Consider the following 144179-nt stretch of genomic DNA (forward strand, 5'->3'; position numbering starts at 1 on the left):
GATCATGTCACATATTACATCATTCATGACATGGTCAGTGACATCACTGATGACATCACTGATGACATCTCAAATGACATCACTGATGACATCAATGATGACAACATCCAGTGACTGTATGTTTCTGTAAAGTTAAAATATGTCTTACATATTGAAGAATGAGTGGATGTATAAGTGTCTGGATGAAGGATTTAGTAGGTGCGTGACTGACTGTATGAGTGAGTGAATAAATGTGTCTCACTGAATGCATGGGTTAGTGACTAAACTGTCTTAATTTGTGCATCATTATGTCTGTTGTGATGTAAACTGCTGCATGTGTTGATCATTAGCTATACGAGAGGCTATATGTGTTATTAATTGGTTGCCCAAGTATTTCTATGGGAGATTGAGTTTGTGTGGGGGTGGCTGGAAGGTGTGTGACTCTGTGCATAGATGTGTGAGCAGTTTATTCACTAGGTGTATGAGTTCAAGAGTGCATGTGGAAACAGCTACATGGGCAGTTGACTGTGTGCATGAGTGTATTGATGAGTGAATGGATATCTCAATGCTACATGTCATAGTAAGTACATATGTAAAACACAGTACATGTGAGAGTTGGCATATATAAATAACTGTGCATGAGAGCCACTGAATGAGTGAGTGGTTGTATCGATCATTGTGAACTTGTATCAGGGATTGTATAAGAGAGTAAATATGTGTTAGTATATGTTTCAATAAGTAAGGTGTGTATAACTGTATAGTTGAAGAAATGGAGGTGAGATTGTTTCTTTGCATGACTGACTGGGTGTGTGAGTAACTCCATGGATGAGTGGCAGTGTGTGAGTGTCTGAATACACTGAGTGTATCTAAGGTTATATTAGAGTCTGAAGAGGTTTATCGTATTAGCACAAGAATGATGTCAAATGAGACGTAATCAGTGATGTCATCAGTGATGTCATTTGAGATGTCATCAGTGATGTCATCAGTGATGTCACTGACCATGTCATGAATGATGTAATATGTGACATGATCAGCAGTGGATTGCGGGTGCGCGATATATAGTTAGTGCAACTAACTATATATGGAATTTCAATGGTTTTGTGTGAGTAAAATAAGGTTTTTTAAATGCTAATTCCTAACTATATATGGTCTATAACCTATGGTTTTTTCAGTGAATTTTCAAGGTTTTGTAAATGCTAATTCCTAACTATATATGGTCTATAACCTATGGTTTTTTCAGTGAATTTCAATGGTTTTTTAATAGCAAATATCATAAGCTGTCGAATGTCAAGTACGTGGTAAGTAAAAACATTTACGTGTTTATGCACACTGATCTGCTTTGAATGCTGCCCCCCACCCCTCATTTCTATTAGGAGTACTCTCTCTTTGCAGATAGTGAAGGGTAGTTAACGCAGGCCTTTGCCCCCGTTGTAATCCGTCGTGCCTGCTTCTCTCTCCATTTGATTGATTGTTCTCTATGGTTCATTCTCTATTTACAAACAAGCACAGAGTCGCAATACTCTGTTTAGTCTTTGCAGATAGCGAAAAATCGTGTAAAAAAACAAAAGGAATCGAGCAAAATCAGTAGGCCACTAATGGGATCTCTTTTTGACCTCCCTAAAATAGAAACATTAGGAACAACCTGTTGATAATACCAATGTGTATGTACATAAGCGGCGTTCATTTGTGTTCACAGTACCCCTTGTTGATTGTTTGAATCGACCATTGAATTGTTCGAAGTTGGTTCTCTTAAGAATCTTCTCTGCCTGCAAACGAGGAAGAATAGGAATATTCTCTCTCCCTTTGCAGATAGTGAAGGGTAGGTAACGCAAACCTTTAACACGTCGTGCCTATTTCGTTCCTCATTGATTGATTGTTTCCCCAAACATTGACTGTTTGGGAATTGGTTCTTTTTGGAGGTATTCCCTGTTTGCAAATATACGTAGGAAAATCTTTGCAAATAGTGAAAGGGTACGTAATGCGGACCTTTCTCCCCCGTTGTAATCTGTCATGCCTATCTACTCCCCACTGATTGATGCACCTGTTTCACCCGGACCATTTACTAGAGATACGTCATCTGGTCCGACCAGAGAGCACCCCTAGTGAAAAGGACATATGCAATAATAACGAAGTGATCACTGTATCCTGTTAACAGAAACTTTAGCATGAAACAACCTGGAAAGAAAAGAATAGGAAAACGAAAATCAGTAGGCCACTGATGAACATGAACTTTTATTAAACAACGAACAAAGAAACGATAACATAACGTAATGATAAAACCTATTAATGTCCTAGAAACAAGAAAACGTTAGAAATATGCCAGTGGTGAGAGACCAGAAAAACAGTAAGAGAAACCAAATCACCCCTCGCTGTCCCACCGCCTGCCACGCCAAAAAAATCGATAGACTAGGGAAAATGCAAGTCAGTAGAACATCCGCCCCCACTCTGGAAACTTCCAAGGTGGGGCAGGGTTGTGGCTACGCCCAGCCGGGAGCAGCCCATATAAGGCGGGTCCTGCTGCCACGCCTCGGCCAGGAGATCCTAACGTAGGGTGTAGCCGGAGGAGAGGCCGAGGCCAGCGGGACCCGGCCAGGGGATTGCCTTTACAACGCTGAAGAGTTGCAGGGGGGGGAATGTCTCCTCGACCCTCCCCTCTCTCTCCCAGTCAGGCCGCGGTGGCCCTTGAGAGTTTCAGGTAGTCCCGCCACATGCTCTTCCGGTCTGGCCACCAACGGTCAGGGGGCCGAGGCCGACGGGATCCGGCTGCAGCCGATAAACCAAGGAACCCGTTCATGGGGCCAGAGCCAGGGGCGTCCGGCCGACATCCACCGGAAGCCCGGCCCAAAGACGGACGGGACATTTTTTCTTTTCTCCTTCGTAATAGCAGCGGCAACACGCCAGGCACCACTTCTTTCTTCAAAAATGGCTTTGACAACACTGGGGGGGATGTCTTGCACATGCATCCGACCCCCCCCCCGTCCTCATCGCCACCGGCCATAACAAATGTCAAGCGGGGCACCGTGGGGTGCACTGGGAGGGAGAGACGGTGCGAACAGGCCTCTCCCGCCTCCTCAGGTGAAGGCTTCCCAGCTGCACCCTCAGCGCTCCAGGCGCCCCGAAAAGGGTTCGTCCACTGTGGCGATGCTGCAACGTCTCGCCCGGCAGGGTGGAGCCCGTCCGCTCATGTGACCCCGCGATCGCCGGTAGCTGCCGAACTCTCAAAATGGCGATCGACCTGGCAAGAGCGGGCCCAGCATGAAGAAATGGCCCGGTCACTGGTTGACTCCACCACCGTAGTCCTCCACGACCTTGAATATTCTACAGGAGCCGCGGGAGTCTCCGACCCCCGATGGGGAATGACTGCCATGATCGCCCGTGGAGTGACGAAACTGTATCCGCGGGACGTCGGCGCTCCCATGCTGGCGCCAGCCTCACTTTGAATTACTAGAATCCTGCAGACCTCAGTTCCGGTGAAAGCACAGTGTGACCCGGTAGGAAAAATTGTTGCACCCCCCTCCCCTTTTGAAGTGATAGTTCAAACCACCGATCCTTTCCTTTGCCCTTTTAACGGAACTTTGGACTGCCTCCCCCTCTTTTACATTTTCTATAGAAAACAAAACATTAACCACTACATTACCATAGCAGTTGACACCAGAACTGTTTTCAAATTGAAAACCAACAACATCTTCAACAGAATCCTTTTTGTTTCTGCTGTGACCCTGCTACAGCACAGGCATTGTCCCCAGCAGTAATTCTGCAATGCCGGTAAGAATAGCTGTGGTGCCTACTGGACTCACTCACCCCCGCGGCGCCCCACGCCGTTATTTGCTGGGCGGCAACTTACTAGACATCACTTTCGTGCCATCTAGATTTCAGCGTGTTCTGCTGCCTTGGAACTATTCGCACAACAGACTGCTACTGACGACCCACCCCCTGGCAACATCTTCTGAATTTTCATAATTTGAAAGAACTAGTAACATGTCCTCATCAGGAATTCAAAAGAAATTGCCACGGTCTCTTCGTTGTTTAAATGTTTTTACTGTTTTTGTTTTGTTGTATATATTTATATGTTATTAAAGTTTTATATTCCTACTACTTTGTTGGAGTGCTATATATTTTTAATGTGACACATAATTGTAAAAACTTTGATGTACAAAGAGTCATTCCTAGAATCTTCCGCTTCAGGCTCGGTCCCCTCCCCAATCACAATACAGGATGGTTTTCAGATAGTAGGAACACGTGTGGTGTGACGGATCTCATCGGGTGTGGGCCTTGATCTACTATAACTCCTTTGAAGAGGGGTGATTCTTTACAGCTGGAGTCATAAACTACATCTGCAGGGCTAGCTGATAGCCTGGACAATCGGACACAGAGGAAGAGGAGTGTCAGAGGGTGCGGTAGTGAATAGGGCGAAAGGGAGGTGTCGGGCGGGCACAGAGTGTGATTCTCAGGGAAGAGCAGCGCAGATGGGGGGAGGTTTATTGCCCATGCATAAGACAGAGAGCGGGGGTGACCAGTGCCTGGGGAAGATGCTTGCGAGGGTGGGGAGCCATGCTACGAATCGACAGCGTGCAGAGAGTGGGTCTGGTCAAGGCATCTAAAATGGCTGCCGTGCACGACAAAAGTGTGGCATTTCAAAAAAGGCAAGATGGCGCAAACAATGTTTTTCAACACTTCCTCATTTCCTTCGAATCGAACGTTAACAGACGTTGGTGCATATTACCAAAGTTAAGCGATATTTATCGCTAACAATGCTTACCAACGAATTTTTTACCGCTAAGCATCGTCAGAAATTATCGAAGATAAACCTTGCTATTATCAAGGTTTATCGCAAATGCGATAAAAAACGGCCGCAATGCATGAATATCGCTAAAAAGTCAGCGATATTCATGCATTACCGAGCTAATGCTCTTAGCCATGTTATCCACCTCCCATTGGATAACATGGCTAAGAACTGCTCAGGGCAGGTGTTACTTTTTGGAGATATTCGCGCTTAGCGCGAATATCTCCAAAAGTTGGTAATAGGAGATATATATCTTGCATGTTGTAATGCAAATTATTGTGGTATATGGAACTCATACCATAATCTCTCAGGAAAGCAGAAACTGATCCTTTTGGGACCGCCTGAGAAGGCCTAGGGGGTGAGGGGTACTCTACTTTGCCCCCTTTTCACGTTCCGAACTATTTTATTTTACTCTCTTCTGTAATTACACAAAATAGCAGCGATAAGATGCATCAGAGACACACAGTGAGAGAAAGGAGGCCGGAGATGAAGAAGAGATGTCAAATACACATTGGAGATAATATAGTGGGAGAAGGGAAGTAAATATGAGTAAACTTACCATGTAACATAAAAATGTTGCACTCTATACTATAAGTCTCATTTTATACTACAATCACTTCGCTACAACCTCATAAATTAAAAATAAAAATGAATAATGTCTCAAACAATTTTTGATTTCTAAATATAAATTTATTCTTCAGAATTTTCTAAATTTGAAAGAACTAGTAACATGTCCTCATCAGCAATTTCCTCTTCAATCATCTCATCTGGAATCTCCTCATTAAAAGTCTGCAATGATGATTCTTGTAACTCTATGGTCTCCAAACATTCGATAAATTCGCCATCAACAGATTGATCAAAAAAATCATTCAAGTCATCTCCTCCTTGTGACAATATTTCATTATTGGTGCTGTCAATTTCAATCAATGTAGTGGAATCATTCAAGTCATCTCCTCCTTGTGACAATATTTCATTATTGGTGCTGTCAATTTCAATCAATGTAGTGGAATCATTCAAGTCATCTCGTGACAATATTTCATTATTGGTGCTCTCAATTTCAATCAATGTAGTGGAATCATTCAAGTCATCTCCTCCTTGTGACAATATTTCATTATTGGTGCTGTCAATTTCAATCAATCTAATGAAATCATACAAGTCATCTCCTCCTTGTGACAATATTTCATTATTGGTGCTCTCAATTTCAATCAATGTAGTGGACAATGCAAAAGAAATTGCCACGGTCTCTTCATTGTGAGCCATTTTATTTTGAAATTGCTTGCTGTAAATTGCAGAAAAAAATAATCACTTTCATTTATCGTTTTTAGTAATACATAATATAAAACTAACTTTATCAAGTATTTAGTATAACAGAAGGACTGCAAATAAATAACAGAAAACATTTTTCAAATTATCTTCAAGTGTACAACATAGTTCCCCTTACAAATTAACAACTCACCTTTTTAAAAGTAGGAGAAGTGTTAGTACTGTGTAAATCAAACACCAGAAATTCACCACCAAAAATTCCTCACAAATGTACCTCAGACAGTAGTATCACAAAATGGCTGTGGTTTCCTCTCATTTGAGATATATACATAACCAATTAACTTTCATCACACACAAATACAAAACCAAAGTAACATTTTAATTGGTTCTAAATTTCAACACTTTCAAATGTGTTTTCCCCATGCAATTTTCCATAGGACATTTACATACGTCTACAGCCTGAATGGCTGAACGGAATTACACCAAACTTGGCAAAATGGTACATCAAACCTAAGAGGTCAGGAAGGATCTACTATGCCCCCTTATGGTCATTTGCCCCTTCGCTTTGGCCTCCTCTTGTCTCTCGATCCTACCGAGAGACAAGATGGCGGCCGCTACGGACTGTTTGTAATGTTGACAGACGCCGGAGAACCAATCAGCTTCGCAAAGCTCCGTAACGCGAAAAGTACGCGAAGCGGAGCGCTGTTACAGATATATATCTTTTTTTGAACGTTAATTTCTCAAAATCCACTGGAGCACATATATTGAGACCTAGCAAAGGCACATCGGGCTACCAGTCCCTAATATTTTGCCAAGTTTCGTGCAAATCCATTCAGCCGTTCGATTATTGACATTTAGATACGTCTACAGCCTGAATGGCTGAACGGAATTACACCAAACTTGGCAAAATGGTACATCAAACCTAAGAGGTCAGGGAGGATCTACTATGCCCCCTTATGGTCATTTGCCCCTTCGCTTTGGCCTCCTCTTGTCTCTCGATCCTACCGAGAGACAAGATGGCGGCCGCTACGGACTGTTTGGAATGTTTACAGACGCCGGAGAACCAATCAGCTTCGCTTCACAAAGCTCAGTTGCGCGACAAGTACGCGAACTGGAGCGCTGCCCGGTCCGCTGTTACAGATATATATCTTTTTTTAAACGTTAATTTCTCAAAATCCACTGTAGCACATATATTGAGACCTACAAAAGGCACATCGGGCTACCAGTCCCTACAATTTTGCCAAGTTTCGTGCAAATCCATTCAGCCGTTCGGGCTAAAAGTGAGGCCAACCGCCCTATGGAAAACTCAATGTTAAAAACACGTTTTGGGACCCCCCTTTTTTCTCGACCCCCCCTGGACGAACCCCCCCCCAATTTTCAGAGGCTGCTCAGAAACAAAATGTGCCATTTCCCTGAAAATTTCAGCCAATTCCGTCCACAAACGCCAAAGTTATTAGACATAGAATTTTCAAAAATCCCATAGAGAAAAAATCCTAACTATATATACCTACTGGCGACCGCCAGTAGGTAATATATTCACTGAAAAACCCATAGGTTTCATACATGTTATAGTTAGCTGGACATTTCACTCATACAAAACCATTGAAATTCCCCCGTTATAGTTAGTTCTTGAGGAATTTTTTCAAGTTCCAAAACTAGACACTTTGAAAAATTTCCAAGTGAAACCAGTCAATGTTAGCCTATTGAAGGAAATTCAAGTTACTGTAACTACAATTAGACTTACTTTTCAGGATCAGTAGTGGTCTGAAAGATGCAGCACTGAGGTCTCTCCTGATAACAGGTGAGTAACTCGGAATTCGTAGTTCGGCTGATTTTTGAGGATTTTTTTTAAGTTCCAAAACTCCACACTTAGAAGAATTTCCAAGTGAAACCAGTCAATGTTAGCCTATAGAAGGAAATTCAAGTTACTGTAACTATGGTTACAATTACTTTTCAGGATCAGTAATGGGCTGAAAGATGCAGCAATGAGGTCTCTCGTGATAACAGGTGAGTAAATCGGAATTCGTAGTTCGGCTGATTTTAGAGGAATTTTTTAAAGTTCCAAAACTCCACACTTAAAAGAATTTCCAAGTAAAACATGTCAATGTTAGCCTATGAAAGGAAATTCAAGTTACTGTAACTACGATTAGAATTACTTTTCAGGATCAATAGTGGGCTGAAAGATGCAGCACTGAGGTCTCTCCTTATAACAGGTGAGTAAATCAGAATTCGTAGTTCGGCTGATTTTTGAGGAATTTTTTAAAGTTCCAAAACTCCACACTTAGAAAAATTTCCAAGTGAAACCAGTCAATGTTAGCCTATGGAAGGAAATTCAAGTTACTGTCAGTATGGTTAGAATTACTTTTCAGGATCAGTAGTGCGATCAAAGATGCAGTACTGATGTCTCTTGTGATAACAGGTGAGTAAATTGGAATTCGTAGTTCGGCAGATTTTACAGGAATAATTTGCTCAATAGTGAAGGAAGGGGGCGGGGCCTCAGGTAACATGCGCAAACACACCCTGTGGCGCGTTTTAGGTTGGGGAATTAATTCCTCTTCAATCCTGAGGTCCCCTGTGAGCCAACTAGCCCACCAGGTACCTCCAATATGCGCCAGGGAACTGTGTTGCAGACTGGTGTTCAGAGGGCAACGCCCCCTTTTTACAACACTCTGCAACGCAGCTCCGTGGTGCTTACTGGAGGTACCTGTTTGACTAGTTGACCCCTAGGGGACCTCTGGATTGAAGAAGAATTTATTCCCGAACTTAAAACGCGCCACAGAACATGTTTGCACACATATCACCTCTAGCCCCGTCCCCTACCTTCACCACTGTGCAAACACGCCCTGTTCCACGTTCTAAGTTGGAGGATTAAGTCCCCTTGTATACTGGGGGTCCATGGAGGCAAACTAGCCCACCAGGAACCTCCAGTATGCGCCAGGGGGCTGCGTTGCAGAGACGTGTAAAGAGGCCACACCCCTTTTTAACCTCTCTGCAACGCAGGCCCCTGGTGCTTTTTTAGAGGGGGAACTAATTCCCCTTGCATACTGGGAGTCCCTGGGGGCCAACAAGCCCACCAGGAACCTCCAGTATGCACCAGGGGGCTGCGTTGCAGAGAGGTGTAATGAGGCCATGCCCCTTTTTACACCTCTCTGCAACGCAGGTCCCTGGTGCTTTTTCAGAGGGGGAACTAATTCCCCTTGCATACTGGGAGTCCCTGGGGGCCAACTAGCCCACCAGCAATGTCCAGTATGCGCCAGGGGGCTTAGTTGCAGAGAGGTGTAAAAAGGGGCGTGGCCTCTTTACAAGTCTCTGCAAGGGAGCCCCCTGGCCCATACTGGAGGCTCCTGGTGGACTAGTCGGCCCCCAGGGACCCCCAGTATGCGAGGAGAATTACTTCCCCCTCTGCAAACGCACCAGGGGGCGCGTTAGCAGAGAGGTGCAGGGAGGGGGTGTGGCCTCCTCCTCATCCCGTTTTAAAACAAAATAAAAAATTTAAATTTTAGGAAGGGGGGCCTTCTTTTTTTTTGGCCCTGGGGACCCCATCCACCAGGGCCTGCCCCCAATTTTTTTTATCATCATTAACGTCTTTGCCCCGGGGGGTGTCGGTCCCCGGGGCTGCAGGGGGCCGTGTGCCCCCCCACTAGCATAATGACTTTGCCCCGGGGTGGCGATCCCTGGGGCAGTGTGGGAGGGGATTGGCCCCCCACACTTTTTTAAAATATGCCCCTGGGATTTGGTCCCCCGGGGGCTAATTTTAAAAAAGCAGACCAGGTTTTTTTTTGCGGGGTACATTTTCTACGCGTACCCCGCGTTTTTAAAAAATAAATAAAGATTAGGGGGGGCCTTGGGGGTCCTTGTGGGACCCACTGAGCAGGCCTAGGGTGTCAGGGTGTGTCTACCCTGCCCCCTTTGCGTGTTTTGCGCGTTTGTTTTTTGCTTTCTTGTGCCTCGGTTCTACCGAGGCACAAGATGGCTGCCAACACTTCCTGGTTTGGAGTGTTGACAGACAGTTGACATCCAATCAGCATGCAGCTCGTGCTCGGGAAGGTACGCCTACTGTACAGTACAGAGTACGGTAAGCTCCTCTAGATATACTTATGATTTTACTTATGATTTTCTCAGGAACTACAAAACGGATTTACACCAGTCAACTACCTTTTTGCCAAATTTGGTGTAATTCCGTTGCTAAAGGTCCTATGGAAAATTGCATGGGGAAAACACGTTTTGGGACCCCCCTTTTTTCTCGGCCCCCGCTTGACGGATCAACCCCAAATTTTCAGGGAAGGAGCGGAGGAGGCCATTTTCTTGGAGAAATTCACGAAGGTTCATCCATCGGCGCCAAAGTTACTCCAAATAGAATGTTGCGGATCTCCTATGGAAACTAGGTCCTAACTATAACTACCTACTGGCGACCGCCAGTAGGTAATATATATATATATATATATATATATATATATATATATATATATATATATATATATATATATATATATATATATATATATATCCACACCACTCCCCATCCAAAAGAACGGGAACCGACACATGCTAGCTGGCTCAGGTTATTTTATTGACAGGGCTTTAGTTCATAAAATTGCGAAACGCAGGGGCAGACGCGTTTCAGCCTTGCGGCCTCTTCAGTGCCCGTTTCGCTGCCAATTCGAACATGCTGTGGGGGCTCTCGATTTTTAAAGTCTTTTTGAGTCTCTCCCAATTGGTGTTGCTCTTCGCCCCACCCCCTCAGCGTTCCTCCTCTCCACTCCAAGATCCAGGTCGGAGTTTAGTCGCCTCCCAAAGCAGACTACGGACATAGTATTCCGTTACGCCTTACATCCAGTGATGCCCAAACACAGTTCGGTTTTGGATGGCCTTGAACTCCGAAGTTCCCAGGGGCGGGGGACCGATGAAATTTCATTTCCCGAGCCTGCTACAAACAACGGACCAGTGTTGCCCGCCGTGTGCTTCCTCCCCATCGCAGTCAGCATCCCAGGTGAGCACTTCTGACCGCTTTGAGGGAGTGCCGCCTTGTCTCTGCTAGAAACTCCTACCAGCTGCCACTCTCTTTGCAAGTTCGACGCGGTGCTCCTGACCGAAAGGCGTGCCGGTAAGACGGTACTTGCTAACCGTCTATTATATATAAATAAATGTCCCTTTTTCCATAATTTCAAGCCTCTCTTTTTATACTCCTCTCTCTCTCCTCTTACTCCTTTCTCTCTCTCGGTACTACTGCCTTTTTCTTATATTGTCCTCTGTGGTCATATTGCCCTTCCCTGTCTTTATATTTTTCTGTTTCTCCTCTTATTCCTTCTGTCTCCTCATTTTCTTCCCTTTCTCTTCATATCTTATTTTTTTCTTGATACTCCCTGTTATGTCCTCTTTCTCGTTTCTCTCCCTCTGTATATAGTCTGGATCGATTTACAAGCCCCTTGTGCGTCTTTGTTGTTTTATTGTGTTAGTTTTTTTTTATGTAATAGTGGCAGAAATAATGCAGTACATTGCATATGTATTTGGAAAATGAGTCAGTGTTGTTCACTGAAATCTAGTAATTATATACATGGAATATGTATAGTCATTTAAACGTTTTTCAGTGGTAAATGGTAAAATACATGGTCTCATTTTTTTTGTCTAATATCACACTGTGCATGTGTGTACATTAAGGAATTATAGGGCATAATATCAAGACAGGAGATAACATTATCGCTGCTTTATTGGCAGAAAAACGCCGATAAAGCAGGGATAATGGGCTTGATAATATGCTGTATGGAATTCCAATCGAAGGCCATGTTAGATGTGAAGCCTTGATTGGAATTCCATAGAGAATATTATCAAGCCCATTATCGTCGCTTTATCGGCAGTTTACTGCCGATAAAGCGGTGATACTTGTATCTCCTGTCTTGATAATATGCCCCTATATTCGCCCCTTTTTAAACGTTTTACAGTAGTAAATGTGTTTTGGTAGAATGCATGGACTTATAATTTTTGTTGGGTAATATCACACTGTGCATCTGTGTATATTAAGTAATTATATTTGTCCCTTTTTGCATATTTTTTACACTTTCTTGTCATACTCCCTCCTCTCTCGTCCTTCTCCTTCCTCTCTCATTATACTATTTTCTTTTTCTTATACTCTGCTCTCTTTTTATACTTTATTTTTCATACTTGCTACTCTTGTTGCATATTTGTCCTCCTCTTTATATTCTCTCTTTGTCTGGACTTTCTTATGCAGTAAACCATATATTGAAAACAGGTGTAGATCTGCAAAATCTTTCGGCAAAGGAATTTATGGATAAAGTACTGCAGAAAGATAATGTTTTGGAATCTCAGCTGATTAATCTCATGGCATGTCAGCGTGGTACTAATGTGTACTGGTACCGTCGTCATGGAGAACTGAAATGTATGCTAAGGAACTCCTACATGGTTCCTTACTCTAAGCTGTGCTGAATATGCTTGGGATGATTTACTTCAATTTCTACGAGATGCAAATCCAAATATACTAAATATTGAATACAAGACACCTGGAGAATTGTGCTCTTTGGATCCAGTTAATGTATGCAGGTATTTCAATCGTATATTTGAAGCTATGATGTCTTTTATCACCAATAAAAAAAAATCCTCCTCTTGGAGAGGTTCTGGACTTCTTTTGGAAAAAGGAGTATCAAGCAAGAGGTGCTCCTCACATACACATGCTAATATGGCTCAAAGATGCTCCCAAATTTGTAACAGTCTCAGATGTTACTCTGTTGTCTTTTATTGAAAAATATGCTACATGTGATATACCCAAAAGTACACAAGATAAAGACTTAAGACAACAAGTCTTACGATTCCAAAGCCATCGTTGTGGGAAATACTGTTGTCGAAAGTATAAATCTAAGGACAAATTCTACTACAGCAAATGCTGTTTTGTATTTCCATGTCCAGTAATATCGAAAGAAAGAGTGAACAGTTTTATGTCATCTTTGCGACATACTATCACAAGAAAGTCTCCAAAAAATACCTACAACTTAAGAAGAAATGAAGAGTCAAAATACATAAATGACTATAACCCAGTCATTTTGTCCATGTGGAATGCTAATATTGATATTCAATATGTAGCAGACAATTCCATTGCAGTTGCTCGATTTGTTACATCGTATATAACAAAGCCAGAAAAGACGGAATTGAAGGAAATTTAGGAAGAGATTTCCCACGAGAAGAGTCTAAGTAAGAAATTATATACTTACAGTTTGAAGATGTTATCTCATAGAGAAATTGGAGCGTATGCTCGGATTTCTTATCATCTGCAAGTATATACTCCAAATCTAGAAGAATCATATGGGTGAGTCTAGGTCTTGTTGCAACACGAAACCGAGTTCTTAAATCTGTATAAGAAATTGAATATTTAGCAGAAAAAGAGCAAAAAATTCAGATATTGTGAAAACAAATATGTTGGATACATATTATCTAAATAGAAGTCATCATCTTGTGAACATTTGTCTCTTAGAAGTGCTGAAAAACTATATTTGTAAACGGAATATTACAGAAAACATCAATAATGGTATATATGCCGTGATTGGTTCAGAAGGATGTCTGGTGAAACAAAGAAAAGGACATATGATTAATCACTGTAAACTGAGTTGCGAAACACCTGACAAAAGGGAATTTTACTATTTAGCTCTTTTGCAACTTTTCAAGCCATGGCAGTCAGAATTGGAATTACATGGAGATTTCGAGAGCTATGAAGATTCCTTCAATGCAACTAAAGATACTATAGAATGTCCTGTTTTTGCTAATTATCTGAAAATGTTGAATGACGAAATTGAGCAAGAAGCTACAATTGCAGCTGAGATTGCTGGAGACAGTTCTCAAGACAGTCAAACTACTGCTCCGTTAAGTTAGGAACCATTAGGAGAACCAATTATTCAAAAGGAAGCAGCAACTGCTATGGAAGAGTTGGAAACAGCAATGTATCAAGCTCAAGAAGATGTAACAAACTTAGAAAACATGGAAGAACAACTAAATGTTGAGCTGAAACAAATATATGAGCAAGGGAGAGAACAGATTATACAGGGATTACTTCATGAAAAGAAAGAGTGCTCTTGCTCATCGTTTCAACCTATCCGAATGTACGTGAGTGGACAAGCTGGAACATGAAAAAGTTTTTTAATTAAAGTGATTTTCAACTTATCTACACAAAACAACTGAGTCGTATTTGTCTTGTGTTGTCACTGCTCCAACTGGGTTAAAGGCACACACTATTAAAGGAATTACTTTACATCGTTTATTAATGCTACCAGTAGAGCATGAAAACAAATTGGAATACCACAAGCTATCTGGAGAAGCTTGTTGTGAAGATTCGAGAGTCTTGAAGAAAATGAAGCTTGTCATTATTGATGAGGTAAGCATGGTATCAAACTTAATGCTTACCTTTGTGCATTTAAGAATGCAGCAAGTTCTTAAAACAGAGTATGATGTATTATTTGGAGGAAAACACGTCATAGTTTTTGGAAATCTACTACAACTTAGTCCTGTAAAAGGACAACCAGTGTTTAAAACACTGGCACATGAAGATACCAGAAATTCTTTGGGGAGTATTGGAAATGTTATCATTTGGTCATTTTTTCAATATAAGGAACTTATTAAAAATATGCGTCAGGCAAATGATGCAGATTATGGATCAATTCTTCAAGATATAAGAATTGGAAAAGAGACAGAACATAGCAAACAAGCTTTACAGAGACGATTACTTCTCAATTTGTTTCCAAATGAAAATATTGTTCCTGAGAAAATATATCTGAGAATTGCAGAAAACAAGTCTGTAATCTGCTTAATGCCAACACTGCGTGAATGTTCCCTCTTCAATGAAGAAATGTTAAAGTTGGAAAATGAAGAAATTATAAAATTGGAAACTATTGATAAAATAGCACATGAAGGAATCACTATTATTTTGACTGAAAAGTTGAAGAGAAAATTGGATTCTTTAGAGAAATCGATAAGCAAAACTGCTGGTTTAGAAAAGAATTTGTATGCATGTGTAAACTGTAGGGTAATTTTGCAACGTCATTTCAATATGGAAAAAGGCTAAGTAAATGGAGCAATGGGTAAAATTGTTGATTTTGTTAATTATGTAAATAGATATGGGATTGAATTTTTGAAAATCAGATTTGATGAAATTGCTGAAGTACAACAATTTAGTCATTGTTCATCTCGGTTTTTGCTTGTAAAAGATTTGTTTGTACGCAGAAAACAGTTTCCTATTTGTTTGGCATATGCGGTGACCATTCATAAATCTCAAGGTTTAACTGTAGATAGTGCTTTAGTGAATATTGGAAGTACCGTGTTTAAAGAGGGTATGGCATATGGTGCTTTGTCCCGAGTCAGAACTTTATCTGCATTGTACTTGATTGATTTTGATCAGACAAAGGTTAGTGCAGATGCAAATTGTGTGAAACAGTATAATAGGTTAAGAAGAGAATATGCACCCAATTTAGGTCAATATCCAGTATTTGAAAAGCGTGTGGTAGGTAGAAAAAGAAGATTTGAGAATATCTGTAGTGAAACTGTAGAGAAAGAAAAAAAACAAGTTTAAGTTGCGCCTGTAAGCAAAAAGAAAAAGGACAGTGTTGAAGATAATGTTGGTTATCTGTTTGAAAATAGTTGTGGTGTCAACTGCAATGCTAATGTAGTTGTTAATGTTGTTTTTTTTCTTGAAAATTTGCAACAGCAAATTGTTGAAAATAGGGACGAAAGATTCTGTTCATTGTTGTGTTCTGTTTATGAGAAATGTAGTAGTGATAAAAGTGAAGTACAAAGTGTTTTTGATATTCGAAATGTTTTTGACATATGTTCTGGTTGTACTCAATTTACGCAGAATATTCCGCAAGATTGTCAGGAGTTTTTTATGTTTATGCTTGGTGTACTGGAAGATGAAGGTATAGATATTGAAAACCTTTTTGGCCTTTCATATAAGTGGCAACATGACTGTCAAAATTGTTTGTTTACATGTAGCACTAATATAGACACTGAAAAAGTCATATATTCGACGTTACCATTCTGTGAATCAGTGTCTTTTAACAATCTAGTTAGAGGAGCAAGTCAAAACATGGAGTGTAGCCAATGCAAATCAGGAATGTCATCATTATTTATACAAAGATATGGACAGTATGTAATTTTAATGCTGCAACGTTGTAGAGCTGATGGAAGAAAATTGGAAACTTTAATAAAAATTTTTGTAGCTGGTCAAGTTTCAATATTACGAAGAACTTTTGTAGCTGTTGCAATTATTTTTCATGACGGACCTTCTACAACATCTGGACATTACACTGTTTATTTAAAATGTCTGAAAGGTTGGATACATTGTAATGATAGTCAATTCATTTTTAAGTAACATTTGCCTAAAGAGTTACCAAATTCTTACCTAATATTTTTAAAGCCAAATTGTAAGATCAAAATTTGGCCTTTCAGGATTACTGCTGTTAAGGTAGATTAGTCTGGTGTTGTAGAGTATTTTGTAAGTGAGGGTGAGGAGCTTGAAGGTGATCCTCTTGTTGATATTGAGGCAGTGTAGGTGTATCATGTCATGGGTGATGTTGCTGCAGCAGGGGACATTGAAGATCAGTCAGGTGGAGGTGCTTTGGATTTGTTGTAGTCGTTGTAGGTGTTTGGCTGGAATTCTTATGTAGAGTGTGTTGCCACAGTGTAGTCTGCTGCTAATGAGGGCCTGTGTTACTGTTCTTCTTCTTTTGGTCAGAATCTACTTGTAAATGTTGCGGCGCATGTGGAGGGTGTAATAGCAGTATGAGGAAATACTGTAGACTTGTTTACACATGTAAAGGGAGGAGTTGAGGATGAATCGTAGGTTGTGTACATGGTTAGTAGGTGTTGGTACTGTTCACAGTGTAGTTGACCAGCAGGAGTCATCTGAAGCTGAGGGGGTGGGTCTGAGGATGAGTATCTTCATGTTGCGCGAGTTCAGGATTAGGGAGCTCCTCCTTATCCACTTGGTGACGTCCTTAATTGCGTAGTGGAGGTTGTTTTTTGTGGTATGTGGCTCCTTGGTGAAGAAGAGGATGAGCTGGGTGTCGTCGGCGTAGGAGATGATGTGGTTGTGATGGTGGGCCACTTGTGTGAAGGTGACCATGGAGATGTTGAATAGCGTCGGGCTGAGGGATGAGCACAGGGGGATGGTGCAAATGATGTCAGTGGTTTTGGATCAGAAGGCTGGAAGGCAGACACTCAGAGTTACTATTGAACAACTTTCAAACAAAGAATTTCACACATACTATTTGGCCATGGGGAAAAGTATGTGAAACCATTAAGGACTTTTGTTGTAAATTTTGTCAGCATATATTTGCAAGTAACATTATTTATAATGGAAGAAAATTAATGATGGTCCTTTGTTATTTTTAGATTGTTTGACATACCTCAGAGTTACGAAAGAAATTGGTCTTAGAAAAAAACATTTAACATATGTTTTATTCCTATTTTTTAGATTGTTATTGAGATCGTTTTTTTTTTAAGATAATCTTCTTGATAGTCTTGTTTTTTGCCCGCTGTTATGTGATGAGTGCTATTGAACTCACTGTTTCTAGTGAAATTCATTATATTCTGAGAACAGCAAAAAGGCAAATGAAATGCTTTATAAATTATTTTGTGTTGTAAAAGATAAATTGTAATTGTATTTTTTTGTCATCTGCAGATTCTAATTTTATAATATTTTTATTTTTTTTAATTTATTATTTTGAAGGTAAGTATAACTAACTGTTAGAAATGTTTGATAGGATGTACTTCTACAGAGTTGAAGTAACAGAACGTGCATGGTGTACATAAGTATGTAATGATGGTTTGTATCTTTTAAAAACATTTGAAGAAATTAAAAAAAACATATATACTGAGTGTACCTATATTCTTTGCATTTTACTACAATACATCTACTACTTTGGAACTGGTAAGGTGAATAGATATACTGTACTTTTTTTAGTACTGCATTTAATTATAATAGCCTTAGTTTTTTTTCTATAGTGATAAGGAGTGACTGGTTTGAAAATGTAAGAACATGTTATAACTTAAAATTCATATAAGCGTTTTTATTGATATAATCTTATAAAATAGTTGAGAATGGTTTTTGCATAATGTTTTTTAAAGTGTAAAATAGTTGATAAAGCTAGTTTTGTATTATGTATTAGGAAACACAATAACATGAAGTGTTTATGTTTTTCTACAAGGAACAACAACATATAAAAATTCACTATGGAAGAAGAACAGAATAATATAGAAGATAGTTTCGAAATTAGTAACACTCTGATAGAGGACCTAAATATACCTTTCATGGGGAGCGAGAATGAAGATGAAAATAATGGTGCTGGAGTTAGTACCTGCGATTTTTTAGATGAAACATTGGATGATGATTTTGTGCAAGCATTAGAGGACATCGAGTTTCATGATATGACTCTTGAAATTGATAATCAAGAAAATGAAATATCAGATGAAATCATGTTAGAAGCTCTATTAAATTATGAAATGTTACAAGAATAAATTTATGATTAAAAATGTAAAATGGTTTGAGAGACTCTTCTTGCAGAATTGTAATCATTCATCTAGTATCCAAGCACTCATGCTGCAAAGTGGGCCTTAGGGCATGGACTCCATCACACCTCTATAGATTATGTATGCACTCTTCTATGCACCAGCAAACTTGTGTTTTATAGCTTTTATTTCCCAGTCTATATCCTTTCACTTCCAGCAAAAAGTCTCTGTGATTGCTGATTCCGTATTGTACAGAGCTATTCAGCAATATGTCCTTATCTATGCACTGTGCTAAAAATGAACCTATTTTAAATTTAGTCAGGCACTCTCCTTGCAGAACTGTAATTATCTAGTCGGTACCCAAATATTTATGGAGGAAAGTAGGCCTTAATCCATGGACTGCTTTAAACCTGTATAGACTATCCATGCAGTCTTCTATGTACCTACAAACTAGTATTTTCTATATTGAATTCCCCAGTCTGTATTATTAGACTTTTAGCAATCACTCTCACTCTACTGTTTCAGTATTGTAGTAAAGTAAAGTAAAGTCCACATTTGTAAAGCGCACAATCACCCGTAAGGGTCTCTAGGTGCTGGGGGCCGTCGGGAAGATTAAGCGAGCTTTTGCCCAGAGTCACATGGTGGTGGGCTAACCTGCCGCCGGAGCCGGGGATCGAACCGTGGTCCCCAGATTCCAGTGTCAGTCGCCCTGGCGCCACACCTCTCCCACCTCTTCCATAGCCATTCAGCCATTCAGCAGTATTTCATTATGTATATACTGTGAAAAAACTGAAGCTGTTATAAATTGAGGGAGGGATTTTCTTTGCAGAACTGTAATTATCCACTCAGTATCTAAGTACTCATACATTAAAATAGGGTTTAGGTCATAGACTGGTTCAAACTCCTATAGACTTTACATGCAGTCTTTTATACACTAGTAATCTTGTCTTTTATACCTTCAATGTCTTAGTCTGTATCCTTACACTTCCAGCAAACACTATCACACTACTGTTTCAGTATTGTATTGAGCCATACAGCACTATGCGCTTATCTATAAACTATTCTAAAAGTGAAGCTACTATACATTCAATCAGACAGTTTCCTTGCAGAATTCTAATCATTCAGCCGGTACCGAAATACTTATGAGGTAAAGTGGGCCTTAGGGCATGGACTGTTTCAAACCCCTATTGACTATGCATGTACTGTTCTATGTACCGGCAAATTGGTGTTTTATACCTTCAATTCCCCAGTCTCTCTCCTTACACGTCCAGCAAACACTCTGTCACTGCTGATTCAGTATTGTACTGACGTATTAATCGGAATGTCCTTATGTATGCACTGTGGTAAAAATGAAGCTCTTATAAAATCAGTCATGCAGTCTCTTTGCAGAAGTGTAATTATACAGTCAGTACCCAAGTAATTATAGAGCAAAGTAGGTCTTAGGCCATGGAGTGCTTTAAAACTCCTATAGACTATGCATGCAGGCTTCTATGCACCTGCACACTTGTTTTTTATACCTTCAATTCTCCACTCTATATCATTATACTTATGGAAAACACTCTGACATTGCTGTACTTATCTATACATTGTTGTAAAAGTGAAGCAGTTAGACATTTAGCTTGACACTGCTTGCAGAAGTCTTATCATCCAGTCAGTACCCAAATATTTGTCTACTAAAGTAGGCCTTAGTATATGCGCTGGTTCAAACTCCAGTTTACTATGCATGTACTCTTCTATGCACCTGCAAACTTGGCTTTTAAACGTTCAATTGCCCAGTCTGTATCTTTACACTTCCTCCAAACATTCTGCTACTGCTATTTTAGTATTGTAGTGAGTCATACAGCAGTATGTTCTTATGTATGCACTGTTCTAAAAGTGAAGGTGCTATATATTCAGCTAGACAATTTCCTTGTAGAAGTGTAAACATTCAGTCGGTTCCCAAGAACTTTTGTAGCTGTTGCAATGATTTTTCATGATGGAAAATGCAACTAAAGATACTATAGAATGTCCTGTTTTTGCTAATTATGCGAAAATGTTGAAAGACGAAATTGAGCAAGAAGCTACAATTGCAGCTGAGATTGCTAGAGACAGTTCTCAAGAGAGTCAAACTTCTGCTCCTAGTGGGTCCTGACTCCGTTAAGTCAGGACCAACTATAAGAACCAATTGTTCAAAATGAAGCAGCAACTGCTATGGAAGAGGTGGAAACAGCAATGTATCAAGCTCAAGAAGATGTTACAAACTTAGGAAACTTGGAAGAACAACTACATCTTGAGCAGAAAGAAATATATGAGCAAGTGAGAGAACAGATGGACCATGGATTACTTCATGAGAAGAAAGAGTACTCTTGCTCATCATTTGAACCTATCCGAATGTATGTGAGTGGACAAGCTGGAACAAGCAAAAGTTTTTTAATTAAAGTAATCAGAAGTTTCTACAGAAAACAACTGAGTCGCATTTGTCTTGTGTTGTCACTGCTCCAATTGGATTAGCAGCCCACAATATTAAAGGAAATACTTTACATTGTTCGTTAATTATTGCTACCAGTAGAGCATGCAAACAAATTAGAATACCACAAGCTATCTGGAGAAGCTTGTTGTGAAGATTCAAGAGTCTTGAAGAAAATGAAGCTTGTCATTATTGATGAGGTAAGCATGGTATCAAACTTAATGCTTACCTTTGTGCATTTAAGAATGCAGCAAGTTCTTAAAACAGAGTATGACGTATTATTTGGAGGAAAACACGTCATAGTTTTTGGAGATCAACTACAACTTAGTCCTGTAAAAGGACAACCAGTGTTTAAAACACTGGCTCATGAAGATACCAGAAATTCTTTGGGGAGTATTGGAAATGTTAACATTTGGTCATTTTTTCAATATAAGGAACTTATTACAAATATGCGTCAGGCAAATGATGCAGATTATGGAACAATTCTTCAAGATATAAGAATTGGAAAAGTGACAGAACATAGCAAACAAGCTTTACAGGGACGATTACTTCTCGATTTGTTTCCAAATGAAAATATTGTTCCTGAGAAAATATATCTGAGAATTGCAGAAAACAAGTCTGTAATCTGCTTAATGCCAACACTGCGTGAATGTTCCATCTTCAATGAAGAAATGTTAAAGTTGGAAGATGAAGAAATTATAAAATTGAAAACTATTGATAAAATAGAACATGAAGGAATCACTATTATTTTGACTGAAAAGTTGAAGAGAAAATTGGATTCTTTAGAGAAATCGATAAGCAAAACTGCTGGTTTAGAAAAGAATTTGTATGCATGTGTAAACTGTAGGGTAATTTTGCAACGTCATTTGAATGTGGAAAAAGGCTTAGTAAATGGAGCAATGGGTAAAATTGTTGATTTTGTTAATTATGTAAATAGAGATGGTATTGGATTTTTGAAAATCAAATTTGATGAAATTGCTGAAGTACAACAATTTAGTCATTGTTCATCTCGGTTTTTGCTTGTAAAAGATTTGTTTGTACGCAGAAAGCAGTTTCCTATTTGTTTGGCATATGCGGTGACCATTCATAAATCTCAAGGTTTAAGTGTAGATAGTGCTTTAGTGAATATTGGAAGTACTGTGTTTAAAGAGGGTATGGCATATGTTTCTTTGTCCCGAGTCAGAACTTTATCTGCATTGTAGTTGAGTGATTTTGTTGAGACATAGGTTAGTGCAGATGCAAATTGTGTGAAACAGTATAATAGGTTAAGAAGAGAATTTGCACCCAATATAGGTCAATATCCAGTATTTGAAAAGCGTGTGGTAGGTAGAAAAAGAAGATTCGAGAATATCTGTAGTGAAACTGTAGAGAAAAAAAACAAGATGAAGTTGCGCCTGTAAGCAAAAAGAAAAAGGACAGTGTTGAAGATAATGTTGGTTATCGGTTTGAAATAGTTGTGGTGTCAACTGCAATGCTAATGTAGTTGTTAATGTTGTTTTTTTTCTTGAAAATTTGCAACAGCAAATTGTTGAAAATTGGGACGTAAGATTCTGTTCATTGTTGTGTTCTGTTCATGAGAAATGTAGTAGTGATAAAAGTAAAATACAGAGTGTTTCTGATATTCAAAATGTTTTTGACATATGTTCTGGTACTAGTCAATTTATGCAGAATATTCAGCAAAATTGTCAGGAATTTTTAATGTTTATGCTTGGTGTACTGGAAGATGAAGTTATAAATATTGAAAACCTTTTTGGCCTTTCTTATAATTGGCAACATGACTGTCAAAATTGTTTGTTTACATTGTGAACTAACATAGACACTGAAAGATTCATATATTTGACTTTACCTGACTGTGAATCAGTGTCTTTTAACCCCTTCGATGCTCATGACGGAACGGTTCCGTCATGAGCTACGGTTGAGCTACGGTTGAGCTGTGCTCATGACGGAACCGTTCCGTCATGACCACGCCCGTTTTTATTAGGGCCCAGCACCGGAGGGGGAATCGCGGTCGCGCTGAAAAGGTTAACAATCTAATTAGAGGAGCAAGTCAAAACATGGAGTGTACCCAATGTAAATCAGAAATGTCATCAACATTATTTATGCAAATATATGGACAGCATGTAATTTTAAAGCTGCAACATTGTAGAGCTGATGGAAGAAAATTGGAAACTTTAATTAAAATTTTTGTAGCTGGTCAAGTTTCAATATTAGGAAGAACTTTTGTAGCTGTTGCAATTATTTTTCATGATGGACCTTCTACAACATCTGGACATTGCCACAATTTAGTCTGCTGCTGATGAGGGCCTGTGTCACTGTTCTTCTTCTTTTCGTTAGGATCCACTTGTAAATGGTGCAGAGTATGTGGAGGGTGTTATAGCAGTATGATGAGATGGTGTAGACTTGCTTACACTTGGAGAGGGTGGATTTGAGGATGAATCCTAGGTTGTGGACATGGTTGGTAGGTGTTGGTACCGTCCACAGTGTAGCCAGCTAGCAGGAGTCGTCCGAGGCTGAAGGAGTTGGTCTGAGGATGAGTACCTTCATTTTGTGCGAGTTCATGTTTAGAGAGCTGCTCTTTATGTAGTTGGTGACATCCTTGAATGTGTCGTAGAGGTTGCTTTTGGTGGTATGTGGCTTCTTGGTGAGGAAGAGGATGAGCTGGGTGTTATTGGCGTAGGAGATGTTGTTGAGATTGTGATGGTGGGCTACTTGTGCGAGAGTGGCCATGTAGATGTTGAATAGCGTCAGGTTGAGGGATGAGCACTGGGGAACCGAGCATATGATGTCGGTGGTTTTGGATCAGAAGGCTGGGAGGCAGATGCTCAGGATTACTATTGAACAATTTCCAAAGTAAGAATTTGACGCATACTATTTGGCCGTGCGGAAAAGTATGTGAAACCAACAATGAGTTTTTGTTGCATATTCAGTCAGGATATATTTGTAAGTAACATTATTTACAGTGTATGCAAATTAATCATAAAGCTTTGTTATTTTATGAATGTACTTTATGATTGTTTGAGATGTGTCATATTTACGTAAGAAATTGCTCTTTGAAAAAAAAAAATATATATGTATGAAAACCAAACTCCCAACAGCAAGAAGATATATATATATCCAGTAAAACACCACGATGCTATCCAGCACAGAAAAACGGAGAAACCAAACTCCCAACAGCAAGAAGATATATACATATCCAGTAAAACACCACGATGCTATCCAGCACAGAAAAACGGAGAAACGGACACTTGCCTCAGCTTTCAGTTTAAGTTGCAGGCAATTTTTATTTATATATTTTCAAGTGAATTGCATGTGCAAAAGTAAAGCCAGATGCGTTTCGGCGAACTCGGTCGCCTTGATCACCGGACAAAAGTGCTTTGTCCTATTAACATTTTAAAACACCAGTAACCAATCAAGTGCTGGAATGTCATCTGACCAGTAAACAGCATGGAAAACAGACTTTGCATGCCATGAAGGTACGGGTAAAAGGCTCCGACAATCTTGTTTATACATATATATATATATATATTACCTACTGGCGGTCGCCAGTAGGTATATATAGTTAGGATTTTTTCCCTATGGGTTTTTTGAAAATTCTATGTCTAATAACTTTGGCGTTTGTGGACGGAATTGGCTGAAATTTTCAGGAAAATGGAACATTTTGTTTCTGAGCAGCCCCTGAAAATTTTGGGGGGGTTCATCCAGGGGGGGCCGAGAAAAAAGGGGGGTCCAAAAACGTGTTTTTAACATTGATTTTTCCATAGGGCGGTTAGCCTCACTTTTAGCCCGAACGGCTGAATGGATTTGCACGAAACTTGGCAAAATTGTAGGGACTGGTAGCCCGATGTGCCTTTTGTAGGTCTCAATATATGTGCTCCAGTGGATTTTGAGAAATTAACGTTTAAAAAAAGATATATATCTGTAAGCGCGCTCTGGGCAGCGCTCCGGTCCGCGGACCTTAAGCGTACCGGAACTTCGCGTAGCTAAGCTGATTGGCTCTCCGGTGTCTGTCAACATTCTAAACAGTCCGGAGCGGCCGCCATCTTGTCTCTCGGTAGGATTGAGAGACAAGAGGAGGCCAAAACAAAGGGGGAAATAACCATAAGGGGGCATACTAGCTCCTCCCTGACCCCCTAGGTTTGATGTGGAGGCTTTAAAGGGGCCCCGCTAAGCAAAAAAAAAAATGTTTTTTTTTATTTTTTTTCGTGGTTAGCGCCCGGTACGCGAACCGGGAAGCGTTCTGGGGAGCGTATCACAATGAAAAATGAATGATAGACTTTTCAAATGCTGTATGTTAATTGATTGTTGGTTTTGTTGATTATTTATTTTTTTTTTTTAAGCTTTTTTTATTGTGTTTCATAATTTATTAAACTTTCTAACATTTCATTGTCAGAAATTTCATAATAATCATGGAATATAGATTGTAGTCTCTGAGGTTGTAAAATGTCCTCATTTGCAAGGAGGTTATCTACTGCTTGTACACATTGCAGTAGTTCTTGGTCCCAAGATTCATCCATAAATTCAATCTCATTTGGATCAATGATTTCTGTGTTGGACTCTGGAAGGACAATTTCAAATGAAATGTTTTGTTCACTTTCCATTTTTCCTGAAATTTGCATAAAAAAAATATATATTAGTAGAGGTAGGGCACTGTTGGGATTAATTTTAGATAGGCAGTTTTTAACAGAGAATTTATCTTTGGGCAGTGTATAGTATCAGAGTGGAAGTAGGAATATAAAAAAGTGTATCTAAATTTATAAGTACTACAGAGGGATAGTATATAACTAACAGAAAAAGTTTGCCATATTAACTTAAAGTGCTCAATATACTTCAGTTTTAAAAATAACAACTTACCTTTAAAAAGAAGTTGAAGTTATTAATGAAAATCCTATTAAAATGTACACCAAGAAGTAGTAGTCAAAATGGCTGTGCTTCCTTCTCTTCCTTTATATATATTCGGGTACATAACCAATCAAATGTGAGGTAAAAAAAGTAGAAAATGAAAGTAACATTTTAATTGGTTGTCAATTCCAACATTTCAGATGTGTTTTGTGAAGTAATTTACCTCAGGGTATTTAGAGAGGTCTACAGGCTAAATGGCTAAATGGAATTCCAATCAATTTTGTGAAAATGGTAGGGATTGGTATGTAGTATGAGCTAATCTATATTTGGTGAAATTGTCTCCAGTGGCTTTTCTGTGAACTACTTTCCCACCTTTTTTGATGGTGCGCTTCCCAGGGAGCGACCCGGTACGCGAACCGGGGCGCTCAACGGTTCGCGTACCGGGTCGCTCCCTGGGAAGCGCACCATCAAAAAAGGTGGGAAAGTAGTTCACAGAAAAGCCACTGGAGACAATTTCACCAAATATAGATTAGCTCATACTACATACCAATCCCTACCATTTTCACAAAATTGATTGGAATTCCATTTAGCCATTTAGCCTGTAGACCTCTCTAAATACCCTGAGGTAAATTACTTCACAAAACACATCTGAAATGTTGGAATTGACAACCAATTAAAATGTTACTTTCATTTTCTACTTTTTTTACCTCACATTTGATTGGTTATGTACCCGAATATATATAAAGGAAGAGAAGGAAGCACAGCCATTTTGACTACTACTTCTTGGTGTACATTTTAATAGGATTTTCATTAATAACTTCAACTTCTTTTTAAAGGTAAGTTGTTATTTTTAAAACTGAAGTATATTGAGCACTTTAAGTTAATATGGCAAACTTTTTCTGTTAGTTATATACTATCCCTCTGTAGTACTTATAAATTTAGATACACTTTTTTATATTCCTACTTCCACTCTGATACTATACACTGCCCAAAGATAAATTCTCTGTTAAAAACTGCCTATCTAAAATTAATCCCAACAGTGCCCTACCTCTACTAATATATATTTTTTTTATGCAAATTTCAGGAAAAATGGAAAGTACCTTAAGCGTTCCGGGAGTCCACCATTTTGTGTTTCGGTCGAATTAAGATACAAGATGGAGGGCAAATAATGTTCAGAATGGGTAGAAGGGGGCACGGTAGAGTTATCTTGACCCCCTAGGTTTTCTGAGGGTGGCTGAGGAGGCTTATATGTGCGAAAAAAAAACATTTTTTTAAAAAAAATTCGCGAGGTTAGCTCCCGGTACGCGTACCGGGTAGCGCACCAGGGAGCGTATTTTGTTGAAAATTAGTGAAAATAGTTAGAGTAAAATAATAATTGTGAGTGATTAGATGTAGGGTAGCTCTGAGAAGAGCTTTTGGGTTTATGGTACATTTAGGTACTTATAAGTAGGTACCAATGCACATTTTTAAATTCAGAGTGAAAACTCTGTTGCCCTCATCTGAGAAGTGAACTCCATCTCCTCTGTAGATATCTTGCATGTAGTAACGCAAGTTATTGTTGTACAGGGAGCCCATTCCATGGTCTCTCATGTAAGCTGAAACAGATTTGTTTACATGCTTCCTCGACTTCTCAATTTGTGGACAAAATTGGTTTGACCACCTCCATTTCTGTCTTTGGCATATATTTGAATATACCAAGGCAGTCTGAGGAAAAAGTGCCATTAATTGCTCAAAGGTGTCCTTTAAAAGCATTTCCAGACCTACACCAGTCAAAGTGCCCAAGTCATTACCTCCACAGTGCACAATTAACAGGTCAGGTTTTGGCAAATGCATAAAGGTTTTCACCAATGGTATCAATTGGTGACATTTTAATCCTCTCTGGCCAAACCACTTAATTTCCACATCTTGTAAATTGAGGTTAGGTAAATTCCTGCTTTCAACGTACCTTTGAGCCCAGTGAATATAACTATGACCAACAATCCAGACAGAAAACATGGTGAGAGAAGGTTCTCCTGCAGTCAGATGAAGTGTGGCAATGAAATGGCAGTTGAAAAAATGTGAGTTTGAAATGAAAAAAACTGTGGAGTTTCTGTGTTCATGAAGTAGTAACAGTGATTGGTGGATTTTGATTGATGAAAACAGAAAGTTAGGGTGTAGAGATGTGTTCTTTGAAAGATGTATTTTGAGTGGTCAATAAAAAATCATTAAATGAAAGAAAGCACTGGATATGCAGGTGCACTGAGAGTTCAGAGTTCAATTGCAACATTGTTGTGTGAATTTGCAAACACCAGAGTTTCTCCAAGAGGTGGTTGCTATGGAAAATAGGCAGAAAGGGCAGAGGGGGAAGGGTTTTCATTTGAAAAAAAGTGAGGGAAGAGTTTTGATTGGGTGACATGAGAAATATGTGTGAAGAATTACACCATTTCTGTGCTTTTGATAGCTGCAGACTCTGGAGTGCATACCTTTTGCTCTGCTGAAGACAAATTGGTGTGTTTCTGAGACTGTTTTCAAACTCAAAGTATTTGCTAAGGTGAGAAAATATTTCTTTACTTTAGATAGAGAATAGTGTGCTTTAAGGAGAAAATTATGATTTATGTGGCGCAAATTGCTTGTAAATATGCTCTCACATGTGCATGGAAAATTTAGATTTTGAATGTTTGTGTTAAATAGCTATGTTAAAAGTGACCAAACCATGCTGGGAAGGCAATCAAAAAACGCTTTCATGTGTTTTAATGACATTTTAAGTCATTTTCTGATGTGCAGTGTTTAGAAATTATGATTTTAAAATCGTTTTTGGGGAAAAGGAATTGTTTATAAAATCATGACAAGGACATAATGGTGTATGGTTCTTTATAAGGCAATTGACTGTTCCTGATGTTATTTTTCTCATTTTAGTGTAAGACCTTTCTCTGTGGCGCAAATTGCTTGTAAATATGCTCTTACATGTGCATGAAAATTTTAATTATCAATGTTGTGTTACATAGCCATGATAAAAATGAATCAACCATGCAGGAAAACCAATCAAAAAACGCTTTAATGTGTTTCAATGACATTTTAAGTCATTTTCTCATGTGCAGTTTTTTGAAATTATGATTTGAAAATCGTTTTTGGGAAAAAGGAATTGTTTTTAAATGCATGAGAAGGACATAATGGTGTATGGTTTTTTATAAGGCAATTGACTGTCCCTGATGTTATTTTTGCCATTTTAATGTCAGACCTTTCTTTGTGGCGCAAATTGCTTGTAAATATGCTCCCACCTGTACATGGAAAATTTTGATTTTGAATGTTTATGTTACATAGCCATGTTAAAAGTGACCCTACCATGCAGGAAAGCCAATCAAAAAACGCTTTTATGTGTCTTAAGGACAATTTAAGTAAGGTTATGGATACATTTATGATGACTGGTGCAATGAAGTAGAAATCACTTACTTCATTGGTAGGCATTTACAATAAAATTTTCTCCTCTGTTTTGTTCATCAAGCGTAACTTTAATCTGCAATCCTGAGTAGGCCTCACCTTAAACAAACCTCTGGATAGGCCACATATTATTGTCATCCTGATTTAATCATTTATAATGCTAGGGATAGATTTATGATAGGTGTATACCTCTTTTGTGCCACTTAGAAAACATTCTCCATGGGGAAATGACTTAAAATGTCATTAAGACACATGAATGTTTTTTTTTTTTTAAACGTTTGCAAATTTTTTGGGTCACTTTCAACATGGCTATGTGTCTGAAACAGTCAAAATCTAAATTTGCAATGTACAGGTGGGAGCATATTTACAAGGAATGTGCTTCATGGGGAAACGTTTGCAATTTTTTTGGGTCACTTTCAACATGGCTATGTGTCTGAAACAGTGAAAATATAAATTTGCAATGCACAGGTGGGAGCATATTTACAAGGAATGTGCTTCATGGGGAAAGGTCTTATAATGTAATATGGGAAAAATGACATTAGAGATACTGAAATGCTTTATAGAGAAGCATACACCATTATGTCCTTGTCATAATTTTGCAAACCATTACTTTTCCCCAAAAACGATTTTCAAATTATATTTTGAAAACACTGCACATGTGGAAATTACTTAAAATGTCATGTACATATGGTGGTTCATCTGTAACAAGATAAGAAGCTTAGGGATACATTTATGATGACTGGTGCAATAAAGTGGACATTACTTACTTCATTGGTAGGCCTTTACATGTATTATCTCCTCTGTATTCTTCATCAAGCGTAACTTTGATCTGCAACCCTGAGTAGGCCTCACCTTAAACAAACCTCTGCATAGGCCACACCTTATCGTCATCCTGAATTAATCATTTAAAATGCTAGGGACAGATTTATGATAGGTGTATGCATCTTTTGCGCCACTGTGCGTCACTTTTGTGACGCAGTGGCGGTGCAAAAGATTTGCTATGAGGCGAGAAAATTACAAATTGATGCATTTAGGCAGATGTGTCATGGTGTAAAAAAAACGTGCCACATGAAACTGATGCAGCAGTGGATGTGCCAGTCATTTTGCGCCGCTGTTCCGCCACCCATGGTGTGCTGCATTTACAATGCGGCGCAGCATGGGGCAAAAATGGCACAGATGCGTGACGTATCTGTGCTGTAAAGGTGGCGCATTGCTGGAGTTGTATCGTAAGTGCGATGCAGCTCCAGCAAGGCTCAGGGGTGCCCCATCTATACAATGCTGCGTCAAGACCTATGCCAGCTTCAAGCAGGCGCAGGGTTTTGAAGCAGCTTTCTCCTATCTGATTGTAAATGCGGCACACCATGGGTGGTAAAGCAGTGGTGCACATTAACTGGTGCATGCCTGGGGATGTGCCATTTAATATAAATCTGCACTTTAACATTTGAGTATGTGCAGGGGACACAGAGTCGTTGAGGCTTATCCAAGGTTAAGAACAGATGAGTCCTGTTCAGTGAAAAATTAGACATAGGCTTCACCTGCTCAGCATCGCTGGACATGGTTAAATAATAGCTGCAAAATGTTACTCTTGTTAAATAATTTTACTATTATAATCTGTGAGATTTGTCTCTTACTCTGCAACATCTCATTGTTGTTATCTTTCTTTAAAGATAAAGACAACCTCAACATGAGCGACAATCTGCAATCAGTTGATTTTGACCTCATCATTGAACTTGTAATTGAAACATCAGTGGATGTTGATCCATTGGATGATTTAAATCCTGAGGATGAAGAAGAGCGTGATGAGGATGCAGATTTGTCTGAATTATATGATATTGGATGGGAAGCTGACTTGCTTCAGCCTTTGGAAATATAAACATTTATTTTTAAAATTTATAATCAATAAAAAGTAAAAAGGTAAACCGTTTAATTTAAAAATAAAAACACCTTCAAAAACAGGTTATGTGTAGTGTTTTCAATAAAATATTAAAATATGCTCATAAAATTAGATCAGATTCACATATAAAATAGCATAGGTAACATAAATATAAATGTCATTTCTTTTCTGGTATTTCTGTATTGTAAAAATGGCAATGACTAAAAAATCTTCAAAATAAAATGTCAAGTAGTGTGTTATGTTTTTGATCACTATTACTGATTTACTGTTTGATAATAATGTTTAATAACATTTTTTATTATATTTTTCCTCAGATTCAACTGCAGATCATTTCAAGATGCCTACAAAAATAAGAGAGATAAAGGCTGCAAAACGTCAAAGACAGCAGGAGAAAAAAAAAACGCAGCAGTCCTCTAACAAAAAGATTTCTCAAGCCATGAAGAAAGCACCGGGTAAGAGCTCTAAATATTTCATAAGAAATATTTCTAATAAAAAAAATATTAGTACAGAAAATGTTTCAATCCATAATATGACAAGTAAATCAAATGGAAAGAAAAGGACAAATGAAAATGTTACTGCTAGAGCAAGAGATAAATCTGTGCATGATAGTAGAAGGAAACAACAGTTTTGGGAGATTCGTAAACGAATGTTCCGCAACAGGATAATTGGCAATTTGTTAAAAAATATTAAGAAAGGTCAACAGAAATTAGTTTTTTATAGGAGAAAAAAAAAAGTTGAGAAAGTTATTGATCAGGCTTTTGAAATTAAACGTAAGTTATTTATTTTGATAATCAATAGAATTAGGAAGCTAAACAAGGAAATTTTTGATTTCAAAAGAAATAGTAGATGGAAGAGAATAGTTAATCGTAGTAATTTTTGTGAAGTTTTTTCTGGAGAATGGATACATAGTTCAAGCTGTGAGGCATTTTTTAATGAAGAGAGTTATTTCCAGGATAATGATTTGGTGCATGCAGTTGACATCAGTGGTCGTGCTTATGAAGTGAAAGATGGTTGTCCAGTTGAAAAAGAAAAACTTGTGACAACAGAGGCAGAAGAGTTGTTAGGTAATGAGGTTTTAGGAAGACGTGCTAAGGGTCCTGTGTACACCTGGAAGTGTAGTAGTATTTGCAGTGTGCGACAGGATTCCATCAATTTGCTTTGTGATTTTGTACGGACATTTAACAAGAAAAGTTTAAAGCAGAAAATAAGGTTGTTGCAAGAATTAGATCCTTGCAGAGTGAGAGAAGTGACAGGTTTGCATGGTCATTCACTGGCTTGTCTTTCCAGGAGAGTATGCCAGAGTGTTTTTCATCATTTCAGGATGCTAGCAGTGCATCATAACAAAGTGAGGAAGTTAGTTAGAATGTTGTATTATGCTAAGAGTCCAGCAATTATGCTGAAACAATTATGCGCTGCTCTTTTGCATGGTTCTGAAATAGATGTGAGGAATATATGTGAAGAAATTGAGTTTTGTTACTTTGGAAGTAAAGAGGAGAATGTTGAAATTGAGCAAGAAATAGAGGGTCATTTGGAAGATACTGTACATGTTTCCAGTACAGATAATTTCCAGAGGGAAATTGCGACGTTTGACATGAAATCAAGTGAGAGGCCTAATTTCACTTGTGTGTGTTGTCGACGCACTTATTATAAGAATCAGACTAAGTTAGTGGATTTATATGCAAAAAGTGAAAGGGAAAATAATAGTGAATGGAAGGATTTTGCAACATACTTGATGGTAGAAAATTGTTTTGATTTGGGATTGGATCAACGTGTGTGTACTTATTGTTGTAACAAATTAAAACAAAACCAGATGCCTGCTAGAGCAGTTCATAATAATCTGGAATTGGTTGAGATTCCTTCTGAATTGAAGGATTTAAATACTTATGAATCTATTTTGATTCAAAGTATCCATCCCTTTCAGGCTATTGTAAGAATGGAGCCAAAGACAGGGAAATTGCCTCCATCAGATTTACAGAGAGGATTAAAGGGAAGAGTTGTTTATTTGCCTCTAGATTTGAAGAAAAACATTAACACAATTGGAGTAGAAAAAGTGGAAGAGGAACCTCTGGTTATCTTAGTTAATGGGGTTCCGACAAAGAATAAGAAAATATGGCAAGATTTAGTAGATGTTAGGAAAGTTAAAAAGGCAACATTGTATTTGAAAAAAAATAATAAATACTATAAGAATGTATATGTTGCAGAAGAGGAAGTAAGTGAGGAAGAGGATAGCGATTTGTGTGCTGGTCAAATTGAGAAAGTAGAACCCTCTACTAGTGAGGAAATATATGAACATTATAGTGTTCATCCTTTGCATTCAAAGGAAGTCATGGGGAATGCTATTGAGTTGTTTCAAATGAAACAAGCCAAAGGGAGTCCCATTAGTGTTTGGGAGGAAAGTTTGGAAGCTCGGTGTTTCCCACAGCTTTTTCCAACAGGTCAGGGAGGAAGATATGATGAACGACCTCATCAAATTCCTGCTTCTGAATACCGGACTTTGCGATTGTATGCAGGAGATGCTAGGTTTCGACAATGCATTCCTTATTTGTTTCATCTCCTGTTTGAAAGCGATCTGTCTGGACTGTCATATGCAGTGAACCACATCTTGAAAAGTGGTATACACATGCAAAACATCTCGGCAAGTGATTTTATGGATAAAGTGAATGTCCAAGATAGTATTTTGGAATCTCACCTGATTAATCTCATGGCGTGTCAGCGTGGTACTAATGAGTACTGGTACCGTCGTCATGGTGATTTAAAATGTATGCTGAGGAACTTAGGTACTCCCACATGGTTCCTCACTCTGAGTTGTGCCGAGTATGGCTGGGAAGACTTACTTCAATTTCTACGAGAGGCAAATGCTAACGTAGAAAACATCGAATTCAAGACACCCGGAGAACTGTGCTCTTTGGATCCAGTCAATGTATGTAGGTACTTCAATCATAGATTTGAAGCTATGATGTCTTTCATCATGAATAAGAAGAATCCACCTCTTGGAGAGGTGTTGGATTTCTTCTGGAGAAAGGAGTACCAAGCAAGAGGTGCTCCTCATATACATATGTTGCTGTGGATCAAGGATGCACCTAAATTTGGAACGGATCCAGAAGACTCAGTGATGAGTTTCATCCAACAGTATTCTACGTGTGCTGTTCCAAACGCAAAGGAGAAGAAAAGCCTAAGAGAAAAAGTTCTGCGTTTCCAAAGCCATCGATGTGGAAAGTACTGCCGTCGTAAATTCCGAAACAAAGACAAGTTCTACACCAAATGTCGTTTCGGCTTCCCACGACCGGTGATTTCTAAAGGAAGAGTAAACAGTTTGATGTCTTCGCTGCGACATAATGTGATGAAGAAATCACCTAAAAACACTTACAATTTGAAGAGGAACGAAGAGTCCAAGTATATCAACGACTACAACCCGGTGATTTTGTCCATGTGGAATGCTAACATGGATATACAGTTTGTGGCTGATAACTGTATGGCTGTGGCTCGGTATGTGACGTCGTACATCACCAAAAAAGAGAAGACAGAATTGAAGGATATGTGGGAGGACATTTCCCATGAAAAGAGCCTCAGCAAGAAGTTGTACAGTTTCAGTCTGAAGATGTTGTCGCATCGAGAAATCGGAGCGTACGAATGTTCTGACCGGTTGTCTTCAGCAAGTCTCTATGCCAAGTCCAGGAGTATCGTTTGGGCGAGTCTTGGTCTTGCTGCAACGCGTAATCGAGTTCTCAAACCTGTGCGGGAAATTGAGTATTTGGCGGAAAAGGAGCCAAACAGTACCGACATTTTGAAGACAAACATGTTGGATACATATTATCCAAATCGAAGCAGTCACCTAGAGAATGTTTGTCTGTATGAGGTTCTGCAAAATTACATGTTCAAGAGGAACATCAAAGAAGATACTGAGAAAGGAGTGTATGCTGTAATAGGAAGTGAGGGATGTCTGGTCAAGCAAAGAAAATGCCACTTGATAAACCATCGAAAATTGAGTGGCGAATCTCCTGAAAAAAAGGAGTTTTTCTATTTAGCACTTTTGCAACTTTTCAAGCCTTGGCGTGCAGAAGAGGAACTGCTTGGAGATTTCCTCTGTTACGAAGACTCTTTCAATGCCGCCAAGGAGACCATAGAATGTCCTGCTTTTCCCAAATATGTAGAAATGTTGAATGCGGAAATTGAGCAGGAAGCAACGATTGCAGCCGAGATTGCCAGAGACAGTTCTCAGGACAGTCAGAGTTCTGCTTCATTGAGTCAGGATCCACTAGGAGGACCTCTTATTGAAAATGAAGCTGCCACTGCTATGAATGAGGTGGAAAGAGCCATGGCACATGCTCAAGAGGATGCGGTTAACTTAGAAGAGTTGGAAAGGCAACTCAACGTTGAGCAGAGGAAAATATATGACGAAGTTACCATGCAAATTGATCATGGATTAAGTCATGATAAGAAAGAGTGCTCATGTACGTCGTTGAAGCCTGTCCGACTGTACGTGAGTGGAGAAGCGGGAACTGGAAAAAGTTTCCTCATTAAAGCAATTTCATGCTATTTGCAGGAAAGGACAGAGTCATCACTGTCTTGTGTTGTCACTGCTCCAACTGGACTGGCAGCACATAATATTAAAGGGATTACTTTACATCGTTTACTGATGCTGCCAGTGGAGCATGACAACAAATTAGAATATCACAAGCTATCTGGAGATGCTTGTTTTGAAGTTTCAAGAATCTTGAGGAAAATGAAACTTCTTATCATTGACGAAGTAAGCATGGTTTCCAATGTCATGCTTGCCTTTGTGCATTTGAGGATGCAAGAAGTTCTCAAAACAGAGTATGATGTGTTATTTGGTGGCAAACACATCATTGTTTTTGGAGATCTTCTGCAGCTGACACCAGTGAAAGGGCAACCTGTGTTCAAAATGCTCACGCATGAAGATACCAGGAAGTGCCTAGGCAGCATTGGCAACGTCAATATATGGTTAAACTTCAATTATGCTGAACTGCATGAAAATATGCGTCAGGCAAAGGATGAAGTTTACAAGACTATTCTACAAGATGTTAGAATTGGAAAAGTGACCGAGCATGGGAAAGAAGCTTTACATGCACGATTACTGTCAAATTTATATCCAGAACAAGATGTTGTGCCTGAGAATATTTTTCAGAAAATTACTGATAAGAAATCTGGAATATGTTTGATGCCAACTCTTGCAGAATGTGCCAAATTTAACAACAAAATGTTGCATTTAGAAAAGCAAGAGATTGTGAAAGTGGAAGCTATTGATAGAGTAGAGCATATGGGATCAACAATTATTTTGTCTGAGAATCTGAAAACAAAATTGGATTCATTAGAGAAGAGTATATCTAAAACTGCAGGTTTTGAAAAGACTCTGAATGTGTGCTTGAACTGCCGTATAATTTTAAGAAGGAATTTACATGTTGAAAGAGGTCTGGTAAATGGATCAATGGGTAATGTTGTTGATTTTGTGAAATACAGAAATAGAGATGGAATTGAATTTTTAAAAATTAAATTTGATGGCATTGAGGAAGTACAGCTAATTGCTCGTTGTTCTGCTAGATTTTTGCTTGTAAAAGACTTATATGTTCGCCGTAAGCAGTTCCCTGTTTGCTTGGCATATGCGGTGACAATTCATAAATCGCAAGGTTTAAGTGTAGACACTGCATTGGTGAATATTGGCAGTTCTGTGTTCAAGGAGGGTATGGCATATGTGGCATTGTCACGAGTTAGAACTTTATCGGGATTGTACTTGATTGACTGTGATGTCAGAAACATTTGTGCAGATCTAGATTGTGTTAAGGAATACAATAGGTTAAGAAGAGAGTATGTGCCACATTTGCCTCAGTTTCCTTTGTTTGAGAAACGTCTGGTAGGCCGGAAACGAAGAAATTAGAACAATACTGGGCAGGTTGTAGCAAAAAGACAAAAAGTGAATGAACCTAAAATTACAAGCAGAAACAAAGAGGATTCTGTTGAAGATGTTGTTGGTTTTCAGTTTGAAAACAGTTCTGGTGTCAACTGCTATGCTAATGTAGTAATTAATGTTTTGTTTTCTCTAAAAAATGTAAAAGAAGAGATTGTGGTCAATTCTGATCAAAGATTTTGCAGTTTGTTAAATTCTGTGTTAGAGAAATGTACCACTGATAGAAGAAACATAGAAAGTGTGTCTGAAATTAGAAATCTGTTAGATAGATGTTCAGGCCAAACACAATTCTCTCAAAATATTCAGCAAGATTGTCAGGAGTTTTTAATGTATATGCTTCATGTATTACATGCTGAAGGTGTAGATGTAGATCAGCTGTTTGGGCTTTCTTATCAATGGCAGCATGACTGCGAGAACTGTATGGTATCAAGTACTACTAGTGTAGACTCAGAAAGATTTGTATATTTAACTTTGCCAGACAGTAAATCAGTGTCCTTTAATAAGCTAGTAAAAGCTGCTAATCACAACATGGAGTGTAGCCAATGTAAATCTGAAATGATGTCCACATTATTTATACGAACATATGGCCAGTACATCATTTTAATGTTCCAACGATGTAGGCCTGATGGAACAAAATTGACAACTTTAATAAAAAAATTTGTAGCTTCGCAGTTGTCAATATCAGGAAGGACTTTTGTAACTACAGCAATTGTATATCATGACGGCCCTTCAATATCATCAGGACATTACACAGCTTATTTAAAGTCTAGAAATGGCTGGTCATTCTGTAATGATTCTGTTGTAATTTTCAAAAAAAAAATTGCCGTATGACCTTAAAAACTCTTACCTGGTGTTTTTAAAACCAAAATTTTAGGAAAATAATCTCGGGATATGATCTGTGGAATTTCAAGAAGTTCTAATGGCTCCTACACAATTTGGCCTTGAGGATAAGTGTAGTTCAGAGACATAACTTCTAATCATAGGATTGGACATCATGGACATGTATGTGCAGTTTAAATGAGTTCAGAAAAACTGTTTCTTTTCATAAGCTAATTAAAGCAGCCTATCAAAACATGGAGTAGAGGGAATGTAAGTCTGCAATGCTGTCTACTGTTTTACATTACTTTGTGATTAAAAGTGATGTAGAGAATTAAATAATTGTAGTACTCATAGAGGTAGTGTAAGTCTGCTTCATATTAAGCAGTATCAGTGTCATACGAAATGTAGAACATGACTGAGCAAGAAGGGGAAGATATTACTATTCCAGGATTGTGAAAATGATCTTCAACATTTTAATTCTGAAAGTTGCGGGAATGCCAAATGATGGGATTGGCTAACAAGAAATCCAAGAGTTATACATGGCTCTGACAAAATTTGGCCTTGTGGAATCTTGTGGTAGAGAGCAAGAAGTCATTTATTGTATGTAACATGTTTTTAAAAACGATGGAGATTTTCTTTCAGAAACTGGTGGGCTGAAAGTAATAACAGCACAAAAGAGTATAAGCTATTCATAGGACATCCTTGGACGTCATGGAAAGTAAGTTAACTTTAAGGAGTTCTGATTTTTGATTTCTGATCTTGTATGGGTTTTTTAAACACAATCATTTTGATTGTGTTTTTTTTTCCCCGCTGTTACATGATGAATACCTTCAAGTCACTGTTTTTAGTGAATTTTGATACATTCTGAGAACAGCAAAAATAAACCATTTAACATGTATAATTAATTCTGTAATGTTTCCATTTATGATGTATATGTAGAACTGTGTAGAAGGCATGGAGAAGGTGAGGCTTCTGTAAGTGTCAAAGTTGTTGCATGCAGTGCTGCACTTCTGCGTATTCTTTGATATGCTAGACTACATCTGCACAATGAGATACCTAAGCAAAGGAAACAGAAGTGATGTGATTGTGAAATGAGCAAAATAAATTGCATGTATTTCAATTACATCACCTGTGTTTCCTATCATTACGAATCACATTGTGCAGATCAAGTTTAGGTCTGTCCAGGGAAACATAGGAGGTTTGGACTTTGTTGAAGATTGCAGTGGACATGACTCACTTCATTGGTAGACCTTCACATGTATTATGTCTTCTATTCTCTTCAACAACTCGAAATTTCATCTGCAACCCTGAGTAGGCCTCACCTGAAACAAAACTCTGGATAGTAGACATCTTATTGGCATCCTGAAGCAATTATTTTAAATTTTAGTGTCTTGCGACACTTTTCTGAGACAACAGCAATGCAAAAGATGCACCATGTTTTAAGATAGGCCTCACTTCATCTGCATCAAGATAGTGTTAGTTTAAAATGTATATCTTTAGGACTGTGTAGCTTCTGTAAGTGTCAAAGTTATTGAAAAACTGTTTGTCCTTCAATCTTTGCCCTTGTCTTTTGTAATTTTTCTATACATGTTTTTATATTTTTCAAATGTTTGTTCTCTCTTTCACAGATTGAAAGTATAAAAATAAAAAGTGAGGAATTTAACGACAATTATAAGGTAAGTATTTTGTACTCTTTTCGTTACATTTCTATCACATTGAACTACTATTACTTCCACTGCTTCATTTCTTTAATCCTCAGTTTCCTGCCTTTGCTACTTCCCTCATTCCTTTCTCTATTACCTACTTACTCAACTCCTTCCACTTTTTTTCTCAGTCCCTCTCTTCTCATAGTTCCTCACTCTTGTTCACTCACTCCGTCTCTATTACTCTTAGTGTCTTTGACTGATCACTGTATCACTATTTGTTCATAATGCTTTCTCTGTGTAGTTGAAGCACACTAAGGGGCATATTATGAATGCAGCCAATAAAATTATTGCTCTTTTTATTGGCAGAAAACTGGTGCAAAAGCGGCTTTAGCGGCAGTTTTCTGCCGCAAAAGCAGCTTTAGCGACACATTTCTGCCTATAAAAGCTGCAAAACTTTTATTGCCTATGTTGATAATATGCCCCTATGTTATTTACATTAGGGCTATATTGTCCAGTATAACAATCAAAATTGCTCTCCAAAGACACCAGGCAAAGCAGACGCTCCCTCAAACAGATCACCAAGCGCAATGTACCCTACTTACAATCTAGCCTGTTCTCTGTCGAGACTTTAGCAATCTTTAGAGCACAAGATAAGATTTTTTTACATGGAAGAGCCATACGTATTGCAATTCTACTTAAGAAACAAGCATTGGCATAGTCAATAGGTCTCGCCTTTGGGACCTTATACGTGTTTAGCCATGCAACAGTTGATGTTGCTGCACCAAGGATATTATGCTGCATAACTAAAGACTTAGAAGGTCCAAAAGTCGATACCTATTGGCTATGCCAATGCTTGTTTTTCTTTCACTTCGTTATCTATTTTGTTTTTCACAATTATACCATCTTCTGTCTGTTCTTTGGTAAATAGATCTATTAAATAGTATCTCTTCTTTACTCCCTATAGCTGTCTTTCTTAAAACATCACTCTCTGTTTACTTTCCTTATACTTACTCTTTTTTTTTAAAAAGTTTTTTTTTTGGTTAGCTCCCGGTACGCGTACCGGGAAGCTAAACCGGAAGCGAACCAAAAGAAATAGAGCTTGCCAGAGTGCTAAACATTCTAGCAATTTTTTTGGAAAGGGAAGGTAGTTCTGAAAAGAACTTTTTTTTTTATATTTTTGTTGTTTTATATTTTTTTTGTATTTTTTGAACATTTTTTGTTTTTTTTGTATTTTTTGAACGATTTTATATTTTTTTGGGTTTTTTTGGGGGGGGGGGGACAACAAAAAACAGGCGTTGAAAAGGGCTCAACAGGAGCAAAAAAAAATTACTGGGGGCGGTTAGGGCAATTATGATTGTCATAAGCCAGGTTGATGGCATTAATACTCATGTTACCACATGATATCAACGCACCACAGTGCATACAAGTATGTTTCATGTGCCCAAAATTCTCTTGGATGTTTGGCACAGTTTCCCGTGCCTCTGCTGGTGTCAATGATATTGACGATGTTGACCTGGCCACAGGAGTTGCTGTTGGGTTTTGTTCCATATCCCGTATTTCCGCCCGGCTGTAATTAAGTGGATGCTTCCTGGTCATGTGCCGATGCATGGTATAGTTCCCATAGCTATACTTTTTATCAGTCCCTCTTGATAATTTCTCTTTGCAGATGAGGCAGGTGACATACCTCGCATTCACTTTCTTTTGCCCTGGAGGGATTGAATAAAACTGCCAGATGAAACTGGCTTTCCTATGGGAAACCCGGGGCACCTCTTCCAAGAACTGTGGTTCTTCTCTCTCCTCTTCCTCTAGTTCTTCCTCTTCCTCCTCTGTGTTGGTGATCACCTGGGGAGGTGGTCCTCTCTTCCCATGAGGAGGTGGAGGTGGTGGTGGGGGTGCACCAGCTGAAGCAAGTACTGAAGTCATTTCTCAAGTATTAATAAAGGTCTTCCTCTCACAATGATGAAAGTCAGAGTGAGGAAAGAAGGAGGGGTTTTCATCATTTGGAAAAAACAATACTTCTCAACCAATGAAAAGTGTTATTTTTAGGTCACCTGACCTAGCCTTCCATAATTATGAAACTAAAAGTGAAATGAACCAATGAAAAGCTTTATTAACAAGTCACATGACTCTAACTTTCATGTTACGCGCTGCGGAACGCTCCCCGGTTAGCTTCCGGTTCGCTGCGCTTCGCGCCTCGGTCCGCGCCCGGGGACACTTCCGGGTGCGCTAACGCAGTACGTCACAAGACGCATTTCGCGGCAACGCGATACGTCGCGCTTTCGCGCCGCGGATCGCTTCCGGGGAGTTGCGTTTCGCGCCTCGGTCCGCGCCCCGGGGCACTTCCGGGTGCGCTAACGCAGTACGTCATAAGACGCATTACGCGGCAACGCGATACCGTCACTATGTTGATTTGTTACCGGTTCGCGGACCGGATCGCGGAATCGAATTGAGCTAACGGGAAGCTTCCCGGTTCGCGGACCGGGAGCGAAACAAAAAAAATATTAAAAAAAAATTATTAAGAAACATATAAAATATATTTTTGGATTTAAAGAAGAATACATTTTACTTCTGTAGATATTAGCTTTTAAAAAACCAATGAAATTCACTGAAAAAACCATAGGTTATAGACCATATATAGTTAGGAATTAGCATTTACAAAACCTTGAAAATTCACTGAAAAAACCATAGGTTATAGACCATATATAGTTAGGAATTAGCATTTAAAAAACTTTTTTTTACTCACACAAAACCATTGAAATTCCATATATAGTTAGTTGCACTAACTATATATCGCGCACCCGCAATCCACTGCTGATCATGTCACATATTACATCATTCATGACATGGTCAGTGACATCACTGATGACATCACTGATGACATCTCAAATGACATCACTGATGACATCACTGATGACATCTCAAATGACATCACTGATGACATCTCAAATGACATCACTGATGACATCACTGATGACATCTCATTTGACATTACTGATCACATCACTGATGACATCATTCATGTGATAATACGATGAACCTCTTCAGACTCTAATATAACCTTAGATACACTCAGTGTAAACAGACACTCATAGACTGTCACTCATCCATGGAGTTACTCAGACACTTAGTCAGTCATGCAAAGAATCAATCACACCTCCATTTCCTCAACTATACAGTTATACACACCTTACTTATTCAAACATATACTAAAACATATTTACTCACTTATACAATCCTGTATACAAGTTCACAATGATCCATACAGCCACTCACACATTCACTGGCTCTTATGCACAGTTATTTATATATGTCAACTTTCACATGTACTGTGTTTTACATATGTACTTACTTTGACATGTAGCACTGAGATATCCATTCACTCACCAATACACTCATGCACACAGTCAACCGCCCATACAGCTGTTTCCACATGCACTTTTGAACCCATACATCTAGTCAATCAACTGCTCACACATCTATGCAGAGAGTCATACACCTCCCAGCCACCCACACACACACTCAGTCTCCCATACAAATGCTTTGGCAACCAATCAATAACCCATACAGTTAATCATATAGCTAATGATCAACACATGCAGCAGCTTACACACCAACAGACATAATGATGCACAAATTAAGACAGTTTAGTCACTAACCCATGCACTCAGTGAGACACATTTAATCAGTCACTCATACAGTCAGCCATGCCCCTACTAAATCCTTCATCAAGACACTTATACATCCACTCATTCTTCAATATGTAAGACATATTTTAACTTTACAGAATTATACAGTCACTGGATGTAGTCATCAGTGATGTCATTTGAGATGTCATCAGTGATGTCATCAGTGATGTCATTTGAGATGTCATCAGTGATGTCATCAGTGATGTCACTGACCATGTCATGAATGATGTAATATGTGACATGATCAGCAGTGGATTGCGGGTGCGCGATATATAGTTAGTGCAACTAACTATATATGGAATTTCAATGGTTTTGTGTGAGTAAAATAAGGTTTTTTAAATGCTAATTCCTAACTATATATGGTCTATAACCTATGGTTTTTTCAGTGAATTTTCAAGGTTTTGTAAATGCTAATTCCTAACTATATATGGTCTATAACCTATGGTTTTTTCAGTGAATATATATATATATATATATTCACTGAAAAAACCATAGGTTATAGACCATATATAGTTAGGAATTAGCATTTACAAAACCTTGAAAATTCACTGAAAAAACCATAGGTTATAGACCATATATAGTTAGGAATTAGCATTTAAAAAACCTTATTTTACTCACACAAAACCATTGAAATTCCATATATAGTTAGTTGCACTAACTATATATTGCGCACCCGCAATCCACTGCTGATGATGTCACATATTACATCATTCATGACATGGTCAGTGACATCACTGATGACATCACTGATGACATCTCAAATGACATCACTGATGACATCACTGATGACATCTCAAATGACATCACTGATGACATCATGACACACCAATACCAGTTACTACATACGCACTCACTGATTCCTACGTCTACACACACATTCACTCATTCACCCATACAATCACTCATTATTACAACACTATCATATGCACTCATACACCTATGCAGACACTCACACACTGCCACTCATCCATGGAGTTACTCACACACCTAGTCAGTCCTGTAAAGAATCAATCACACTTCCATTTCCTCATCTATACAGTTAAACACAGAACACCATACTTCAGTGACATCACTGATGACATCACTGATGACATCTCAAATGACATCACTGATGACATCTCAAATGACATCACTGATGACATCATGACACACCAATACCAGTTACTACATACGCACTCACTGATTCCTACGTCTACACACACATTCACTCATTCACCCATACAATCACTCATACATACAGTCACTCATTATTACAACACTATCATATGCACTCATACACCTAGTCAGTCCTGTGAAGAATCAATCACACTTCGATTTCCTCATCTATACAGTTAAACACAGAACACCATACTTTTCACACATATACTAACACATACTTACTCTCTTATACAATCACTGATACAAGTACACATTGATATGCACAGAGTCACACACCTCCCAGCCAGCCACACACACACTCAGTCTTCAATACATCCACTCATTCTTCAATATGTAAAACATATTTAAACTTTACAAAAACACACAGACACTAGATGATGTCATCAGTGATGTCATTTGAGATGTCATCAGTGATGTCATCAGTGATGTCACTGAAGTATGGTGTTCTGTGTTTAACTGTATAGATGAGGAAATGGAAGTGTGATTGATTCTTTACAGGACTGACTAGGTGTGTGAGTAACTCCATGGATGAGTGGCAGAGTGTGAGTGTCTGTATAGGTGTATGAGTGCATATGATTGTGTTGTAAACATGAGTGATTGTATGTATGAATGATTGTATGGGTGAATGAGTGAATGTGTGTGTAGACGTAGGAATCAGTGAGTACGTATGTAGTAACTAGTATTGGTGTGTCAATGGTTTCAAAAATTATACTCTGTTTTTAACACTGGGTGAAACAGAGGTTATATTAAAATGTGAGGAGATGCATTGTATTGTCACATGAATGATATCATCAGTGATGTGGTCATTGATGTCAAATGAGATGTCATCAGTGATGTCATTTGAGATGTCATCAGTGATGTCATCAGTGATGTCACTGACCATGTCATGAATGATGTAATATGTGACATCATCAGCAGTGGATTGCGGGTGCGCAATATATAGTTAGTGCAACTAACTATATATGGAATTTCAATGGTTTTGTGTGAGTAAAATAAGGTTTTTTAAATGCTAATTCCTAACTATATATGGTCTATAACCTATGGTTTTTTCAGTGAATTTTCAAGGTTTTGTAAATGCTAATTCCTAACTATATATGGTCTATAACCTATGGTTTTTTCAGTGAATTTCAATGGTTTTTTAATAGCAAATATCATAAGCTGTCGAATGTCAAGTACGTGGTAAGAATTTTTTTTTTCGTGTTTATGCACACTGATCTGCTTTGATTGCTGCCCCCCACCCCTCATTTCTATTAGGAGTACTCTCTCTTTGCAGATAGTGAAGGGTAGTTAACGCAGCCCTTTCCCCCTTTGTAATCCGTCGTGCCTGCTTCTCTCTCCATTTGATTGATTGTTCTCTTTGGTTCATTCTCTATTTACAAACAAGCACAGAGTCGCAATACTCTGTTTAGTCTTTGCAGATAGCGAAAAATCGTGTAAAAAAACAAAAGGAATCGAGCAAAATCAGTAGGCCACTAATGGGATCTCTTTTGACCTCGCTAAAATAGAAACATTAGGAACAACCTGTTGAAAATAGCAATGCGTATGTATATAAGCGGCGTTCATTTGTGTTCACAGTACCCCTTGTTGATTGTTTCAATCGAGCATTGAATTGTTCGAAGTTAATTCTCTTAACGATCTTCTCTACCTGCAAACGAGGAAGAATAGGAATATTCTATCTCCCTTTGCAGATAGTGAAGGGTAGGTAACGCAAGCCTTTAACACGTCGTACCTATTTCATTCCTCATTGATTGATTGATTGTCCGAACATTGACTGTTTGGGAATTAGTTCTTTTTGGAGGTATTCCCTGTTTGCAAATAAACGTAGGAAAATCTTTGCAAGTAGTGAAAGGGTACGTAATGCGGACCGTTCTCCCCCGTTGTAATCTGTCATGCCTATCTACTCCCCACTGATTGATGCACCTTTTTCACCCGGACCATTTACTAGAGATACGTCATCTGGCCCGACCAGAGAGCACCCCTAGTGAAAAGGACATATGCAATAATAACGAAGTGATCACTGTATCCTGTTAACAGAAACTTTACCATGAAACAACCTGGAAAGAAAAAAATAGGAAAACGAAAATCAGTAGGCCACTGATGAACATGAACTTTTATTAAACAACGAACAAAGAAACGATAACATAACGTAATGATAAAACCTATTAATGTCCTAGAAACAAGAAAACGTTAAAATATGCCAGTGGTGAGAGACCAGAAAAACAGTAAGAGAAACCAAATCACCCCTCGCTGTCCCACCGCCTGCCACGCCAAAAAAATCGATAGACTAGGGAAAATGCAAGTCAGTAGAACATCCACCCCCACTCTGGAAACTTCCAAGGTGGGGCAGGGTTCCGGCTACGCCCAGCCGGGAGCAGCCCATATAAGGCAGGTCCTGCTGCCACGCCTCGGCCAGGAGATCCTAACGTAGGGTGTAGCCGGAGGAGAGGCCGAGACCAGCGGGACCCGGCCAGGGGATTGCCTTTACAACGCTGAACAGTTGCAGGGGGGGGGAATGTCTCCTCGACCCTCCCCTCTCTCTCCCAGTCCGGCCGCGGTGGCCCTTGAGAGTTGCAGGTAGTCCCGCCACATGCTCTTCCGGTCCGACCACCAACGGTCGGGGGGCCGAGGCCGACGGGATCCGGCTGCAGCCGATAAACCAAGAAACCCGTTCATGGGGCCAGAGCCAGGGGCGTCCGGCCGACATCCACCGGAAGCCCGGCCCGAAGACGGACGGGACACTTCTTTCTTTTATAATGGCTGCGACAACACTGGAGGGGGATGTCTTGCACATGCCTCCGACCCCCCCCTCGTCCTCATCGCCTGGTCCGGCCATAACAAATCTCAAGCGAGACGCCGTGGGGTGCACTGGGAGGGAGAGACGGTGCGAACAGGCCTCTCCCGCCTCCCCAGGTGGAGGCTTCCCAGCTGCACCCTCAGCGCTCCAGGCGGTGGCATCCTAACAACTACAGTGCTGCACAGTTTCGGAACGACCTAGATAACGGTTCTTCCACTGTGGCCATGCTGCAACGTCTCGCCCGGCAGGGTGGAGCCCGTCCGCTCATGTGACCCCGCGATCGCCGGTAGCTGCCGAACTCTCAAAATGGCTGTCGACCTGGCAAGAGCGGGCCCAACATAAAGAAATGGCCCGGTCACTGGTTGACTCCACCACCGTAGTCCTCCACGACCTTGAAGATTCTAGAGGAGCCGCGGGAGTCTCCGACCCCCGATGGGGAATGACTGCCATGATCGCCCGTGGAGTGACGAAACTGTATCCGCGGGACGTCGGCGCTCCCATGCTGGCGCCAGCCTCACTTTGAATTACTACAATCCTGCAGACCTCACTTCCGGTGAAAGCACAGTGTGACCCGGTAGGAAAAATTATTGCACCCCCTCCCCTTTTTGACTGATAGTTCAAACCACCGATCCTTTCCTTTGCCCTTTTAACGGAACTTTGGACTGCCTCCCCCTCTTTTACATTTTCTAGAGAAAACAAAACATTAACCACTACATTAGCATAGCAGTTGACACCAGAACTGTTTTCAAATTGAAACCAACAACATCTTCAACAGAATCCTTTTTGTTTCTGCTGTGACCCTGCTACAGCACAGGCATTGTCCCCAGCAGTAATTCTGCAATGCCGGTAAGAATAGCTGTGGTGCCTACTGGACTCACTCACCCCCGCGGCGCCCCACGCCGTTTTTTGCTGGGCGGCAACTTACTAGACATCACTTTCGTGCCATCTAGATTTCAGCGCGTTCTGCTGCCTTGGAACTATTCGCACAACAGACCGCTACTGACAAGAATATTTCATTATTGGTGCTGTCAATTTCAATAAATCTATTGGATAATTAAAAAGAAATTGCCACGGTCTCTTCGTTGTTTAAATGTTTTTACTGTTTTTGTTTTGTTGTATATATTTATATGTTATTAAAGTTTTATATTCCTACTACTTTGTTGGAGTGCTATATATTTTTAATGTGACACATAATTGTAAAAACTTTGATGTACAAAGAGTCATTCCTGGAATCTTCCGCTTCAGGCTCGGTCCCCTCCCCAATCACAATACAGGATGGTTTTCAGATAGTAGGAACGCGTGTGCTGTGACGGATCACATCGGGTGTGGGCCTTGATCTACTATAACTCCTTTGAAGAGGGGTGATTCTTTACAGCTGGGGCCATAAACTACATCTGCAGGGCTAGCTGATAGCCTAGGACCGGCCTGGACATTCGGACACAGAGGAAGAGGAGTGTCAGAGGGTGCGGTAGTGAATAGGGCGAAAGGGAGGTGTCGGGCGGGCACAGAGTGTGATTCTCAGGGAAGAGCAGCGCAGATGGGGGAAGGTTTATTGCCCATGCATAAGACAGAGAGCGGTGGTGACCAGTGCCTGGGGGAGATGCTTACGAGGGTGAGGAGCCATGCTACGAATCGACAGCGTGCAGAGAGTGGGTCTGGTCAAGACATCTAAAATGGCTGCCGTGCACGACAAAAGTGTGGCATTTCAAAAAAGGCAAGATGGCGCAGACAATGTTTTTCAACACTTCCTCATTTCCTTCGAATCGAACGTTAACAGACGTTGGGGCATATTACCAAAGTTAAGCGATATTTATCGCTAACGATGCTTACCAACCAATTTTTTACCACTAAGCATCGTCAGAAATTATCGAAGATAAACCTTACTATTATCAAGGTTTATCGCAAATGCGATAATAAACGGCCGCAATGCATGAATATCGCTAAAAACTCAGCGATATTCATGCATTACCGAGCTAATACTCTTAGCCATGTTATCCACCTCCCATTGGATAACATGGCTAAGAACTGCTCAGGGCAGGTGTTACTTTTTGGAGATATTCGCGCTTAGCGCGAATATCTCCAAAAGTTGGTAATAGGAGATAGATATCTTGCATGTTGTAATGCAAGTTATTGTGGTATATGGAACTCATACCATAATCTCTCAGGAAAGCAGAAACTGATCCTTTTGGGACCGCCTAAAAAGGCCTAGGGGGTGAGGAGTACTCTACTTTGCCCCCTTTTCACGTTCCGAACTATTTTATTTTACTCTCTTCTGTAATTACACAAAATAGCAGCGATAAGATGCATCGGAGACACACAGTGAGAGAAAGGAGGCCGGAGATGAAGAAGAGATGTCAAATACACATTGGAGATAATATAGTGGCAGAAGGGAAGTAAATATGAGTAAACTTACCATGTAACATAAAAATGTTGCACTCTATACTATAAGTCTCATTTTATACTACAATCACTTCGCTACAACCTCATAAATTAAAAATAAAAATAAATAATGTCTCAAACAATTTTTGATTTCTAAATATAAATTTATTCTTCAGAATTTTCTAAATTTGAAACAACTAGTAACATGTCCTCATCAGTAATTTCCTCTTCAATCATCTCATCTGGAATCTCCTCATTAAAAGTCTGCAATGATGATTCTTGTAACTCTATGGTCTCCAAACACTCGATAAATTCGCCATCAAGAGATTGATCAAAAAAATCATTCAAGTCATCTCCTCCTTCTGACAATATTTCATTATTGGTGCTGTCCATTTCAATCAATGTAGTGGAATCATTCAAGTCATCTCCTCGTGACAATATTTCATTATTGGTGCTCTCAATTTCAATCAATGTAGTGGAATCATTCAAGTCATCTCCTCCTTGTGACAATATTTCATTATTGGTGCTGTCCATTTCAACCAATCTAATGGAATCATACAAGCCATCTCCTCCTTGTGACAATATTTCATTATTGGTGCTCTCAATTTCAATCAATGTAGTGGAATCATTCAAGTCATCTCCTTGTGACAATATTTCATTCTTGGTGCTGTCCATTTCAATCAATCTAATGGAACCATACAAGTCATGTCCTCCTTGTGACAATATTTCATTATTGGTGCTCTCAATTTCAATCAATGTAGTGGACAATTCAAAAGAAATTGCCACGGTCTCTTCATTGTGAGCCATTTTATTTTGAAATTGCTTGCTGTAAATTGCAGAAAAAAATAATCACTTTCATTTATCGTTTTTAGTAATACATAATATAAAACTAACTTCATCAAGTATTTAGTATAACAGAAGGACTGCAAATAAATAACAGAAAACATTTTTCAAATTATCTTCAAGTGTACAACATAGTTCCCCTTACAAATTAACAACTCACCTTTTTAAAAGTAGCAGAAGTGTTAGTACTGTGTAAATCAAACACCAGAAATTCACCACCAAAAATTCCTCACAAATGTACCTCAGACAGTAGTATCACAAAATGGCTGTGGTTTCCTCTCATTTGACATATATACATAACCAATTAACTTTCATCACACACAAATACAAAACCAAAGTAACATTTTAATTGGTTCTAAATTTCAACACTTTCAAATGTGTTTTCCCCATGCAATTTTCCATAGGACATTTACATACGTCTACAGCCTGAATGGCTGAACGGAATTACACCAAACTTGGCAAAATGGTACATCAAACCTAAGAGGTCAGGAAGGATCTACTATGCCCCCTTATGGTCATTTCCCCCTTCGCTTTGGCCTCCTCTTGTCTCTCAATCCTACCGAGGGACAAGATGGCGGCCGCTACGGACTGTTTGGAATGTTGACAGACGCCGGAGAACCAATCAGCTTCGCAAAGCTCCGTAACGCGAAAAGTACGCGAAGCGGAGCGCTGTTACAGATATATATCTTTTTTTCAACGTTAATTTCTCAAAATCCACTGGAGCACATATATTGAGACCTAGCAAAGGCACATCGGGCTACCAGTCCCTAATATTTTGCCAAGTTTCGTGCAAATCCATTCAGCCGTTCGATTATTATTATTTTGTTTTTTTTTTGCCCCGCGAGGCCCTTTTAAAACCTCCACATCAAACCTAGGGGGTCAGCGAGGATCTACTATGCCCCCTTATAGTTATTTCCCCCTTTGTTTTGACCTCCTCTTGTCTCTCGATCCTACCGAGAGACAAGATGGCGGCCGCTACGGACTGTTTGGAATGTTGACAGACGCCGGAGAACCAATCAGCTTCGCTTCACAAAGCTCCGTTGCGCGAAAAGTCCGCGAACCAGAGCGCTAACCGGTCCGCTGTTACAGATATATATCTTTTTTTAAACGTTAATTTCTCAAAATCCACTGGAGCACATATATTGAGACCTACAAAAGGCACATCGGGCTACCAGTCCCTACAATTTTGCCAAGTTTCGTGCAAATCCATTCAGCCGTTCGGGCTAAAAGTGAGGCCAACCGCCCTATGGAAAACTCAATGTTAAAAACACGTTTTGGGACCCCCCTTTTTTCTCGGCCCCCACTGGACGAACCCCCCCCAAATTTTCAAGGGCTGCTCAGAAACAAAATGTGCCATTTTCCTGAAAATTTCAGCCGATTCCGTCCACAAACGCCAAAGTTATTAGACATAGAATTTTCAAAAAACCCATAGAGAAAAAATCCTAACTATATATACCTACTGGCGACCGCCAGTAGGTAATATATATATATATATATATATATATATATATATATATATATATATATATATATATATATATATATATATATATATATATATATACCGCGTGCAATGGGTTTCACAGCTAGAGCGCTCAGCAGTGGGTGCTGTAGTGGGGCCGAATACCTAGCCCAATAAATGTTTTTAAACCAAAGGACATCACACTCAGGATTCTTTGTTTTCTTTTATTAAACAAACTGTCCCAGTCTGTCAGACTAACACATTTTAGCCACATCGGGCCTTGTTCACGGTTGAAGGATATTACCCACAATTCCATATATGTAAATGTAAATGTAAATTGATACTTGTATAGCGCACTACTCACCCGCAAAGGTCTCAAGGCTCTTGTACGAATACCGCTGTGGAACCCATCCTGGCTTTCCCTGTGAGGTGTCCACTCCTGGGCACCCCCAAGCTGTAGGCCAGGCATCCTTAGCTTTGTGGGGGCCGTTGTGGAGATTAAGCAAGCTATTGCCCAGAGTTGCAGAGTGGGACTCCATGATTGGAATAGGCACCGAGGCGAGAATTATCATGTCCGTGGAATTTGTGAGCCCAAGACACGCCGAGGCGGGGAATTGAACCCTGGTCCCGGGCTAGACCTCTGCATCAGGGTCTGCCGCTCTAACCATTGAGCCACATATATATATATACACACACTACTCCAAGCTCAACCCACAATAAAGCATTCTGGGTGAAGTCGTTTTGAACATTTCTGTACTGTAGAAGACAGACACATTTGCCGTTCTTAGTTAGAGGATTTCTTTTCCCCAAACAAAATTATCAATATCATTTCGAATAAAAAATCTTGTCATATATAATTCATGGCTTGGTTCCAAAAATACTATTGTGTGCACACTATTTCTTAATGTCGTTAATAATGCTTCGTCCACAGCACTATCCCTTTGACAATGTCTAAGTGACAACACCTATTATTATTCTACTTTGAGCATTGTTTTGTATATATGAATGAAACATTGACACTCAGAGGTGTATATTGAAGTTGGTATTTCAAGCAATAGTTCAAGGACAAAACATCAGTATGGGTTCTCCATGCTCATTGGTAAACCATTTTCTAAGTAACAAAAATGACAAGAAAAAAATATAAACATAAACATAGCGCAATGCGAGGCAATTCTTCTGATATCTCTAATAAATAATCATAGTCCATAAAGCTTATAAGTGCACATGCAGTTCTTCATCGTTATTAAGACCTCTGGAGGTCTTGGTGTGTAATCTGATGATACATCGCGATTCCATTTGCCTAAATTTTTTCTTTCTTTCCCCAGCTTCTTCACTCAAAGGGACCATATCCAATACAATGTTGCTGATTCCATCCTAAATAATGTTGTCTGGATTTGTCCTTGTTCTCTATATACTGTTGTGTCTAGGAAGTTGACAGTAGTACAGCTAGTTGAGCATGTAAACGAGAGGCCGATATCATTGTTATTCAATTTGTTGAGAAATGACAAGAATCCATCCTTTTTCCCCATTCCAGACAACACATAAGTCATAAAAACCAGGCCTCAACTGCATGGACCTGAACAATTTCAGACCCGTCTCCAATCTCCCCCTCCTATCCAAAATTCTTGAGAAATGCGTCCTTTCACAACTGACTCAACACATGGACAACATCAACCTTCTCGACCCACACCAATTGGGATTCAAAAAAGGTTACAGCACTGAAAAGGTGATCCTTAATATCACAGACAACATCCATAAGTAACTGGACTGCTGCCTTCTCATTCTCCTCGACCTATCAGCAGCTTTTGACAAGGTAGATCACCAACTTCTCATCAAGGCCCTACAAGAAACAGTCGGTGCCGCTGGTTCACCTCTTTCCTCCAAATTGCTATCAAAAGATAAAAATAAAAAACTTTACCTCCGACCTCCTCCCCGTCAGCAGAGGTGTGCCCCAAGGCTCAGTGCTCTCACCACAACTGTTCAACATATACATGGAATCCCTCACCACCATACTTAAAAAGGCGAATATCCCCTTCCACCTATACGCTGATGACACCTTGATCTATCTAGAAACCTCCTCCCCAAAAAACATCCTCAGACCTAACAACACTCTGAAAGAAATTCAAAGCTGGCTGTCCCAAAATCACCTTAAACTCAATCAGTACAAAACGAAGATCCTCCTCATCTCCAACAAAGAAGAGAATCCACAAATCGCAGAATGGCTTAAAGCTATGGATGCTCTAAACGGTAATCTCACCCTGGATAACTCTGTAAAATCCTTAGGAATCACCCTAGACCCTAAACGGGACATGACCAACCATATCAAAAACACTGCAAAGACTGCCTTCCCCAACCTAAAGCTTCTCTATAAAATTAAACCATTCATCCCTACTAAAGACCTCAAACAAGCCACCCAATCACTGGTGTTATCCAGACTCGACTATGGCAACGCACCCTAACTGGCACCACAAACTCCCACCTCGCTCCCCTCAAATCAACCCTCAATGCAGCAGCCAGAAGGCTCACTGAAACCAGCAAATACGACCACATTTCACCAGCACTAATAGAACTAAAATGGCTCCCTGTTGAACAGCAGCTAACTTCAGAACGGCCTGCCTCACGCACAAAGCCCTCCACACTTGAAAACCGGACTATCTGGCCGCCAAACTCAACAGGGCCGGGCAGACAAGAAACCACAGGAGCTTAAACTCACTCCTTCTAATCCCCATGAGAACACGCAAACATAAAACAGCCACGAGTTAATTTGCTGAAAACGTGCAAAAAATCTAGAACTCCATTCCAGCAGACATCAGAACTATCCCGTCCTTCACAAAATTAAAAAAACACCTAAAAGCCCTCCTCCTCAACCGCGCCCTCCCAAATGGATAGCCACCGCCCTCACGCTATCCCTGACGCCGGTGCTCTTTGACTCTACACTGCTCAGATCCACCTCAGCCCACTTCAAGACAAATGTGCAATAAAACTAAGCTGCCTCAAGATTTTCAGACTACCTCAATAAAGCATTCAACGAGGCTACCTCAGGACCCAACCACTACCTCAAGACGCCTCAGCACTCTTGGACTGCCAAACTTTATGTTTAACACTGCTCTAATATGTAACTATCATGAAACACTGTTGTAAAGCGCTCCAATACCCCCGAGTCAGGTCAGCGCTATATAAAACTCCAAAAATAAAATAAATAAATACAACAAATAAATCATCAATATATCACAGCCATAGTATGACTTTATCAGCTCTTGCTGATTTTCAATCCCCCAGGCAATCTCTTTCTCCACCAGCCCATTGTTACATTGGCGTTGTTCGGTGAAAATGAAAAGCCCATGGCAGTACCACAGAGTTGTTGGTATAACTCATGGTTAAATGGAAAGATGTTGTTGTTTAGCCATAAGTCGGTCATAGTAAGAAGCATTGCTGAATATTGCAACTCCGTAATGTTGCTTTGTTTTAATAAGTATACACAAGCCTGTAAGACGATTTTGTATTCTATAGACACATTTAATGATACCACATCAATTTTGGCCATCATATAGCTATTGTTCCTGTTGGTATTTGCTTAGATTCATATAAGTCACCTGTATCTTTTATATACAAACTTAAATTGTGTACCATTGGTTTCAAATAATGGTCCGCATAAGTTGAGACATTAGCATACAGTGACTCACATGTGGATACAATCGGTCGTCCCGGGGGGTCATATAAGGTCTTATGTATTTTCGGAAGAAAATATATTGCTGGTACAATGGGATGTTCTCTAAAAAGGAATTGAACTTCATTTTCATTAGATAATCCCGCAGTTTGCCATTGCAGTAGATTCTTTTTTAATTCAGTCATCATTTGGTTGATAGGATTGCATTGCAATTTCTTGTATTTAGTAGTCCCATTCAATTGTCTTTTCAGTAGTGACTGTGGCATCCTCGTTCTGTTCATTTGAAGCTACTCTTACCTCATTGCTTTCCGCAGGCAAATGTGCATGTGTGTTGGTTAATTTCAATTTCCTGATGTATTTATAAATATCTTTTTTTGTATCAGTATAGTCAAAGTGTTTCTCAGGGCAGAATGCCAAAGCCTTATTAAGTAGCTGTATTTCTTCTTTGGCAAGTGTATAACTGAACAAGTTCACAATGAAGTCTTCATCCTCTATTTGCGTTGTCTAAAATTCCGTATAGGATATTGTTTTCTTTCGCTGTGAGCGTCTGTTTTTTCGGGTGCCGCGGAAGATTTTGATTCTCCCCTTCCACGCCCTCTGCCTCTTCCTTTCCTCTGACCTCTAGCCAACGTCTTGACCAAATGCATCAAACACATTTCTTCTAAAAAGGTATTCCCCTTTGAGGGATTGCCACCGCTTGCTGCTTCTTTTTCACTGAAGTCCGATTCACTTGTTGTTTCTCCGGTTGTTTTTTGGATATTTTTGGAATAATTGTGTTTTAAATGATCAAACCTTCTCATAAAGGTCAGGATCCTTCCTTCTTGATAATCAATCTCATCTCTTACATATTTTCTGTTTTCTTTCTTGGATTTCATCCTCATATTTTTCAAAACGTATTTTCATGTCTTTTCTTAGTTTTGCTACTTCCTCTTTGTTTTCATCTGCTACTTTGTCCTCTAAGTCTTTGATTATGCTGTGAATTTCTTCTAATAGATGCTAGCATATATTATTAAGATTTTCATCATAGTTTTTTTAACCCTACATATTATTTATTCCCCATTCTCCTAACATCTCTGTATGTGTGGGCATGGTGAAGATCCTTAAAACCCTTGGAATGCTCTCTATATCCAAGTCTTTTTCTAAGGCAATTGCTTTCAAGCTTTTGTTGATCTCCTTTTTAAGTTGATGTGTGGTGGGTTTCTGGAAGGCGAAGTGGATGCAGCGGTGGTTGGTCCAGAGGAGTTCGGTGATGTGGCTGATGGAGACGTACGGGCTTGAGGAGAAGACGGGGTCGAGCGTGTGGCCGGTGGAGTGGGTGGATGTTGTGATGAGTTGCTTCAGTCTGAGGTTGGCGAGGTTATCGATCAGGGTTGTAGAGTTGTTGTCGTTGTTGTTCTCAAGGTGAAAGTTCAGATCTCCGAGGAGGATGTAGTCGGTGGAGGTCAGGGCGTGCATGCTGATCAAGTTGGCGGTGGAGTCGCTGAACGGGTGGCGGGGTCCGGGGGTCGGTAGACGAGGGTGCCTCGGAGGGTGGAATTAGGGTCCGTGTGGATCTGGAAATGCATGTGTTCGGCGGTGCTGAGTGTGTCTTCAGTGCTAGTCGAGACCCTGATGCTGTTCTTGTGGACGATGGCAATTCCTCCTCCGACTCCGTTGGTGCGGTCTCTGCGGGTGATCTTGTAGCTGTCTGGGATGGCCCTGGCGATGTCGGGTGCGGAGGAGTTGTTAAACCAGGTCTCTGTCAGGAAGTCAACGTCCGGGGATGTAGTGTCGAGCAGGTCCCCGAGCTCGACGGCATGCTTGCGTGCGGAGCGGGTATTCAGTATTATACATTGGAGGTGGTTGGGGTCTTTCTTGGCGGGTGGCTCGTCGGCTCTGAGGCTGTTGTAGCTGCAGTTCCAGCAAGTGAAGGGGCCGTGTGTGCAATTCGGGATGGCCTTGAAGCAGTTGTGGCTCCGTCCGAAGTTGAAAGCTGGAGTTGTAGTGGCGGCGGTAGTCGTGGCCGGTGCGGGGGCCAGGGGTTCTGGCACTGGACGCGGTCCAATAGCAGATGGGCACTGACGGGCTCACCTTAGGCGCGCCAGCTGCGCTCCCACGCAGCTGCTGGCATATATGGGGAGGTGGGAGGGAGGAGCAGCTGGGAGGTGGGAGACGGGGGCAGCGAATGTGCAGTGGGCAGTCAGGGGGCGGGCCGCAGGGGACGCAGCGACGAGGGCGGTGAGGGACAACAAAGGTAACAGAAGGAAAAGGGGCACAAAATTGAGGGTAAAACGAGTGGCACAGAAGGCAGAAGGGCACAAAACATGAGTGGAACAGAAGGCAAAAGGAGCACAAAAACAAGGGACAAACGAGTAGCACAGAAGGCCGACGGGCCCAAAAAATGAATGGAACAGAATTCTAAAGGGGCACAAAAACGAGGGAAAAATGAGTGGCACAGAAGGCAAAAAGGACACAGAAATACCAAAAAAACGAGTGGCACAGAGGAAAAATACAGAATACAGAAATACAGGGGCAGCTAAGACCAGAAGCCAGAACGGGCAGAGAGGCTCGGGGGCAGCGAGGGAAACAGAAGGGAAAACCGGGCAGAGACACTGGGGCAGGGAGGGGTACAGAATAAAAGACTGGGTAGAGAGAGCACGGGAACAGCGAGGAGAACAGAGGGAAGAAAAAGGGGCATGGACTACGTACAGGCAGCGGGGGAAGACAGACAACAGCAGTCACAGACACAACAATGAAAATACAGGCAATACAATAAAAGCAATAAAGCGGAGGATGAACAAACCTACCTACGGCCTACCACTGGCCACCAGGGATGAGGCGCAGGTGGTAGCCTGCGGGTGGTGGAGGGCCTCGAACATCCTCAGCAGCGGGAGCTGGTGCAGGGAGGCACAGGCGGTGCAGTGTGGAGGGGGAGCAACCTACCTGGTGGAGTCAAGGGTCGCTCTCCTCACCACGCAGCGGCTGGCCTATATAGGGAGGTGGGAGGGAAGAGCAGCTGGGAGGCGGGGGCAGTGGATGGGCAGTGGGCAGATAGGGGGGCGGGGCCACAGGAGGCACAGCGTTGGGGGAAACAAGTAGAGCAGAAGGCAAAAGGGGCACAAAAACAAGGAAAAAACGAGTGGCACAGAGGGCAGAAGGGCCACAAAAATGAGTGGAACAGAGGGCAGAAGGGCACAAAAATGAGCGAAAAACGAGTGGAACAGAGGGCAGAAAGACACAAGAAATTAGGTTACTCACCCATACCTTTACTGAGACACATATATTCTCTCAATTTGCTGTTGTTCTACCCTACATCTAGGGGAGCCCGCAACTGAGGAGGACGCTGCCTGTGCTTACCCGTGTATTTTCTGCCTGATTGTGACGCCGCAGCTCGCCGCACCCGCTTCGCGGGTGCCGCTTCGCAGGTGCCGCTTCGTGTCACTGGACCCTTGGAGGTGCTTTGTTGCTGCCTGGTGCTGCGGGCTGTGAGGAGAAGGAGCCGGCTGGCTGGACGCTGCAGGGACTCAGTTATCCAGGAGTTCCTGCGAGACCACTCACACCTGGTCTGCGTTTAGAGCTTGGCCCCGCCCACCGGTCTCCACGCACTAGAAATCGTGCATCCCTACTATTCGAACTTGGGATTTGCTGTTGTTCTACCCTGCATCTAGGGGAGCCCGCAACTGAGAAGGACGCTGCCTGTGCTTACCCGTGTATTATCTGCCTGATTGTGACGCCGCAGCTCGCCGCACCCGCTTCGCGGGTGCCGCTTCGTGTCACTGGACCCTTGGAGGTAATTTGTTGCTGCCTGGTGCTGCGGGCTGTGAGGAGAAGGAGCAGGCTGGCTGGACGCCGCAAGGACTCAGTTATCCAGGAGTCCCTGCGAGACCGCTCACACCTGGTCTGCGTTTAGCGCTTGGCCCCGCCCACCGGACTCCACGTGGCCTTCTTAGCTGACCTGACCACGCTGCGCGGGAGTGCGCCGGGCTAAACCCGGGCAAAGGGTGGGCCGTCTGTGGCCGTCCGGGGCCAGAGGTGCCGGGCTGGGCCACCCCCCTAAGGTTCTGTTATTTGTGAACTTGCATACTAGGTACTGCTGTTTTCTGCCTTATACAGTCCTTTTAGGCATTGCTATTGGTTGTGTGCTATGCTGTGGGTTTATCAATGTTTACACGGTCTGGCAAAAGCTTGAGGGGTGGTAACAACAGTGCATAGGCACCATGGACCAATTTATTACCCGTGTTGTTACGGTCATTGAGAAGGAAATTACAATGACCGAACGTCGTCTCTCCCAGGAATTACTTGCTACCAAACGTTCTTCCTTGGGCCCTTTTGTATTTGCCCCTTCTCCAGTTCACCTTGTTGCCTCTGAGGTTAATGTTTCTGCAGACACCAACCACCCACGAGTAGCTGCGCTTAGGACTAGCCCGGATAGACTAGAGAGGTTGTCTGATCTGGCACCATGTAGGGAAGGGACTTCTATTTCAGACACACGATCACCTGAGCCTTCTGCTTTTGCCCCTGTAGTTTCCCCACCTACTCCAGTTTGTCAGGAGAGTCCTACTTCTCCTCTTGTCCCACCACCATTGATATTAACTGGAGTAGCCCCCACCTAAAGGAAACGTATTGCTAGCCCTCGAAAAGGTAGTTACCTTAAACCCCTCAAGAAATCGAGGATGACTGGCAATATGGGGGTTTTGATCTCAAAGGGTGCGGGGGACAGAGCTAAATCTTTCCAGGGGCAGGTAGGGGGACCCACTTCTGGTGCGTCAGGTGAGAAAACGAGTGCAGGATTTGCATTTGTTCCTGCCATAGGACCCTCTCCCGAGATTCCACCAATTGCTCAGATCGAACACCTAATGAAATCCCTGCTCCTCCCAGTCCTAGAGAGAGTTAAAGGGCTGACGGAGCGGTTGGACAGATTTGAGCAGGCAACCCTTGACAACTTCTTCTCCCTAAAATCCTTAATTAAACTCCACACTAGAATTAGGGAGGATGGGCTAGTGGGAAGTACTGTTCCTCAGGCGCCAACTACTGTTGTTGACGCCTTGATTATTCCTTCAGGGGCTGAGGTAAATACATCCAATGTACACTGTGGAGTCCCGTCCAGGGATCTTTCTCCCAAAGGGGTGGTTGCTGTGGATGCCTTGGTGCAGCCCACAGTGCCCATGAGTAGTGGCGAGCCCTCCAAGAAGGTGATGCAGTCCGCAGGGCTTGGGACTAGCAGCCTCGCTAAAAACAAGATGCCTAGCATCAATAAGAATCCTAGCAAAGGCAAAGGCAAAGGTCCTGACACGATTAGAACTAGCAATCTGACTGCGGCCCCTAAACCACAGCTATTAGGTGAATCGGATTCAGTCACAGCTCCTACTATAAACCTTCCCCCAGACTGCCAGCCCTTTGTAACTGTTCTTACTGGGGTTCCTATACTTAAACCAGGCAAATATGAGTCTTATACTGAACTCAAAAATAGGACCATATTTTGGCTTAGGGAAAACAGAACTTTACCAAGCTCAATTGATGGTCGGGTTATCCATGTAAGAAGGGTTAATTGGATAGGTACCAGACCTAAGGATACAAGGGGTGATTGCATCCTTGTTAATTTTAAAGATCCTAGAGCGGCTAGATTTATTTGCAGTCAAGACTCTGGTGAGAGTAGTACAGGGATTTGTACGCGTGACTTCAACTATTTCTACCCCCACCCCGTTACTGCATGACCCCTTGGATATACTACTAGGGAGGGAGGGTTTGACACTAATTTCCACCATGATTTGCCACCTCCTAACATGTTCTGTCAGCGCCCAGATTTGAATTCTTGCTGGCAGTGGTGGGGTCACTGACCAGATGGTCACCAACTGCCTAAGCAGATACTTCCTGTAGACCCTGAACCTCCTGGTTCTGAACATGGGGAGCCACCGGGATGTCCTGTTGTGGGCATACCTGATACCTTGGTAGTACCGGAGGGAGTGCCAAAGGCCCTTTGTTCGGAGCTTACTACGTGTCCACAGAAATTCCCTGTCGAACATGAGCCAGTTCCTAATAACGTTTGGAAGATTGCCAGTTGGAATATAGCGGGCTTTTCCCGAAACCTGGACCTACCGGAGTCAAATTCCCTCATTGAGTCTTTTGGAATATGTATTTTCCAAGAAACTTGGTGTTTGGATCCTTGTCACAAAGTTGGGTTTACTACCTACTTTGTGCCTGCAATTGCCCCTCTTATGGGGAGAGGCCGTCCCTCTGGTGGTCTGCTTATATGGCTAAGCATTTCATTAGGTTTCCGGATTAGATGCAGAGTTTCCAAGTCTCCTGACCTGTAGAGATTGTCAGTGAGTGGGCCACACAGTGGGCGGACTATGGAGATTCTGAACATTTATGTTAGAGCCCCTAAAAGAGGGTTGCCCTCTTTGACCCTATCGGGTCTTGAGTACGAACTTAGTTCGTGTAGCCCAGATAACTACGTCTTGCTTGCGGGGGATTTTAACTGCACCTTTGAGCCCTTAGCGGCTGACGGCACCCAAGAGGAAGACTCTAGGAGAGGTATACCACCCCTATCGATAGCACATGTAAAGAGATGGTCCCAAATGGTTATACAATTGAACGCCCTAACACTGGGATATGGCCTGAGGGCAGCAAATGGAAGAACAGCCTCGGATCCCTCGGGTGCCCATACGTTCAACAGGATAGGCCATTCGTCTAGAATTGACTATATCTTGCTGAACTATAAACTCTGGGCAAATGTATTAGACATGGCAGTTCTACCATCTACGGACAGCGACCATAATTCACTTTCCTTGGCACTTACCCCCTTATGGATGATGGCCAATAATCATCAGGTATCTCCCGTATTGAGATCGACAGATGAAGTCTGCCCCTCGGTTGCGGGAGACGCCTCAAATGGAATAACGTGGCTATGGACGAGGGTAAGGTCCTGGAAATACGTCTAATCATGGCTGAGGTTTTAAAAACTTTGCGCAGGTGCAGTGGGGTAAACAGGGCCAAAAGACCGCCCGAATAACAGTAAATCGTGGTGTCCGCCAGGGGTGCGTTCTTGCCCCCATTCTGTTTTCATTGTATGTCAACGGAGTGGTGGAGCATCTTTTAAAACATCCTTCAGATGCTTCTACCCTGGCGGGGAGGAGAATACCTACCCTATTATTTGCAGACGATACCCATCTGATTTCTAAAACACCGGTTGGGCTACAGAGTCTCCTTAATAGCTTTTACTCTTTCTGCGATTCTCTGGGTTTGAAAATTAATGCTGAAAAACCAAATATTTGGTCTTGAACCCCCTGAGAAAGCATGGCCGGCCACCCTTATTAAATATGGTGCCTCTGGAAAGGGTCAATGTCTTTGATTATTTAGGGATTCGCCTGTCTGATAGCATGAAGTGGAATTGCCACCTCCAAAAGATGCTATTGTCCCACAAAAGGGTGGTGGGGGTCCTACTTAAATAACAGCGCTCATCTACCCTCAAACCTATCGCCCCGGTGTTAGACATCTATAAGGCGAGAGGTGTTAGTGCGGCGCTCTATGGAGCAGAGCTTTGGGGAGCACAGAATATGGATCTATTAACTCGCTCAGAGAATACGTTTCTGAAGGACTTAATGGGTCTCCCGTACAATACCCCCACTACACCCATGCTCCTAGATATGGGATGTCGCTCTATTAAAGACCAGGCTAGATTATGACCCCTTCTCCTTTGGGCTCGCCTATGGAGAGTCCCTGAACTCGCCATCTATGCGGAAGGGCTAAAGGAGGTTTTGTCGCTGTCAGGCTGGTGCAAAATAGGATGGCTAAGGGATGTTAAGCATCTCCTTGGAGAACTGGGATTTGGCGAAGCTTGGCATTCTATGTCTGCACCCCCAAAGGCTGTCCTAAAAAAAGTTTATTGGCAGTGGGTATCGAACAAAAGGAACACCAATCCCAATCTGTGTCGAACTACTGGAGACTTTTTATTGGTAAAGAAAGTAACCCTATATGAACCTTATCTCGATGCAATTACAAAATCTAGAGATAGAGCTCTATATATTAAATTTAGAATAGGAGTGCTTCCTTTGGGTGAACTGACCGCTCTCTGGAAGATTCCGGCTCAGACTAGTAAGTTTTGTCCTTTCTGTGCCTCCAGGACTGAGTCGGTCCCCTAACTCTTATTCGAATGCCCTGCTTATAAAGTTCCTCGCCTCAGGTGGCTTAAACCCCTGTGTAAAGAGTTGTTTACCAGGCATTATAGTGTAGCTTTGCGAATACTGAAATCTGATACACGGCTCCTATTTGTCTTTGGTATGGCGAAGTTTTTAAGCTGGGCATGGCTATTCAGATCAAAAAGGCTTTTGTATATTGTTTAATTATTTTTTTATCCCGACTATTTTATGTAACTTATTGATGCCATTCACTTCCCATTCTGTATGATTGTATTCATTGTGAACTGGCTCTTTTATTTTTTAATATGTTTGTATATTGCTTTTAAAGATATGTCTTATATCGAAATAAAGCCAATTTGACTGACTGACTGACTGACTCTCAATTATATTATATACATCAGTCAAGCACTCACTACATCATCCATACAGACATTCATACACCCACTTATTCTTCAATATACATTGGCTCTTATATATATATAGCATTCTTAAACTATTTAGAAGCACACACAGTCACTAGATTATGTGCTTCAGTGATGTCATTTGAGATCTCATCAGTGAAGTCACTGACCATGTAATGAGTGATGTAATATGTGACATCATCAGCAGTGAATTGCAGGGGCATGAATTATAGTTAGCTCAGCTAACTATAACAGCTGAATTTCTATGGTTTTGTACCTGTGAAATGTCAGCCAAACTATAACGTCTCTGTAACCTTTGTTTTTTTCCGTGAATTTCTAAGGTTTTTTAAACGATAATTCCTAAATATAATGTCCCAGAAACCTGTGTTTTTTTCTGTGAATGTCTAAGATTTTTTTGAATGCTAATTTCTAACTATAATGTCCCTGTACCCTTTGTTTTTTGTGTGAATTTCTAAGGTTTTTTTAAATTCTATTTGCTAAATATAATGTCCCTGTAACCTTTTAATTCTTTAGTGAATTTTGCTGTTTTTTTAACTAGCAGTCACATAACTAGAGTGGTGGAGAAATGGGGTTGGGCCTCCAACCACCTCTCAGGAATTCAGCTGCGTAGGACTCACAGGAGGTACCAGGAGGGCTTCTTGGCCCCCAAGGTCCCTCTGAGGCCAAGGGGACTGTATCCCCCAACTAGTAGTGTGCTGGGAGGCACATTTGCAGAGTGGTAGAGAAAGGGGGGTGGCCTCTGACAACTTCTCAGCAATCCTGCTGTGTGGGACCTACTGGGGAAAACAAGAGGGGTAGTTGGACCCCAAGGACATCCATGGGGTCCAACTACCCCTACAATTATCTCCAGTAGGTCCCACACAGCAGGACTGCTGAGTTCTGATAGCAGGCCAATCCATCTTTCTACATCAATTTGCAAACGCACCTCCTGGTACGCTCTTGTTTGGGGGAGGAAGCTACTTCACTGCTAATGGTCCTTAGAGGCCAGCTAGCCTACCTGTTGCCTCCAGTAAGCCCCACACAGTGGGAGTGCTAAGAGGTGGTCACAGGCCACACCCCTTTCTCCAACACTCTGCAAATGCAGCTCCTGGCACACTGCTGCTTGGGGGATGAAGTCCACTTTACTCCAAAGGCCCTTAGTAGGCAAGGGGACCTCATCGCTCCACCAGCAGTGCACCGAGAGGCACATTTGCAGAGTGGTGGAAAAAGGTGGATGGCCTCCAACCACCTCTCAGCAATCCCACTGTGTTGGGCTTACTGGAGGTAATAGGTGGGCTAGTTGGCCCGTAAGGACCCTCAGCAGCAAAGGGTGTCTTCATCCCCCAACCATCAGCGTACCAGGAGGTACGTTTGCAGAGTAGTAGAGAAAAGGGGCAGGGCATCAGCAAGTTGCCTGAGGCCAATTTCTGACCCGGGGGACAACATCTCCGGAGTCAGGCCTTAGCCTTTAAATAAAACATAAAAAATGGGAAGGGGGCCTGCATTCCCCCCTACCCGAGACGATATTGCCTTAGTGACCCCATCCCCCAAGGCATGGCCACGTCATTGGGAACGACAGGGGAGCCTTAAGGCCCTAGCAGTCCCTGCCGGCTTCCCACCTCTTGCAGGAACTGGCATTGTTTTTGGGCAGAGGGAGCTTCAAACATGCACCCCGGGACATTGCTGGGGGTAGAGGTCCCCAGGGCCAGGGAGGCCTCCTGGAGGGGTGCTGCGTGCCCCCCTCCTACCTAATTTGTAGCCCCAGGAAGGTGGTGGTCCCTGGGGCTGTGTGCGACCCACTTGGCCCCCAGATTACAAAACATTAGCCCCGGGGAGGTGGTGGTCCCCGTGGCTGCATGGGGGGGCTGGAGCCCCACCACATATTCTAATATTTATTTATCCCCGGGGAGGTGGCCGGCCCTAGGGCAGCGGGGGTCCTTTTCTGCTTTTGTAAACTCATTTTTCTGATGGCTCGGTTGAACCGAGTCACAAGTTAGCTGCCAAAACTTTCTGGTTTGAAGTATTGGCAGCCAATCAGATCGCAGGCTCAAGTTCAGGAGGGTTTGTGGATCCTCCGTGGCCACAGATGTATATCTGAGAAATGTTTAAAATTTCTCAGAAACTACTGAACGGATTTACATCATTTAACACAAAGAGTGCTTTCTGAACCAAGAGCTACCTTTTTGCCAAATTTAGAGTCATTCCGTTCAGCAGTTCGGGTTGTAGCTGTGTCTAAAGTTCCTATAAAAATGAACATGGAGAAAACGCATTTTGTGACCCCCTCCTTTTTCTCGGCCCCGCTTGATGAATCACCATGACATTTTCAATACAGCAGCTGACCTGACCGCCCCATTAGTTTTGAGAATTTCACGAAGATTCCTCAAATGACACTAGAGATATGGGCAAAAGAAAAAACACTTTTCTTATAGAAACAAGCTCCTAACTATAACTACCTAATGGCAACCAGCAAAAATATTATAAAATATATATTTATAAAACTATTGGAATGAAATGTATTAAACAATATTAAATATACTATTCCCACTCTAGCTTATTCAACCTTAGGGAAAGTGTTGGCCTTCACAGGGGTTACATTTACTATTCCTACTCCAGTCTAAGCAACAGTAGGGAAAGCGTTGAACTTTGAAGTTAAAACTCAATTTAATCATTGATTGCCAAAATAATAAATAGTTTATTGATTATTATTATTTAATCATCTTCCCATGTTATAACGCTGCAAACCTAACAGCTTGCAGCTAAAATGTAAGTAAAATAAATAAGTATTCCATTAACTGCACAGTTAAAAATAAATTAAATTATTAATTACCTCTACACACCTAACAGCCCACAAATATTATAAAACAAAAAATTAAATCATTTACATATTAAATAGCAATAATTTCATTAAAAACAATCTATTAAATAATCCATATTTAATTAGTACCTAATTAACATCCCACCCTATATCGATACAAACATAGCAACCAGCTATGACACTATAAATTACTATTAAAAATCAGATACATATTCCCAAATCACTTAAAATCGCAAGCTATATTTTAGAAACAATTAATAACATTTATATAAATGATAGTAACACATACAATTAATATGTCAACTAAAACCCATTAAAATAATTTAAAATATATATTTTTAACCGCTATATTAATGAAAACAATATTGAAAATATTGATATTATTTAAAAGCGTATTACTTACTTCAAAAAACGATATTCATGTCAACGATGTTTGTGTTTGTGTCACTATATTTAATTTCTGATATATCTGTCTCCTGATATTTTGTCAGTCAGTCAAAAACACTATATTTGGTTAATAAAAACCATAAAAGTACATGACATAACAGATATAACATCACACGATAAAATATGTAAAATACCATTCATTGCTAAATATGGGCGACCTAAGAAACATTACAAAGCCAGATTTCATAGATACACTAATAACACAGGTTAACATTAATACATACCTAGTAACAAGCAACTAAAATAAGAGTAAGATACAGAAAGACAAATGGGCTCATTACAATGGCGGAATGATCGCCACCGCCGGTCCGTCTGCCTCTGTACCACCAGTGGCAATCGTAATGATTGCCTGGCGGGCGGAGCAGGGCCACTAATATGGTGGCGTTGCCTAGCAGGCACCGTCCGCCATATTAGGATGTGGGAAACCAAAGGCTTTTCAATGGTGGGAATGCCGCCATGGAAAGGATGGAGGGAATTGGGTCTAGCTGCCTGTTGTGGGGCCCCCTTGTGTGTGTGGTAGGTGTGGTGCACTTTGAGGGTACCTAGGCACCACCCTACATTTTGTTGCACCAGGTGGCAGGCACTGTGTGGTGCAGTGAAATGCTAGACATGCGATTTTAACATCGCTGCGGGTGATGCTAACAGCAGCACCGGCTGCAATGTTAAATTGGAGAATGCGACCACCATGTTGGCTGTCGCATCCTAATTCGCGGTGCAAGACCGCAATGTTAAAACAGAGATCATTTGACCATACAGGTTCAATCGGATCACATGTCAGGGGATGCCGTTTTAACCTTTGTCTCACGGCAGCGACTAAGTAGCTCGCAATATTAAAAATCACCCAGGGATCACTCAATATCTGAAGATAAAGTAAAGCTGGTCTAACCTATATAAAACCTTTTCCCCTTAAAATTGGGAGTAAAAACCTGCGACGGATAACACTATTATGGTCACAAAACATTATAAAGTACATAGTTCCTGGGTTGAAAAGCTGCTGCATATGCAAGGACCTAAGTCGCTCACCCTGCTCCGACCTTGTGAATTGGCTAGTAAACAGTGAATCTGATTAAAACAAAATCCGGCTCAAAGCAGGCGATGGAAATGCTTAGTGACAATTGTCAAATAAAGTTCAATCTGTGGGGAGGTTTTTAGCAAAAGATATGCTTTTACTTAAGGTTTCATCAGCTCAACCGCCTCTCTCTCTACAGACAATAGATTAAAAAAATGTGTCTTTACCCACACCAGATCACCTTTTCCTTTTTTTCCGGGTAGTCAAAGAGTTCTAGATGCCCTCGTTTATATAAGATTAACTTAACATGTTGTAACCACAGAATACAACAAGCTCTCCATGGAGACAAAATCCCTGACAATGTCATGCTTCAGAGCTAGTTCTGGATTAGTCCAGGTCTTAAGCCAACATACCACCGGGGCCAGTCTTGTCAAGTCCAAAACGTAGCTATTGCATAACTCTTGATGTATGACACAGGTGGAGGTAGATTGAGGGACCAACAAAAGAGATCATAAAAACTTATTTTCAACTATCTGTAGCCCTTCCACCGACTTATAACCCCAGATAGCAGACCCATGCCTTGCAATGGCTATGCATTTAGACCTGTAAATATTGAACATAGCAGCGATTGGCCTGGCCCCAAGTCGCTGAGCAAAACATTGGACAGCAGCAGTAGATCTAGCCATGGCTTTTTTTCTGATTTCTGTTGGGGGACCCATGAGCCCCTCTGCCAAACAGTACCCCCAAATAGTTGAAAGAAGTCACCCTAGACAGCTCTACACCTTCACAATAGAACTTTGTGACTCTTTTGGTCTCTGTCCTATGTTAATTGCATGTGATTTAACTATGTTGACAATTATGTTCAAGGATTGCATAAAGGCCCCAGAGGAATACAAAAGCCTCTGGGGCCCTACAGCTGTACGGGCCAACAAAACAGCAACATCTGCATGTAGGAGGGCAGGGATATCCCTGTCCCCTACACGTTGTATATCTAGTCTAGCAGAGTCGAAAAACTTGCCAAGGTTATTTATATATAGAGTAAAAAGCAATGGAGCTAAAATGCAGCCCTGTCAGATGCCTCTACCAGTCCTAAAGTGCTTTGTGCAATTACCTTCTTGACTGACTCTCACCCTTGCAGAGGGATCCCTGTGTAAGTCAGCCAAGAGGTGAACTAAACATTGATCAATTACCATATCAATCAAAATGGACCATAGCTTTGATCTGTTTACCATTTGAAAAGCTAACAATAGGTCCATGAAGTCCAGCTGCAATGTCCCCACCTTAGCCACTGTACATTTCCCTGCTAATAAATGTAAATTTAAACACTGATCCAGTGTGCTCCTTCCTTTTCTGAAGCCATATTGAAGGTTTGTTAAAATGCCACTCTCATTCAACCAATCCAATAACTTAGTTGAAATCACTCTCCCTAGGACTTTTACAGTTGAGTCAATAAAGGATATTGGCCTTTAGCAGCTTGGGTTCCCTCTCTGGCCTTTTTTAAAAAGCAGGATAATAAAGGAATACGACCAGGACATCAGGAAATCCTGTTGAGTTGCCACATTGAAAACTTTTGTCAAGATTGTGGCCCAGAAAATTGGATTTTGTTTATACAAATCAGCAGGAACACCGTCTGGGCCGGAGGCCTTGTTGCTAGTCATTTGCTTTATAACCAACTCAACTTCACCTTCATTAAAAACCACTACAGGGGAGTTCAGTTTATGTTTTAAGCTATCAGGGGAATGCATAGTGTTGAGGACCTCATAGATAGATTCAAAATGGGATCACCATTGTATCTCTGTAATGTTACATTCTAAGGGGGAATTGTCAGTTCCCCCCAAAAATTGTTTATTTACAATGGCCTAAAATCTGGAACTATCCTTTAGGTCCTCCACTGCTAATAAGTCATATCATGCATCCTCCTAAATTTTTTTTCCGGGTTTTTAGAGCACACTTATAAGCCTTTTTTAACAAGACTAAGTAAAGTTTGTCTCGTGGGACCTGTTTCAAACCGACTAACAGCTTACGATGTGCTTCAGAGCAGTTACTATCAACAATCTCTTGCCAGTTTGTTGTCAACTTCTACTAGGCAAGAAGGGGCCTACTGCTTCCTGCTTGTAAATGCCTGCAAATGCTGTAAGTACCTCAACACCCCATTTTGATTGATCAAGGCAGATGTCGAGCTTCTCCTTGGCTTTTTGCCAAAGGTCCTGAAGGAAGAGGTCCTGAATTACTTTGGCCCATATTAACCTACGTCCTTGATCAGTAGGCCAAAACCCCTGCCCAGCACAAGAAGGATGGGGTTATGGTCACTAAAATGGGACCAATGGTTATAAAAATTGACAATCAATATTTTGGATGTATTGGTAGAAGTGATTTCTATAGCCATGCAATTACAAGAACCAGAATCCACCCTACAATGTGTTCCTGACAATTTAAGTGAATTTATCAATAAAAGGCCCCCGTTTGCTCTGCCTGCTGGAGAAGGCTATGCAGGCTCACCATAGGATTTATACCCATCAACCCAGAAATTATTCTCCAGGGCCCAAGTCCTCTGTAAACTCACTATATCATATTCTTTCACAAATCTAGCCACCTGGAGTCCTCTTTTTTACTTCTCAGACCTGCTATATTCCAACTAAGGATCTTACAGTTGGAATTCTCGCTCTCAATAGTCCCCTGATCCCTGGCAGTGTCACTAAGGTTACTCCTATATGGGAGAGGACACACCAGTCAATCATTTTTGTCTAGGAGAGTTAATGACAGAAATATTTTTTTTAAAACTGAACTGTTTTCCCCTTCTACTGCCCCAGGAGGCAATGTTGGCAGTTTAGGTGGAGACAATGTACTGCGGGGATCATATTAGGTAGTAACTCCTCCCTGGGATTTGGTCAGGGCAAAGAGCACCCACTCCTGTCTACTAAGGATCAAGCCCCCGCTGACTCCTACCATGTAGCTGTACCCCCTCATATGGTGGATAAAAGAACCCCAGTGGTATGGCCCTAATGCTCCCTGGACCTTCCCCAGGACCTTCCAGGCATAGCTGCCTCTCTATGTCTACACAATCAAAGTTGATAACAATACAATCACCTTCTGCTCTTTTGGCCTATGGCCAACCCTGCCCACTCGCCTGGCCATTATGATGTGAGTGGAGATGCGGGCCCTGCTGCTAGAATGTTTATCACACTTGTACTTTGTTTTACATAACAGCTCAGAGGGAGATTCAAGACAGTTCTCTCTAAGTGGGAGGACACCTATGAGCATAGCAACTGGAGGGGTAGCTTCTGGTGGCAACTTGAGTCTGCAGCTATTTGTCACCCTGTTATCCTCCCGGTTTGCGGGGTTCTCGCCCCGATCTGCAGGTTTATGATTAGACACAGGGCCAGGAGCTGACTCAGTATGATCACAGTTCTTACCAATGACACAACTCCCTGAGGTTGCTACTAGTTTAGTGACAGCAATAGAACCAAGGCTGTTCTTGGGCAAAGTTCAATTCCCGAGCCACTGAACCCCTTCTTTCCTTTTTGTAACTGTTAATGCATTTGTAATAGGGTAAGAGCATGACTAACCGATGGAAAATTATTGTATTTCAGATCCCTTAATTGGGTCTCCAGGTGCTATAATTTCCCCATTACCCCACTTACCATTGTGATAAGTAGAACTGCAAGGTCTTTAACAACAGTAGAGAAAATAGACTCCAGTCGTGAGTTGAATTGGTCCTCCATGGCTTTTCTGACAGCTGTTTGACCGAGTGAGTCAAAATTGCCAACATGGTTAATTGGTGAATCAGCTGATCTCTGCCCGGGTTTAGTGTATCTCCTTTTCCCCCTTTTTTCCCTGGGGGTTGCAGCTATACCTTCTACAGGAGTGCATCCACTCCCAATGTTCCTCCCATAGTCTCTCCCTCCGCGCGCCAGGGCACTCTATCAGTAATCATAGAGCCCTCCCCCTTGGCTTCTAAGCACTCTAGCAGTAACTTGTGACTCATCAGTGGCAACATTTTGGGGCAGGGTGGCTGGGGGAATACTTGCCCCTAAAAGGTCAGATCTCAAATCCAATTTATCCTCACGCAGTTTAAATGTCCCTGTTTAAGGCCCCCACTGCGGAAGTTAGATAAGATATTATGGAAGCAGAGTTCTTGGGCACCTTTGCTCTTACTTTCCCCTCATCCAGGCCACAGGATTGTTTGTACTTACCCATGGCAGAGGCAGAAGTTTAAAGGGGGTGGCCCTGCCCAGCCTCCTCTGGGCTCTGACGGGCGCAGACGGGCCCAGCCTTGTCCCAGGCTTCACCCGGGCACGGCACGGGCACAAACACATGCGTCTAGCACAGCGGGAGCCTGAATCTGCTTTTATTCTCCCGGCCACAGATGAACTAACGCTGGCACCTACTAGCGCGTTGTAGTATGGAGAATGCAGTCCCCAGTGATGTTACAGTCTGGGCGGGTAGTGGGCAAACAGGAAACAAGAAAGGACCTCCATTTCCTGTAGGTAACTGAAGGTGCACATATGGCTCCCTGGCATAACAATCCTAGTCCATTTATACCAATGATATCCTAATCACAAAATACCTGCAATGTGGTCACCTGTGGCATGTGGACACCTATCCTAAAAGGGGTTTTCTTGTGGGGTTTTTGTATCATTGTATATTTTACTCTGTTTCCTGCCACAACTGCAACACAACTAGTTGAGGGGAAGCCCAGGGTAGACCTTACCCCCAAAGAAATACTGCAGGGCATTTAAGTTGCCAATAGCCCATCTTTCAACTGCATATACTGGTTCTGTAGGTGGCTTGTTACGCCATTTGTTTACCACTTTTACATGGGACACATTGTATTACTAGTGGGTATCTGAAACTTTTGCTTTTAGTGAGAATTTAACATCAAAGTATATGAAACTTAATGTGTAGGTGTATAAACATTCTTTTATTTGAATGAGCAATGTCCCACCTTCATGTAAAAAACATCATGGCTATAATAATAACTTGTGAATTCAAAGTCCAAAACAATAATTATTTTTAGATACACAGTCCTTATTTATGGGAAACTCATATGTTTGAGTAGTTTATTAAGTTATACTTCTTAGTGCCCCCATATAAATACTAGATCTTGACATTAAGCATAGATGGTTGCAGCCAGATAACATATTTTATGGGGACCATTCTCTTCTTCATGTCTGAAAAAAAGGTTTACCACCGATCTCAATGATAGTATCCTTGTCTTTTCAACAATATGAAACCATCATATAGTTTGACCATCGTCCATACTTTTTATATCACTACACAGTCTGTAAACAAAAACACAGCCTTATAATGAGATCCATGGCCACCACAGTTTTTCTTATCCAGTCTCAGTGTCATGTGTGTATACACAAACAGACAGTAGTTTTTTAGCATTAAGCTGCACCCTCATGACAGAAGCTAAGAACGTTGCTAATTTCTAACATACATTTTTAAATAATCAACTTTCCCCATGCTTGGAATAGTAGCCAGTCTTAAACTCTATATGGTGATGGAGTGGGCACTCTTTTAAAAGGGGGACATGGAATCGTCAATAGTTGTCATGAGAAAATAGTTTGAAACAATACTGTGTTGTTTAACTGTGTTGTGGGTAGTACAACCAGAAGTGCCTTAAGTGTATCACCAGTAGGGTTGTCACCACTCTCACGAAAAAAAAAACAGCCATGTGTTTAAGTTTCAATATTTTGGAAGGGCCAAGACCTGGAAGCTGAGTAAGAACTTGTGTGGAATCATCAGTACTTCTTAACGTAGCAATTAACCCAATGTTTGCCTTAACAATCATTTAGCAATAAAGAAACAGCAGGCACTCAAATAATGTTTCTGTTATTTCCTTCAGGTGTTTGTTCTGTTAGATTTGTATATCAAAGATAAAAAAAACACTGCATCTCAGTGTTTTTCCCTTTTTAAAATTGCCATTGTCATAACAATTCCGGCCAGGTGCCGGTAGTGGGAGAATATAAACATGCATCAACAAAATTTGAGTTCTAGGGGTTTAAAGCCACCCTATTATTTTCTCCAGTTCCGGATGATGGTTGTTAAAATTACTGTGTTGTTCCCTGATTGGCTCCAAGAGGGTTTCATGACCGAAATCATCCTGTTAAATCAATTATATAATATCCTCATCTGGTGGGGTCAAAAAATTGCTGCTGGGCTGTGGGGGGAAAGAAGACAGTTCAGGTAAGTCTGTCTCATACAGAACCTCTTAGGGAAAGTTACTTTCTCCTATCAATTCACTTTCCTAGTCAGATATCCCTTCCCTTGGATTTTCCTGTTCGGGGAAATGTGGCAACATTGACAAAAAATCTGCTTTGGCATGGTCGTTAGCACTCCTATGACGAGCCTCAATTTGGAAGGGCTGAAGAGAGAGGAACCACTGTAGTACTCTAGAATTGTTACTCATGTTTCTGGTCATCCATGTTAGAGAAGCATGGTCAATTTAGAGTATAAAAGGGCGGCCCTCCAAATAGTATGTTTTTAACTGTCCATTTAATAGCGAGGCACTCTTTTTAAATAGTTGCTTATTTGTGTTCGCAGGGAAACAGCTTGCTATTCATAAACAAAATCGGTTCATTCACTACTTCATCTTTGTTTTGAGAGCGAACAGCTTCAATGCCATAATCTGAGGCATCTGTCTGGAGGAGAAATGGGTTAGAGAAATCTGGGGAAGAGAGGATAGGACTAGAGGTTATGGCTTTCTTAAGCTCCCTGAAGGTGGTAATAGCTACTTGTGACATTTTTTGAAGACTACCTTTGGATCCCTTCTTTTTTAAAAGGTCTGTGAGAAGGGCTGCAATGTTCTGAATATTGGGGAATGAATCTATGGTAGTATACCCAAAAGACCCAAAAAAGCCTGTATTTCTTTACGGGTCTTGGCAAAAGCGGTCACAGAACAATCACACATTAGTGTGAGACTATTAGGAAGGGATTCTCTTGGCACACCCCTTCCTAATAGCGAGTCGCAAACCATATTTTTTTAAGTCGCTAATAGGTTAGAGAGTCACTAAATATGGTTTGTACATGGGGCTGACCTATTTTACGATAGCAAACGGGCCAAATTCCTGTTTGCAACCGCAAAAACCCGTCGTACATCTCCCCCCAAATTCTTTTAAGGCACTGGTTAGGTAATCTTTTGGTTGGCCAACCAACCCTTTTTTTGGTGGGGTACCTATTCATTTTCTTAACATGTTTATATGGTAGCTTTGCTCTTTTGTATATCCCATTTTTATTTTGTAAGAGGTTGTTTCTAATTTCTCAGCTATTCGATCGGGTTCCTTCCATTCAGCCTTCATTTTCTTTTTTGAGGTAGGGAAGAAAACTGTAACCCAATCATTTATTTGATATTCTTTCCATTTCTTCCCCTTATCATAAAAAATTGCTTTTATTTCTACTAGCTTTTTCTAATTAGGTGTAGGCTAAGTCTCAAAGTTTACTTGGTCGTAATGTTTGCATATATCCTAATAGATCTAGGGCTTCTGTCCCATTTTCTTCTCACTGGCTTCTCTGGTTATCTGGAGTAGAGATCTCAGTTGTCTCCCATAAAAAAATTTCAATTTCGCTTTGTTCCAGCAGCCCTCGTCACCCCAACTGCCCTACCTCTTTAATGAAGCAAACATCGCTAATATAGGGTTTGATTGCAGGAAAGCTGTTCTCGATAACATAATCATCCACCACATATCCCGTCAAAATAATTCTGTTCAATCCAGGGAGCGCACTGGTAGTGTGGTACACACCACAAGGGTAGCGGCTGGGCCTTTCTTCTTTGCAGCGCTGTGAGATGAACTTAAAACAAGGAGAGAGAAAGTTCTGCTACGTAGAAGGCAAACTCCACTCTAGTCGGGTTCCTAAGATATACCCAGAAATTAGAATTGTTCATTCTGATGTTAGACTGATCGAATGGATTTCCCATGGGTATAATTTGATGTTACAGCTGTCCACCCACACTTCAGCTATCCTTTCACAGGATCTTAACTGAGAGAAACTCAACTGCCAAGTAAGGTGTCTCAAGGCAGAAGTAGTAGAAGAGAAGGTGATAGGGAGATAATTAAATGGACACACTAGCCATATTTTTGTCTGACATGTACTTTTCTTAATAGATGTCAGTATAGTTTCTCTTTTCATCCCACTGCTCTTCCACTTCTCTGCTCCCTCCCTTGTGAGCTGTCTCCTCCTCCCCTATATTGCTCTTTCCTCCACGTGCCCTCCAAGCCCCTGCTCAATTGCTTTCATGTTTTCTCCCCATCCAAGGTTTTTTTCACAGTTTTAAGTAGCGCAAACCCAAACGTATAGGAGCCCTTTTACATTACCACTAGTTACATTCTTTTTTTTAGTCAAGAATCATGAGGTGTTCGGCTGACACTGAGACACCAACTTAGCTTTCCAGTCAGTCAGCAGGTCTGAAGGGCTCTATTCTCTCCGGTTGTTTAAACACGCTGTCTGCCCCACCCCAGGGTGTGTAATTAGATTAAAGGCATCTGCCATTAAAACAAAGCACTCGGGTAGCAAGCAATGACAAAAGGTAGTGAAAGGTTTCATGGCAATTTTGTGAATTACAAATATAATGTAAATGGAGAACTACTAAAGAACGAACAATGTCCATAAATAAAATCTCAAGAGTACACAGAATCTTCACGTTGATGGCAATGAACAGAATTACTGCAGATTTGCTGCTAGCACATGGCAGCTCTTTGCAACACGTGTGGTTGACGTTTTTGCTCCTATTAAAATAGTCCTCTTTAACCGAGACATTTCAAGAATGTTGAGGCCCCTGGATCAAACGTATTTTGAGAGCCCCTGAATGGAACAGCTTTCAATTTATGTAACCAGTTTCCACTCTGTTATGCCCTCTTAGGCCTGCTCACTGACAGTGCACAGGCACACTCGTATTTTATTTGCAGTATTTGTGTTGCACAGATCTAGCCATGTAAGACAGCACGGTGAGCATGCACCGTCATTGTGTGTGCATTAACAAATAATGATCAAATGATTTTACTTAAACACTTTATTTTCAACATTTTTATTTGCCACCATCCTGTTTAAAAGCATTTGTCAGCACTGCCGCCTACTAGCAGCACCAGAGCAGAGTGCGTTTACGAGGTTGCCTTAACTGTAAGCCCACGTCACACACACATGCACTTCTTAGTATTCTTCAGCTTTTCCAATATTTCTCTTTTTCTCTTTGTACCTGTCTGTAAAAGACTCTGGCCGTGTCTCTCCTTTCACTTCTTTTTATACTATGCAAATCTCAGTCTGTCCTTGCATCTGATGCTCCTAATCTCAGTACCAATCTCTCTTTCTCTCCTTTGCTTCCATTCTTTTTTCATCTGTTTATCTTCATTACTCCTATTTCTCCCAATCTGTACTGTTTTCCTTTTCTATCTTTGCTTCTCTTTTCGCTGTGTCTCCTACTCTCTCTGTATGTTTCATCTCGCTGCACCTCTCTCTCTCTACCTATCTCTCACTCTCACTTTCTCTCTACTCTGCGCTCCCCCTCTACTGAGCTAGCATAATAAGGGAAACGCTCCCTAGCGACTAACAATCCTAGTAGTTTATCAATGCTCCAGTTTTGAACGGGTGACACATAAACCTTGCCAAATCGTGATTTGAAATACTTAAAAATGCCGTTGCCCAAGACATGACTCACCTGCCTGGATCACTGACATAATATCGAGGGACATAATATCGACTATCAAAAATATTGGCGACAAAATATTGACAGACAGAATATCGACTTTTTATCTACAAACAGGTAAGTACACAAATATCGAGTAAAAAATATCGTTAAAAAAATATAGTTTATAAAAATATCGACTTTATTAAAAACAATGTTAAATTAAATTAATATTAAGAATTAATTACTAAAATATACTTAAAAATACTTAAATTACCTTATAATAATTAAATAACTAATGAAAGTTATAAAAAATCATATTTGATAAAACATATGTATATAGTAACATAATATAATTAAATAATATCCAATATTATTACCGTAGGATAGCGGAAGTGTAAAAATTACTATTCCTACTCTAGAGAGTGGAACAGTAGGGAAAGCGTTGGATAGCGTAGGGGTAAAAATTACTATTCCCACTCCAGAGAGTGCAACAGTAGGGAAAGCGTTGGATAGAGTAGGGGTACAAATTACTATTCCCACTCCAGAGAGTGCAACAGTAGAGAAAGAGTTGGATAGCGTAGGGGTACAAATTAGTATGCCAACTCCAGAGAGTGCAACAGTAGAGAAAGGGTTGGATAGCGTAGGGGTAAAAATTACTATTCCCACTCCAGAGTGCAACAGTAGGGAGAGCATTGGATAGCGTAGGTAGGAGTAAAAATTACTATTCCCACTCCAGTGAGTGCAACAGTAGAGAAAGCGTTGGATAGCGTAGGGGTAAAAATTACTATTCCCACTCCAGTCGGTGCAACAGTAGGGAAAGCGTTGGATAGCGTAGGGGTAAAAATTACTATTCCAACTCCAAAGAGTGCAACAGTAGGGAAAGCGTTGGATAGCGTAGGGGTAAAAATTACTATTCCCACTCCAAAGAGTGCAACAGTAGGGAAAGCATTGGATAGCGTAGGGGTTAAAATTACTATTCCCACTCCAACGAGTGCAACAGTAGGGAAAGCATTGCTTAGCGTAGGGGTAAAAATTACTATTCCCACTCCAGTGGGTGCAACAGTAGGGAAAGCGTTGGATAGCATAGGGGTAAAAATTACTATTCCCACTCCAGTGAGTGCAACAGTAGGGAAAGCGTTGGATACCGTAGGGGTAAAAATTACTATTCCCATTCCAGTGGGTGCAACAGTAGGGAAAGAGTTGGATAGCATAGGGGTAAAAATTACTATTCCCACTCCAAAGAGTTCAACAGTAGGGAACGTGTTGGATAGCATAGGGGTAAAAATTACAATTCCCACTCCAGTGAGTGCAACAGTAGGGAAAGCGTTGGATAGCATAGAGGTAGAAATTACTATTCCCACTCCAGTGGGTGCAACAGTGGGGAAAGCGTTGGATAGCGTAGGGGTAAAAATTACTATTCCCACTCCAGTGGGTGCAACAGTAGGGAAAGCGTTGGATAGCGTAGGGGTAAAAATTACTATTCCCACTCCAAAGAGTGCAACAGTAGGGAAAGCGTTGGATAGCGTAGAGGTCAAAATTACTATTCCCACTCCAAAGAGTGCAACAGTAGGGAAAGCATTGGATAGCGTAGGGGTTAAAATTTCTATTCCCACTCCAAAGAGTGCAACAGTAGGGAAAGCGTTGGATAGCATAGGGGTAAAAATTACTATTCCCACTCCAGTGGGTGCAACAGTAAGGAAAGCGTTGGATAGCGTAGGGGTAAAAATTACTATTCCCACTCCAAAGAGTGCAACAGTAGGGAAAGCGTTGGATAGCGTAGGGGTAAAAATTACTATTCCCACTCCAGTGGGTGCAACAGTAGGGAAAGCGTTGGATAGCGTATGGGTAAAAATTACTATTCCCACTCCAATGAGTGCAACAGTAGGGAAAGCGTTGGATAGCATAGAGGTAAAAATTACTATTCCCACTCCAGTGGGTGCAACAGTAGGGAAAGCGTTGGATAGCGTAGGGGTAAAAATTACTATTCCCACTCCAGTGGGTGCAACAGTAGGGAAAGCATTGGATAGCGTAGGGGTAAAAATTGCTATTCCCTCTCCAAAGAGTGCAACAGTAGGGAAAGCGTTGGATAGCGTAGAGGTAAAAATTACTATTCCCACTCCAGTGGGTGCAACAGTAGGGAAAGCGTTGGATAGCATAGGGGTAAAAAATACTATTCCCACTCCAGAGAGTGCAACAGTAGGGAAAGTAAATACTTCTTATATTATTTAAAAACAGTATAAATTAATATCTATAAAAAATGTATTAAAAGTAATTACCAATTTAATATAATATAATAATTCATCAATTAAAATTACAAATTACAATTAATTTTTACTATTAGTTACCTATTCAAATAATTACAAATTAACAATTATTTAATTAACAATTAAAAATAAATAACAATTAATTCAAATTAAAAACAATTAAATAAATTAAATTATTTAATTAATTATGAATACATTGCTTCCCACCCTATTCCCCTATAAACTCACAACCCGCTACAGAAAATAAATTAGTAAAATTAACATAATTAGCAATTAATCAATAAAAAAAATGTAATTGGCAATTAAAATGTAATTAATTACCCATAAACAAATAATTAACAATTCATTCTAAAAAAATACCAATACATATTTTTACATATTTAATTAATTATAAATAAATTACTTCCCACCCAATTTCCCTATAAACCCACAACCCGCTACAGAAAATAAATTAGTAAAATTAACATAATTAGCAATGAATCAATTAATTAAAATTAATTGCCAATTAAAATGTAATTATTACCAAATATAAATTATTTAACAATTAATTAAAAATGAATACCTATATATAAATTTACATATTTAATTAATTATAATAACATTACTTCCCTCCCTATTCCCCTATAAACCCACAACCCGCTCCAGAATTAAATTACGCAAAAATTAAAAAAACAAAATTCATTATTTAAAATTATTTATAACATAAATACACACTTTTCACATATATAATAACATAACAAAAATTCGATATTATTAAAAATTCGATAATTTTAATAACCTATATTATATACTTCGATATTTTAACTTTCTATATTTTTAACATTCGATATTACATTACTTACCTTCAAAACGATATTTTTGATGTCTATATTCAGTCCATTTGATATTTTGTCCAGCCTATATTTTGTACTCGATATTATGTCCATTCGATATTTTGTAGTCGATATTATGTCTGTTTACCACCTGCCTGCATGGCTTAATGTGCATAATGGAACTCAATAGATGCCACTTCAGGTGCTTTGCAGTTTGTTTTTTGATGCTACCATATGGTAGCTGCACACCTGACTCGGTTATTGCAGTGAATGACCAAAGGGAGGGGGAACTGAATATAATTTTACGCCTTTAAGTTTCAAACTATTTTCTATTATGCTGATTTTATGCATCGGCTGCTTGCCCTACAATTTGCACAATCTTAAGAAATTAAATGTTTTGTTGACCTGTAAAGGGAGATTTCATGGAAATTAGAAACCTGGATTGGCAATAAACAGCTTTCTGCTCCATTTCATCCACCTTGCTTTTTTCTGTTTCACTCTGGCTTGATGTGTTATTTCCTTCTCCTGTTTCTATTTGTTCATGTCAATTCCCTGCTTTCTTTACTTCGTTAATCTTTGGACATTTTTGCTTACTGCACTTCTCTGTTTCGTCATTCTATCTTTACTGTGTCGTTTCCATTTCTCCCCTATTTTCTTTTCACCCCAGTTCTCAACTTTCCTCAGCTCCGTTCCATCTGTTTCATTTTCTTCTTTTCTCTAGGATCCTTTCTGTTTCCATGGTCTTTCCTCTTTCATTCCTTTGGTAGGTAAAAGACATCTACAACGCCAGAACCTCTAACTCTCACAAAAGCAAGACCAACTGCATTGCAAATTCTTGTTATATCTAGTAATGAATGCCGGGCCAATAGAAATGCCTTAACACCATTTGAGATGTTTCCTCTTGTCAAGTATGGCAGGCCAATAAATGTGAATGGGAGAAAAAATGAATTTGTTCCTTAAATTCTTTTGGAACTGGCAGATGAAGATCTGCTCCTACTTTTTCTATTCTATATAGAAGCCCCTTTTTAATATTATGAACTGGGGAAACCGAAAACTAGTGTTTTCTTCATTATCCATAGCCTTTTTCAAAGCATTTTGTAGGGTACAGTCATTCCTTTCAGCATGATGGAAATCGCTATTTATCAGCCAAGTTTCAGCTGTGAGAAAGGCATCTCGGGATTTTGAATAGCTTTCCTTTTTAAATAGAAAAGAAGACAAATTAGGCCTTAAACATCGTGAGAAACTCTGTATTATCTGTACCGGTTATGAATTCTTCTGACAGAGTTGGCACAACTCAGGCTTTTGTTTTTATCACTCTACCTGTTTGAGTAGTCACTGTCACCTCAACTATTGGATACTTCCTTATATTTCCATGAACTCACCTTATCTCTACTTCCTTATGTGGAAGGATTTCAGAGAGCTCTACCCATTTCTGTATGATAACTGAATGACAACATCCTCATTCTAACTAAAGAATGTTCCTTGGGATACAACTAACGTCATGGGTTCCTCAACTGTTTTTTGATTGGGACAGGGCCGAGACATGAGTCCCCATTCACCACATTCAAAATATTTGGTATTTTTAAAGGAGTTTGCCATGGTTCAAAAGGTCCTAACTTTGGAAGGTTTTGTGACAATTGTGTTTCGTCTTTTCTCATTGTTGAAAGTAGACTGACTTTCCACTCAGTAAGGTTCTCTGACATTTAAGCGTGGCTGGGCTCTTGAAAACGTTGCGGCCATCTCTATGTCTTGGTCTACGGTTAGGCCTGTATGTTGTTTGAGCCATTTGTGTGTTGCTAGGGGTAAAGCCTCTAGATATTGTTCCAAACAAATCACATTTGTGATTTCTTCCTTGGTGTTCTCAAGGGGTCTTGGTAATTTATCTGCGGCCAATTTATGTTTGAAGAAAAAGGTTATGGCTGGATTATCCCCTGCTATGCTGCGTTCCTTTCTAAACTTCAGGCGATAGTCTTCTGCATCTAATCCCTGATGGTCCAATATGACATTCTTGACTTCATCATAGGAAGTGGCACCATAATGATTGGCAACCTGGTAGGTGGGCTGTGCTTTCCCGACTAGTAATGGAGCCAGGAAGAAACGCCATTTGTCAGGGGGCCATGTACAAGCTCAAAGAGCCCTCTGGAAATTTAAAAGAAAGTCATCTGGAGCAAACCCAGGGACATATTTCTGTAATGATATGTGGGGGCCAGTGGATGAGGTGTGAGTGGCAGAGAGGTTGGACGTTAATTAAGCTTGTTCTTCAGTGAACTTATATGAGGAAAAAGACCACATGTAATCGATTCCGTTTTGCCGTCAATAATGTGCACGTGTTGCTATGGTTTGAATGGCAATGCGTGCACGTTTGGCGATTCCCTTGCGGGCACGAGCTGACAGATGGTTCCTGCTCCGCTCCTGCCAGGGAAACAGGCGCCGGCCCCCTCCTTTCTCCCCTCCCCCTGCTGCCTCCTCCTCTCCTCATCAGCAAGAGGCACGCACTTGTCTTTTTAAGCAAAATCTCCCAAACTACAAATAACACACGCGTGCTCGCACGCTCTGTGGAGTGAATACAGCGCCACATGGCTCTTCTCCTGAGCTCCCGCCTCTTCAGGTACAGTCTGTGTGACCCCTTGGGGAGGGCACGAGAAGGCGGCAGATGTCAGGCCCTCTTGTGCCGTACTGTGAGAATACGAGCCTGTGCTGCAGTGCTGGTCCACAGCCAGCCCTCTGCTGCGTGCACAGGTCCAGTCTCTGGAGGAGTGCTGTGCTATGTATGCCCACAGACCACACATTGTGAAGGACCAGTTTCTGAGGAAGTTCTGTGCCCAGAGTCTGCCGTGTGCACTGTCATGCCCAGGACAGGGGCACTAGGACCCTGGGGCACAGGGCAGAGGCCAGGGGACACCGGACACCAGTTCCGGTCAGGGGAGGGGACACGAAGGGACAAGAACACAACAAGCAGGACCTCGAGGCAAGAGGTCAGAGGACACATGTGCTGTACCAGATAAGATAATAAACAAGTACCTGAAGCTCCAATCATTTCCTGTGTGTTCCTGGGGGTCGGAGAACACGACATCTGGCGACGAAGGTTCGAAGAAATCCATGTGTGCCCTTCGACGAATCGACTGCGATTGAAACCAGGAGCCCACCCCGGGATCGCGTCGTGCCGAGAAAAAGGAAGAGTAAAGGTGCCCAGGATGAAGCGCAGCGACGCGGGAGCCCACCCTGACTGCTGCGAGAAGAAGACTAACTGTCCGGTAAGCGCCGTGTAAAAAAGCGCAAAAGTTAAGAAATTGGCGAGAATCTCGGCGGCCATATTGATGTCAGGCGCGAGAACCAATCAGAGCAGAGGAAAGTACGGCAGCCATTTTTAAGTCAGGCAGCGCCCGCGATTGGCTAAGAAGTCTCGCGAGAACACGGCGGCCATTTTGAGGTCAGGCAAATTGACCAATCAGAGCAGAGAACAGCGCGGCGGCCATTTTAAAGGCAGACAAAGACGAAAAAGAAGAAAAGAGTGTAGATTTAAGGACTAAATAGAATAATAAAGCACAAGCAAAGACAAAAGACAAATAATAAAGCACAGGAAAGGAAAATAAAGGGCAAAGGCAGAAGAGAAAAGGATTTTTAGAGGAAAACAAGAATTAATGGTAACAACAAAGTGCCAAGAAGGAGAAAAAGAGAGAAATAAAGAAACAAGCACAAGGCAAGAAACAAGTGAACAAGGCAGAATGGCAGAACCAAAACAAAGTGCACAATATAGAACACCGCTACCATTCAACATATCTGAGCCACAAGCTGGAATCAGATGGGAAAAGTGGATCAGACGTTTTGAGAGATACATGGAAGCGACAGATGTGACAACAGCCAAAGGTTTATTCCTGAACTTAGTAGGTGATGAGGTTGAAGATCTATTAGTGACACTACCAAAAGAGGAGATGGCCACCTATGACAAACAAAAAAAATGCCTAATTGATAAATTTGATCCTCAGAGAAACGTCGACTTTGAACGATACACTTTCACGATTGCATTTCAACAGCCGGATGAGACGCTAGATGACTTTGCAACAAGACTGCGAAAGCTTGTAACACACTGCGAATTCGACAAGTTTGATAATGAACAAGCAATCAGACTGCGTATCATTGAGGGCTGCCGTGACACGGAGTTCCGTGCGAGGATCCTAAAGGAACCAACGTCTCTAGAAAACATACTGTCACTAGCAAGAGTGGAGGCCAGAGCGACAGCACAAGCAAAGGAAATGGAGCGAGGAAAGGAACGACGAGTGGAACAAGCTCACCGCATAACAAATAACAACCGCTCGAGTGGTTGGAAAAAAGGTAGAAATAAACCAACAACAAAGAAGCAACCAGAAGTAACATGTTAAAGGTGCGGACTTGAATTTCCGCATAGAGGCCCATGCCCGGCATTTGGCCAGACGTGCAGGAAGTGCAATGGGAGAAACCATTACGCCAGCGTATGCCAAGGGATGAATTTCAGAAATGACTGAGGAAGAACAGGAAGACCACGAATGTCAACTAGCAGGCACGTCAGGCATGTTGAAACAAAAACCAGGAGCTCCTCTATAGAGTCAGATGAAGAAGAGGAAGAAGAATAGACAGAACAACTCTATCTCATGACGGATGTCACCACTGAATCAAGTGATGAAGGTGAAGACAGAGAAAGAATATGTCTTGTGGACAAAAGCAAAATGAAAAAGACAGAATCTGTGACTATCGTTGTAGGGCCACACAAGGCCAAGTTTGTCCTGGACAGTGATGCAACATGTAATATCATGTGAGTCTCTGAATATGAAAAAATGAAAATAAAACCAGCATTGAGGACATCCCGAGTTCAAGTGTTCACCTGGGGGTCCAGGAAACCGGTAACAAACATGGGAAAGTTCATGGAAGAATTGACATACAAAGATCTAAAGACAAAAGAGGAAATACACATGTTGAAGGATGACATCCCAGCACCATGCTTATTGAGCAACATCACGGCTCAGTGGATGGGTGTCCTGGAGATGACTTACAATATGTCAGAAAAAAGAAGCATCCTGAAGGAATACCCCAAGCTACTACAAGGACTAGGAAAACTGAAAGGGCGGAAAATAACGCTCCACATCGCTGAAACAGTAAGGCCAATAGCGCAACATCATAGAAGAGTGCCGATACACCTGCAGCCACAGGTAGAGGAGGAGCTTGAAGCACTGCTCAAGCAGGACATAATAGAGCCAGCAAAAGGACCAATGCCCTGGGTGTCGCCAATAGTGGCCGTTCCAAAGAAAGGCACGTCAAAAATAAGAATCTGTGTTGACATGAGGATACCAAACAAAGCAATTGAACGTGAGAGACATCCCGGACCACACCTCGATGATATGATCAGCTGCCTCACAGGCACAAGGCGTTTCTCCAAATTAGATTTGTGTAAGGGATACCACCAACTAGAACTAGATCCTCAGTCTCGATATATCACAACGTTCTCCATCCACCTAGGTCTCTTCAAACACAAACGTCTGAGCTTTGGGATCTCATTTGCTGCGGAAATATTTCAGGAAACAATAGGACAGGTAATAAGGCCAGTAAAGAACAGTTTGAATTACAGCGATGACATTCTAGTGTTTGGAAAGTCAGACGAGGAACACGACAAAGCTCTGAGAGAAGTATGCTCTCACCTGGAGCAGGCAGGTCTGACACTGAATGAAGACAAATGTGAGCTAGAGCGAGAAGAACTAGTATTCTTTGGCCACATTTTTTCCAAAAAAGAAATGCGCCCGGATCGCAGCAAGGTAAGGACACTGGAAAGAGCGAAGCAACCCAATGATGTGGCAGAATTGAGGTCATTCCTTGGTCTTGCTAGCTACTGTGCAAGATATATTCAAGACTTTGCCACTGTAAGTGCACCTCTAAGAGAATTGACAAAACAAGGCCACATTTTCAAGTGGACGGAAGAATGCAACAAAGCGTTCGAAGAAATAAGACATGCTGTGATGGCTGTAGATCACTTAGCATATTTTGATCCAAGTCTATGCACCGAACTAACGGTAGATGCGACTCCAGTAGGACTAGGGGCAATATTGGCACAACATCGACCAGGAAAAGACTCCACAAGAGAAGTAGTAGCATACGGAAGCAGGAGCCTGTCAGACGTGGAAAAAGGATACTCCCAGCCGGAAAAAGAGAACTTGGCAGTAGTGTGGGCGTGTGAACACTATCACATGTTCATCTACGGAAAACCATTTATAATCGTAACAGATCACCAAGCACTGATAACAATGTACGGCAACCCAAATGCAAAAATACCACCCCAAATAGAGAGGTGGGGGATAAGGCTCATGGATTACAATTTCAAAATAATTCACAATCCAGGGAAAGAGCACAACCCAGCTGACTACGTATCAAGGCACCCCCTGCCACAAGCATCACAAGCGACAACAATGGCAGAGGAATATTTGAACTTTGCACTGAAACATAACATGCCGGCAACAATAACAATGGAAGAGCTAGAAAAGGAAACAAAACAAGACCCCACCATGCAAGCCACAATGAAAATAACAAAACAGCAAAGGTGGCGGCACATCAACAGCAACAGCAGCTGGGAAAAAGGGGTAGAAAGAGAAGAGTTGCTAGCGTTCAAAATGATAAGTGAAGAGCTCTCCGAAAGTGGAAATGGAATAGTGATGAGAGGCACTCGAATAATAATGCCCCGGACACTGAGAAGAAGGACAGTAGAACTAGCGCATGAGTCGCATCGAGGGATTGTAGCAACAAAAAAAATGCTGCGAGAAAAAGTGTGGTTTCCGGGAGTAGACACCATGGTCGAAGAAATTGTGATGCACTGCCACCTCTGTCAAATAACAGGGCCTTCATCAAAGCCAGAGCCACTGCAAATGTTACAACTCCCAAAAGCTGTGTGGACAGAGCTGGCGGCTGACTTCTATAGCCCCCTGGAGACAGGAAATTACCTGCTGGTAATAATCGATGAATTTTCCAGGTTCCCAATTGTGAGACAAGTAGCATCGACATCGGCAAACCCAACACTGCCAGTCCTAGATGACATATTCGCAGCATGGGGCTCACCACAGACACTGAAGACAGACAATGGTCCGCCATTCTCTGGCAAGGAATTCAATTGATTCATGGAATACCTTGGGATCAATCATCGAAGGATAACACCTCTGTGGCCACAAGCAAACAGAATGGCTGAGCGGTTCATGGGAACCATCAAAAAGGCGATACAGAGAGCAAAACTAACACAGATCTCAATTGGCCAAGCACTATGTCAGGTGCTGAGAGACTATCGGAACACCCCTCACAGCTCCACAGGAAGGTGCCCTGCTGAACTAGTGCTGGGGCGCTCAAGCAGAACGCGACTGCCACGGATGAAAGAGGTGGAAAGAGTGGAGCAAAAGGACATTGCCACAAGAGATCAAGCAGTGAAAGCAAAAATGAAGGCCTATGCTCTTCAGAGAAGACACGCGACAAACAACAAAATAAAAGAAGGAGATACCGTGATAGTGAAACAAAGACAAGTGAGGAAATCATATAGTGCTTTCTCAAGAGACCCATTGACAGTGACAGAAGTAAAGGGGCCAATGATCACGGCGTCATCAGGCCAATATCACATCATGAGAAATAGCTCGCACTTCAGAGAATTGAAAACCAAAAAAGGGGAGGTGCCAAAGCAAGAGCCGAAGGAAGAGACACAAGAGGAAGAAGCACAAGCTGACTTCAGAGAACAGCGACCAAGAAGAGAATGCAAGAAGACAAAAAGACTAATAGAGGAGATGTAAAGAGAAGGAGGCCTGTGGAAACTCCTCTATCATCCATCTCTCTTTTTCTCTCTCTCTCTCTCTCTCTCTCTCTCTCTCTCTACATATCTCTACATATCTCTCTCTGACCACAGGCAGCATCCGGCAAAATTTTTTGTTGTGAAATGTTTGTTTTGCAACAAGGGGGGAGATGTCATGCCCAGGACAGGGGCACTAGGACCCTGGGGCACAGGGTAGAGGCCAGGGGACACCGGACACCAGTTCCGGTCAGGGGAGGGGACACGAAGGGACAAGAACACAAAAAGCAGGACCTCGAGGCAAGAGGTCAGAGGACACATGTGCTGTCCCAGATAAGATAATTAACAAGTACCTGAAGCACCAATCGATTCCTGTGTGTTCCTGGGGGTCGGAGAACACGACATGCACGTTGTCAGCCTATGAATCAAAGCTGTGCAGAAGTACCTTACCAGTCGGAGAGAATTCTGTCTCTGGAAAAGAGCTGCACATCACTCTCAAGCTGCGGGTTGGACAGTACCTTTCCTGACTGCATGAGGGCGGAACTGCACTCACAGACTCCAGCTTGCATGGGGTGAGGACACTCAGGACAGGGTTGTACGCACAGTCTGTGAGCAAAGGACTGGTCTATGAAGAAAATCTCTACTTGACTCAGAGGCAGCAGTGTGCGCAGAACTATCTCTGGTGGAGAGCTGCATTGTATCCCAGACTGAAGCATTCACCGGACCTCTCTCTCTATCTCCAGACCTGTGCAGCACACAGCAGTGTGAATGAGACCTGTCCGGGGGAGAGCTAAGCAGCATGCAGCAGCGTGCATGGGAGCTGTACAGCAGGCAGTAGAGTGCACAGGAGCTGTATAGCAGAGATTAGAGTGCACGGGACCTATTTCGGGGTGAGCTGTGCAGCAGGCGGCAGTGTGCACGAGAGCTATCCCGGGAAGAGCTGTGCATTAGACAGCAGGGTGCATGGGAGCTGTACAGCAGGCAGTAGTGTGCACAGAATATGTTTGCACCGTGCACAAGAGCTATCCTGACGGAGAGCTGTGCATCAGGCAGCAGTGTGCTATGGACCCATCCCGGGGAAGAACTGTGCATTAGAGAGCATGGAAGCAGTCCCGGTGGAGAGCTGTACAGCAAAGCAGTGGCACGTTCCACTCAGCCTACTGCTGGCCATGGAAAAGGCTGTGCCACTGTGGTTGGACCGGCGCTAAGGGTACTGACTGTTAGGTCCTGGTCCCCAGTCCTCTTTTGCTGACCATGCCCAAAATCATCACATGATACACCGGTAGTATAAAAAGGAGTCCTACCCTTATGTCAATGCTTGTTATTGTTACCTGTGGGTTCCTGCATCCTGGCTCCTGTGTTTCCAGTTGATCGCTGTTGTCTTTTCACGGGCTCGTGTAAAGAAGAAGGAGAATTCCCTGCTGATTTCAAGTTTTTCCCTTATCCTTGCTTCATTTCTTGTCCTGGTACCTTGTTTGTAATATTCCCCTTACCTGCCTGCCCCTTTCTTTAGCGAGGTCTCCTTCTAGTTAGTTAGTGTCCTTAAGTTTAGTACCCCTCCCCCTTTTCCTTTTCTTGATTTTTGACCGTTTGGTGCGACTACGATAACATTCAGGGGCCCCTGTTTGTTAGTTGCCCGTTTCGCGGCTCTCCCAACTTGGAGACGCGGTGAATCATACGGTTGCGTGAGCGCTACCCATCCGCCTCATTATGCGGAAGTGACGTTTTCGTCCATTCCACGAAACAAACCCGGCTGGGTTTGGTTTTTTTCTGGTGATAGCGAGCGGATGAGAAAACGCGTCCTCGCCGATTCCTAGTCCCTTTCCAAAGTACCCGATAGGCAGGGGTTTTTTGCAGGCCGGTACAAGTGGTCTGATTTTTACCCTGCATATCCCATTATCGACCTAACCATACACCCTTACGGAAACGTACAGTCCTATAGAAAAGCCGCCTAAGAGAAGCTATCTTAGGTTTGCAGTGACTGACGAACTCCTTGAAGCGAAGCCTGCTCATTCTTCCGGTAAGTGTATGTGGCATGATATGCATGGATAATGGTCTTTTGTAGCAGAAGAAGGACTGGGGATTGAATAATTACCGTAGGGTGTACTTTGTGTTTCCCTTTTGCAGGTGCAGAAGAAGGAGGCGGGTGTTCCTTTTTGAGGCACGTTCTAAGGGTGGAAGGTTTGGTTACCTTTTGATTTCCACCCTCTTTTCTGGGTCAGCAGCTTACTCATTTGTATTGTTCAGTGAGTGGCTGGTGAGTCGGGGAAGGGGACTGGACTATTCCTCGTTCCTGCAGTGTGTGGGTTGGGCAGGAGTCCAACAGAATAACAAGCCCACGTTATAATACACTGCCCGAACTTGGATGGACGAAGAAGGAGGGGCCATGGCGGGCGCGGAAGCACCCTCCATGAATGATATAATGGGGGCCCTTGCTGCGTTACAGGCGCAAGTACAGGAATTGAGACAGGAGAACGTAGGGTTGAGACATGAGTTGGTAGCGGTAAGGGCTCAGGCACAGGCACAACCTAGAGCACAAAATCCCGTTATACATCCGGCTACCTTCCAGTATGGGGGGGCAGGGCAGAGTAATCCTGGAGGGAGTATTCCTGTGGCAATCACAGTAAATTCCCCTGTTCCTGTTCCTCTGGCTCCACCTGAAAGGTTCTATGGAGACGGCGGGAAATACGGGATGTTTATGAACCAGTGTCTGTTACACTTCATATGTAGGCCTGGTGCATTTCCCGATGATGCTGCAAAGGTGGCCTTTACTCTTTCATATCTGGCTGGTACTGCTGCCCAGTGGGCTATCCCATTAGTGGAAGGGAACGATGAGGTGTTGAGGGATTACAACGCTTTCAAGGAGTTGATGAGGGGGTTGTTCGCTAAACATGCTTTCATGCAAGCTAGTGACTCGGAATTACTAAAGCTGCGACAGGGGCGACAGGATCTTCTGACATATATAGCGTCTTTTAATAGATTGATTGCAGAGACACATTGGCCAGCCGATAAGCGGACTTCCTTATTTTATCAGGGTCTTAATGATGATCTGAAGGACGTGGTGTCACAAGTAGTGGATCCCCCGGAAGAGTGCGCCGCTTTTATAGACTTAGTGGTTAAATTGAACCATAGGTTGGCAGAGCGACGCGGTGATCGTGGTCGGTTTCAGGTGTCCCGAGGGAACTTCATAAAGACCGAAGTGAAACAGCAACCCGGTGAGGTCAAACCTGAACCCATGGAAATAGGAGGTGTTAGGGGGCCCCTTACACCTGAAGAAAGAAAGAGACGTAGAGATCAGAACTTATGTCTCTATTGCGGACAGGGAGGCCATTTTGCAAGAGAGTGTCCCGTTAAACCATCTGGAACAGGTTATGGCAAAAAGGTGGCATGTGTACAGGTGGAAAGACCGCTCCTGTCTGAGCCTTGCAGAGGTCAATATGAGGTGTTGGGGGCAGTGGATTTGGCGCCCAGACATTTTGTGATTTCGGCACAGCTTCTATTGGCAGATTATCGAAGGGTGCCTGTTTCTGTGTTATTGGATTCGGGGGCCACTGGCAATTTTATCGACATCTCCCTAGCAGAGAAGCTCGGTGTGCCTTGTCAGTACAAGAAACAGCCAGAGCCGGTCCGAGCGATAGACGGAACTGAGTTGTCATCAGGGTGTATCACTAGACAAACCATGCCGCTCCGCTTGTTATGTGATAATGGTCACTCGGAGTGTGTGGTATTCGACCTGATAGACGCGCCTTCCTTTGGATTGGTGTTAGGGGTGCCTTGGCTCCAAGAACACAATCCTAGGATTGATTGGGTACTCAGGCTTGTCACTCTTGATTCACATTATTGCTTGAAGCATTGCTATAGCGAGGCCAGTGGGGAGGTTCCTCCATTGTATTGTGCAGCCATGGAAGAGAACGGAGTTCCAAGACAGTATGTGGAATACGCCGATGTGTTTGATAAGGGTTGTGCTCAGAGACTGCCACCTCATCGGTCGTTTGATTGTAGGATAGACCTAGTGGAAGGGGTTCCCTTGCCTTGTAGTAGAGTTTATGCTCTGTCTGAACCCGAGGAAAAACATCTCAAAGAATATCTGGATGAGATGTTGGAACTAGGTTTTATCCGTCCCTCTTCTTCACCTGTCTCTTCGGCGATCTTTTTTATTCCGAAGAAGGAAGGCACTCTGAGGGCGTGTGTGGACTACCGGACCCTGAATAAGGCCACTATTAAGAACAGGTACCCTCTTCCACTCATCCCCGTGTTGCTGGATCAGCTCCGCAAGGCCAAAGTGTTTACTAAATTGGACTTGCGTGGAGCATACCATCTGATCAGGGTGCGGCCCGGTGATGAGTGGAAGACGGCTTTTAAAACTAGCCATGGGTTGTTTGAATACTGTGTGATGCCGTTCGGCTTGTGTAACGCGCCGGCGGCGTTCCAGTATTTCATAAATGAGGTCTTGAGTGAACATCTGGACAAGACAGTGATAGTTTACTTGATGACATCCTTATCTTCTCAGAGACCGGAGTAGACCACCACACTCACGTGCGACAAGTGTTGCAGAAGCTGCGGGAACATCGGCTATATGCCAAACTGGAAAAATGTCAGTTTGATGCGAAGGAGGTAGAGTTTTTGGGATTCCTCATATCCGCTGAAGGGATACGAATGGACCCTAAAAAGATACAGGCTATTTTATCCTGGCCAGTGCCCACTACGGTGAAGCACATTCAGGTACTTTTAGGGTTCGCCAATTTCTACCGGCGTTTTATCACTCACGTTTCGGACATTGTTGCACCAATGACCCGCCTGTTAAGAAAGGGGGTGTTCTTTGAGTGGTCCCTGGAGGCACAGGGTGCTTTTCAGTTACTGTTGGAGACCTTTACGACCGCTCCGGTACTGGCTCATCCTGATCCAGCGTTTCCCTTCTTTGTAGAAACGGATGCTTCGGCGTGTGCAGTCGGTGGGGTTTTGTCCCAGAAGGAGGGGGGCACGGGAGATATGCACCCTATCGCTTATTTCTCAAAGACATTGTTGCCGGCCGAACGTAATTATACAGTAGCGGAGCGCAAACTTTTGGCGGTGAAATTGTCTTTTGAGGAGTGGCGTCACTATCTGTGGGGGGCCCGTCATACCATCACAATTTATACAGATCATAAGAATCTAGAGTATTTCAGATCAGCCCGGGCCTTGACACCAAGACAAATGCGATGGGTCTTGTTTTTTAATGAATATGATTTCATTATCACTTACAGACCTGCCGCTCAGCAGGTTAAATCAGACGCCTTGTCCCGGATTCAAGTTGACCCGGAGGAAGTGAAAGCAGGGAAGGAAAATAGACCTATGCTTGATGGTAGAAAGATTGTGGGAGTAGCTTCGGTGGAAGAATTCGCTTCCAGGATAAAAGAACTGTTGCGCAATATGGATTTGGCCCCGTGGTTGCAATTGTCTCAGGTGGTGGTTAGAGAGGGGTTGTTATATCAGGGGGATAGGTTGTTCATTCCCCCCGAGTTGAGACAAAAGGTGGTGGAATGGTGTCATTCGTCCTCTTTAGTTGCGCACCCAGGAATTGGGAAGACAAAGGAGTTGTGCCTGAGGTGGTTTTGGTGGGATACGGTGGCTCAGGATATCCAGAAGTATGTGACAGCATGCCCTGTTTGTGCCATCAATAAGCCCTCACACAGTAAGCCCTCGGGCCTTCTGCAGCCGTTGGCAGTACCCCCTTCCCCGTGGCATACCATTAGCATGGATTTTGTTACGGACCTTCCCTTGGTTTCCGGCTTCACTGCTATCTTTGTGGTCGTAGACTTGTTTACCAAAATGGCTCACTTTATACCACTCCGTAACATTCCCACAGCAAAGGAGATGGCATGGGAGTTCATGGTGTCAATAGTGCGGTTGCATGGGTTGCCCACAGCAGTCATCTCAGATAGGGGGGCGCAATTTGTGTCTCATTTCTGGAAGGAGCTCTGTCTGGTGCTTAAGATGGATATACGGTTGTCATCTGCGTACCATCCCCAGTCAGATGGGCAGACAGAACGCACCAACCAGACAATGGAACAGTTTCTGAGGTGCTTGACTACGTCCCTCTCGTGTGATTGGGTGAGGGCATTGCCCATTGCGGAATTCGCTTATAATAACAGCATACACTCGGCCTTGGGCATGACACCATTCTATTGTTCTATGGGATACCATCCTAGAGTCCTAGCCGTCCAACCTACTGGGCACATGCCAGCCATTGATGACATAGGTAAACGCTTGGGGGACATCTGGGAGGTGGCAAGGGGCAGTTTACAGGATGCTAAGGAGGCAATGAAGGTACAGGCTGATCGCCATAGAGTTCCGGCCCCTGGTTATAAGGTGGGCGATCAAGTATGGTTGGCTTCACGTAATCTTAAACTACCGGGATCACGTAAACTACAACCCCGGTATGTAGGCCCCTTCCCTGTGAGTCAGGTAGTCAACCCCGTGGCGATGAAGCTGCTACTGCCCTTGGACTATAAGATCCATCCTGTGTTTCACACCTCATTGCTGAAGCCCTTTGTTCCCTCTGACCAGGTTCTGCCCCCTCCTTCCCCCTTACTAGTGGACGGCGAAGAGGAGTTTGAGGTACAGGCCATTCTTGATTCAAGGCGGAGGAGGGGTAGGTTGTATTACTTGGTGGATTGGAAGGGGTATGCCCCGGAGGATAGGACGTGGGAGCCAGCTGGAGGTGTACATGCGCCTCGGCTGGTGAGGTTATTCCATAGACTGCATCCCCGGAAGCCAAGGCCTGTGGGGAGGATTATCGGGGGGGGGTACTGTTAGGTCCTGGTCCCCAGTCCTCTTTTGCTGACCATGCCCAAAATCATCACATGATACACCGGTAGTATAAAAAGGAGTCCTACCCTTATGTCAATGCTTGTTATTGTTACCTGTGGGTTCCTGCATCCTGGCTCCTGTGTTTCCAGTTGATCGCTGTTGTCTTTTCACGGGCTCGTGTAAAGAAGAAGGAGAATTCCCTGCTGATTTCAAGTTTTTCCCTTATCCTTGCTTCATTTCTTGTCCTGGTACCTTGTTTGTAATATTCCCCTTACCTGCCTGCCCCTTTCTTTAGCGAGGTCTCCTTCTAGTTAGTTAGTGTCCTTAAGTTTAGTACCCCTCCCCCTTTTCCTTTTCTTGATTTTTGACCGTTTGGTGCGACTACGATAACATTCAGGGGCCCCGGTTTGTTAGTTGCCCGTTTCGCGGCTCTCCCAACTTGGAGACGCGGTGAATCATACGGTTGCGTGAGCGCTACCCATCCGCCTCATTATGCGGAAGTGACGTTTTCGTCCATTCCACGAAACAAACCCGGCTGGGTTTGTTTTTTTTCTGGTGATAGCGAGCGGATGAGAAAACGCGTCCTCGCCGATTCCTAGTCCCTTTCCAAAGTACCCGATAGGCAGGGGTTTTTTGCAGGCCGGTACAAGTGGTCTGATTTTTACCCTGCATATCCCATTATCGACCTAACCATACACCCTTACGGAAACGTACAGTCCTATAGAAAAGCCGCCTAAGAGAAGCTATCTTAGGTTTGCAGTGACTGACGAACTCCTTGAAGCGAAGCCTGCTCATTCTTCCGGTAAGTGTATGTGGCATGATATGCATGGATAATGGTCTTTTATAGCAGAAGAAGGACTGGGGATTGAATAATTACCGTAGGGTGTACTTTGTGTTTCCCTTTTGCAGGTGCAGAAGAAGGAGGCGGGTGTTCCTTTTTGAGGCACGTTCTAAGGGTGGAAGGTTTGGTTACCTTTTGATTTCCACCCTCTTTTCTGGGTCAGCAGCTTACTCATTTGTATTGTTCAGTGAGTGGCTGGTGAGTCGGGGAAGGGGACTGGACTATTCCTCGTTCCTGCAGTGTGTGGGTTGGGCAGGAGTCCAACACTGACCCAGTGGCCAATTTGAAAGTTGTCTCATGCCTGGCCCGCTTCTTGGGGTCGCTGTTCACTGGTCTTTTTGTTCATGTTCCTCCTCCCAGCATTGCTTTGTTTGTTGTTTCCTGCTATTGAAAATGACACCTGCAGGGACTGCAGCAAACTTGCATGTTGGCGTTTAGTAGGCGCTATGTTTTGGTACGTGTGTACAGGGCCAGCTTTAGGGCAGTGGAGCTGGTGTGGCGGCAAGGGGCGCTGATCTGTGGAGGGGGCACAGACTTCAGGGGGCACTGTGTTTAGCAGTAACTTATGATTGGAGTGATGAGGGGCTCTTTTGCCCGATGGTAGTGAGAGAATCCAAGGAGGTGTCATGGGATATGGTGCTGCCAAAAATCTTTTTTCCACCAGACACCACCAGACCTGCATGTGTACGGTTTCTGTGAGGAGAAACGGTTGCACTGTTCGAACCTGCAAGTGGTATTGTTTAATGTTATGTAACTCAAGTAAATCATGTTATTGACCTCGGTAGGATGAGAGGGAAAACCTGTGCCTGTGGGAGTCAAACATCAATTCCTGAAGTGAATGCATTGATCCAGAGAGCCTCCTGACCCGGGTGGTTTTGTGTGTTTGCGGTCACGTGACAGTCACTTTACACATCCAAAAATTAGGACAGTAAGATTACGCAATGCTTTTCTGGAAGCTAGGCCTCTAGAAAACTGATCTGTGATAAAAATTCAGGTTCAAGTCCTGAAATGTGTGCACCATCCTGCTTACGGGAGCCTCATTATCTATCTAAGCATGCTCAGGGGCGTAGCTACTGTTGGTGCAGCACGTGCCGTGGCACAAGGGCAAAAAAGCCCCAAGGGGCCCTTTGAAGCATGATAATTGCTGTATTTTAGAATACCAACAGCAGTCAAAGGGGGCCATGTTCCTGGCTTGCACCAGGGCCATTGGCATTCTTGCCATAACACTGCACACGCTCATGTTTAGATAACTCATTTCCATTTTTATAGCTCACAATATACAGTATTCTAACAACGCACGCACATTCTGGCTTCAGCTATGCATCAGAACTGCAATATGTACTACTAACAGCTTAGAGCTCTATTAAAAGTCAATTTAGTTAAATGCGTTTCACTGTAGAATTCAACAATATCCATGTTTATTGTAGAATTGCTGGGTTGACCAATGCATCTGCAGATGAGATCTACATAAATGACATATTGTCAACATGAGTTGTTTAATAGACCCCCCTTTTCCACTCAGTGCTTTGATTTTATTATTAATATTGATTTGAGATATAATAATATCCTTTTTTTAACTCCTCAAGATGAGCACGTTTTCTATCCTATATGCGTACTTCTATTCTGTAACACAACATACTGATGGGGAAAGGGTCTGAGGGATATTTAAAGACCTAGCCTAGGTTAACACCCCCTGAACAGTATATAAGCAACAAAAAAACCTAGGGGTCTAGCAAAGAGGATAAACAAATTATCTCAAGCTGTCATCAATGGTATTTAATACATTGATGACTAACAGTTAGTTTCAACGAGTAGGACAATATTGCCAAACACAATGTCTGCAGTGCTTTGTGAGTAGAACCCAAGAGGTGTTCGTAGAATTCCCATCATAATCTTGTGATGATCAATGTTATCATTTGGTCATCCACCCAAGGTAATAAAGTCTCTTGATCATTGAGACCATTTTCTTACCTTGTGCCCCAGTCGGGTCACTGCTCACAAACACTTTTTGACCTCGTGATAACAAACTGATGGGTTAAAGTGCAGTGCAAAAAAATCATAACGGTGGTGAATTTTAAAAAAGGATAGAGGACAAGGAAAGTAATTTTATTAGGGATCTGGACTCTTCCTAGTTACAAAAAAAGAACAGTGCAAGAAAGCAGTGTTAAACAAATAACTGCATCAGAGCCAACATGTTTCAGCCTAAATGGGGAAGACCCAAGGCTTTCTTCAGGGCCTCTGTTCTGAATGTTGCTACTGCAGAGTGATTATGTCACACAAAAACTAAGGTGACAAAAGAACTAATAAAGTGAAGAATCAAAAAGGATATGAAAATTCAGTTGCATATCCTCTGTGTCATTAGATGATTAAATGCATCTGGAACAACAAAACATAAAGCAAACATTGTATTCAAAATAGAACATGTCCCACTCATTCTCCTCCTAGTGAGATGGAGAGAAAAATAATACCACTCACCCAGCACAACCGGGGATTTTGCCTCACCTCACCTGGACACATACTCAGGAATAATGAGGCCACGCTCTAGAAAAGTAAGGATACCGGTGCATAATGCAAATGGGTGGAAAAACCTGATTCCACTCTCCTCTGCACTAATATAAGCACTCCTATCGTTATCCTTAACTTAGTGTTCTATTACTATTCAAGTACCCTCAAACTACTAAGGGCTCACACCTCCCACGAGGTCTCTCAACAGTGGCCTATAACTTCATAAGTCTGGTCCTGAAAGTCTAGCTGATTCAAAAACAGGCTCTTTCTGATTGCCAAATTCACACAGTGTAAGACATCTGATTAAAGTCTCACACACACATCTATAATAGCAACACCCTCTTCCGATATCTGAGCATACCTGTCCGTCGTTGCCTCTGGCAGGTCCCAAGTTTAGGAGGAGGCAACGAACGGAACAGTTGCAGCGAGTCAAATAGAGTGTAATGCCTACGAAGCGCCCAATCACTGACGCGCTCTCCAATTCAAAAGTAAGACGAAAAAACGTCTTTTCACAGACCTGTTTTTAATGATCCTTGTAATGCCATGGCAAATGATAGCCCATTACAATGATCTGATATGTAATGTAATAACCCGAAGACGGCTTACCCCATTAAGCACCCCCTCACTGCTTACTCGGAACCGGAAGACTGGGTCAAGCGCGTAATCCCGCGAGACTCGTCAAACTACAGGATGACATCATCCTGCTCAAATCAGTAGTTCTTAAGCAAGGCTCATGCGCTCAATGTTCGTATAGGCCTCCAATTCAACCAAAAGTTCACGGGCCAGATGCTAGTCATGCCCAGCCAAAAAACCCCAAGGACCCCGCAATCATGATTAAACCTGCTGATAACGGGGGGTCCATTGTGATACAGGATATGGACATCTACAGGAACGAGTGTCTATGCCAACTAGGTGACAGGTCAGCGTATCTACCTGTTTCAGTAGACCCCACCAGGAGACTGATGAGTGAAATCCAATCAGTAGTGGAGGAAGCTTTGTTGGAAGGCTGGATTACACCCTTGGAAGCGGAATTTTTGCAGGCCCAGCATCCAGTTGTACCTTATTTTTATACTTTGCCGAAGGTACACAAAGCTCAAAGACCACCTCACAGTAGGCCATAATATCTGGGCAGGGCTCGGTTCTGGAGCCCCTCTCTGAGTTTGTTGACCACTTTCTAAGACCCATAGTGCAGACTATGCCCACCTACCTCAAGGATACAAAAGATGTCCTACGGGTAATTCCCGAGATTGAGTTCAACCAGGAGACAGACCATCTGGTGTCACTGGATGTTGAGTCCTTGTATACCTCTATCCCCCAGGATGAGACCTTAGATACCATCTGCTCCATCCTGGGGGCGACGGACCTGAATACTATCACTCCTGTTCCTTTCATAATGTCTCTAGCTAAAATCATCATGAAAGAGAATTATTTCAGGTTCGAGGATATGCTGTACCTTCAAATCTCGGGTACGAGTATGGGCAGCATTTTTGCGCCAAGTCTGGTGAACCTCTATGTTCATGTCTTTGAACAAGAGCAAGTACTAACAGCCAGTAACCCTTTCTTTTTGTCAATAATCTGGTGGAAACGCTATATTGACGACATCCTCGTGGTGTGGCGGGGTGAGATGGATTCAATTACTCGCTTCCACGAATGGCTGAATACCCGGAACAGATTTTTGCATTTCACAATGGAGATGAACATAGAGAGAATTGCTTTCTTAGATCTCTCCATATATGCCACCCCCACGGGACTTCAGAGTTAAATATTCCGGAAGCCTATGTCTAGGAATTCACTCCTGTTATACGACAGCCAACATTCCAAGTCGCTTCGCGACAATCTGCCGTATGGGCAGTTCCTTCGTGTCCGAAGGAACTGCTCCACTACTGAAACCTTTTTGAGACATGCGGCAAACCTTACGGGTCAACTCCAAGCAAGACACTATCTGAGGCAACTGATCAAACGCTCCCTTAAACGAGCCAGCAATAACAACCGCGAGGCGCTTATAGAGCCCTCGGAAGTGAAGCCACCTCTCACACGCTTGACTTTTGTCAGCACTTTTAATGCCAAATCTAACCAGATTCAGAAAATTGTAAGACGCCATTGGCAGGTACTGAACTGTACTAACGACAAGATCGAACAACCACTGTTCGCTTTCAAACGTTCTAAGAATCTTCGGGACTGTCTGGTTAACACCCGTCCCGAGGAGGTATTAACAGAGACCAGTGGTACTCTCTGGGATCTTCCAGCAATACAAGGACACCACCCTTGTGGAGGGTGTTCTGTTTGTGCCCAGACCTGTAGAACAACCCAAATTGACATAGGGCCTAATCGCCCTTGGGTACTAAAACGTTTTTCCAATTGTAACAGCTCACATGTCATCTACCAGCTGGTCTGTCCCTGTAATGAGAGATATATTGGGATGACTACACGTAAGGTTCCTACACGCATGTTGGAGCATAAGAGCGCATTTAGATGCAAGAAGAGCGTGTCTAAACTAACCAAACATTTTTTGGAGTATGGTCATAAGGAAACTGAGTTTAGTTGGATTGTCTTGGAAAAACCGTTGATCCCCTCTCACATTTCGGATGTCTCTAAATTTCTCTTCATGAAAGAACAGAGGTGGATATACAAGTTGCGCTCGGACTGCCACGGTTTGAATGACGAAATACCCTGGATCACCCTCTGAAGATGCAATATCACTGCATATCACATCTACCACTATGGTACAGGTTAATGTCGCAATTCAATGATTGGGCGCGATGTATCTGGACAAATATATTATAACCCATTGATTGAGATAGCCAGTTGGCAGCTCTGAGGCATACTGTTGGAGCATATTGGGGTTTTTTGGCTGGGCATGACTAGCATCTGCATAGTTAGTAACGATTACTGAGTTACTCCGTTCAATAATGATGTTGTGGTGCCACTTTTTAAAATGCTAACGAGGCACGTGAACATTTGGTTGCATTGGAGGCTTGTACGAACATTAAGCGCATGAGCCTTGCTTAAGAACTACTGCTTTGAGCAGGATGACATCATCCTGTAGTTTGACGAGTCTTGCGGGATTACGCGCTTGACCCGGTCTTCCGGTTCCGAGTAAGCAGTGAGCCGGTGCTTAATGGGGTAAGCTGTCTTCGGGTTATTACATTACATATCAGATCATTGTAATGGGCTATCATTTGCCATTGCATTACAAGGATCATTAAACAACAGGTGTGTGAAAAGACGTTTTTTCTTCTTACTTTTGAATTGGAGAGCGCGTCAGTGATTGGGCGCTTCGTAGGCATTACACTCTATTTGACTAGCTGCAACTGTTCCGTTTGTTGCATCCCCCTAAACTTGGGACCTGCCAGAGGCAACGACGGACAGGTATGCTCAGATGTCGGAAGAGGGTGTTGCTATTATAGATGTGTGTGTGAGACTTTAATCAGATGTCTTACACTGTGTGAATTTGACAATCAGAAAGAGCCTGTTTTTGAATCAGCTAGACTTTCAGGACCAGACTTATGAAGTTATAGGCCACTGTTGAGAGACCTTGTGGGAGGTGTGAGCCCTTAGTAGTTTGAGGGTACTTGAATAGTAATAGAACACTAAGTTAAGGATAACGATAGGAGTGCTTATATTAGTGCAGAGGAGAGTGGAATCAGGTTTTTTCACCCATTTGCATTATGTTACCGTATCCTTACTTTTTTAGAGCGTGGCCTCATTTTTCCTGAGTGTGTGTCCAGGTGAGATGAGGCAAAATCCCCGGTCGTGCTGGGTGAGTCTTATTATTTTTCTATCGATCTCACTAGGATCAGAATGAGTGGGACATGTTCTATTTTGAATACAATGTTTGCTTTATGTTTTGTTGTTCCAGATGCATTTAATCATCTAATGACACGGAGGATATGCAACTGAATTATCGTATCCTTTTTGATTCTTCACATTATTAGTTCTTTTGTCACCTTAGTTTTTGTGTGACATAATCACTCTGCAGTAGCAACGTTCAGAACAGAGGCCCTGAAGAAAGCCTTGGGTCTTCCCCATTTAGGCTGAAACATGTTGGCTCCGATGCAGTTATTTGTTTAACACTGCTTTCTTGCACTGTTCTTGTTTTTAACTAGGAAGAGGCCAGATCCCTAATAAAATTACTTTCCTTGTCCTCTATCCTTTTTTAAAATTCACCACCGTTATTATTTAACCCATCAGTTTGTTATCACGAGGTCAAAAAGTGTTTGTGAGCAGTGACCCGACTGGGGCACAAGGCAAGAATATGGTCTCAATGATCAAGAGACTTTATTACCTTGGGTGGATGACCAAATGATAACATTGATCATCATAAGATTTTGATGGGAATTATACGAACACCTCTTGGGTTCTACTCACAAAGCACTGCAGACATTGTGTTTGGCAATATTGTCCTACTCGTTGAAACTAGCTGTTAGTCATCAATGTATTAAATACCATTGATGACAGCTTGAGATAATTTGTTTATCCTCTTTGCTAGACCCCTAGGTTTTTTTTGTTGCTTATACATGTATTCTGTGTCATCTGTTTACATTTTCATGAGTTGAGCGCATTTCTTGATCCTTCAGAATTGGAAGTCAACTAGAGTTCCCACCTATCAAGACTAGCTCAATAAAATGATCTGAACAAAACAGTTTGAAGAGGCATTTGCAAAAAGAGTGGATGCATTAACAGCTTTGCTGTCTCGTGGCAGTTTATGGAGGCAATAGAAGATGCTAATAGATTAGAGGAGTTGTCAATGTTATGTTTTGTGGCATTCTTTAGTTCGGTATGTATTGTAACATCAATCCTTAGAGTTATGATGATTGACAAGTATGTATTTCTGTAGAGAACGATTTTACTCTTGGTAGGCATGATTTTTTATTACATATTCTGTGATTAATGGTGACAGCTGCTATTTTTTATGAATGTCAATACCCATAGATTCTGCTTTCTAGGCACGTTTGCACTTGTTTAGATCTTGCCTGAGCCATAATTCGATGCCACTCACAAGGATTGACCAGACGCGCAGGACCAGGGGGAAAGTTGCCGCCGATATCATCACTGTTGGGCTCCTCACGCTGTCTGTTCCTCCTGCCGCCGTTGCTCACCACCTGCACGGCCGCTGTGGGGAGGAACTACAGCTCCCTGCAGGCCGAGCGTCCCTCCGCCCAACCACTTCCTGGCACCACGCGCCCGGAGGCGCTGATAAGGAGGAGGCTCCCTCCGCCTCGCGGACGTGCGCAGGCGGCGCCGGGCGGAGCCCGGGCAGAGGGCGGGCTGTCTGTGGCCGTCCGGGGCCGGAGGAGGCCAGGCCGGGCCACTTCCCTAACCTGCAAGCATGGGTAAGCGAAAACTGATGGGTTCGGAGGGTCCTGGTATTAAAAAAGTTAAAGTCCCACGTAAGGCTGACACCATCATATCCTATCTAACTTCAGCAGTGGGGGCAATAAATGAAAAGATTGCAAATGCTGAAAAGGTTTTGGAACTGGAAAGGACAAATGGCATGGCCAACAAGACTCCTACCCCTTCTGTACTGTCAGAGTCTCCACGTGAGCACACAATCCCTGTTTCTGATATACCCCAAGACATTGTCACTAATACATGTGTATTGTTACCGGAGGAGGGAATCAGTCAGAGGAATCCTTCTGCTCCGGAACAGTCAAAACCCAAAAAATGCGCTCGCAAAACAAAACACTTGCAAGTAGATCAAGAACAAATTACGAATGCATTTTTGGGGGATAAACTGGAGGAATTGATCAATTCACGAATAGAACGATTACTCGTGGGCATTGCTAAAGATATTGTGGATTCACTAAATGCTTGTGTAGCTTGTTTATTAAAAAGGTGCAAAACCATAGACGTTTTTTATAAAAGACTATCTATCGCACTCTCGGGAGGGTAACACCATCCTTAAGCTTGCACCCCCCATAGTTTTGGAGGCAATGGGATGTTCAGGACCAAGTAAAACCACACCTGACACACGAGTAAAAGCTAATGTCAAACATGTAGATGAACTTAAAAACCTGACCCATAGCAAAGAAAACACTTTCATCGGTGCACTCTCTATAAACTCCATCACTCAGAAGCATACAACATCTCAGTCAAACATCACTACTGACACCCATAAACCTAGTAATTTCAGGCTGCATCTTCCCCCGATGCTGCCCCTTTTGTAGCTGTATTAACTGGGATTCCACCCCTAGCACAAGAGGCCACTGAGTCTACAGTGGAACTTTTAGGCAAAACTAGAGAGTGGTGTAGACACTACTCTAGCGGGGATCATGACTTACCCGCCTCCATTAGTATGGTTAGGAGAGTGGGGTGGGTAGGTAAAGGCCCAAAGTCAATTCTAGGGGACTGCATTGTTGTGAATTTCTGTGAGAAAAAAATGCAGCTGAAAGACTGTTTTGGGCCGGTTCTGAGATCACTAAAACTGGGGTTAGACCTTATCCATTGGGTTTTTTCTATCCACCTTTAAATGCCACGAACGGTAGGCGGCCCCTATCATTATTACACAGCCAACCCCACTCGGGAATACTTGCTCATGATGGAACCTCTAGATCTAGGGCATCTTGTACCTCTCCTCAGCAACTTATCACATCATCCAAGGTCCCCAAGAATAAGTTTAACACACCATGTGGGGGTATACCCCTATCAAACCGTTTTTTGCCACTTGTCGGGATGGAGGAGTTAGATTGACAACCAAACCAATGTGGCAAAAAAGACGTGATTGTCGCTAAGTCACTTCCCAAAAATATATGTAGTATTCTGAGCTGGAATATAGCCGGTATCAGATCCAAAAGCAAGGATGAAAATTGGCTGGGCATGATTAGAGCCCATGAAATTCTAGCATTGCAAGAAACATGGGACACGAGAAATAGCCTGGCTGTGGATGGCTATATCCATTTTGGTATTCCAGCTGAACCTAGTACGGCTGGCAGGGCGAAGGGAGGATTAGCCACATTCATTTCATTAAATATGAAAGGTACAGCAAAACAGATTGATTCTGGCTCTAGAAACTGTTTAGTCGTTGAACTAAAGATAACTAACTCCCCCACCCTATTACCTATAAACTTTTATAATTCTCCAGTCAGTCATACCCCAAATGAGCATCTAGACTCTTTAGGGGAGTTCTTGAACAAGCACATGGAGTCCAGTAAACATGGGTTTGAGGTCATACTTATGGGAGACTTTAACATTCACCCATGTAGTTTAGAGTGCCTTCGGGAAGATAGCGAGGGTTTTCCCCACTCGCTCCCGACGCATTTTGAACACACAAAACAGGGGGAGGCTTTGGAGCTTCTCCTGGCATCAATGAACCTCTACGAATCTGGATGCTGCGAGATTGGGAATAGGTCGAACACATATGTAGGAAATAACACAGGCACAGTTATTGATTTTATTTTTCTATCCTCTTATGTTTTGTCGCAAGTCATAAACTACAGGGTAGAACATTCTGTTTTTAGCGATCACAATCCCATAATCCTGGAGGTTGCCCGATGGGGATCATTGGGATGTATTGAGACGCAGGATCCTTGCGCCACTGAGCTGGTCCATAAAGACCAGAATCGGAGGCTAAAATGGGACAAAGTAATCCCAATGACCTTCTTACAAGATACTCTGGCTAAGGTCGAGGTAGAGGTGGGCATTTGCCTGGATCATATCAACTCGAATGCAATATTAGTTGAGGCTTTTAATGTTATATGCCATCAAGTTAATTCCGAGCTTACGGTTAAAGTTAAACCAGGTTTGAATTTGGGGCCAAAATGGTTTGACTCCAATTGCACAAAAGCCCACTCAGTTCTCCTTACAGCGCTAAAGGAAAAACCAAGGGACAGAGCACTTATTGCATCCCTTAGAAAACAATATAAACAGGCCATCCAGGCCCATAAATTAAAGATCAAAGATAAGGCCTGGAATGATTTACTATCAGTTGAGGCTCAGCGGGATAGCACCAAATTTTGGTCAATTATAAACCATCCCTACTTCTCGGGTATAGAGATCCATGGAGTAGAATGTATTATTCCGGATGAACAGTGGGTGGCCCATTTTGAAAACATATACAGTCATCCAGCCTACACTACCGTACATGAGATAACGCCTCCCGGAAAAGTAGCAATGGTCCCGGCTTTCAGGGCTGAGGAAGTGGAGAAAGTCATAAATGACGCACTAAAGAATAAAGCCCCGGGCCCAGATGGGGTACCCGCTGATCTCTTCAAGTGCGCACCGATTTTTTGGGCTAAAATCCTCAGTAACGTTTTTAATGCCACAAGAGACAACAACTTTCTCGAGTCTTGGGCAAAATCTATAATTATCCCAATTTTTAAAAAAGGTCTGAGGGGAGATGCAGCCTGTTATAGGCCGATCTCGCTAATAGATTCTAGTGTAAAAATCCTGGGCAGAGTGTTATTGGGGAGACTGACAACATGGCTTGATGGGAAAGGGATTATGTCAAATGCACAATATGGTTTCAGGGCAAACAGGAGCACACTGGACCAGTGTCTTAACCTCGAACACCTTATAAATAAGTATTCGATTGCCAGGGGGGGTCTCTGTACATGGCCTTTATGGACCTCTCCTCAGCCTTCGACTTTGTCAACAGGGCGAGGCTGTGGGGGGTCCTTTTGAACATGGGCTTTGCTCCCCCATTGGTTAGCTACATAGCCGAACTGCACCGCGACCTTTCGGCCTCGGTTAGAGTCACCAAGGAGGGGAGGTGCACCTGTCACTTTAAATCAGAGAGGGAGGTTAGGCAAGGATGTATCCTTGCTCCCCTCCTCTTCACACTTTATATTAACGCCCTTGAGCTAGCTTTGGCTGATGCATCCTTGGATATCCCGCGTGCAGGAGAGACAAAGATCCCGGTCCTCCTGTACGCGGTTGCACCGTTCTTTTGGCACGTTCTGGCGTGGCCCTTAGCCGATTATTGCCCTCTTTTGGTAATTTTATGGCCTCCCTAGACCTGAAAATGAACACTCAGAAATCACAGATTATGATCACTGGAGTTGCAGGTAGGAAAAAGAAAACAACATTTTTTTTCTGTACTGGGCAGGAGATAAAGAGAGTTCCATCCTTTCCATACTTAGGGGTCCTATTTGATGACAGAGGACCCTGGGGCCCCCAGCAACTTTCAAAAAGTAATGCTGTAGCAAGAGCGGCTGCAGCATTGCTTGGATTTACAAAAAGGCTGGGAGCACGCCCCATGGAGGATATTATAAAAGTATATAAAGCCAAATGTTTGTCTATAGCCTATTACGGCTCTGCCATCTGGGGTCACGTGAACCACGACAAGATTCAAAAGGTGGAAAATACATTTTTAAGATCTTTGCTCTCTGTTCCCCAATCTACCCCTATATACTCACTACACACAGAACTGGGCTTGGGATACGTAACAGATGCATTAAAGTTAGTCCCAGTCACTTGTTGGATAAAAACCCGGCTCAATAAGGAGATATCATTAAATCATATAATCCTTAAAGATTGTTTAGCCCTGGACAGAGCCTTAAATATCCCGTGGGTGAGATATGTTAAGTCACAACTTACACAAGCGGGTCGTCCTGAGCTTTTTCTTTCCCCAGAACGTATTACAAAAGAGGATCTTAACACAGTAAAAAGTACCCTTGTTAATATATATATATCAGAAAGGGAAGGAATCGAACTAAAGAAGCCACTTGTCAGAAAGAACTATACACTAATGACTGCCCCGGGCATTGAACCATATCTTATTTTAGTAACCAGACCATTTCATTGATTTCTTTTAATCAAATTTCATTTTAATCTTATTCATCTAATGCTTGGTCATTATCTTAATTGGGATACACCAGAGAATGCAAAACCCTGTGACTGTGATCATTTTTCTCTCCAGGACACGCTACATTTTATCATGTTCTGTGATCACTATACCAAGATCAGGAAAAAATATTTGCTACCAATTTTGCGCGAGGCAGGCTATACACAGGTTAGGCCAACACTCATGTTCTTGCAACTTTTACCCAGTGCAAGAGTAACATTTCACGTAGCAAATTTTTTAGTCGCAGGAGTTCGCATTAATAAGAATCGCCTAAACTCAAAGTCTACACCAACTATCATCTGATCATTTTTAGCATATATGATGTTTTTATAACTTTTTATAACTTTTAGATACCTTCCATATGTATTAATTCCACGAAATATGGCTGTATGAATTTCTCACTTCTTTTAAATTTGTAACTAATAGATTGATGTACTGTGCTTGTAATGATGAAATGTATTATGTGTCCACCTTTTTTGATTTTTATTAATCGAATAAAGAAATTTGACTGACTGCCACTTGTTTAGGTCTTGCCTGAGCCATAATTCCATGCCACATAATTACACTCGACTCATGCAACATAATTGCACTCACTGCCACATACTTGCATGCCACATAATTACACTCTACTCAATGCAACATAAATACACTCCACATAATACCACTCAGTGCCATCTAAGAACATGCCATATAATTACACTCTACACAATCAAATATAAATACACCGCAAATAATACCACTCAATTAAGGATTTGGCAAACCCCCCAACGATTACTAAGGAGAGAGAGAAAGTGACCAAAGAGGTAAAAATGCCCAATCCTGATATAACTGCAAAGGCACTAAATACCCCTACTATACCAACACCCTCAGCTGCTCTGCGGCCAACAAATAAAGTTCCCTCTGCTCCATCTAAACTTGCCCCTAGATCCTCGAGCACAGTCAGCCCAAATAAAATCTCTCGTGGATTCGGCAAGAATGGGGAACTCCAAATCCACGCGGGATACACAAAATTTTGTTCAGAAATATAAGAGACCATTGGATGAGAGACATGTGGATCTACCTCCAGCAGCATCCCATAATGTCATTATTTTAACGGGGGTTCCACCTTTACCAACTTCAGCAGGATATGAAGACCCCGTTAGTTTGAAAAATAAGGTCATTTATTGGCTAAAAAATAACAGGCCATTACCACCCCACCTAAACGGTGACATCATCATGGTGAGGAGAACTAGCTTGGTGGGTTTACGCCCCAAAGATATTGAGGGCGATGTAATTATAATCACTTTCATAGATCCTAGAGTCACCATCCACATAATGGACTGGTTCTCAGCTACCAATAAAGGCCCGATTACACCTAAATCTCTACTATATTTTTACCCAGAAGCCTTAATGCCCCCAAAACCATATCGTCCTAAACATTATCATGAGAATCCTATTACCCAGTATTATCAAAGACCACTGCGAAATTTCCATCTCCCAGGACAGGGAAAGAGAGGTGACAGTTTTCCTGCCCACGATCTATATTTATATAATGGCAGGCCATGGAGAAACAAAACCCAATTAACTCCTAGATATGATCAAGTGGGTTATGGCAACTGTTTCCCGCCAATAACTCCCTCCTGAAATGTTCCCTGCAACAACTATTATGAGCCACTCTATGGTTTGGAGGATATAGACTGACTCTCTGCAGAGAAGGCCCAAAGGTTGGAGGGGGAGAAGAATGCTAGTATACCTCTAAATATATCACCCATGAAGAGCTCCTTGGAAAATAGCAAGACACCAAAAGGGCTGGTAAATGGGGTAAATATACAGTATTCAGTACACTGTTCGCCCCCTGTCAGTCAGCAAAATAATATAAATATTTTGCATACCCGTGTGGAAACTCAAGACCCATCCTCCAAACTACATATGCTTAGTTGGAACTTGGCCGGAATATCTTCAAAAATTATCCAACCAGCATGGCTGGAGGTAGTAAATCCCTATTCTGTCTTATGTTTCCAGGAAACTTGGATGCTTACCCCGATACATTTATTGGGCTTCCAAACCTTTCATTCATCGGCAATAGAGAGTAACCAGGGCAGACATCGGGGGGGCCTGTGTACATACGTTAGCGTAGACGTGGGACACAGGATCCGGAAATGTGTACTAAGGGACTCCTACCAAATTATAGTTATGGATCTGGGTTCAGCTTTGAGTCTCTTAATTATTAATTTTTATAACAATATGCCCATAGATCGTTTGGAGAAAGTATTAGATGACTTGTCTCAAGCAATTGTCTCGATTAAGGAAATGCGTGGGGGTGAGTGTATGACAGCATTTATGGGTGATTTTAATTGTCATATCTGTCAATAAATTTCCAGGGGGGTGTGTGACTTTTCTCCCCCACAAGATAAGGAATTAGAGGACGATATGCCTGATCATTTCTTACATACAAACATAGGGGAATTATTAAACAATTTTATGGCCTCTTTTAATTTAGATTTCGCAAATATCTTATCACTTCCTTTGAAACCATTTAAACCCACTTTTCACGGCAGAGCAGTAAACTCTACCATTGACTTTATCCTATTTTCGAAGATGCATGCCTCCTTCATATCCTGTTGGGACACTCTTGACCACCTTTTCGGTGATCATTATCCTCTGGCTTTAGACGTTGTGTTACCCCTTCCCAGCATTAGCCATGAAAATCCCAGAACTAACTATGAACAACCTATCAGATTAGGGACACTAAATGGCTATACCCTTAAATGGGATAAAATCAATCCAGCTAATCTTCTTAAAAACTTACTGAAGCTGAGGTGGGAGGAGATACACACATGTTTGTCCATAAATGAACACCCCCAATCTATCTTGGAAGCTTTCTTGAAAATCCAAGAGAGTCTTAAAACACTTCTTACAAGACAGTTCAAGCCAGGACCTATTACCCCAAAAGGGTGGTTTGATAATGACTGTACAAGAGCCTTAAAATCACTGAAGAAAGCTCTTCACACAACACCTAAACAAATTATGGAGATACGACAAGCCAGATTCCGATATTATCTTGCTATTAAAAACAGGAAAAACACTCTGAAGGAGGAAGCTTGGCGGACTCTTCTGTCAACAAGTGAAAACCGTGACTCCTCAGCCTTCTGGAAATTTTTAAAGGCTCCACTCCCAAGGACAAAACTGCCCGAGAGGCATCTGGATCTTGCAATTGATGGTGATACCTGGGCTGCCCATTTCCAAGAATTATACAGTAAACTAACTTCCTCAAATTGCACCCCGTTGGAATCCATTTTGCCTTCATATATAACAGCACCACCTATGAGCAAAAGTATTACCAACATTGTGTTTTTATATGAAGAGGTGATGGATGCAATAAGGGAGAGTCCGTCCGGGAAGGCACCAGGTCCGGATGCCATCCCTGCAGATGTTTTTAAGGCTGATATATATTTTTGGGCACCAATACTAACCGCTGCTTTGAATTCAGCGAATGCCTCTGGCCAAATTCCAACTTGGGCTGAAGCAATAGTGATACCCATATATAAAAAAGGAGACAGGCACCTGCCATCATGTTATCGGCCAATCTCCTTGCTCGATTCTTCGATGAAGATCGCGGGGCGAATCATCCTGAAACGTCTCCACGAGTGGACAGAAGAGGAGGACATACTCTCAAGATTCCAATATGGTTTCCGATCGGGAAGGGGCACAGTCGAGCAGAGCTTGAATTTACATCTTATTATGTCTAAATATGTAGAGGTAAAGAAGGGAAACCTCTACATAACATATATAGACTTAAGCTCAGCATTTGACTGTGTGGTCCATGATCAGCTATGGGAAATTCTTGAGCGTCTAGGGATGGACCCATCAATTCTTGCCTTTATTATGAAATTGTATAAAGATGCTGGTGCCAGGGTGCGGTTTGGCCTGAAGGGAGAATGTTCACCAAGGTTTACCATGAATAGAGGGGTTAGGCAGGGGTGCATCCTAGCCCCCCTGCTTTTTTCCCTCTATATAAATGCCATTGGTGAGCATCTAAAAACATTGAATGTGACTACCCGAAGGTGGGAGGCCAAGCCATCCCAATCTTGTTGTATGCCAACGATGCGGCTATCATCTCACAAACAAGATTGGGGCTACAAAGAGCTGTTGCTGCATTTACCGATTATATGCATGAAAGGGGTATGAAAGTGAACATCGGGAAGACCTTCTCTATGGCATGCAGTAAGGGAAGAAAGAAACTTCCATGTCCCATATTTATTAAGGACCAAAAACTGGAGACAGTTGACAATTTCACGTATCTGGGTATATGCATAAATAGGAAGGTGCTATGGCAGCCTGCTGTCAAAGCAAGGAAACTTGCCTTTGTTAGAGCAATTGGAGGTATACGTGATTTTGCAAGCAAAATAGGAGGGAGACCAGTAAAACAACTTATCATGATATATAAAGCAAAGTGTGTTTCAACAGCGATCTATGGGGCCGGCCTGTGGGGTATTGATAATAACATCTCATCAATCCAAGTAGCAGAAAATAATTTCTTAAGATATCTGCTAGCGACACCAAAAGCAACATCAGTCTATATGATTCACATAGAGCTAGGCCTACCATTTATCACAGATCTAATCAAAGTTGAGCCACCCCTTCTATGGCATAAAATCTGGACCACCACTGAAACTGCTCTAAATCGAGATATAATAATGGATATCCTTAACTTGGGGGGGGCAAAACATATGAAATGGCTAGCATACGTCAAAAAGGTATTTCAAGATATAGATCGGCCTGAGTTTTATACTGACCCAACGACATTGGAGCACATTTCAAGGAAAAAACTGAGAAAGACTCTATTGGACCACCTGGAAGCCAAAAGGTGGGCTACTCAGAAATTAAATAAATCAATCCAGGTCTATCAAAGGATTACCCTGAATAAGGGGCTACAATTATATCTTTCTACTGACTATTCCTGTTTTACAAGAATGTTGCTTACAAGATTTAGATTGGGCTCTTTTTATCGCTTAATAACATTCCCTGTATGTAATGATTGGTCGCGAAATTTGGGCATATGTCCCTGTGATGATATTTCTGCTCAATCAAACATCCATTCTATATTATTTTGTACTTATTATACGACCCCCAGGAGATCCTTATTGAGACCTTTGCTGAAAAGATGGGGACTAAGGTCTTGCAGAGATGCGCTGGAACGTTTACAAGAGCTGGAGGACAGGGATGTCATATGTAAAATGGAACATTTCTTAAAATTGCTACTTAAATTCAGAAACTCGTTATCAGGGATAACGTGATTCGGCAGTTTGCTAAAGATCTTAACACATATCAACCTGTACTTAACATTGTATATTTCCTAAAATTAATTTTGATGAAAATGTCTTTTAAACTTTATATCTTTTTCTGATAACTATGTGTTAAAATTGTAAAATGATTCTTTTTTAACCAATACTATGAATGCTTTTATGATATTCAATGTAAATATCGAATAAAGCTTATTTTGATTTGATTTGATTTGATACCACTCAATGCCACATAATTATACACAAAAAACACAGTTGATGGACAGAATGTAGAACAATGTCATACATTCACCCCAGTACAAGGATCTGGGCCTAAATCCATCTTTTTTTGCACTCCACATTATACACAACATATTTACACTCTACTAAATGCAACATAAATACACCCTACAAAATGCTACTTAATATCACATAATTATACCTCACATTACAATCCATTCAATGCAACAACACTACACTCCACATAATAACACTTTTCCACATAATTACATACCACATAAACACATTCTACTCAAACTAACATCAATACACACCACATAATACCACTCAATATAACATAATTGCATGCCACATAATTACTCTACTCAATACAACATAAATACACCCCACATACCACTCAGTACTACATAATTACAAGCCACATAATTACACTCTACTTTAATGCACCATAAATACACTTTACTTAATATCACTCAGTGCCACATAATTATACGCCACATATTTAAACTCTCCTCAATGCAACATAAATACACTCAACGTAATACCACATAATTACACATCACATATTTACACTCAATTCAATACATCATAAATACACTCCACATATTACTACTGTACCACATAATTACACACCACATAAATACACTCTTCTCAATGCAACATAAATACACTCCACAAAATACAACTCAGAACAACATACTTACGCACCACATAATTGCACTCTACTCAATGCAACATAAATACACTGCACATACCACTCAAAACCACATAATTACATAGCACATAATTACACTCTACTCATGAAACATAAATACACTTTCTACCATATAATTACATGCCACATATTTATAATCTACTCAAAGCAACATAAATACATTCCACAAAGTACCACTCAATGCAACATACTTACACGTCACATATTTACACTCTACTCAATGCAACATAAATACACTCCACATACCACTCAGTACCACATAATTACACAACACATAATTACACTCTACTCAATACAACATAAATACACTCTACATAATTCCACTTAGTGCAACATAATTACATGCGTACAAAAAAACTACAATACATTTTTTGTGCTAAAATCTTTCTTTAATCAGGTTGTTCAGTTGTATATAATGTCTTGGTTTGTATAACGGTAACAAAAATGATCAACACTTTTAATTAAAACTTTTCAACATAATACACAGCAAACACAATACTCTACAACATAGCCAAAAGTTGTGGCTAAACACATAAGGTCCCAAAGACGAGACATATTGGCTATGCCAATGCTTGTTATCAATAGTCTTATATGCCCACATTCTCCACCACTTGTCGGTTGTGGGTCAATATAAACATGAATACAAAAAATTGAGCTCTAGGGTTTTATTGTCACCCAATTATTTTCTCCAGAATTTCACACAGGTTTTAACTAGATTTAGGGAAATACAAATGTCTTAATGTCTTTTATCTCCTTTCTTTCTTTTAGGGTCGGTCCTGGCACAGTCACCAGCCAGCAATCAAGATTACCCCAGAAAAAGGAACAACCCCCAGGGTAAGTCACGTCTCTTTTACCATATTGACTAAGGATAGACTAATCACCAAGGAATAAGTCACCCGTGTTCCTGTACTTTCTTTACAAAAAGACAAAGATGGAGGGGTGGTTTATCGCTTTCCTAAAACCAGTAATAATTTGTTCAGTCACGAGGGACAAAATAAATAAATAAGAGCTTAGGTACAAATAAAAAACGTTTTCCCTTAGGAACCTGAAACATTTTGGTGAAGGAAGAAGAGAAAGAGTAAAATTAAAAATAATTTGAACATGTGAGGAACAGGTGAAATGTTAGGTTCTTCTCCCCTCTGTTTTCCCCAAATCTGACCCCGTATCTGGATAAGCCATGTTACTCCAGAAACGTGGTGGGTGGTGTTTCATTTTGCGGGCTCAGTTCTAGTCTTCCACTCAGTGTGGAACTCAGGGATGCTGATTCCAAGAAGTTGCCGGTTATATTCTCACAGCAGTTACCAGTACTGGGATTTGCTCTCCGGCTTCCAGCAGCTACTGGGTTTGGATTGTTGAAACCCCTGGTCCTTCTCTGCCAACTTCGAGAAAGGCACCAGGCTGGTCTTGGCTCCTGGCAGCCTGGGGGATTCTCGATCAGCGTGGTCCTCACTTCCGGATTCGTTTCATCATCTATCTTCTTCCTCTGGTTCCAGATAGCGGTCCTTAAAACGACCACATTGTTCCTCCTTCCTGATTGGCTCCAAGGGGGTCTTGTTACTGATATCATCCGGTTCAACTGATGGTATCATTGCCTCTTCCGGTGTGGTTGAAGAATGGCAGCTGGGCTGTGTAGGAAAAGAAGAGGCTTTAGGTAAGTCTGTCTCATATAGAACCTCCCAGGGAATTTTACTTTCTCCTTCTGATTCACTTTCCTGTTCACAGCAGGCTGGTAAAATATTAGCCAGGTGGCAACAGTAGTCACCTGTTAATCACTTTCGTGAGTTGCAAGAAGGGCAATTCTGAACTTGTAGAGACAAAAACAAACATGAACAAAGCAAATATTGTGCCATGCATAGTGAAGAGGTATTGTCAGGTTTCACTGATACACAAACTCACACAACAGGTACAGCTCTACAGCAGCAGTGTGTACGTCAAGAAAAAAGAGGACACTCCTGGGGTACTTTATCAATCTCAGGCTAATGGCTAATGTAATGGTTCTCATCCAATTAAATGTGGACAAATAGATGACTATGACTGCACTGTTGACATTCTAACTTGTGACTTGCAGATTGCACACAGAACTCTACAGCAAGTGCTTAACCTACCGACCTTTGTTAGTGGCTTGTCTATCCCCGATCTCTACAAAGTCTGTACTCGGTCATCCCACAGTGCACTGCCACTAGAGTAGGTGTTACATGCTTTTCTGGTCCTACCCCCTGTCTCTTTAAAGCAGCTCCTAGTTTTTTAAGTCTAGTGCAGAGGAAGGTTTGTTCTCTCTCTCTCTTGCTCTCTCTCGCTCTCTCTCACTCTCCCTTTCTCTTTTTCCTTCCTTCTCTCTCTCTCTCTCTCTTTTTCTTTCTCTCTCTCTCTCTCTCTCTCTCGCTCTCGCTCTCTCTGACTCCAAGAGTTAAGTTAATTTCCATAACATTCAGAAAGGCCACACATTCATATGTTCACATCAATGTCCACCCATACAAAAAACAACTGCTCATTCTTGCGCCATCAGTCTTGTACAATACTACTGACTCTCACCACCAATCCTAAATCTCCTAATATTTATCACCCACCATAAAAAGGCAGGGTGACTAAATATATGTTGCTATAAAGGGATGAAATGATGTAGTGAAGTTAGTGGGAACATGAAGTTAAATATCATGATGTAAGAAAAGGGGGAAGTGTGTGGGTCTCCCCTAATACTGTTAAATAAAGTGGTGTTGTGTAGTTCCTACTAATCTGTCATATCTGTGCATTGTTTGGACAACATATTCTAAGGGCTTGGTGCTAGACTGAATTCCGACACCCTGCAGGAGATGTTGACCTATGCACTGGCTAGCTCACAGTGCTACTGCAAGCTCCCCTAAATTATCAAGGAGCTAACAGTTTCCGGCATCCACTGAACATGACAACCCTGACCCCAAAGGAATCATAGACACAGTACAAAACCTTTTGCTCAGTCCCTCGTGCTCACTTGTTCTCAGACAAATATGCAGAGAATACACAGTGGGACATTTTCAATAATATTTTTGCATGGAATACATGTGCTGCAAAGATTAGGAGAGAGAAGCAAAAAAGGAGATTACAAGCATCACAACAGTAAACATTAGATACATTTCTACCATGGTGCTGAAGTAATGAATATATCCAGGCATAAATGCAAAATGGTAATCTAACGCACTCCGACGATGCAAACCCTACTCTAAGTATACCTAGAGAATATGTAGGTGAAGAGCCAACAATCCTCCCTAAGGACAATCCAACTCCATTATCTGATGGGAGAGAGTGAAGGACCCCATCTTGGCCTTGAGTTGGACACCCCTCATGGAATGTAAGACCGGTGCACAGTGATTTCTCCGCATGTAGAGAACTTCAGTGTAGTAGAAGTCCCTCCTCCACCAATCTATTGAGATGTATATTATTTAATGGAAAAAAGCAGCCTTTGTGATGTGCATGCTAGATTAGTGATGTTATGGATATATGGAAAGGGATGTCGCCCCATGGATGAATATAGGACAACTTTTGTACCTAGTGGATAGAGAGGCCTAGTACATGATGTTTAGGGAATCATGACAACGTTGTGTGAAGCTGGATGTATAAATAAAGGACTTTCAGAGAAACAAATCAAACATTGCCATGCATGCAATTGTGTGCAAATGGTCACTGCTGAAACATTATTTTCCATGACAATGTAAGGAATAAACTGCCTTGCGACATGTGCCTAACTCTGGAAAATTACACCAACTCATCATGGTAATGGTCGATATATAAAAGTTATCTAAAAAGACAGTATAAAAATGTGATAAAATGGTGAAAACTATGTTTAACATTGTCTAACAGCAAGCTTCCCATTTAAAATATTCTAAAATCCTGAAAGTCAGTATACTGTTTGAAATCCTAAGCACTCCAAAACATTGGTGCCTAGAAAAGGAAAAATAAAAACAAAATTTTTTGGTCGAATTTAGTTTATAAAACAAGCCAAATTGTTGCCACTTGGAAAAGTTCAATTATTTCATGGGTTTTGAATGACAGACACATCATAACCACAAGATAACCATCCTAGAGGCACACTTCAAAGTATATTAATAGAGCAAAGTTGATTCAATCAAATTCCCAAAGCAGACACTGAGGGAGAGACTGCATCCTGCATGCGTATTGTGGAGCTATTGTCCAAGTCACTAGAAGCCGAGAAGCCCCAGGGTGGCTCAAGAAAGGCATTCATCAGCAATGGAAGACACTGGGGACAACAATACCCACGGGCCATTAACGGATCCAGTAGTACATCAATGTCCAATGGTGCAACCATTTTTTATCCTAGGCATATGTCTAATATGCATTTGTTGCCACCAAGCAGGCAGTAGAATACAGTTTTTTATGCAATTAAACCAAACAGGTCTGAAGTAGAAGAACCAGTGCTCGTCCAGTCCTCAAAGTCAAATGTGCCAAACTTGTGAACCATGTGCTCACAGCATCGTAGCATCAGCAGTGCTGTCTCCATTTTGAATTGAACTGGGACATCCATTCCGGATAAGGACAAATAAAATCAGTATTGCCGCAAAAAGTAGCAGGACAAGTGGGAGCCCTCCAAAAACATTTCCCTGCAAGGAGTGTACGAATGATGGAATACCTGCAAAGATTTTTTGTAATGTTCTAAGCAGTCCAAAGCTGATACATTAAAAAAATACACTATTCCTCTCATATCAGAAATGTTAAAGATACACTGGACTACTGGACTAACTCCTGAAAATGCAGCGAGAGTGTGGAAACCTGCAAAATACTACTGTTTGATTATTCTAATGTGAAAGTCATTCTTTTCAAGTACTGGTTAAAAGGGACTAGCTCAAAGGCACTAGTGGGTGAAAGAGTCTAACCCAAGCCCATTTTTTTTCAAGACATTAGGTATTTGGATGTACTAGATCTAAAAAGTCTGCTGCTTCCACATTCCTTAAGAAAACCACCCGGGATTTAGCAAGTTTACTATTTGCAAACTACATTTCCAAACTGGCATTGTTTTAAAAACCTTCACTTATAAAAAGCACAAAATTGACATTAAAAATAGCAACTAGGTAAACAGCCTTGTTACTTACCTTGTCATGGTGAAAATGTTTTCTCAAAACTTCCCTCAGCATATTGTCCCATCAAGTGGCCAATAACGGGATGTGCAAGTTCAGTTTTGACGCAGATACTGTGGTTTTTTTTTGGAAGTTGCAAGAATAAAAATTACGGACTAAAACTAAAGTAACTAAAAAATACAAACAGTGGTTCATAAACTTAGGAACCACCCCAGAAATAGCTGTGGAGATGAGACTGAAGAGCATTTTTATAGTTCAGAAAGTTGTCTGTCCAGAAAGGATCATCCAAATAACCAAAAGAAATACCAAAAATGTTGTGTGGTTACAGATGTAAGCCAGTTGCCAAAAGGAAGTTAAACACATTCTTTCAAGGAGTATTGCTGGTGAGACTCAAACTTCCTCAAACAATATCCAAGGAAATGATAACATTACACAACGGGGTATGGGTGAATACAAGCTGGGTGTATGATTTGCAGAATAATTGCTATATAACAAACCTAAGTAAATATCCGTCTGTAGGAAAATAGATTATTATTTAGGGTCGGTGACTGCCCACCTCAAAGAATATTCACAACAGTCAGGGTAAACCCCCAAAATCACAAAATTATCCTTAGCTCAACCCCTGGTAACTATGGCACAGAACAGACAGGCCTAAATTAGGCCAATGTATACAGTATTTATATAGTACCAAAACAGTAAAAAAAAGAATTTTTAAACAGATTGACACCAAAATAACTTAAACTCAATAAGGGACACTGATATGAATTCTTAATGTTTTAAGCAGGAATAATGTCAAAAAGCTCTAGGCACAAATGATGATCTATGGTTGAAGTAGACTGGACCAAGGTGCAATTTGAAAGTTAACCACAGTGAATTACGGGTCAAATACACTAACCAGGTTTGTCTCAGTCAAAGTATTTACCTTTATTTTATTTATTTTAATTTCTTCTATAGCGCAGGAATCTATCCCGTAAGGGTATCTCCACGCTTTGCCAGCTGAGAAGAATTCGGTAGAGCAGCCTAAGATTTATGTGGATAAAAATGCTTCTTGGAAGAGAAGGGTTTTTAATGCCTTTCTGAAGGACAGGTGATTTATGGTTGTTCTTAGGTTAATGGGAAGATTGTTCCAGAGGGCAGGACCAACAGAGGAGAAAGCACGGTCTCCATGTCTGGTCTTCTTTGTGATGGGGGGTTTTAACAGGGCTTGGTTGCAAGAGCGTAGGGACCTGCTGGGCTGGTACAGTTCCAGAGACCGGGCTAGGTATTTAGGACTTGCTCCATACAGACATTTATGCACCGTGCAACAGATCTTAAAGTTGATGCGCTGCCGTATGGGAAGCCAGTGCAGTTCTTTCAGCAAGGGCTTAGAAGGAGTCCTGGCGGGAACACCCATGACCAGTCTAGCTGCCGTATTCTGGACCACCTGCAAACGGCCTACTGCATCCGCGTTGGCTAATGTCAGCAGGCCGTTACAGTAGTCCAGGCGACTGGTTACCAAGGCCTGTACAAGTGTCTTTCTACATGTGGCAGGGAGAAAAGGGAAGACACGCCTGAGTAGACCAATGGTGTGGAAACATAGACCCGCAATGTAGTTAGTGTGTTCTTTCAGGGTCAGTTTTTGATCCAACTTCACTCCAAGATTTTTCACATGAGGTTTAGGTACAGGTACTGGGCCGAGGTCGAGTGGCCACCAGCCAGGGGTCCAAAGGATACTTGCTTTGCCAAAGAGCAAGACCTCTGTCTTAGTTACATTACACTGGAGGCAGTTCCTCGCCATCCAGTGTGACACCGCTCTCATACCCTCAGCGAAATTCTCCTTGATTTTGGGGTCAAGGGAGCTGAAAGGGTAGAGGAGTTGAGTGTCGTCAGCGTAGGAAACCGGTATGAACCCATATTTCCGCACAACATCAGCAAGGGGGGCCACATAGACATTGAACAATGTAGGGCTAAGGCATGAGCCCTGTGGCACCCCCTTCGCGAGCCCCCTTGAGATGGAACGAAAGGGGCCCAGGCTGATAGATTGTGATCTCCCGGAGAGGAAACTCTCCAACCAAGATAGTGCTATGCCTCCGATTCCTACTCCCTGCAGCCGGTTCAGAAGGGTGTTATGAGACACGGTATCGAAGGCTGCGGACAGGTCCAACAGCACTAGAATCATGGAGCCCCCTCTATCTTGTGACATTTTGATCTGATCCGTCACAGAGAGGAGGGCTGATTCAGTGCTGTGGTTGGGCCTGAATCCAGATTGAGATTGGTCCAGGCCCCCTGTCGCTTCGATGAAATTGGAGAGAGCGATGTTAACGTGCTTCTCTGCCAGTTTGCTAATGAAAGGAAGGAGAGAAATCGGGCGAAGGTTGGAGAGTGCAGACCAGGGCAAGGTGGAATTTTTGCGCGTAGGGTTCACTACCGCTTCCTTCCAGGCAAGTGGGAGCTGGCCTTTGGCAAAAGACAGGTTAAGTAAGTTCTGAATATGAGGACCTAGTATCTCGATAAGCGGGGGGATGAATTTAGCTGGTATCAGGTCAGTGGGAGAACCAGACTTAGTTTGGTTGATGAGTATGGTCAGGTCCTTAATGGTTATTTCTGGAATATCCAGAAGAGTTTTTGCAGAGGTCAGTTGCGGGGGAGTTTCAGGGACCTCAGTTCCCAAGGTATCAGAGACTGTAGTGATTTTTTTATATATTCCTTCAATTTTGTCCTCAAAGAACTGAGATATTTCGTCGCATAGTTCTTGGGTGAAGGTGTCTGGGCTTTCACATACTTCAGGACTGGTGAAAGTTTGGATGATTTTAAATAACTGTCTTGTAGAGTTGCCTGCCTCTGCAATTTGAGTGGTCAGACTCATTTTCCTTGCTTTTTAAATATTTTTGTAATAGGAGGACATAGCCTCCAGGTAATGACTCTTGTCATCCCTATTGCCCGTACGTCTCCACAATTTTTCCAGTTTTCTGCATCTCTTCTTTTCTGTTTTGAGAGCTTCCGTATACCATGTTTCCCTTTTCGCTATGGTGGGTTTTTTAGCATTTTTCTGAGGAGCTAGAGAGTCAATAGCTGTCATTAGAGTGGAATTGAACATGGAGAGAGCAGTATCGATGTTGTCGAAATTGGTAAGTAGAGGCTGTTTCCAGGTTTGAGTAAGTTTGGGAAGAGTAATTTTGTGCCATGGCCTACGTTTAATAGAGTGAGTGACCGGGCGAATTGTGGAATTAGATAGGTATGGTATGGAGAAGTCAATCAGTTTATGGTCCGACCAATTAATATGCTTAGGGGGATGGCAGTGGACATTAGGTTGGGTAGTAAGGATCAGGTCTAATGTGTGACCACCCAAATGAGTGGGGCCACTATTTCTAGGGTGTAACCCTAGCAAGGCAAGGTCTGTAAGGAATGCATTAGTATCCTGATGGTCAGCAATGTCAATATGAAAATTGAAATCTCCAAGTAAAATGAAGTTTTCATTAGCTTTCAAATGGGGGGCTAGTAATTCAGTGAGGGCAAGGGAGAATCCAGCATTGGGTCCAGGTGGACGGTAGACTAAAGCTCCTTTCCATTGTGTTTTTGAATTAATTTTTAAAAGAAAGATGAGTACTTCCATAGTGGGGAGCATCACCTGTTCTAGGATTCTAATATTCAGGGTGTCTCTGTATATAATAGCGATTCCGCCTCCCACCTTCACAGGGCGGTCGAGGCGAAGGATTTTATATCCCATGGGTATCCCTAGGGTGATGGTGGGGATGGTATGAGGTTTCAACCATGTTTCAGTTAAGAAACATATCTTAGGTTGAGTGTTGTAAATAGTGTCCCATAGTTCTATACAGTGTTTGGGGAGTGATCTAACATTTAACAAGAAGCTATCCCAGCTTCCCTGAACGTCAGTATTAACTGTGGGCCGTCCAGAAATGATGTGGGAAGGCAAGGCTTGAAAACCACATTTAATACAAGAGAAGGGACCCTCAGGGCACGTAAGCTTTTTATTTTTACAGCAATATTGTTGTAAAGGTTGTAGTGCCCTAAGTGCCTGTGAAGCATACCTGATACAAGGGGTGGGGGAGGCACGGTCCATAGAGGCAAGGACAAGGAGGGAGGCCCCTGGCCCCGTCCAGTCGTGGACGGGCGCAGACGGGCCACTCTTAGGCTAGTCTTCGACGTAGTCTTCGGCTCCCCTGCGCGCGACCGCTGCACGCTCAGAAGGGGGCGAGGGCTAAATAGCCCCGGTAGACTCAACTGCTAGAGCGCTAACCACCAGCAGTTCGAACAGGAAGTGGTGTCCTCCCCCTCAATCCGAGGGAAGACGAATCAGCGCTCTTAGGTGCGATTTTCTGTCTCCAAAAGTGCACAGACGTCTTAGATGTGATGAAGTGTGTGCTAGAATGCGATAGCGGTAATTTTAAAAAAGTATTCCTTTGTTCACAAAATTTTAAAAACAAACATTCAGCAATTCACTTTACAGCGTGATAGGGATAGGGCTCAGAATAGCAATCTGTAGCTAGCTAGCGGGTCAGGAGGTCCTGCCACAACCCCTTACCGCAGCGTCAATGAAGTCAGGCTCAGCCTAAATAGCCCCGGTAGACTCAACTGCTAGAGCGCTAACCGCCAGCAGTTCGAACAGGAAGTGGTGTCCTCCCCCTCAATCCGAGGGAAGACGAATCAGCGCTCTTAGGTGCGATTTTCTGTCTCCAAAAGTGCACAGACGTCTTAGATGTGATGAAGTGTGTGCTAGAATGCGATAGCGGTAATTTAAAAAAAGTATTCCTTTGTTCACAAAATTTTAAAAACAAACATTCAGCAATTCACTTTACAGAGTGATAGGGATAGGGCTCAGAATAGCAATCTGTAGCTAGCTAGCGGGTCAGGAGGTCCTGCCACAACCCCTTACCGCAGCGTCAATGAAGTCAGGCTCAGCCTAAATAGCCCCGGTAGGCTCAACTGCTAGAGCGCTAACCGCCAGCAGTTCGAACAGGAAGTGGTGTCCTCCCCCTCAATCCGAGGCAAGACGAATCAGCGCTCTTAGGTGCGATTTTCTGTCTCCAAAAGTGCACAGACGTCTTAGATGTGATGAAGTGTGTGCTAGAATGCGATAGCGGTAATTTAAAAAAAGTATTCCTTTGTTCACAAAATTTTAAAAACAAACATTCAGCAATTCACTTTACAGCGTGATAGGGATAGGGCTCAGAATAGCAATCTGTAGCTAGCTAGCGGGTCAGGAGGTCCTGCCACAACCCCTTACCGCAGCGTCAATGAAGTCAGGCTCAGCCTAAATAGCCCCGGTAGACTCAACTGCTAGAGCGCTAACCGCCAGCGGTTCAAACAGGAAGTGGTGTCCTCCCCCTCAATCCGAGGGAAGACGAATCAGCGCTCTTAGGTGCGATTTTCTGTCTCCAAAAGTGCACAGACGTCTTAGATGTGATGAAGTGTGTGCTAGAATGCGATAGCGGTAATTTTAAAAAAGTATTCCTTTGTTCACAAAATTTTAAAAACAAACATTCAGCAATTCACTTTACAGCGTGATAGGGATAGGGCTCAGAATTGCAATCTGTAGCTAGCTAGCGGGTCAGGAGGTCCTGCCACAACCCCTTACCGCAGCGTCAATGAAGTCAGGCTCAGCCTAAATAGCCCCGGTAGACTCAACTGCTAGAGCGCTAACCGCCAGCAGTTCGAACAGGAAGTGGTGTCCTCCCCCTCAATCCGAGGGAAGACGAATCAGCGCTCTTAGGTGCGATTTTCTGTCTCCAAAAGTGCACAGACGTCTTAGATGTGATGAAGTGTGTGCTAGAATGCGATAGCGGTAATTTTAAAAAAGTATTCCTTTGTTCACAAAATTTTAAAAACAAACATTCAGCAATTCACTTTACAGCGTGATAGGGATAGGGCTCAGAATAGCAATCTGTAGCTAGCTAGCGGGTCAGGAGGTCCTGCCACAACCCCTTACCGCCTTCTGACTTAGTTCGCGATTATGAGATTGGCAGTCTTGCAGCAAACTGCCTTGGCAGCGTCCCTCTGCAATACCGCCCGACTCATATTCAGCAGTGCGCCGGAATACGAGTCAATCCTGTGCCGGCGGTTCTGCTGTGTAGCGGTCCCACAGCGTTTTGTATCTGACATGCAGCTCTGGAGCCCATTCCTGCATGTAAAGAAAGGTTGTGCATTTTTTTCCATGCAGGAACAGGGGGTGCAAAAATACAGGGGGGCACAACATGTGCCCACATGCATGCACCCCCATGCACAGAGGAATGAGTTTCTTCACCACCAGCCTTTTCAGGACGGGCTCACCAGCTGTAGCAGTATCAATATTTTAATCTGCACTGTGGTTTTCTAAAAAGGAAATCTACACCTGCCAAAGTGAAAAATAGATTTTAAATGTTGTCACTGTAGTGATATGGCAATATTATTTACTGTATGTCCCACTTTTAAATTCCATGCACCCTACAAGTAGCCTTCAAGACTTATATAGGGGTGATTTACAAATATTTAAAAGGGAGGCTTTTAACTGTAACAAAAGAGTTATTTTAACACATTGCACTGCAGGATTTACACTCCAGCAGTCAGGCTACAATGGTAGGCCTCAAGCCATGGTTTATTTTGTCGCACTAGTGGGTGGCACAATAGGTGCTGCAGGCCACAAGTGGCATTTAGCTTCCGTGCCCTGGATGCACGTTCTACCCTGTATACTAGGAACTTAAGTAAACCATGTTTAAAGGTGAGCACTGGAACTTTGCTACTGGTTAGCAGGGGTAAAATGCACAGGGTTTGTTCTAAAGCCAGAAAAGACATAGGGTTCAGCAAAAGGTGAATGAACTGGAGTAACAATGCAGAAAATGCAGATTTCCCACACCCACTATACACAGTCACAAAAGAGCCAAATGTTAGGCAGGGCTCCCGGGCCAATTAACACCAGACTTAAATGCACAAATACAGAATGCCAAAGTCCTTGAACACTTTTGAAGGCTAATGAAGACATAATGCTCAGCACAGGATCAAATGTCCAACGTATAATGAAAAACTATTTGCGAGGAGTGGGAACTTGTGGCTTTGACTGACTCACAACTTCAAAATGTCTATTTTGAACTTTGGAAGCTTTCCATAGCGATAAACACATAAAGTTTAAAAAGTGGGCAATTATAGCACCCCAAGAAAACAGAAGGAAACAACTCTTCATGCACTGAAGGGACTCCCAGGACGGCAGATTCGCTAACACCACTCAGTGACAGTCCCGGCTCAATGGCTCCTGCTTCAAAATCTAATTCCTCTCCTCCTCCAAAATAGCCTATCTACCCTTTCATGCACTGTTACCAGATCACTCCTTTGCAGTGGTCTACCATCCCACCTCCAAGCTGTCCCCTCCAACAGTAGGTGTGCCCCTGAGCTGTCCTGGGTCATCCTGCTGTGACCATTACCCTGCCGTGGGATTATGCCTACTCCTACCCATGATCTGTCACAAGGCAGTGGCCCCCATTTCCGAGCTACTGACTGCTTCTCCTATGTGCACTTCTAATCTGTGTGAGAAGAGGTTGCAGCCTTAATATTTTCCTGACCATGGTAGTCCCTCCCACAGGGCAGATGGTATTAGGAAACATGAAAGCCTAATGGGGGGTTTAACTTTGAGTCAGGTGAAGTTGGACAAAATCCTAAAATGTTGCCTGCCTTCAAAAAGGTAAACATTCTGATTTAGCATACCTTCAGAGGTGAAGGAGAACTGTTTACTTAGCTCTACTCTTCACTGAAGGCAGGAGACCCATTTTAGGGCCCCATCTTGGAGTTCGCACACACAAAAGTGACAAGAAAGGAGAACTCTGAGATGATTTCTGTGCTAAAGAGTTTAAGGCTATAGGTTTCCCACAGTAGCTATGGAGACATTGGACTTGATTCAGCTTACACTTTTGAGTGATTTACACCGTAATGTTTACTACTGTTTGGCTATTCACAGAATCTGAGAGTACATTTACTATAAAGTATACCTTACGTTGCTCCTCCACACTGAAGGGCCATGTGGGCCATAAACCTTTAATAATTTACACTTTTGAGTAAGTATACTATTTGTTGGCTATTCACAAAAATCAGAGCGGCAAGTTACACTTTTGGAGTAAATTTACATTTGAATTTTGTAAATAGCCAAAAAGTAGAAAACTTACTAAAAAGTGAAATGTATTCTTAAATGTGAGTTACCTATGTGAATTAGCCCTGCCAATTCCTTAGCCCTAAATATATACAAATAATGGAATATGTTCAGTTCTCCCATATGGACTGAGCTCTGGTCCATTTACCCCTTCGCTGCTAGGCCTTTTCCCCTCCTGTGCTAAGCCTTTTTTTGGCGATTTGGGGTAGTGTACGCTTAGGCCCCTGTAACGTTTTGACCACATAAGGTATCCTCGCCAAATTTGCGTCCTTTTCTTCCAACATCATGTGGATTCCAAAGGCGCCCAGGGTTTGTGGATTCCCTTGGAGGGGTCCCAGAAATTAACCAAAATATAGTGACATTTTTGGTTTTTTCAGAAAAATGGGAAAACCGGGCTGCAAATGAAAGCCTCTGGGTTTTTCCCTGAAAATGTTATCAAAAAAGGGTTCGTGGGGCTGAAATCAGTCTTTTGTCATAGAACCGACATTTTTCACACAGTTTTGGCATTTTTCTGGGACATAGCCTATTTTTGCTATTTTTAGAGCTCTCCACCTCCTTCCAGTTAATGGTAGAAATGAGTTTGACAGCAATAATGGATCCTAGAAAGTTGTACAGTTTGGAAAAGTAGACAAAATTCTGAATTCATAAAGGGGTCATTTGTCTAAATCCATGAAGGTTTCTTTATAGAAACTAACAGTTAAATATTGGAATAATTGAACATTTGTTGAAAAAAACAGCCTTTTGTCTCAACGTTTTCACCTATAACTTTTTCTAATCTTGACAGCTCTTAGAAAGCAATATACCGTTACATCCGTTAGACCTTCCTGGTTGTGGGGATATATAGGACTAGTAGTTTCACCAAGAACCCGACGAACCCAGATCCAAAAACTGAGCAGCAACTTGCAATGGTATTTTTTCATTTACTGGGTATGGAGCACTTTGTCTTGGAAAATGTATACATGGAAAAATCTGTATGAAAGACACCTATGTATTTCTGAATTGGGTACAAAATATAGAGTTCAGAAACAGTATATAATTGCACATTTTCAAAATTGGAAATACTCATACTAGCATGAGAATTATTGGTCATTTTTCAAAAACATTTTTTTTTTACAAAATGTCTTTCATTGAAAGGGAGAAATGCATGAAAGCTCAATTGGTAATAACAGTTGATTTACAAATCTGAATTACCCGAAGTCTCCCGATAAAAACGGTACCTCACTTTTGTGGGTCGGCCTTGTGCCTGCGACAGGAAACGGCGCAAAATGCAACGTGGTCACACCTCAATTTTGCAGTTACAAATTGACCCTTTTATGGCAAAGTGCCTACCTTTTGTTTTTGAGCCCTAGCCCTGCCAGCACCTAGGGAAACCTAGCAAACCTATACATTTTTGAAAAATAAACACGCAGGGGAATTAAGGATGGGGTGACTCAACTGCCTACCACCAGGTTTTGTTACACAGAATCCCTTGCAAAGCTAAGAATTTGACAAAAAAAACACATTTTCCTCACATTTCTGTGGTGGAAAGTTCTGGAATCTGCGTGGATCAACAAATTTCTACCCACCCAGCGTTCCCCTAGGTCTCCCGAATAAAAAATGGTACGTCACTTGCGTGGGTAGGCATAGTGGCTGCGACACGAAACAGCGCAAAACGCAACGTGGTCGCACCTCAATTTCCCAGTGAAATCTTGCGCATTTTGGACAAAGCGACTACCTTTTGTTTTTGAGCCCAAGCTCTGTCAGCACCTAGGGAAACCTAGCAAACCTATACATTTGTAAAAAGTAGACACCCAGGGGAATTCAGGATGGGGTGACTCGACTGCCTACCACCAGGTTTTGTTACCCAGAATCCCTTGCAAAGCTAACAATTTGTCCAAAAAAAAACATTTTCCTCACATTTCTGTGGTGGAAAGTTCTGGAATCTGTGTGGATCAACACATTTCCACCCACCCAGCGTTCCCCCAGGTCTCCCGAAAAAAATGGTACCTCACTTGCGTGGGTAGGCATAGTGGCTGCGACATGAAATAGCGCAAAACGCAACGTGGTCGCACCTCAATTTCACAGTGAAATCTTGCGCTTTTTGGACAAAGAGACTACCTTTTGTTTTTGAGCCCTAGTTCTGCCAGCACCTAGGGAAACCTAGCAAACCTATACATTTTTGAAAAATAGACACCCAGGGGAATTCAGGATGGGGTGACTCGTCTGCCTACCCCCAGGTTTTGTTACCCAGAATCCCTTGCAAAGCTAGAAATTTGAGAAAAAAAACACATTTTCCTCACATTTCTGTGCTGGAAAGTTCTGGAATCTGCGTGGATCAACAAATTTCCACCCACCGAGCGTTCCCCCAGGTCTCCCGAGAGAAATGGTACCTCACTTGCGTGGGTAGGCATAGTGGCTGCAACATGAAACAGCGCAAAACGCAACATGGTCGCACCTCAATATCCCAGTGAAATCTTGCCCTTTTTGGACAAAAAGACTAACTTTTGTTTTTGAGCCCTAGCTCTGCCAGCACCTAGGGAAACCTAGCAAACCTATACATTTTTGAAAAATAGACAGCCAGGGGAATTCAGGATGGGGTGACTCGTCTGCCTACACCTAGGTTTTGTTACCCAGATTCCCTTGCAAACCTAAAAATTTGACAAACAAAACACATTTTCCTCACATTTCTGTGGTGGAAAGTTCTGGAATCTGCGTGGATCAACAAATTTCCACCCACCCAGCGTTTCCCCAGATCTCCTAAAAAAAATGGTACCTCACTTGCGTGGTTAGGCATAGTGGCTGCGACATGAAACAGCGCAAAACGCAACATGGTCGCACCTCAATTTCCAGTGAAATCTTGCCCTTTTTGGACAAAAAGACTACCTTTTGTTTTTGAGCCCTAGCTCTGCCAGCACCTATGGAAACCTAGCAAACATATACATTTTTGAAAACTAGACACCCAGGGGAATTCAGGATGGGGTGACTTGTCTGCCTACCCCCAGGTTTTGTTACCCAGAATCCCTTGCAAACCTAAAAATTTGACAAAAAAAACACATTTTCCTCACATTTCTGTGGTGGAAAGTTCTGGAATCTGCGTGGATCAACAAATTTCCACCCACCCAGCGTTTCCCCAGATCTGCTAAAAAAAATGGTACCTCAATTGCGTGGTTAGGCATAGTGGCTGCGACATGAAACAGCACAAAACTCAACATGGTCGCACCTCAATTTCCAGTGAAATCTTACCCTTTTTGGACAAAAAGACTACCTTTTGTTTTTGAGCCCTAGCTCTGCCAGCACCTAGGAAAACCTAGCAAACCTATACATTTGTAAAAAGTAGACACCCAGGGGAATTCAGGATGGGGTGACTCGACTGCCTACCACCAGGTTTTGTTACCCAGAATCCCTTGCAAAGCTAACAATTTGTCAAAAAAAACATTTTCCTCACATTTCTGTGGTGGAAAGTTCTGGAATCTGTGTGGATCAACAAATTTCCACCCCCCCAGCGTTCCCCCAGGTCTCCCGAAAAAAATGGTACCTCACTTGCGTGGGTAGGCATAGTGGCTGCGACATGAAATAGCGCAAAACGCAACGTGGTCGCACCTCAATTTCACAGTGAAATCTTGCGCTTTTTGGACAAAGAGACTACCTTTTGTTTTTGAGCCCTAGTTCTGCCAGCACCTAGGGAAACCTAGCAAACCTATACATTTTTGAAAACTAGACACCCAGGGGAATTCAGGATGGGGTGACTCGTCTGCCTACCCCCAGGTTTTGTTACCCAGAATCCCTTGCAAAGCTAGAAATTTGAGAAAAAAAACACATTTTCCTCACATTTCTGTGCTGGAAAGTTCTGGAATCTGCGTGGATCAACAAATTTCCACCCACCGAGCGTTCCCCCAGGTCTCCCGAGAGAAATGGTACCTCACTTGCGTGGGTAGGCATAGTGGCTGCAACATGAAACAGCGCAAAACGCAACATGGTCGCACCTCAATATCCCAGTGAAATCTTGCCCTTTTTGGACAAAAAGACTAACTTTTGTTTTTGAGCCCTAGCTCTGCCAGCACCTAGGGAAACCTAGCAAACCTATACATTTTTGAAAAATAGACAGCCAGGGGAATTCAGGATGGGGTGACTCGTCTGCCTACACCCAGGTTTTGTTACCCAGATTCCCTTGCAAACCTAAAAATTTGACAAACAAAACACATTTTCCTCACATTTCTGTGGTGGAAAGTTCTGGTATCTGCGTGGATCAACAAATTTCCACCCACCCAGCGTTTCCCCAGATCTCCTAAAAAAAATGGTACCTCACTTGCGTGGTTAGGCATAGTGGCTGCGACATGAAACAGCGCAAAACGCAACATGGTCGCACCTCATTTCCAGTGAAATCTTGCCCTTTTTGGACAAAAAGACTACCTTTTGTTTTTGAGCCCTAGCTCTGCCAGCACCTAGGGAAACCTAGCAAACATATACATGTTTGAAAACTAGACACCCAGGGGAATTCAGGATGGGGTGACTCGTCTGCCTACCCCCAGGTTTTGTTACCCAGAATCCCTTGCAAACCTAAAAATTTGACAAAAAAACCACATTTTCCTCACATTTCTGTGGTGGAAAGTTCTGGAATCTGCGTGGATCAACAAATTTCCACCCACCCAGCGTTTCCCCAGATCTGCTAAAAAAAATGGTACCTCAATTGCGTGGTTAGGCATAGTGGCTGCGACATGAAACAGCACAAAACGCAACATGGTCGCACCTCAATTTCCAGTGAAATCTTGCCCTTTTTGGACAAAAAGACTACCTTTTGTTTTTGAGCCCTAGCTCTGCAGGCACCTAGGGAAACCTAGCAAACCTATACATTTTTGAAAACTAGACACCCAGGGGAATTCAGGATGGGGTGACTCGTCTGCCTACCCCCAGGTTTTGTTACCTAGAATCCCTTGCAAACCTAAAAATTTGACAAATAAAACACATTTTTCTCACATTTCTGTGGTGGAAAGTTCTGGAATCTGCGTGGATCAACAAATTTCCACCCACGCAGCGTTCCCCCAGGTCTCCCAAAAAAAATAGTACCTCACTTGCGTTGTTAGGCATAGTGGCAGCGACATGAAACAGCGTAAAACGCAACGTGGTTGCACCTCAATTTCACAGTGGAATCTTGCGCTTTTTGGACAAAGAGACTACCTTTTGTTTTTGAGCCCTAGCTCTGCCAGCACCTAGGGAAACCTAGCAAACCTATTCATTTTTGAAAACTAGACACCCAGGGTTTTCGGGATGGGGTGACTCGTCTGCCTACCCCCAGGTTTTGTTACCCAGAATCCCTTGCAAAGCTAGAAATTTGAGAAAAAACACACTTTCCTCACATTTCTCTGATGGAAAGTTCTGGAATCTGCGTGGATCAACAAATTTCCACCCCCCGAGCGTTCCCCCAGGTCTCCCGAGAGAAATGGTACCTCACTTGCGTGGGTAGGCATAGTGGCTGCAACATAAAACAGCGCAAAACGCAACATGGTCGCACCTCAATATCCCAGTGAAATCTTGCCCTTTTTGGACAAAAAGACTAACTTTTGTTTTTGAGCCCTAGCTCTGCCAGCACCTAGGGAAACCTAGCAAACCTATACATTTTTGAAAAATAGACAGCCAGGGGAATCCAGGATGGGGTGACTCGTCTGCCTACACCCAGGTTTTGTTACCCAGAATCCCTTGCAAACCTAAAAATTTGACAATAAAACACATTTTCCTCACATTTCTGTGGTGGAAAGTTCTGGAATCTGCGTGGATCAACAAATTTGCACCCACCCAGCGTTTCCCCAGATCTCCTAAAAAAAATGGTACCTCACTTGCGTGGTTAAGCATAGTGACTGCGACATGAAACAGCGCAAAACGCAACATGGTCGCACCTCAATTTCCAGTGAAATCTTGCCCTTTTTGGACAAAAAGACTACCTTTTGTTTTTGAGCCCTAGCTCTGCCACCACCTAGGGAAACCTAGCAAACATATACATTTTTGAAAACTAGACACCCAGGGGAATTCAGGATGGGGTGACTCGTCTGCCTACCCCCAGGTTTTGTTACCTAGAATCCCTTGCAAACCTAAAAATTTGACCAAAAAAACACATTTTCCTCACATTTCTGTGTTGGAAAGTTCTGGAATCTGCGTGGATCAACAAATTTCCACCCACGCAGCTTTCCCCCAGGTCTCCCCAAAAAAATAGTACCTCACTTGCGTTGTTAGGCATAGTGGCAGCGACATGAAACAGCGTAAAACGCAACGTGGTTGCACCTCAATTTCACAGTGGAATCTTGCGCTTTTTGGACAAAGAGACTACCTTTTGTTTTTGAGCCCTAGCTCTGCCAGCACCTAGGGAAACCTAGCAAACCTATACATTTTTGAAAACTAGACACCCAGGGGAATTCAGGATGGGGTGACTCGTCTGCCTACCCCCAGGTTTTGTTACCCAGAATCCCTTGCAAATCTAGAAATTTGAGAAAAAAACCCACATTTTCCTCACATTTCTGTGCTGGAAAGTTCTGGAATCTGCGTGGATCAACAAATTTCCACCCACCGAGCGTTCCCCCAGGTCTCCCGAGAGAAATGGTACCTCACTTGCGTGGGTAGGCATAGTGGCTGCAACATGAAACAGCGCAAAACGCAACATGGTCGCACCTCAATATCCCAGTGAAATCTTGCCCTTTTTGGACAAAAAGACTAACTTTTGTTTTTCAGCCCTAGCTCTGCCAGCACCTAGGGAAACCTAGCAAACCTATACATTTTTGAAAAATAGACAGCCAGGGGAATTCAGGATGGGGTGACTCGTCTGCCTACACCCAGGTTTTGTTACCCAGAATCCCTTGCAAACCTAAAAATTTGACAAAAAAATCACATTTTCCTCACATTTCTGTGGTGGAAAGTTCTGGAATCTGCGTGGATCAACAAATTTCCACCCACCCAGCGTTTCCCCAGATCTGCTAAAAAAAATGGTACCTCAATTGCGTGGTTAGGCATAGTGGCTGCGACATGAAACAGCACAAAACGCAACATGGTCGCACCTCAATTTCCAGTGAAATCTTGCCCTTTTTGGACAAAAAGACTACCTTTTGTTTTTGAGCCCTAGCTCTGCCAGCACCTAGGGAAACCTAGCAAACCTATACATTTTTGAAAACTAGACACCCAGGGGAATTCAGGATGGGGTGACTCGTCTGCCTACCCCCAGGTTTTGTTACCTAGAATCCCTTGCAAACCTAAAAATTTGACAAATAAAACACATTTTCCTCACATTTCTGTGGTGGAAAGTTCTGGAATCTGCGTGGATCAACAAATTTCCACAACCCAGCGTTCCCCCAGGTCTCCCAAAAAAAATAGTACCTCACTTGCGTTGTTAGGCATAGTGGCAGCGACATGAAACAGCGTAAAACGCAACATGGTTGCACCTCAATTTCACAGTGGAATCTTGCGCTTTTTGGACAAAGAGACTACCTTTTGTTTTTGAGCCCTAGCTCTGCCAGCACCTAGGGAAACCTAGCAAACCTATACATTTTTGAAAACTAGACACCCAGGGTTTTCAGGATGGGGTGACTCGTCTGCCTACCCCCATGTTTTGTTACCCAGAATCCCTTGCAAAGCTAGAAATTTGAGAAAAAAACACACTTTCCTCACATTTCTGTGGTGGAAAGTTCTGGAATCTGCGTGGATCAACAAATTTCCACCCACCGAGCGTTCCCCCAGGTCTCCCGAGAGAAATGGTACCTCACTTGCGTGGGTAGGCATAGTGGCTGCAACATGAAACAGCGCAAAACGCAACATGGTCGCACCTCAATATCCCAGTGAAATCTTGCCCTTTTTGGACAAAAAGGCTAACTTTTGTTTTTGAGCCCTAGCTCTGCCAGCACCTAGGGAAACCTAGCAAACCTATACATTTTTGAAAACTAGACACCCAGGGGAATTCAGGATGGGGTGACTCGTCTGCCTACCCCCAGGTTTTGTTACCTAGAATCCCTTGCAAACCTAAAAATCTGACAAAAAAAACACATTTTCCTCACATTTCTGTGGTGGAAAGTTCTGGAATCTGCGTGGATCAACAAATTTCCACCCACGCAGCTTTCCCCCAGGTCTCCCAAAAAAAATAGTACCTCACTTGCGTTGTTAGGCATAGTGGCAGCGACATGAAACAGCGTAAAACGCAACGTGGTTGCACCTCAATTTCACAGTGGAATCTTGCGCTTTTTGGACAAAGAGACTACCTTTTGTTTTTGAGCCCTAGCTCTGCCACCACCTAGGGAAACCTAGCAAACATATACATTTTTGAAAACTAGACACCCAGGGGAATTCAGGATGGGGTGACTCGTCTGCCTACCCCCAGGTTTTGTTACCTAGAATCCCTTGCAAACCTAAAAATTTGACAAAAAAAACACATTTTCCTCACATTTCTGTGGTGGAAAGTTCTGGAATCTGCGTGGATCAACAAATTTCCACCCACGCAGCTTTCCCCCAGGTCTCCCCAAAAAAATAGTACCTCACTTGCGTTGTTAGGCATAGTGGCAGCGACATGAAACAGCGTAAAACGCAACGTGGTTGCACCTCAATTTCACAGTGGAATCTTGTGCTTTTTGGACAAAGAGACTACCTTTTGTTCTTGAGCCCAAGCTCTGCCAGCACCTAGGGAAACCTAGCAAACCTATACATTTTTGAAAACTAGACACCCAGGGGAATTCAGGATGGGGTGACTCGACTGCCTACCCCCAGGTTTTGTTAACCAGAATCCCTTACAAAGCTAAGAATTTGACAGAAAAAACACATTTTCCTCACATTTCTGTGGTGGAAAGTTCTGGTCTGGATTCTGCGTGGATCAACAAATTTTCACCCACCCAGCGTTCCCCCAGGTCTCCCGAAAAAAAAGGTACCTCACTTGCGTTGTTAGGCATAGTGGCTGCGACATGAAACAGCGCAAAACGCAACATGGTTGCACCTCAATTTCACAGTGAAATCTTGCGCTTTATGGACACAGAGAGTACCTTTTGTTTTTGAGCCCTAGCTCTGCCAGCACCTAGGGAAACCTAGCAAACCTATACATTTTTGAAAACTAGACACCCAGGGGAATTCAGGATGGGGTGACTCGACTGCCTACCACCAGGTTTTGTTACCCAGAATCCCTTGCAAAGCTAAGAATTTGACAAAAAAACACATTTTCCTCACATTTCTGTGGTGGAAAGTTCTGGAATCTGCGTGGATCAACACATTTCTACCCACCCAGCGTTTCCCCAGGTCTCCCGAAAAAAATGGTGCCTCACTTGCGTGGGTAGGCATAGTGGCTGAGACATGAAACAGCGCAAAACGCAACGTGGTCGCACCTTAATTTCCAGTGAAATCTTGCCCTTTTTGGACAAAAAGACTACCTTTTGTTTTTGAGCCCTAGCTCTGCCAGCACCTAAGGAGACCTAGCAAACCTATACATTTTTGAAAACTAGACACCCAGGGGAATTCAGGATGGGGTGACTCGTCTGCCTACCCCAGGTTCTGTTACCCAGAATCCCTTGCAAACCTAAAAAATTGACAATAAAACACATTTTCCTCACATTTCTGTGGTGGAAAGTTCTGGAATCTGCGTGGATCAACAAATTTCCACCCACCCAGCGTTCCCCCAGGTCTCCCGAAAAAAATGGTACCTCACTTGCGTTGTTAGGCATAGTGGCTGCGACATGAAACAGCGCAAAACGCAACATGGTTGCACCTCAATTTCACAGTGAAATCTTGCGCTTTATGGACACAGAGAGTACCTTTTGTTTTTGAGCCCTAGCTCTGCCAGCACCTAGGGAAACCTAGCAAACCTATACATTTTTGAAAACTAGACACCCAGGGGAATTCAGGATGGGGTGACTCGACTGCCTACCACCAGGTTTGGTACCCAGAATCCCTTGCAAAGCTAAGAATCTGACAAAAAAAACACATTTTCCTCACATTTCTGTGGTAGAAAGTTCTGGAATCTGCGTGGATCAACACATTTCTACCCACCCAGCGTTTCCCCAGGTCTCCCGAAAAAAATGGTGCCTCACTTGCGTGGGTAGGCATAGTGGCTGAGACATGAAACAGCGCAAAACGCAACGTGGTCGCACCTCAATTTCCAGTGAAATCTTGCCCTTTTTGGACAAAAAGACTACCTTTTGTTTTTGAGCCCTAGCTCTGCCAGCACCTAGGGAGACCTAGCAAACCTATACATTTTTGAAAACTAGACACCCAGGGGAATTCAGGATGGGGTGACTCGTCTGCCTACCCCCAGGTTCTGTTACCCAGAATCCCTTGCAAACCTAAAAAATTGACAATAAAACACATTTTCCTCACATTTCTGTGGTGGAAAGTTCTGGAATCTGCGTGGATCAACAAATTTCCACCCACCCAGCGTTCCCCCAGGTCTCCCCAAATTTTTTTTACCTCACTTGCATTGTTAGGCATAGTGGCTGCGACATGAAACAGCGCAAATTGCAACGTGGTCGCACCTCAATTTCACAGTGAAATCTTGCGCTTTTTGGACAAAGAGACTACCTTTTGTTTTTGAGCCCTAGCTCTGCCAGCACCTAGGGAAACCTAGCAAACCTATACATTTTTTAAAACTAGACACCCAGGGGAATTCAGGATGGGGTGACTCGTCTGCCTACCCCCAGGTTTTGTTACCTAGAATCCCTTGCAAACCTAAAAATTTGACAAATAAAACACTTTTTCCTCACATTTCTGTGGTGGAAAGTTCTGGAATCTGCGTGGATCAACAAATTTCCACCCACGCAGCGTTCCCCCAGGTCTCCCAAAAAAAACAGTACCTCACTTGCGTTGTTAGGCATAGTGGCAGCGACATGAAACAGCGTAAAACGCAACGTGGTGGCACCTCAATTTCACAGTGGAATCTTGCGCTTTTTGGACAAAGAGACTACCTTTTGTTTTTGAGCCCTAGCTCTGCCAGCACCTAGGGAAACCTAGCAAACCTATACATTTTTGAAAAATAGACAGCCAGGGGAATTCAGGATGGGGTGACTCGTCTGCCTACCCCCAGGTTTTGTTACCCAGAATCCCTTGCAAAGCTAGAAATTTGAGAAAAAAAAAAATTTTCCTCACATTTCTGTGCTGGAAAGTTCTGGAATCTGCGTGGATCAACAAATTTCCACCCACCGAGCGTTCCCCCAGGTCTCCCGAGAGAAATGGTACCTCACTTGCGTGGGTAGGTATAGTGGCTGCAACATGAAACAGCGCAAAACGCAACATGGTCGCACCTCAATATCCCAGTGAAATCTTGCCCTTTTTGGACAAAAAGACTAACTTTTGTTTTTGAGCCCTAGCTCTGCCAGCACCTAGGGAAACCTAGCAAACCTATACATTTTTGAAAAATAGACAGCCAGGGGAATTCAGGATGGGGTGACTCGTCTGCCTACACCCAGGTTTTGTTACCCAGAATCCCTTGCAAACCTAAAAATTTGACAAAAAAACACATTTTCCTCACATTTCTGTGGTGGAAAGTTCTGGAATCTGCGTGGATCAACACATTTCTACCCACCCAGCGTTTCCCCAGGTCTCCCGAAAAAAATGGTGCCTCACTTACATGGGTAGGCATAGTGGCTGCGACATGAAACAGCGCAAAACGCAACGTGGTCGCACCTCAATTTCCAGTGAAATCTTGCCCTTTTTGGACAAAAAGACTACCTTTTGTTTTTGAGCCCTAGCTCTGCCAGCACCTAGGGAGACCTAGCAAACCTATACATTTTTGAAAACTAGACACCCAGGGGAATTCAGGATGGGGTGACTCGTCTGCCTACCCCCAGGTTCTGTTACCCAGAATCCCTTGCAAACCTAAAAAATTGACAATAAAACAAATTTTCCTCACATTTCTGTGGAGGAAAGTTCTGGAATCTGCGTGGATCAACAAATTTCCACCCACCCAGCGTTCCCCCAGGTCTCCCCAAATTTTTTTTACCTCACTTGCGTTGTTAGGCATAGTGGCTGCGACATGAAACAGCGCAAATTGCAACGTGGTCGCACCTCAAATTCACAGTGAAATCTTGCGCTTTTTGGACAAAAAGACTACCTTTTGTTTTTGAGCCCTAGCTCTGCCAGCACCTAGGGAAACCTAGCAAACCTATACATTTTTGAAAACTAGACACCCAGGGGAATTCAGGATGGGGTGACTCGTCTGCCTACCCCCAGGTTTTGTTACCCAGAATCCCTTGCAAAGCTAGAAATTTGAGGAAAAAAAAACATTTTCCTCACATTTCTGTGGTGGAAAGTTCTGGAATCTGCGTGGATCAACAAATTTCCACCCACCGAGCGTTTCCCCAGGTCTCCCGAGAGAAATGGTACCTCACTTGCGTGGGTAGGTATAGTGGCTGCAACATGAAACAGCGCAAAACGCAACATGGTCGCACCTCAATATCCCAGTGAAATCTTGCCCTTTTTGAAAAAAAAGACTAACTTTTGTTTTTGAGCCCTAGCTCTGCCAGCACCTAGGGAAACCTAGCAAACCTATACATTTTTGAAAAATAGACAGCCAGGGGAATTCAGGATGGGGTGACTCGTCTGCCTACCCCCAGGTTTTGTTACCCAGAATCCCTTGCAAACCTAAAAATTTGAGAAAAAAACACATTTTCCTCACATTTCTGTGGTGGAAAGTTCTGGAATCTGCGTGGATCAACAAATTTCCACCCACCCAGCGTTTCCCCAGATCTCCTAAAAAAAATGGTACCTCACTTGCGTGTTTAAGCATAGTGGCTGCGACATGAAACAGCGCAAAACGCAACATGGTCGCACCTCAATTTCCAGTGAAATCTTGCCCTTTTTGGACAAAAAGACTACCTTTTGTTTTTGAGCCCTAGCTCTGCCACCACCTAGGGAAACCTAGCAAACATATACATTTTTGAAAACTAGACACCCAGGGGAATTCAGGATGGGGTGACTCGTCTGCCTACCCCCAGGTTTTGTTACCTAGAATCCCTTGCAAACCTAAAAATTTGACAAAAAAAACACATTTTCCTCACATTTCTGTGGTGGAAAGTTCTGGAATCTGCGTGGATCAACACATTTCTACCCACCCAGCGTTTCCCCAGGTCTCCCGAAAAAAATGGTGCCTCACTTGCGTGGGTAGGCATAGTGGCTGAGACATGAAACAGCGCAAAACGCAACGTGGTCGCACCTTAATTTCCAGTGAAATCTTGCCCTTTTTGGACAAAAAGACTACCTTTTGTTTTTGAGCCCTAGCTCTGCCAGCACCTAGGGAGACCTAGCAAACCTATACATTTTTGAAAACTAGACACCCAGGGAATTCAGGATGGGGTGACTCGTCTGCCTACCCCAGGTTCTGTTACCCAGAATCCCTTGCAAACCTAAAAAATTGACAATAAAACACATTTTCCTCACATTTCTGTGGTGGAAAGTTCTGGAATCTGCGTGGATCAACAAATTTCCACCCACCCAGCGTTCCCCCAGGTCTCCCGAAAAAAATGGTACCTCACTTGCGTTGTTAGGCATAGTGGCTGCGACATGAAACAGCGCAAAACGCAACATGGTTGCACCTCAATTTCACAGTGAAATCTTGCGCTTTATGGACACAGAGAGTACCTTTTGTTTTTGAGCCCTAGCTCTGCCAGCACCTAGGGAAACCTAGCAAACCTATACATTTTTGAAAACTAGACACCCAGGGGAATTCAGGATGGGGTGACTCGACTGCCTACCACCAGGTTTGGTACCCAGAATCCCTTGCAAAGCTAAGAATTTGACAAAAAAAACACATTTTCCTCACATTTCTGTGGTAGAAAGTTCTGGAATCTGCGTGGATCAACACATTTCTACCCACCCAGCGTTTCCCCAGGTCTCCCGAAAAAAATGGTGCCTCACTTGCGTGGGTAGGCATAGTGGCTGAGACATGAAACAGCGCAAAACGCAACGTGGTCGCACCTCAATTTCCAGTGAAATCTTGCCCTTTTTGGACAAAAAGACTACCTTTTGTTTTTGAGCCCTAGCTCTGCCAGCACCTAGGGAGACCTGGCAAACCTATACATTTTTGAAAACTAGACACCCAGGGGAATTCAGGATGGGGTGACTCGTCTGCCTACCCCCAGGTTCTGTTACCCAGAATCCCTTGCAAACCTAAAAAATTGACAATAAAACACATTTTCCTCACATTTCTGTGGTGGAAAGTTCTGGAATCTGCGTGGATCAACAAATTTCCACCCACCCAGCGTTCCCCCAGGTCTCCCCAAATTTTTTTTACCTCACTTGCATTGTTAGGCATAGTGGCTGCGACATGAAACAGCGCAAATTGCAACGTGGTCGCACCTCAATTTCACAGTGAAATCTTGCGCTTTTTGGACAAAGAGACTACCTTTTGTTTTTGAGCCCTAGCTCTGCCAGCACCTAGGGAAACCTAGCAAACCTATACATTTTTGAAAACTAGACACCCAGGGGAATTTAGGATGGGGTGACTCGTCTGCCTACCCCCAGGTTTTGTTACCTAGAATCCCTTGCAAACCTAAAAATTTGACAAATAAAACAGATTTTCCTCACATTTCTGTGGTGGAAAGTTCTGGAATCTGCGTGGATCAACAAATTTCCACCCACGCAGCGTTCCCCCAGGTCTCCCAAAAAAAACAGTACCTCACTTGCGTTGTTAGGCATAGTGGCAGCGACATGAAACAGCGTAAAACGCAACGTGGTTGCACCTCAATTTCACAGTGGAATCTTGCGCTTTTTGGACAAAGAGACTACCTTTTGTTTTTGAGCCCTAGCTCTGCCAGCACCTAGGGAAACCTAGCAAACCTATACATTTTTGAAAAATAGACAGCCAGGGGAATTCAGGATGGGGTGACTCGTCTGCCTACCCCCAGGTTTTGTTACCCAGAATCCCTTGCAAAGCTAGAAATTTGAGAAAAAAAAAATTTTCCTCACATTTCTGTGCTGGAAAGTTCTGGAATCTGCGTGGATCAACAAATTTCCACCCACCGAGCGTTCCCCCAGGTCTCCCGAGAGAAATGGTACCTCACTTGCGTGGGTAGGTATAGTGGCTGCAACATGAAACAGCGCAAAACGCAACATGGTCGCACCTCAATATCCCAGTGAAATCTTGCCCTTTTTGGACAAAAAGACTAACTTTTGTTTTTGAGCCCTAGCTCTGCCAGCACCTAGGGAAACCTAGCAAACCTATACATTTTTGAAAAATAGACAGCCAGGGGAATTCAGGATGGGGTGACTCGTCTGCCTACACCCAGGTTTTGTTACCCAGAATCCCTTGCAAACCTAAAAATTTGACAAAAAAACACATTTTCCTCACATTTCTGTGGTGGAAAGTTCTGGAATCTGCGTGGATCAACACATTTCTACCCACCCAGCGTTTCCCCAGGTCTCCCGAAAAAAATGGTGCCTCACTTACGTGGGTAGGCATAGTGGCTGCGACATGAAACAGCGCAAAACGCAACGTGGTCGCACCTCAATTTCCAGTGAAATCTTGCCCTTTTTGGACAAAAAGACTACCTTTTGTTTTTGAGCCCTAGCTCTGCCAGCACCTAGGGAGACCTAGCAAACCTATAATTTTTTGAAAACTAGACACCCAGGGGAATTCAGGATGGGGTGACTCGTCTGCCTACCCCCAGGTTCTGTTACCCAGAATCCCTTGCAAACCTAAAAAATTGACAATAAAACACATTTTCCTCACATTTCTGTGGTGGAAAGTTCTGGAATCTGCGTGGATCAACAAATTTCCACCCACCCAGCGTTCCCCCAGGTCTCCCCAAAATTTTTTTACCTCACTTGCGTTGTTAGGCATAGTGGCTGCGACATGAAACAGCGCAAATTGCAACGTGGTCGCACCTCAATTTCACAGTGAAATCTTGCGCTTTTTGGACAAAGAGACTACCTTTTGTTTTTGAGCCCTAGCTCTGCCAGCACCTAGGGAAACCTAGCAAACCTATACATTTTTGAAAACTAGACACCCAGGGGAATTCAGGATGGGGTGACTCGTCTGCCTACCCCCAGGTTTTGTTACCTAGAATCCCTTGCAAACCTAAAAATTTGACAAATAAAACACATTTTCCTCACATTTCTGTGGTGAAAAGTTCTGGAATCTGCGTGGATCAACAAATTTCCACCCACGCAGCTGTCCCCC

Source organism: Lissotriton helveticus, chromosome 8, assembly GCF_964261635.1.
Source record: "Lissotriton helveticus chromosome 8, aLisHel1.1, whole genome shotgun sequence".
Lineage (NCBI taxonomy): Eukaryota > Metazoa > Chordata > Amphibia > Caudata > Salamandridae > Lissotriton > Lissotriton helveticus.